This window comes from Mustela putorius, unplaced genomic scaffold, assembly GCF_011764305.1.
Source record: "Mustela putorius furo isolate JIRA1106 unplaced genomic scaffold, ASM1176430v1.1 tig00003850_pilon_pilon_pilon, whole genome shotgun sequence".
Taxonomy (NCBI): domain Eukaryota; kingdom Metazoa; phylum Chordata; class Mammalia; order Carnivora; family Mustelidae; genus Mustela; species Mustela putorius.
In genome coordinates this window covers 7,296,323-7,437,593 of record NW_025422002.1, presented here as the reverse complement: position 1 = coordinate 7,437,593, position 141,271 = coordinate 7,296,323, and the positions used below count along the sequence as shown (strand labels likewise).

General features: G+C 36.8%; 1 protein-coding gene and 1 pseudogene across 1 annotated transcript; both read left to right on the top strand.

Annotated features, from left to right (window-relative positions):
- The first annotated feature begins 16,948 nt into the window (after positions 1 to 16,948).
- LOC101683102 (coatomer subunit gamma-1-like) lies at positions 16,949 to 18,852 on the top strand. Its single transcript, XM_004738689.2, has one exon. The coding sequence runs from the start codon at positions 16,952 to 16,954 to the stop codon at positions 18,494 to 18,496; it is 1,545 nt and encodes a 514-aa protein (XP_004738746.2). The 5' UTR covers positions 16,949 to 16,951; the 3' UTR covers positions 18,497 to 18,852.
- Positions 18,853 to 21,189: 2,337 nt separating this feature from the next.
- LOC101681276 lies at positions 21,190 to 99,501 on the top strand (annotated as a pseudogene).
- The last annotated feature ends 41,770 nt before the right edge of the window (positions 99,502 to 141,271 follow it).

Sequence of the window (141,271 nt, the reverse complement as noted above, 5' to 3'; positions counted from 1 at the left end):
TGACTCGATTATAACTGAAAGAATTCTTGAATTAACAGAAGTTAAAACAATTTTAGAGTGTTCTAAACCTCAATTGTGATAGTAGTTACATGGGTTCATATATCTATCAAAGGTAATGGATTCATACACTTAAGATGAGTGTATTTTCTCCATGTAAATATACATTGAAAAGCTTAATAATCATTTCAAAAGAGTAACTTTACAGTGGAAAAACATGTCCAACAGCACTTCAGCCAGGTAATCCAGGTTAATATCAACAGTGGTAAGCCGTGTGGATGGTATTTACCCTTGATTTGATGTAATAAAATTGGTATTTAACCTCTGTGGGTTTTTTTCCCCCAAATCCACAGTCCCATTCTAATAGTGAGAAAAACATCAAAAAAATCCCAATTATGAAACAGTCTACAAAACATCTCAGCAGTACTTTCCAAAAATTTCAGTGTCATCAACAACAAGGACAGGGTGCCTGGGTGGCTTAGGTCATGATCCCAGAGTCCCTGGATTGGGCTGCCAGCTACTCAGGGAGTCTGCTTCTCCCTCTGACCTCTGCCTTTCATGTTCTCTTTCACTCTCTCAGAGGTGCCTGGGTGGCTCAGATGGCTAACCATCTGACTCTTAATTTTGAGTCTGATTATGATCTCAGGTTCATGAGACAGAGCCCCACACCAGACTCTAAGCTCAGCGGACAGTCTGCTAAAGATTCTCTCTCCCTCTGCCCCTCCCCACCATTCTCTCTCTCTCTCTCTCTCTCTCTCAAATAAATATATCTTTAAAACAAAACAAAACATGCCTTCGGCTCGGGTCATGATCCCAGGATCCTGGGATCGAGCCCCACATCGGGCTCTCTGCTCATCGGGGAGCCTGCTTCCCCTCCTCTCCCTCTGCCTGCTTCTCTGCTTGCTTGTACTCTATCTCTCTGTCAAATAAATAAATAAAATTTAAAAAAAAAAAGAGTCTGTTATAGTTTACCTCCCTCTTTGTTAAAAAAAAAACAAAAGCAACAAAACAAAACAAAACAAACAAACAAAAACAAAAAACAAGAACAGCTTGAGAAACTGTCAAAATTAAGAGGACCCTAAGGAGACATGATGACTAAATATAATGCAGCATCCTGGATGGGATTTTGTAACAACAATAACACAACAAAAGACATACAGTAAAGAAAAAAATGAATTAAGCATGGACTTTAGTTAATAAAAATATGTCACTACTGGTCATTAGTTGCAACAAATAATGTACGATGCTAATAATAGGGGAAACTGGGTATGGAGTTCATCAGAGCTCTGTACTAACATTGCAACTTCTCTGCAGATCTGAAGCTCTTCTCCTAAAAGTCTTGCCAAAATAATTTTGAATGAAAGGCATATATATATAAAATATGTGAGAGTTCATATATACTAATGAGGGAAGCAGAATTAACGGTGATTGTATAACTTACTGTCCAAATGTGGACATTATTATTATTATTATTATTTAGTAGAAGAGAGGCTATTAATAGTTACATGAAGATAAGAGGCCTAAGATATATGGTCACCCTAAATACAAAGTCATATTAAATGAATATTAAATATTCAAATTCTTATTTCATGCTTCCCATGTTTCAATCCATTCTCTATCACTTACTTGTTGGGTAAATTTACTACATTCTCTATCACTTACTAGTTGGGTAAGTCGCTTAAACTTACTGAACATCATTTGCAATTTGAGAACGAGAATAATATTTACCTTATAAAATTTGGGAGAACTGAATGAGATGATCAAATTAAAGAGCTTACTCAGTAAATTCCTAGCACATGATCAATACTCATTAAATGATAGATAATATTTGTGCATATGTAGACATTAGTGAATTTTGCCAAAACTTGCCTATCTAATTATACTGAATCCTCTATACTAATACATCCTCTTGTTTTTCAGCCCAACTCAGTGGTGGTCATATAAATACTATACTTCTAAACAGTTAGTTCAGATGTCACCTAACAATTCCCAGGTCCCACCCAAGATGGGTTAGGAGACTGAAGCACATCTACAATAACAATGTTAATTAACATGATAACATTAAAAAAATGATCTTGACTATACAGCTTCTTTTTTCTTCAGATAACACTCTCTCTCAAACTTCTCCTTATCTTGGAATATCTGTTAGTCTCATGGCCCGAGCAACCAACTGCAGAAGCAGAACATGGACAAGGCTGCCACACATTCACTTAGATACAGGGATTGGTCCAGAAACAGGTCTTAGACTGAAGCAGAGTCACTCTGTATCCTTTGGAAAAGAGAGGTAACTTTTACCTTTGGATTCATGACCTCTAATGATGTTAACCCAGAGCTACCAATGGTCCTTTCCACACATGAAAAGACATTTCCTGAGGGTAAAGTCAATACACAAGTAAACAAAACTAAGAGGCAGAGAGAAGACAGTTCTGGTTTGAAATCCTGAATTCAGCTGTACCTGAATTGCATGTCCACACAAGAGTTTTTTCCTACTTAAGTTTCGTTTGAATTATTTTCTGTCACTTACAGCTGAAGAAACCACAACAAAAGAGTGAATTTCCCATTACATTCTGTGCTTGCCTACACCACGGTAGCTAACATGCTGTACATGATTTCTTGAATTTTCTTTTCTCCCTAGGCTAAAATATTTTATAAAGACTGCAAAGACTCAATCTTTATCAAGTTAGAATCCCTCCCTCTTGGTTGTTGATTTGGAAATGGGTTGAATAAATAAATGTTACAACTCTTACACAGGAGAGTTGAACTCTTTGTCCTCCATCATTAGAATTTGCAAAGAGTAGGTGAATAGAAGGACAAAGTCACTGGTTTGATTCTGGACATTTTTCTCCTCCATTATCGTCTCTATTTCAATCTGTTATGAGGTCATTTTTCTCTGATGCTTGCTTGTCCTTGAGGAACAGGCTTGCAAGGTAAGCCATATACTCACTACTTTTTTTATTATTCACTGCATTAAAGTTCAAGGGGTTTTCTACCCTTTGCTGTTATCCGGTTGATCTTTTACTTCTTTAGCTGCCACTCTATGTCTCTGTATTTGCAACGCCTTGCCCACATTTGCTCACTGGGAATATTCCCTATACCGAGCAGAACGTTTTCAACTGTAAATGATGGAAACCTAACACAAACTAGATGAAACAAAGAGATAATTTTGTTGAGTCATACTGTTGGATGTCCAAAGGGAAAAATGAACTTCAGATATGGCTGGATCCAGGTACTTAAAAACGTCTTGGGGCTGTTTGTCTTTCAGGCTTGTTTGGCTTTGTGTCTCTTTGACTGTTGGTTTTATTCTCTCCTGTTGCGTCCAGGCTCCTTGCATTCATTGGCAGATAAGACAATCACAGATTACCACCTTTATAGGATCATTAAAGGTCAAAATCTAAAAGTAATAAAGAGATCTCTATGCCAATGCCTATAAAACAAACACAAAAAATATCTGAAAGTAATAATATTGGGCAAAACTGAGTCATGCTTTGCACCAGGAAGTGATCATCCAGGGGTTGAAAGACTCACTAGAACTATGTGGGCAAAAGAAAAGCAATCCACGCTGTAAATAATAGTTGCTCACTAAATACAAAGAGGAGGAGGAGGAGAGGATGGTGGAAGAGGAGAAACCAACATATAACTCCTTTTTATTGTAATAATGGGAAGCTAATTTACAGATCTTCTTGTTTTTAGGTAGCAAAGGAGTAAGTTCAAGACAGAAGCTACATAGAATATCATAGTTCATTCCTCAAGACAGCCCTTTCTTCATGACTTTTTCCATTTTCCACTCTGAAACACATGCATGCATCAAAATGACAAGCTTAAAGAAATTCTGTCACCATCACCGTGTTCTCAAGTTTAATTGCTTTGCCAAGGGGTCACACAAGTGTTCGTGGTAACTGAGTTCTATTAAATTATAATATCAAATATTTTTGTTGACTCACCATACCTGCTAGGCATATAATCAACTCACATGCATCCCACTTCATTTCTATACATTAAGCCTTGACTTCCACACCTACCTCACTTCTTATTGTCCCAAATATTTTCCCTAGAATTTTGAAAATATCTGACTGTGCTGCTTAAAATCTTGGAACACATGTACACACACAATAACTAACATATGGTAGCATATCTTCAATTAGTTCTCTCAATTCTGAATTAGATACTCTGGATCAGTGGTTCTTACCTGTAGGTGATATTGCCCCCCAGTGGATGTTTGGCATTGTCTGGAGATATTTTCCATTGTCGTGATTGAGAGAACGCTTCACAAATCTAGTTGGTTGAGGCCAGGGATGCTGCTAAACATCCTATAATGCACAGGGGAAAAAATAAAATAAAATTCAGTAGTGCTGAGGTTGATAAATCCTAATCTGGATTAATAGGCCATGGGTTATGGACAAAATTCTATTATTTAAATTTTTTATCACTTTCAATATCTATAATGAATTCAAACAGATGGAGAAAGAATTTCAATCTTCTTTGTAATTTTTTTCCTATATTCTTTCCATTTTTTTTTCTTTTTCAAGACATCATGTCCAATATATCATGACATTACAATTGGGTTCTTAGATCTTTAATAAAAAAGTGAAATAAAAAACACAATGCACTTAAACTCAAGAAACCATGGTCTTAGTTTCAATTATGTCTTTTATTAGAGTTATGATGTGGGAAAAATCATTTAATCCCTTAGAAACTAATTTTCCACCTTTTCAATATAAAATATTTAGATCATTGATTTCAAATGTTTTTTCATCTAATAAAGAAGACCACAGTGTAAAAAGAAACTCAAAGAAATGCCACTGGGGAAGAAAACTGAGGAACCAGGAACCTTGCTAATTTAGCTCACCTCTTTTCTCGACAATGGTACCAGAATGTGGATTTTTCTAAATTCATTTTACTAACCACAGAATTCAATTAACTCTATTTTCCTTTCCAGCACTAATGTTTAATGACTAAAGGAAAATTTATCTGTCCTAGGCCCGATTTTTATAATTCTTTGCTCTCTATCAGGGATTAAAGTTTGACCTAATAAAATAACCAATATCTATCCTTTTAGATAACAACATGTAGAAACATTTTGGAAATAAACACAGAGAGATCTCTTTGGGAATTATTCTGATACTTGTATTTCCAAGCATAACGCCAATCTGTGCAGGTGACATTTTAGGTGAGGGTACCATTTTACTTCTGTCAAATAATGTGAAAAGATAGCTCTTTCAAGACTTGCCGAAAAAGGACAGGTCTAAAATGCCAAACCACAGAGCAAACCATGTTCCTGAGACAAAGACAAGTGATGGAAGGTCACTCCCTAGAGCATCCACTTGCTTGGGCGGGGGTGGGGGGGAGCCTCATAAACAGAAAAATACTTTTAATTTTTTGAAAAAAGGAAAAAAGTACAAAACAATATTTTTAAAAAGATTTTATTTATTTATTTGACAGAGAGAGACACAGTGAGAGAGGGAATACAAAGAGGGGAGCAGCAGAGAGAGAGGGAGAAGCAGGCTTCCCACTGAGCAGGGAGCCCAATGTGCGCTCTGCACTGCCGGGTGCCCACAGGCACGCAGCCCGCCCAGCGCCTGCTGCGCTCCCCTCCTGCTCCCTCCCTGAGACCCCACTCGGGACACCGCTCCTCCCGCAGGCCCAGGTCCCCGCGCCCCCTCAACGCGCCGGTGATGGCCAGCGGTCATCCCGAGGGAGCAGGGCGAGAAGGGTTCAAGAACCCAGACAACTCTCAAATCTCGCCTCGAAGCCAGGTGACATGTGGGGGGCATCCATCCATCCTAGGACCCTGGGATCATGACCTGAGCTGAATGTAGATGCTTAACAAGTGAGCCACCCAGGCACCCTAAAAAACAATCTTTTTGTTGTTAACAGGATTCTTCTAACAGTGTTTAAACTAAAATTTGAAAATAAGGTTTGGGAGGGCCAGAAAATGAGCAGGGATATATAGCAAGCAAAGGCACTTACTAAGAATTTATCCATCTTTTCTAGTCCATCCCAATTCATTGATGTATAATTATTCTCAGTAGCTTTTCATGTTCTTTGTATTTGTATGGTATCAGTTGTCACGTCTCCTCTTTCATTTATAAGTTTGTTTGAATCCTCTCTCTTTCTTCATAAGTCTAGCTAAGGGTTTATGTATTTTGTTTTCTTTTCACAATACAAGCAATTGGTTTCATGGATCATTTCTACCGTCTCTTTAGACTCTTCTTCATTTCTTTCTGCTCCAATCTTTATTATTTCTTTTCTTCTTTTAACTTTGACAATAGTTTGTTCTTCTTTTACTAGTGCCTTGAGGAGTAAAGTCAGGTTACTTATGTGAGATCTTTCCTTTTGCTCATTGTAGGTGTTTACCACTGTATAAACATCTTTCTTAGAACTGTGTACTACAAGTTTTAATATGTTGCATTTTGCTGTATTCCATAGGTTTTGATATGTTGTAACTTCATATGTCTGAAGATTTTTTTTGTTTCCCTTTTGTATCTTCTTTGCTCCACTGGTTGTTCTGTAGCATGTTGTTTAATCTCCAAATATTTGTGGATTTTCAGTTTTCTCTTTATAATTGATTTCTATTTCTATACTCTTGTAGTCAGTAAAAGTGCTTTATATGATGTCAATCTTCCTATATTTTTCTGAAGAACACCTACAGATGGCCAATCGGCACATGAAAATGCACTCATCATCACAAATCATCAGGGAAATGCAAATCAAAACACAAGACATCACCTTGCACATGAGAATGGTTATCAAAAGCCAAGGGTTTACAAGTGTTGGAGAGGATGTGGAGAAAAGGGAATACTTGTGCACTGTTGACGGGAAGATAAACTGGTGCAGCTGCTATTGAAAATGTATGAAGTTTCCTCAAAAAGTTAAAAATAGAGCTACCACATGATCCAACAATCCTACTTCTGGGTATATATGCAAAGGAAATGAAAACAGGATCTTGAAGAGATGTCAACAATCTCATGTTCAATGTAGCATTATTCACAGTAGCCAAGACATGAGAACAGCATAAGTGTCCTTCAATAGATGAACAGATAAAGAAGATATAGGATGGATACAAACAAAAATATTATTCAGTCATGAGAAAGAAGGACATCCTGCAATTTGTGACAATATGGATAGACTTTAAGAGCATAATGCTAAGTGCACTAAGTCAGACACAGAAAGAAAAATATTGTATTATCTCATTTATATATGGAATCTAACAAACAAACAAACAAATAACTTGTAGAAAGAGAAACTAGAATGGTGGTTACCAGAGGCAGGAGGGTTGGGGAGAAAGGGGAAATTATGACCAGAGTACAAACTTCTGGTTTTAAGATGTAAAAGTTCTGGGGATCTAATGTACTGTATGGTGATTATAGTTAATAAAACTGTTTAATATATTTGAATGTCCTCATCACAAAAAAGAAATGGTAATTATGTGAAATGAGGGAAGTGTCAGCCAACCCTATGGTAGTCATCATTTTGCAATATATAAATGTATCAAATCAACACTGTATACCTTAACTGTTACATAATTATATCTCAATAAAACTGGGGAAAAGTTCTTTTCTAAATCTTGTTCTTTCTTTCCCTTCTCTCTCGATTAATGTTAAACATTTTGGTTTCTTCTTTTTATTACAAAACAAAATTTCCCAGATGACTAATGTAGAATATTAATCTCAAAAAGTGTTAATATTTTCTTCTTTATTTAAAAAAGTAGATGACCAAATATACCCTTTTGTGGATCCATTCCCATTGCCAAATAAATTTTCTGAGAAGTTCTACAGCAAAATTAAGTTTTTAAATTGTTTCCCAAAGATATTTCACAATTGAACTCTGCCCCAAACTTCTTATATTTTTCAAGCAATGGCTATTAAAACCTATGAGGCAACTAGCAGAACAAATTCTGGAAAATGTTAATCTTTGACTTTTATGTTCCTGTCCATCTCTTCCTTTCAAAATTCTTTGCAATCTGGATTGTGCCCCTTAACATACTACTCCCTTAGTAGCAAAAGCACTTTTGCAAGAATCCTTGAGGATTCTGAATTTTTTATTTCAATGTTGTCTTTTAAGTCTCCATCATGATTGGCTTTTCTGCAAAGTACATAACAGAACCCATCACTCACTCCTTAATTTTCTAAGTCCCTTCATTTTCAAAGAACTATTATTATCTTCTGATTTTCCTCCTCTTAAGTGTTTCTTTTTTTTTCCCCTTGACTCTTTCATCTTATAAACAAGTCACCACTAGGACTCCACCCTTAGTTCAACTATTTCTTTTGTTTTATTTTATTTTCTTGTGTGATCTCATTTACCACATGCATTTAGTTATAACAACTGGTTGTCAGTAATTCTCAAATCCATATCTCTAGCCCAGATTCCAGTTCTGAGTTGGAAAATAAAATCTCAGTAGTTCCCAAATAATAGTCCAGAGTTTGTGAACTCTTTGTGGGTAGGAATGTTGTGTTTCATTCCTTTTTTAATTTTTTTTAATTTTTAAAGCTCAGCACTTCAATTACAGTGCTTTCATCATTACACATACTTCATACAACTTGGTTGAATCAAAATTGTTAACTAAATAAACCACATGGTTTAGTAATACATCTTAAAAATGTGAAGTCAGTTTAACTTGCCATTCGTTAAATCACTTAATTTCTTTGGCTGTCCGTTTCATCTGAAAATTGGAAAAGATGGACTGATAATTGCTATGGTTCCTATTAGCATTACTTTTTTGTTTCTAAAATTCTCTATTATCTTTCTTTAAAAATGGAAAACATCTTATTAAAAACACCACTTAAAACAAGAGAAATCTTACATAAGCAATTATGTTACTTCAGTTAGATTCATTTAACAAACTTTTCTAAGTGCCAAGTATATGTCAGGCAATTTTATTAAGATAAATAAAAAATGCTAGGTATAAGCAGAAAAATGAGGCTAACAAAGTTGAATTACATTTCCTTTAAAGTCTTATATTCTCTTGGGGCATCTGGGTGGCTCAGTCAGTTTAGGGTTTGCCTTAGGCTCAGTTCAGGATCTTGGGATCCTGAGATTGAGCCCTGAGTCAAGCCCTACACTCAGGAAGGACTCTGCTTGAGACTCTTTCCATCTCTCTTCCACCACCCACTCACATTCTCTCTTTCTCTAAGGAAAATAAAAATCTTCAAAAAAAAAAAAAGTAATGATAAAATACTTCCCTAATTTTGAAATGTAACAAAACTGAATCTAATTGCAAAGACTTAAAAAAAATGCACTATGTTAACCATCAAATAATTATTCCATTTTGTGTTTACTACAAACTTCAAAAAGGTGAAGGAAAATCAGAAAAAAAAAATTGGCCAAATATTGCTCAGAAGTACTGGAAGGCCAAATAATGGTGTCCAGTCATGGAGTGGAGTTTTGAGTGAGGCAAATGACCTATAGACATTTATAAGTTAAAAGCCATCTGCTAAAGAACTAGATGCTATCCTGTTCAATTTTTTTCAGAGATAGAGAGTTGACTCAGAAATCTCAGGAGATTGAGAAAGATTTAAATTTAACCCTCCTCACACTTGAGTGAAGAACATTTAAAAGAGTTGTAACTAATGTAGACTAGCAATTAGTGATGAGGGCACACACTTTCAGTTGCTCTTATGTCTTTAACACTTTCTCTAAATTATACAGTAAAACATTACATAAAATACTGGAAGAAAAGCTAACATAAAAATAATTCACATGGGGGCCTATTTCTAATAGGTAAAACCATTTATTATTAGTTTTTGCACTTGGTGGAAAATATGAATGACTATTTGTGATCCCCTTTGCATGATTCTTTTTGCATTCAGGGTCCAGTCCCCACTCATCCTGATATTCCCCAAAAATAACTGGTACGTGTCCACAAGTAGGTGGTTGAATTCAACTAAGTGAAGAGGAAAAAGGAAACATATAATATATGTATGATTGATACTACCATATAAAAAATGTGTAAATATGGCAGGAGCCCTTTTAACTGGCCTCTACTTAACTAACCCATTGGATTAACTAAGAATCCCAATTTCCCTTGCAAAGCCCATAATTTATGTTCATCACCCAAGCCCTGCTCAAGGCTACTAAATTATGGTCTAATAGTCTCTCATTTCTGCTACCACCAGATAAGCTTGCATGCTTACTAAGAACAATTTGTATTTTTTCCCAAATCTTTTTTTCTCCAGGTGTACTTTTTGTTACTTCTTTCATTATTTATACAACTAATGGAATATGAGCATGGAAGAGAACAGTTCTTTAGAAAAGAACAAATTAACAATTTAACAAATTGTTTAAAAAAAAAAAAAAGCCCTGACTCATGTACAGAAAAATGTAAATGGAAAAAATTGGGAAGGAGATTTTTGCAAATATGTTTGAGTTCTTATTTCACTTTAAAAAGACAACCTGGAATTTAAAGACAATGCACTATGGATACAGTTTATAAAAGATAAAGAACACAGTCCTTCAATCAGCAAACTCACATTAAAAAAGCAAAAACAAAACAAAACACACACACACAATAAAATATAACCCTACTTTAAAATATTAGAAAATGAAAGACAGTTGAAGCAGTGCATTAAAAATATTAAACATTTTTGGGGCACCTGGGTGGCTCCGTGGGTTATAGCCTCTGCTTTTGGCTCAGATCATGATCCCGGGGTCCTGGGATCAAGCCCTGTATCAGGCTCTCTGCTCAGCAGGGAGCCTGTTCCCTCCTCTCTCTCTGCCTGCCTCCCTGCCTACTTGTGATCTCTGTCTGTCAAATAAATAAGTAAAATCTTTTAAAAAATAAAAATATTAAACATTTTTAAATTACTACAATGAAGGCTTGGCCATGAAACTTACCACCTCAGGTAAAAACAGGACTAAGCCCAGAATAACACAGTCACTGCATAGTTTCAAGACTTCAACATAGACTTGTTTTTCCTCATGGGGAAAACTTATCTTCACACCTTGACTATGTTAACAGCAGAATCTCAAAATTCCTAAAGATTTTGTACGACCAAGGTAGAAGCCAGGATTGGAGATATATCTGGTGCATTTTACTTAGCAGCCTCATAGTCACTTATAGATAATCTTTTGAAAACTCTTTTTGCAAGAGAGGTACCTAGAAAATTCTTTTGCTTTGGATGCCTGCTTTTAAATCATGTGAAAATGCCTCTTTATTTTTATTAAACACCCTGTTATTAAACACTCTGAAGTTGGTTCCCCCAGCCTTTGGTAGTGGTTAGTTGCAGCTAAAGAGAGAGAGTGGCTTGGTATGCCTAAGAGAATAAACATGAGATAGTGTAGGGTCTACACACAATGGGAGAAGGATCTAGAAGTTCTGGTATTCCTCTGTGGAAGAGCTCAAAATTGGGAGCCAAGCTTGCCATGAGGCTAGGACCACCCTGATGAGGGAATAGGTAGCCTTGGGATGGTTGCTTTGACATGAATAGTCTAAGCCAGGGCCTGGATGGCAGGTATTTCTGAGACTCAAAAGATTTGAGGAATCAGTGAGAACCAAAAGAGAGCCACATTATGGGGAAAAGGGAACCACCATGTTCTGAACAGACCATAAATTATACCAACCTCAAGGTATTTCAGCAGTAGGTAGAGCAAGTTGTAAAACCATGGCTCAGAGTCTAGTTGAGATGAGTTAATGAATCATCTGGAATTTATCTGAAGTAATGAAGAGAAGAGCATGCATACCAGAGACCTCTTCTCCAAATCCATGGATATAGGTATCTCTCTGTACCTAGAGGAGATTTATAGTAGGAAGAGGAATCCTGGAACATCATTTGATATGGGATCAACAGACGTGACAGTAAGTGTGAACTATGGCTTGACTGAATATTCATCTCCTAATATATTACTTTCCCTCACGAAGTTTAAGTTTTTCTGAAGTTTACTTATGGAAAAATAAGGAAACTATATTGTTCATTGTTTCCACATTTGAATGGGAACATATGTAATTTTTAAACATATACACATATATACACACTCAAACATATATGCACACAAATCTAAGAATTTTTTTTAAAGATTTTATTTATTTATTTGACAGAGATCACAAGCAGACAGAAAGGCAGGCAGGGCAGGGTGGGGCAAAGCAGGCTCCCCACGGAGCAGAGAGCCTGATGTGGGGCTCCCAGGACCCTGAGATCATGACCTGAGCTGAAGCCAGAGGCTTAAACCACTGAGCCACCCAGGCACAGGCTAAGAATTTTAAAATGAAAGGGCCTAAGAAGAAATGATGTTGATCTCTTTGGAGAGAAAGCAAGATTTATTCCATTGATGTAAATGAAAATTGATGTGAATTAAAGTGTAGAGTTCTTATCTTTGTTTTACTTATTAAAATGATTCATGGGCAGTTTTAGAAAATAGAAACCCTAGTATACACCCTCAAAATGTTTTTAGACAGTCATAAGAATTCACGTACAGAGTTAATTATTCTGATATATGTAAATATCAGTAGCTTAAAAACATATGGAAACCCTAGAGCTATGGAGAATTATTTTATGCATGAGATTAATTGTGACCTTCTTTTCTCATTTTTTAAAACTCATGGCTGATGAATCAGAACAATAAATTTAATAAGAATAACACCATATTATGCGGAGGTATTTTATTGAAAAGTTCTGTTTTTGATGAAATGTATAACATGTTGTTAATGAATTAGTCTGTTTTCACAAGAACACTAAAGTACATTTTAAAGAGCCAAGTGTTTAGCAAGACAATAGTTCTATCATCATGGTATAAAACAACCAATTTGACTTTTTTTTTCTCCAAAATTATATTTTCTTGACTATCTGAAAGCAAAAATGGCAAATTTTATTCTAGAGTCATAATAGTAGAACTTCAATGCTCAAGTTTCCAGCTTTGCTTTCTTTTTTTCCCCTAAAATTGCCCACTGTTTTCCAAAACAAATTTCCCATACAATACCATCAGAAAAATGCAGCAGTGAATTTTGAAACAAAGTCAGAAACTGTACAGATAACCTCTCCTTTTATAAGAATATCTTACTTATGATCACTTTCTCCTCAGTTTTTGTTTTAACAGTGCTTGACTCTTTCTTAGAAGATATGCAGCTCTAACTCAGTTAAACCCTGTCAGCAAAAGTGAAAATGCCAGATTAATTACAGAAAAATCCAACGGAATTAAAGTTCTTTTAACAAAGTTAATTTTGCTAAAAGAGGTTGTACTTTCATTCTTTTACATTTTCATCAATATTATAGATGAATATTCTATCTATTGTTGTCAATATTATAGACAACAATAGATAGAATATTCTCTCGTCAAAGTTTGATTTTCTTCCTAAACACATTTTATTTCCTGATCTAATGTGGAAAATAAAGGTTTACTTTATCACTAATACTACATTTCTTGGGTAGTCATGGTCTCCGAAAAGGTCACAGAATAGTGCAAAAATATAATGTTGTATTGGCTTTCTTCTCATTAAAGCTGTTAAACCTAATCATAACTTTCTTTTTCCCACCAGAAGTTATACCTTCTATTTCTATTATGCACTGGCAATTCATCCTTGAATGAAATGGAAACCATTCTGTTTCTCATTGAATTTATATTCAAATAGAGGAAAGGGACAACAAGAAGTATACAATAATAAAAATAATTTCTTATTTTAATGAGAAAATGATGAGGGGCCCCTGGGTGACTCAGTCAGTTGGGTGTCTGCCTTCAACTCAGGTCATGATCCCAGGGTCCTGGGATCGAGCCCCACATCTGGCTCCCTGCTCTGCTGGGAGCCTGCTTCTCCCTCTCCCTCTGCCTGATGCTCCCCCTGCTGTGCGCACGCGCGCTCTCTCTCTCTGTCTCTCTCTCTATCAAATAGATAAAAATCTTTTTAAAAAGGAGATTAAAAAAATAAAATATCTTTGATGAAAATGGGATATTGAGGCAGATATATCTGAAGGTGAAACGCGGAAACCTAATTTAGATGAGGTGGGCAGGAGGGCATATCTAAATAAGTGGCATGTCAGGCAGGGCTTGAAAGTGAGAAGAAACTAATTTCAAAAGAGAAAGAAAGAAAGAAAGGAAGAAAGAAAGAAAGAGAGAAAGAAAGAGGGAGGAAGGAAGAGAAAGAAAGAAAAAAAAGAAAGAAAGAGAAGAAGAAAGAGAAGAAGAAAGGAAGGAAAGGAAAACACTTCTCTCTGAGGGCAAATGGGAGGCTAGGAGTTGGAAGGAGACTGGATCATAGAAAATATAACATAAAAACAGTGTATCTGCAACATAGTAAGCAAGGTGGAAAGTGACACCAGACACAGCTGGAGTGTTGGTCAGTAGACAGGATATGATAGACATGAGAAGGCCTTGCTGTCACTGTAAAGTTTAAGTACTGTCCATTTTCTAAAATATCAAATGTCGAAGAGGGCAAAGAGTAACGAGTTCTTTCTTTGTGCTGATTTAAGAATTCTGTGATGGCAGCTACATTCTAAACTATTAAAATCTTTACCATCATAAAACACTTTCTCAGCTCTCTCAGACTTTGCTCTGTCCCTACCATCAATTCCTAGTAATGCCAAGATGCCAATAGTACAAGCACTGTAAAGCATATATTTTTCCAGCCAATAATAGTTTAATCAATAGGAGTAAGAATGTTTTGAGGCTGGGACGCCTGGGTGGCTCAGTGGGTTAAGCCTCTTTCTTTGGCTTAGGTCATGATCTCAGAGTCCTGGGATCGAGCCCCGCATCAGATCAGACTCTCTGCTCAGCAGGGAGCCTGCTTCCCCTTCTCTCTCTGCCTGCTGCTCTGCCTGCTTGTGATCTCTCGCTCTCTGTCAAATAAATAAACAAAATCTTAAAAAAAAAAAAATATTCCGAGTTGCAAGAGTTTGGGCACATACCATTCAACAAATATACTTTGGGTCACACACCTGGTCTACCTCCCAGATCTACTTCTCATTCTTCTAATTGTGGTCTGTAATAGCCACAGGTCATGGGTTCTAACAACTGTGCACCTGTAATTATAAGGAAGGACTGTTTTCCATAATTCTTCTCCTCCTCTGTTAGAAACACTGAGTGCATGGTTCATTCTTCCACCCCTTTTGGGGTAAACTAACAAATCCATTTTATACATTTAATAATTTTTTACTTTTTTAATTTCTCAAAATCTCACTTTTCTTAAGCAGAGATTATTAAATTATTTCCAAGAAACTCAGAAGTAATTGTGTTAATCATGAAGTTTTAAGTGAAATTCATTTCTAAGAAACACATGAAATTCTGGTGGGGAGGGAAAATCATGATAATTTCATACTCTTCCACAAAATTTGGCATTTTATAAAATAAATGAGAGGTTTCAAGCTGTTTCTGAGAAAAATAAAACAACACTCAATAACTGCAGGGACTATAAATCTTATAATTAATAAAAGTTATTTTAATTCTAATTATAAATAATTATAAAATATAATTATTATATAAAATATAATTAATATAATTATATAAAATATAAATTATATAAAATATAATTATAAAAAATAATTATAAAATATAATTATTGAAAGACTTATGGATTCATTAATTATATTTATAGTTAATAACCATGGGAGTTTAGTACTATTTCACTAAATTACTTATTTTTTTTTGTTAGGTCAGAGTACAGCACACTAGAAGGATGAGTGAGGTAGCTCAAACTTCTACAAATGGAGACATTTAGCATTTGGAGACATTTTCTCCCCCTCCTTTTCCTTCAAGCATTCTTAAGCTTTTGTCCAACAGAAAACAAGCTCTTTCAAACTCTTAGAGTGAGTTCAGATAAGCTAATTTCATTTCAGATATGCAGTGAAGAATATGTTCTTGAAAATTGCAATTAGTAATAAATTAAATAAGAACAGAGCAAATAGTGTGTGAGCCCCAGCAAGCATGCCAGTACTTTGCATGTGTTGTTTTTGCCTGCCCCACAATCTATAGGTATCTCTAAAGAAGGTTCCAAATAAATTATATCATGGATTCTTGTTATCCCAAATATTATAAGGAGTGAGGAATTATTTATATCAAAAATTACAACAAAATAAACAAAACAAAGAAACAAAACCCACTACATTAGAAGCAGAAGGCAGAACTGATAATGTTCTCTTTGAGTACAGGTCCCAACAGGAAATCAATGTATTGCATGCCTAGCCTTGAGGATAAGCAATTATCTTCTTGGCTGAAATCAGGATGGGAGATCCAGGTCTCATGGCTATATGACACTAAAAATAGAGCTACGTTTGGTGGCTGAATCAAGCAGAATTATGATATTTGATTACTCGTTCTGTTATCCCGGGATGAGTTAAACATTGAGGAAATTCCCTTTCATTTGTTGAAAGGAGTCGCCAAGTTTCTGTGGTGGTTTTCCATTAGAAACTGGAAAATTTCACTATTAACCAGAAATGGGCAGCCAATCTAATTATTTTATCAGATGAATTAACATGGACAATATCATTTGAACCTCTGCCTGGGGTGATGCAAATATAATGAGAATTTGGATCAAAGAATATAAATGCAAGGGTTCTTAAGGTAGAGAGACCTCATAGTCACTCAGAGATAAACTTCAAAAAGATTCTCTTCTTGCAAGAAAGGCACCTAGAAGAATATGTTTGTGTTTCTTTTGAAGTTGTCTTAGTTCTAAGCACATTGTAATGCCCCTTTACCTCCTAAAAATTCTTCCCTCTGAAAAGGATTTGCTACTAGTCATTTAGTAAAATAAAGTCATTATGTCTTTTCAGCCAAGGAATGCATGCTTGTATTAAAAAATGCATTTAAGAATTTGTCTCCTCCTGGGGCACCTGGGTGGCTCAGTGGGTTAAGCTGCTGCCTTCAGCTCAGGTCATGATCTCAGGGTCCTGGGATTGAGTCCCGCATCGGGCTCTCTGCTCGGCGGGGAGCCTGCTTCCCTCTCTCTCTCTCTCTCTGCCTGCCTCTCCATCTACTTGTGATTTCTCTCTGTCAAATAAATAAATAAAATCTTAAAAAAAAAAAAAAAGACCGCCTCATGAAGCAGATCTCATCCTTCATGTCAGAGATCTCAGATGAGTTTAAGGTGGTGGTGGTCCAGGCCATCAGTGCCCTGTGTCAGAAGTATCCTCGCAAACACGCTGTGCTCATGAACTTCCTGTTCACCATGCTACGGGAAGAGGGTGGCTTTGAGTACAAGCGGGCCATCGTGGACTGCATCATCAGCATCATTGAGGAGAACACGGAGAGCAAGGAGACCGGGCTGTCACACCTGTGCGAATTCATTGAGGACTGCGAGTTCACCGTGCTGGCCACCCCCATCCTGCATCTTCTAGGCCAGGAGGGGCCCAAGACCAACAACCCCTCCAAGTACATCCGCTTCATTTATAATCGCGTGGTCTTGGAGCATGAGGAGGTCCGGGCAGGTGCTGTGAGTGCTCTGGCCAAGTTTGGAGCCCAGAATGAAGAGATGTTACCCAGTATCTTGGTGTTGCTGAAGAGGTGTGTGATGGACGATGACAATGAAGTAAGGGACCGAGCCACCTTCTATCTCAATGTCCTGGAGCAGAAGCAGAAGGCCCTCAATGCGGGCTATATCCTAAATGGTCTGACTGTTTCCATCCCTGGTCTGGAGAGAGCCCTGCAGCAGTACACTCTAGAACCATCAGAAAAACCTTTTGACCTCAAGTCTGTGCCCCTAGCGACCACACCAATGGCAGAACAGAGAACAGAAAGTACCCCCATCACAGCCACCAATCAGCCCGAGAAAGTGGCAGCCACCCGGCAAGAGATCTTCCAGGAGCAGTTGGCAGCAGTGCCAGAGTTCCAAGGGCTGGGGCCCCTCTTCAAGTCCTCTCCTGAGCCTGTGGCCCTCACTGAATCAGAGACTGAGTATGTCATCCGCTGCACCAAACACACCTTCACTGACCACATGGTGTTCCAGTTTGACTGCACAAACACACTCAACGACCAGACTTTGGAGAACGTCACAGTGCAGATGGAGCCCACTGAAGCCTATGAGGTGCTCTGTTACGTGCCTGCCCGAAGCCTACCCTACAACCAGCCTGGGACCTGCTACACATTGGTCGCACTGCCCAAGGAGGACCCTAGAGCTGTGGCCTGCACATTCAGCTGCATGATGAAGTTCACTGTCAAGGACTGTGACCCCACCACTGGGGAGACCGATGATGAAGGCTATGAAGATGAATATGTGCTGGAAGATCTGGAAGTCACTGTCGCTGATCACATCCAGAAGGTCATGAAGCTGAACTTTGAAGCAGCGTGGGATGAGGTAGGGGATGAGTTCGAGAAGGAGGAAACATTCACCTTGTCTACCATCAAGACACTTGAAGAGGCTGTGGGCAATATCGTGAAATTTCTGGGAATGCACCCTTGTGAGAGGTCAGACAAAGTGCCAGATAACAAGAACACCCATACGTTGCTCCTGGCTGGTGTGTTCCGGGGAGGTCATGACATCTTGGTGCGCTCCCGACTGCTGCTTTTGGACACAGTAACAATGCAGGTGACAGCCAGAAGTTCAGAGGAGCTGCCGGTAGACATCCTCTTGGCGTCTGTGGGCTAAGAGGCCAGGCTGCATGAGTCCTACTCCTACCCTTTTCTCCCCAACACTACGCAGAAGTCATGCCTTCATCCTGAATCCAGTGGAAACTCCTTCCCAAGGGTCTGTATCAAAAACAATTAGAAATCACTGGGGAAAATTTTTTTTTTAAATTTAGCCCCTGCCCCAGGACTGCCAGGGGGTAACGTTTTTTTCTTTTTTTAAATAGGGGATGATTTTAGCTTGTCCTAGAACCTGCTGCCGGGCCTGTCAGGGTAGGGACATTACAAATGAATAAAATGCTCACACTTCCTCCTGAGTTTATCCCCAGAAAACCATCTTATCCATATAAATAAATCAGCATGTATTTATTGAAAAAAGAAAAAAAAAAAGAATTTGTCTCCTAATTCCTAATGAAAGAAACCATAAAGAATGGAAAGGAGGAAGTGGAATATAAAAAGGAAATGGAAAGAAAAAAGAATAGGATGGAAAGAGAAAGGGAAAGAGAATTCAGAGAAAGAAAAAAAAATTTAAGCATGAAAAAAGTGACAAGTGCTATGCTATTAACCTTCATGTCCTAATGCCATTTAGTTTCCCAACCACAAGAAGTATCTCAGATGCATTCTGAGAGATGACGTGAGATTTCCTTACTCTGAATTCACTTGTAGTGATGGGATCCTTCACCATTAGTATCAGCAAAAGGTATCATGCTAAGTGAAATCAGTCAGATAGAGAAAGACAAATAACATATAGAATCTAAAAAATAAACAAACAAAACCCCAAACAGACCCACAGATACAGAGACAAACTGGTGGTTGCAAGAGGGGAGGGGGTGAGTAATGGGTGAAACAGGTGAAGGGGATTAAGAGGTACAAACTTCCAGTTACAAAATGAAAAATTCATGGAGATGTAAAGTACAGCACAGGGAATACAGATTAATATTGTGTGGTGACAAATTGTGACCATAGTTAACGTAGTAAACATTTCATTATGTATAAAATTGTCAAATCATGATGATGTACATCTGAAACTGATATAATATTGTGTTGTTAACTATACTTCAATAAAAAATAAACAATAAAAAGAAACCACTAAAATGAATTTTAATAATGTAATATGTAAAAAATATCATTTTAATATGTTTTCATATAAAAATTATTGAGAAAAAAAAGGTAAGAAATTAGAAGTCCAGGTGATGATATTCAGGTAGCAAGGATATCAACTCCTATTTTCTGTGCTTTCCAGTGCATTTTTTTGAATCAAGAGTCCAGTTCCTGGTATAAACCATAGATTTAGAGGAATATGTACCTAATCTGGCTTACTCACCTGAACAGTAGAAGGGAAATCCTTTTTACTTCAATAGATCATTAAAATTAGTTCCTGGGTTGCATCTCACTCTAATAAATGAACCCATAATCCTCCATTCCTAAGCCAAGCTCAGGCAGTAATGGGGGTAGAATAATGTGCAAATGGGATTTATCATTCAATCAGCATAGGCTATTATTAATTACAATAATGTATAGCTTGTCCTTTATTTCAGTGCTTAAAACTGCAGCCCAGTAACAGGCAATTATACCAAAAAAAAATCCACTACCATTTATTTTTACTATTATGTAGTTAATAATTATGAACATAATTATAAGGGAAACATAAGGATATTTATAATATTCTTCATTAGAGAATTATGAGTCACTTTATAAACTATTTCCATTGTCCAATTTAAAATAATACAACCTAAAACGATTATAGTGATCATCCAAGTTATAATCTTTTACGAACACCTAACTTTGAAAAAATTCAAAATACTTTAAAAATAATCTCCTTTGCCCTCACATCACACCTGTGAAATTTTTATCTTCTATTTTACAGAAAAGAAAAACATTTTCATCTTTATAGCTCTTAGAGTTTGCAAATTTTCCTCACTTCTATTATCTAATTTTATCTTCGTAACACCAGCATGTTAAACTGAACAGGCATTAATATTTCCATTTTACATATGATAAAAAGGAGACTTTTTATCATATGTGTGCTCTTTTCAAAGGCATACAATGAGAAATTGGCAGATTCAACCACAGGCTGTGGGTCTGTCTCCAAGATCAAAGTTCTTTCCCATCAAATCCTAAGACATGGAACGGTTATACGACTTGCTTAAGGCAAATGGCAGAGCAAGGACAAGGAAAAGATCTTGAGATGTTGAACTTAAGTGCATATCACAATCACCAGGTTCTTATGAGAAATGCAAATTTCCAGGACTTATCCTCAGGAATTCCAATTTGGTAGGTGTGGTTGGGGCCAAGTAATCTGCTTGTTAAGCAAGAGCCAATTATATCTGATAGTGATAGATAGAGACTCAGATAGAAAGCCCTACCCCAAAGTCAAACTTGTGACTCAGAGAAGCGAATTTATTGTGGATCTAGAAAGATGTCATGGGTACCATATATATCTTTGTTTACCTATCTATATCTTACTTTTATTCATATATCTTACCTTTTATAAGATATATATTTATATAAATCTTACCTTTAAATACACACACCCTTTTATAAGATATGTTTATAAATAATAAATATGGTTCATTTTGCCAAAATTTGTCAATATATTTAATATACATATAAATTATATACTTAATATATTTATAATATATTTAATACAAATATTTCCATATTTGTGGAAAACAGTTAATATTTTCTTTTTAGAAACACAAGTTTATCGAAGCGATGTCCCTCAGCGGAACAGTTGATCTGAGCACTGGGTGCTTTGTAGACATTTTGCACTATATAGAAATGTTTCTAGGATTTAATTATTACAACAGCCCTGTGAAGTCTGTTCTGACATTATCCCCATTTTACGGTGAGGACACCACCGTAAGTTTAAATGATTTTCCCAGCCTTACATAGCTAGATATTGGATGAGTTGAAATTTAAGCTAATCTGCTTAGCTCTTAGGAGTAAACTGGTGTTTATATGGGCCTAATAAAGCATCCAGAAAATGTAAAAAGTCATAGTAAAGGAGGAAAACTCCAGTTATCAAAAACATTTCTACCCAAGGGTCACTTAAAATGAAAATGAATTCACCCTTCCCCATTAACTTAGGTTGAGTTTACCGCACTAGTAAATAGAATAACAATAAACTGAAAAACGTACACTGCATTTTAAAGATAAGTGAAATAGCACCCATTTCTTTTTTTTAATATCTCAGGAATTCAACAAGTTTGATATCTTGATATCAAGATAACTCTCACATTGGGAAAGAGATGGGAGGAAAAAGAATGTTTTGTTATTGTGAGGAAAGGTAGAAAGTGTTTTGGACTTGAAATTAAAAGATATGGCTTCCAACAGTCTTGTGTGCCAGATTTTAAAACTTCGGCTGGTAGATTTTTACCTTTTTGAATCTCATAAATGGGTATTTTTAGTAAGTTTGTACCAGATTTAGGGATTGGTTGAATTAACATATAAATTTCCAGTAACAGAAATTCTATACAATACATGTTCCTTAATGCTGATTTCTACCCTAGATTCTATTAACTAAGAAATGATCTTTAGGAGGAAGAAAATTACTTTAGGGGTGGGACATTATCTTCTAAGGAAGATCACTTACCAAAAGCAGATTTTGTTAGAAAGAAAGAGATCTGTAACCCATCGCTTACAAAATAAAGTCAGTGTTCAATTTTTATTTTCCCTGAAAATTTGTGAAGAATCTCCTATTTTGATTTTTTCAAGAATTAGGGACTGTATGCAAATCTATTTCTGTTACCAGATATAGTGCTTCAATCTTGACAATTATCATACCACTTAATTCTCACTATTACCTTGTGAGCTAATTATTATTATCCCAATTTCCATAAAAATTAAAAAGCTGAGATTGAGAAAGAAAAGTCACTTTCAGACATCAGAATCTTTCCAAAATTTCTACTATACTATGCCCTTAGAGTTCTGAAGCCCATACCACAGAAAGCTTTCTGGTTAAGTTAGGTGGAACATAAATTATTAGGAGAATTTTAGGGGTCTTTTAAGACTTCCAGAATGTTGGCAATTCAGGCCAGTGACCTTAAGACTAGAAATGACACCTAAACTCAGTCTGCCACCCACTGGCTGAAAAGTAAGCTGGGAAAGCTTATGTTTGGACATTATAGCTGCAATAATATAAGGGGGTAAGGGGGGGGTCTGCTTCATAACCGGGAGGGCCTCTCTAATTAAGTCTAGGAAGGAAGGAGAGATGCTAGATGTTCAAAAAGAATGATAAGACACCGATATATCCTGTTTAAAACTGAAGAGTACATGTAAAGGTGAAGCAAATTAATACAAGGTATTTATATTAATAAATTATTTTTCTATATGTAAATACTAAAAGTCAATTGTATATAATTACCTTTATGTATGTAACACATGTTCCTGTGTATACATGTATATAAGCATATATATGAAATATTAATGCCCAGTGATTTTACTATTACTGTATAAACAAGTATAGATTTTGACAAAGTAAGCCAATATTGACAGTAGAAGAACTCAGGTTTGAGTGCTGACACCTCTATTTCCTGTGTGACCTTGAAGCTTTCTGTGAGTCACTTTCCACTTGTAAAATGGAAATGGAAATGCTTACATCAAAGGTAGTTATGAGCATACAAGTACAACATTCCAATGCTTCATACATAAAGTGCTGGACATTCGGCAGCTTAAAATTATAAAGCCAAATAGGATGATGTGGTTTTGTTCTGGTTGACAAATACATAGTATATAATATAATGTAATAAAATCACTGAAAGTTCCACCATATTCAAAATGCTTTGTGAGAGTTGGGAAAGATCACAGAAGCCTTTATTGAAAAAGAAAGTTGGTATTTGTGCTCAACTGGGAAAGGTGGCAGGTAACATTGCTAATAGATTTTCAAATAACCAAAGAGAACCTATGATCACATGTTCCAAATCCAGAAAGACTTATTAATTTTTCTCTCTGTATGCTCTTTAGTTTTCATCAACATGAAATAAGGACTTTGGAGATCATATTTCTAGGTCCATTCCAACTCTGACCTCCTGTTATTCCTATTTAGCCTAATGCTTTAATTCACTTACTCTTTGATACCTGCCCTTGGATCTGTAAAATTTTACTCTCCAGCAAGAAATAAGTATCCAGTGGCAAAGTGGCTATCTATACTTTTTTTTTTTTAAATGAAGTATAATTGAGGCACCTGAGTGTCTCAGTTGGTTGAGTGTCTGACTCTTGGTTTTGGCTCGGGTTGTGATTTTGGGTCATGAGATCGAGCCCCACATTGGACTCTGTGCTCAGTAGGGAGTCTGCTTGGGATTCTCACCCTCTCCTTCTCTCCCCTCCTCCCACTCTTTCTCTTTCTCTCAAATAAATAAATAAATCTTTTTAAAAAATGAAGTATGATTGATACACAAGGTTACATCAGTTTTAAGTACACAGTGACTCAACAACTTTGTATTTTATGCTATGCTCACCATATGTGTAGCTACCATCTGTTATCATACAACGCAATTACAATAACCGTTGACTGCGTCCCCCATGCTGTGCCTTTCATTCCTATGAATTATTCATTTAATAACCAGAAGCCCATACTTCCCACTCCCTTTCATCCATTTTGCTATCTCCCCATTTCTCTTCCCTGTGTTTATCTTCTGTATGGGTCTCTTTATTGTTTGCTCATTGATTTGTTTTTTTAGATTCCACATATAAGTGAAACCATTTGATATTGGTCCTTTCCTGACTTATTTCACTTAGCATAATACCCTCTAGGTCCATCCATGTTGTCATAAATGGTAAGATTTCATTCTTTTTTTATGGCTGAGTAATATTTCATTGTGTGTGTGTCTGTGTGTCTGCGTGTTTGTATGTGTGTAAAATATACCACATCTTCTTTAACTATTCATCTATGAATGGACACTTGGGTTCTTTCCATATCTTGGCTATTGTAAATAATAACACATTAAAATAGGGGTGCATATATCTTTTTCGGATAAGTGTTTCTCTTTTCTTTGGGTAAATACCCAGAAGTGAAATTACTGAATCTTATGATAGTTTTATTTTATTTTTTGTGGAACTTCCATACTGTTTTCTACAGTGGCTGCACCCCATTAACACTGTAGAAGGGTTTCCTCTTATTTACATCCTCACCAAAGTTTGTTATTTCTTGTCTTTCTGATAATGGCCATTTTGAGAAGTGTGAGGTGATACCTCACTGTGGTTTTGATGTGTGTTTCCTAGAGTTTGTTTTCATTATGCTAAAGTTCTTTCTATCAATCACACAGTTCCAAGAAAGCTGACTGCCTTTTCTTAGCACCACAAACATTCCCTCCTCTTCCGAATACCACCTACGGCAATGCTCTGTGACCATTACTATAAAGTAAATATTTACTGAGAATGACAAGTAGCTTTTTAGTCAAACAAACCATGAATATGAAAGTCACTATTAAATATTTAGCTCATCTTTTGGAAAATGTCTGGCACCTGTAGTCGCTCAATAAATATTTGTTAACTAAATGAGTGAATATGTTGATTCCACTGTGGGACAAAGTTGAACACAGAACAGAGGACAAATTCTTATACAAGTGACAGGGGAAAAAACTATTTGCTATAGACCGTCTGTTGCTTCCTAAAAGGACTTATGTTTTATATTTCTGAAAGGAGTAAGAACCAAAATCCTTACTAAAGAAGCCAAGAGAGATCATTTGTTTGAGATAGGAACAGGTAGAGTGTGTATATGTGCACGTATGTGTGTGTAGGCAGGTGTGTATTTGTGTGCGCTGCGAGAGAGATGGGAGGGTAATGAAAGTAGAAAACAAGCTGACTGACTGAAAAGCCTGTGGGGGTGGGGAGAACTGTTTGCATTGAGAGGAGGTAAAATAGGAAATTGGAAGGAACTTTTTATAAAGGTTGGTCACATGATGTCTGATATAGGCTTTTTCATGGGTCTTCATGAAACAGTAAAAAACACCAGTTTCTCTTTAATATAATGTAGAGTTGGTTGTTCCCAGCATATGTCAAAATGCTGAGCTTTGCTTCTCCAAAGGTGGTGAGTGAGAAGCTTGTCACATCCTGCTTATAGATGCTAACAGTGCTATTTGCTCCAGGCAATCCTGCAGAAGCCAAGCTCATGTGCCTTTTAGATCAGCTCTTTTGATCTTGAACGTTCTTCAGTGGGGAAATAAAAAGTACTAAATCACCCTTGCTCCCCAGAGCCCCTCCACCTTACCACACAAACACATACACACACACACAAATCTCAGAACACCGTAATACTAAGCCACCATATTAACTGGTTTAATACTAAACCAGTTAGAGAACACAATCAAGAGTTTTCACAAAATCTGCTGGCTTAAGTGGGTAGAAGAAGAATCAATGAAACAAGATGGAATTGGGAGGGAGACAAACCATAAGTGACTCAATCTCACAAAACAAACTGAGGGTTGCTGGGGGGAGGGGAGTTGGGAGAAGGGGGTGGGATTATGGACATTGGGGAGGGTATGTGCTTTGGTGAGTGCTGTGAAGTGTGTAAACCTGGTGATTCACAGACCTGTACCCCTGGGGATAAAAATATATGTTTATAAAAAATTAAAAATTAAAAAAAAATCTGCTGGGTGTCCAAGAAACTTTAAATAAAATGAGGTGGTTGGGGGAAAACTCATCCAAAGGGAATGTTTGCTTTGAGATCTGCACTTAGATTTTAAATCCTTTGTATAGGTGTCAACCTAATATTTGAGCTATTTGACTTACGGTCTGAATGTTTTGCTGAAGAACAGATGAGCAGTTTTTACCCTTTGAACATAAAATTTATTTTTGGAAAGAGAAGTGTAGTAAATTATTAAGAATACTATATTTAAGCATGTGTAAATCAGAAGCTTAAAGACAGATGTTACTAGGATAATATGACAAATTCAAAGCAAGTCCACTTGCCATATTTGCTAGACAATGATCAATTTGGTTCAACATTATAAACTGTTCAAAAATATTTAAAATGGGATACATGGCAATTATTTCAGAATTAAGCTAAGGACAATAACTTTTAAAAAAGAAGATTTATTGGAAAATCTATAAGACCATCCTAATTCACAAATGGGCAGGTAAATTTCTGCATGTAAGCTATAACTTTCGAGAAAGAGAACACTTACAGTGATATTGTTAGCTTTGTTATCACTTATGTGAACGTCAATAAAATCGGACTTTTTTTCAAAAAACATACTGCAGTTCAGCCCTTCCACTAATTCAGATTTGCTCTGCAGTCCTCAGATTAGCACAATTAACGACATTACCATTCCTTTTACTTATCAATTAATTACAAAATTTAACTATGTGTTATTGTTCATATAACTATATATTTTGCTAGGCATTGAAACTACACAAACCAATGAAACTGAAATCTTTCCTCTTCAATTCACTGGACAGCCAGGTAGGTGGATATACAAAATATAAACAGATGATAAAAAATAGAAAATATTAATTCAGTATCTTTTATGTGCCAGATGCCCCTGTAGGTACTGGTAATCTAATAGTTAATAAAACACGAATGTCCCACGCTCATGTGGGACTTCTATCAAAGAAGGTATGAAAGTGCTAGACATATGTGATGCATAATTAAAAAAATAAAAATGCTTTGCATTCTATATAGAATATTATTGAAATCCCAATTGGAATTCAACAACTTCAGTTATTGCTATAATATCCCAAAGGATACTGTGCAACGTAACAGCAGAGATGCCAACTGAGAATCAGAACACACCTTTGACATTAACTTAGTTTATGTAATTAGGTAGGTAATTTAACATATGTAGGTCACATTTTCTTCATCAATTTTATCTGTAAAATGAGAGGACAGATCATGTATTATATAAGATGTCTCTTACACCAAAACTCAGCATTTCTGAAACTACAGACTTCATCTAATCCAGGGATATGTGTTGGGATAACTTCAAACAGTAAGGGAGGAAGGGGGGGAGCAATGTATAATAGTAAAATACATATTTTCAAAGAAACAATGTTAATCAAGGAAATATGGGTGCTATAGTAGTCACTATGGCTGTTTACCAAGTATTTCATGTTTTGTCTTATTTTTTGTTCTTTGTTTGTTTTTTGTTTTCTTCATTCTGTAAGTATGATCAGATTGCTCTTGAATTTGGGCCCACAGGGGACTTGAATAACCTGAGTGGAGACAATGAGAAGCAAAGACTCCTGCTGACCTGAGATGGACATATGATCTGAGAAAGATTTTGTTGTTCTGAGCCTCTGTGTTTGTTAACACAGCATAAGCATACCCACCTTGACTGATTTGGGGACTATATTAGTACCTCCCCAAAGTGTATTACCAATAAATCTCTTCCTATCTTCTCTCTCTTTTGTATGCAAAGTTCAGAAGGTTGACTCCTACTAGTCTATGGCTATTACAAAAAGGAGAGAGAGAGATTTCATCTTACTATATACACAACTTGCTAGAGGTTTAGTAAACTTTTCAAAATGAAAATTATTCTTTTATCCTTCATTCTTAAACTGAATTTCATTAATTTGGGCAAACTTCATGAGTAGTATCATTTAAACATGTACTCCAAAGGTCCAGCATGGCTTATAAAAACTCAGCAGAAATTTATTGTAGATGCAAGACCCAGAACCCCTATTTTGATTTCCCCCTTCCTACCATGAAGACTGCATTACTTCTTTGTAATATTTTTCAGCCCAATTAGAAATTCTAGATGTAATAATCCCAAAGTGTTTGAGTATTAGAGTTATCAAGTCATTATTTTCTTCTAGAAGTTTCCTCAAGCATGTAAAACTGCCCAGCCTTTATCAGGCTGACTCATTTAGAACCTGTCTGTTCATACACCACCCACCCCTAACATGTGGGACTCCAACACCAAGTTGAAGACTCCTACACATCAAATTCTGGTTTACAAAATCCAACCCACAATATAACACCTGCCAGCAATAATATTAGGACTGTAACTCACACTGCTCAAGTGCTGACCACAGCATTATGAAAAGATTATACTTTGTGATATTTTTATGACTTATTCTGAAGCAAAGAAGGTGAAAAAAAAAAAAAGAAACATGGATGGTCACAAGTTGCTGGTTATTGACCTTTTCTGATCTGCTTCCAGTTTTTAGACCTGAGACATAGTACGCTAACCTGTTTGGAAAGAATGATCCCATTTATCAGCCTTAAGTAATAATTCATAAAGTGTGAACTATGTTACTGATCATATGTCTTTTTATGCCAGCTTTATTTCTACTGGTAAATAACAATCCATTTAATTACCGAAATAAATCTGCTACGCCATCACTATGAACTTGAAAGTGATAAAAAAGTTTAATAAAATAAGCCCCAGAAATAGAGAACTCAATTAGATGCCATTCTTTGGCCTGAACATTATTTTATTTTAGTTCTTAAAAGACTTTTTCACCTCCTTAAACATAGCTGAGGAATGGAGATAATTGCTAGTCCTTCTTATTAGTAGTTACCTTTTCTGAGTTCTCTTTGTTAAAACTATTTAGTTTCTTATTAGTCTCAGGCTCTTTGTCAGATAGACTGAACTGCCTATGTTGTATATTCTTTTCTTTCTCACCACTTTTTCCTCTTTTTTTTTCTTTTTTGCTATGATCTTCCCGTCCTAGAAAAGGTAATTTCACACATACTGAATTACTGCAATTTAGGTCAGAGAGACCAGACACCATGAAAATAAGATCTTTATTTAGAAAAAAAAAGTTTCTGATCTATATCTCTTGTTAAGCTTGTGAGAGTGTCACCTTTTTTTGTGTTATGGCTATTGCCAAAAAAAAAAAAGGACATTTTTTTAGGCATCCTTTAAATAACTCCTGAGAGGTACAAATATGCTAGTGTCTTCCCATAATGCTGTTCAGGATAAGTAAGACTACATTATAGGAAACAAAGGGCTCTGATCTGGATCCTTCTCTTTATGTCATTGGCAAACCTTGCATGATTTAGTTCAAACCCGATATGATCTTCTGTCTTTTTATGCTAAAGTTATGGAGGAGTTTAGTGTGCTATGACTATGTTAGTTTTGGCAGTCTGTGAAGGTTTAGGGGATTATACTGCAGGGTTAAATTTTATTTTGTATTTGCTAATAAATAGTCATTTCTCTTTTGTGAGAAGGCATATTTACACACTGCACTCATACTGTTCCAACAGCTTTACAAAAATTGCACCATTTTATCAAATACAACAATATTCTATTTCCTAACTGAAGAAAATGAAGATTTTGAAAGTTTAAGTAACTCAACCAAGATTACACAGCTCAAAAGTGCTATTGTCAGCACTAAATCCTCACGGTTGAACAGTGGGAAGTTCTAACTCCATTATTCCTTTTTTTTTTTTTTTTTTTGGTCTTCCTCTGCCATCATAAGATTAAACATAGTGTCTGAATTCAGTCAACAGATATTATTGAAAGGCTTCCATGGACTAAGTGCCATGTCAGATGTTATAGGACAAGAACAGGGGATTAAAAACAAAAACAAATAACAACAACAAAAACAAATGAGAAAACACCTCACAATAAAGTAATGGTGGAGCTAGTCTTTTTGTTAAGATTTTTTAAAAAATTTTATTTATTTTACAGAGAGAGACAGCGAGAGAGGGAACAGAAGCAGGGGGAGTGGAAGCAGGGGGAAACAGGTTTCCTGCAGAGCAAGGAGCCCTATGCAGGGCTTGATGCCAGAACCCTGGGATCATGACCTGAGCCAAAGGCAGACGCTTAATGACTGAGCCACCTAGGCGCCCCTAATCAGAAGTCTCCAATGAGAGAAATTACATTACTCAGAAGTCTCCAATGAGAGAAATACAAAATGAGCAGAGATAGATGTTTTCCTTTTTTTTTTTTGACTGACAACCTGGTCCAGCCAAATGTTTACTTTTTGCTCTGGAGGGACATGGCACTAATAGAAAGATGAAACTATTCGCTAGATTTTATTTATTTATTTATTTATTGCTAGATTTTAGTCATAGCTTTCTACCAGATGCCTCAAGACCCTATCAAAGACTTTACAGCATACCTCGATATACTGAGGCTGTCCAGAGGAGCAGTGTCTCTATGGAAAATATAAAGAGAAAATGATCTTATAATAAAAGCTAATGGAAGTGCCTACAATATGCAATATCCTATACAAAACACAAGGGATTCAGAGGGAAATGCTACTTATCCATAGTCTTCCATAAGAAGCTCCCAGACTAGTGAGGGGGACAGATGTTAAAGCATATTAATGCACAAATAAAAATGTAATTATAGGTGATGATTAGGACTTTAATCAAAGGTGCGTGTGGTGAGGAGACAGTGAGAGTAACTACTATAAACTACTTTAGGTTGGTAGGCCAGTGTCTCATTGTGTAGCCATAGTCCCATCTGAATATTTTTCTCCCTCCTATATGATTACCTTTACAAACTATGTGATGAAGTTTGGTGTCATTTTGAAGATAGAGCCAGTGTGTTTGTATGCAATGCTTTTTATCTGTTTTAAGGGTTTACCATATCTGGAATCTCCATCACTGGGCTCATGACCAGCCTGCTTGGGATACCTTAATTTCAGTTTGAATTATACCAAAGAAAATGTATATATTTGCTTTAAATTTCTAATTTATTTATATACAACAAAACATAAATTAACTTTCTACCTAGCCAGAGATGTCAATTAAAGCATGATTTACAGTGTAATGTCTTTGACTACCCAGCCCTTGAATTAAGAACATACTATATTTTAAATTTCTCATAGCAAATTTGAAGCTAAATCAAGAGTAATTTCTAAGTAATTTTTAAGACCAGTGATAAAATTATGACATCTAAATCATATTCACCAATATGAAGCTAAACAAGAATATTCTAAGTATTTTTTAAAGCCACTGATAACATTACAATGTCCAACTCCTATCCATTAATATGTAAATAAATGTAAATTTTATCACATACTGAAAGTACCTTTTACATCAAACACATTCAGTTACACAGGTATTTACTGAAGTAAAGTGAAATACTGGTTAAAAAAAAAACATGATTATCAGTCATTCCCACCATTACAGCAAGCAGACTGCTTCAGTAAAAAGAGATAGGAGTGATACTACTCTTATATTAACTCATGATACTCAGAAACCTAATAGCCAAATCCCTCTGAGTTATTCTAATATAAGAAAGGTTTAGAAAAGAATGACAAAAGGGGAATAAAAAAAGCAAATTCCTTGCCCCTTAACTTCAGTCAAAGTTGGGAAAAAAACCATTCTGGAGGAATTCAGGAAACACTTGATGGCAAAACAGTAAAGACTGACATGGTCAGTATCAGCTTTTTTTTTTTTTCCCTGAAGTTTGAAGTGTTTCCACTTACTAATACGATTGGGCAAACTTTATTTTCTTTGTTTTCATTAAAAATAGAAATAATTATAGATGTACAGAGGAGAAATCTATAATCTACAACTTCTCCTAGGTGACAGTTCAAGTTGCAATTTTCAGCTCTGAATATATTTCATAATAAGGGCACAGGACTAAAATCCTGAAGGACAAATAATAAACCAGGTTGTTATGGGCAAAGGAAAAGACATTTCCACTATAACTTCTGAAAACAGCCATTGTGTTGGTGGCCTTCCCTGTATTCCAAGATTAATCAGAAATTACCGTTTGATGTTTCTTACAGCTTCAGATAGGAACACTAAATCTTTTAAATTCATGATTTGATGTTCAACATTCTCCTTGATTATTTTAATCACATCACACACAGAAGTACTTCAGTCATCCAATATTTCCCAGGAGGCACAGCCTCAATTGCTATCTCTAATCTTTTTTAGAGCACCCTCTTCTGCCGCTGTTCATTAATTAAACATAGTTCTGCTGATACTTCTTTTGGCTGATGTTCTCCCAAAAGCTGCCCAATCGCTTGTCATCGAATTGTGTCCTTCATTGCAACCACATTGGTTCACCATCAATTATTTTCCTCCTTCAAAATTATGTTCCTCTCTCATAATAGTCTTTGATAACTTGATAAATCTTTACAATCAAATTTCACCTAATTTATTCAAATTAGTGTTCTTCAAAGACACTCCCAATCTTTCTTTGTAATCATTTCCTTATTCCCCAAAGGAGCTTGACTCCAATATCAACTGAAGACATATAAAAGTATATGCCCAGATTAAAAAGTAAATTTCAAGCCCAAATCTGTGTCAGTTAGAAAAAAGCAGGAACTGGGATAATAATATAGGTTTCTTTATTTTCATTCACTGAATTTATTCATTCAATAAGCAAATATTTAGTAAAGTACCAATACTCTGTCAGACACTGTGCTGGCAAAGTAGATATAGCATTTTTTGGCAGACTGCATTTTTTGGTGTGGTCATGCTCACATGCTCTTCTCATTATGTAATTTTGATACTTCTCCTACAGTGAAATGATGGTCTATATTCTTTCCCCTGAATCTGCATGGACTTGGAACTGTGCCAGAACTAATTATTTGACTACTCAAGTTAGACCAAAAAACCACAGTTTCAGACTGGACTTTTCTTTCTTTCTTTCTTTCTTTCTTTCTTTCCTTCCTTCCTTCCTTCCTTCCTTCCTTCCTTCCTTCCTTCCTTCCTTCCTTTTCCCTGCCTGGATTTTTTGTGACACTCACTTAGAAGCTCTAAGCTACTAGGTAAGCAGTGTTACCATCTTGAGGCAGCCATACTGTGCGGGAGCCCTAATAAGCAGCCAGCCTGAAATAGGGCTCCAGTTTGGGTTGCGTTTACTACGACAGCTGTCACAAACTTTCTAGTTATGTAAGTGAGCCATCTTGAAAATGGATTCCCAGCCTCAAGTCAAACTACCCCCAACTGAAGCTACATGGAGCAGAGCAGTCATCCTGGCTGACCCCGACCAAATCATAGATTAAATAATTATTTTTGTTTTAGTGACTATGTTTTGGAGCACACCGTTACTCAGAGATAGACAATGGGTACATCCCAGACTTCGGAGCACTTACAGCCTACCTACACTGGAGAACAGAAAGTGTTACCAACTTACATTTATATTACATATTGTTGTATGCACAACGTTTTCATATATTTTATCATGTTTGGGTTAGTGGATAAGAACTTATACGCCAGGAGGCCACAATTCTAATTCAAACAACAACTTCATGTGAATTAGAAATAGTTACTCCTTCCTCATGAATTTCACTGTTATTTACTGGAACACATGTGATACTAATCTAGAATCATCATGAGAATTAGAGGCACCCCTAAAGTTATGTGTGTAGTGTACGTATGGTCCTGGCTGAAATGTGGCATTCGAAAAGTCTCACAAAGTTAGAAATAAAGTCCGGAAAACCAGAAGCAGAACCCCAGAAAATAATTTAATACCTTTTGACAGAACACTCTTCCTAAGCCTTACTATAGTCATGACCTATAAATTCTACTGCTACAAAGTGTTCTTTTTAACTTCTAGGTCTAGAATATAATAACAATAATGATACTACTATGCTACTACAATGACTAATACTATTATGTTTATTGATCAGTACTAATTATTAAATATTTTATTGTGCATTACATATATACACACATATATACACAAACATACATTTTCTTATTTAATCCTCAAGTATTCCTATAGGATAAAGACATCAACATTTCATGGAAAAGGAAATTAAAGCATAATTAAGTGAACTCAAGTGCCCAAAGTCATGCAACATGTCAACTATGGTGTTATATGTGAGCTCAGATAACCTCAATCAACAGCATACACTCGTAAAGACTGCATATAGTGCCCTCTTTTGTGTTGTGGTGAGCAGTGTGATGGCTACCATTCAGTTTACTCATGTTAAATGCCCAATTTATTGCTAGTTCCTGAGGGCAAAAATCAAGTCTTACTCACCATTTTATCTGTATAACTGCCAATGAAGTGCCTGGAACATGTGTGTTCAGTGCCCAGTAAATAATTGTTACCTAAATGCATGATAGGATGAATTATATAAGTCATTTCTCCTCCCCAGTCTGTAATACCCTCAATGAGAAGATAAGCAGTTTATGTACATGGTCAGGAACATCTTTTTCAGCTCGGAAATTGTACAATTCTTTGAGCTGAACCACCTCTAAGTAAAGCTGGAACTGAGAATTTTCATTCAATTTATCCTATCCTCAGACTAGAAAATAATAAAATTTCATAGGGTTGTACTGAGACTGCCTTCTTTTCTTAGCATTGGGGATTTCCTGTACTACTTTAGTGAAATAGATCATACACTCTGGATCCTTAAGAGACAACCAGGTGAAAGAGGCATACTTTTGTTCTTTGAGATTGGTGGGGAAATAGAAAAATACTCAGTGCCCACAGGGCTTGGCAGTTTAGAATCAGAGCAGAAAGAGGTCAGAGTTGGGATGACATTAGCACTCTTTTAGGTCTCTGGTCTTCAGGAACAACACCCCTAGGACCTCCTCACCATGCAAACCACAAGTAGGAGAAATGGGAAGCCAAAGCTACTCTTGCAAGGTAGGAAAATGAACTCCACTTTTTTATATTCTAGTTCTTGAAATCTGATATATAAAGTCTATGGAATGCTGAGTCAGCTTTAGGAGGGAGAAGATCCAGCTCTGCTACTTAGTCTAATTTTGCACTTTTTTTAAAAAAATTGGGGAAGAGGAGAGTTGTATTAAGTTCATTGCCAAGCAAAATTACTCAATATAAATCTCCCCCATTGAGCTCTCACAAATGAGAGATGTGAATCTATGTGCCAGATTCTCTGCTCCATTTAGATGTCACAGTCGTCCTGTCAAAGTCTTTTTTTTTTTTTCTTTTCTGAGAAATGCTCAAATTTTTCCCCGTCTGCAATCTATTGACTACTCTCTCATGTAAAATTACATGGGCTTCCTGGGCTGTTACATTCTACTGTTTCCTCAGCAATGACTTTAGAAAAAAAATTTGTTATCTATAGGGCACAGTCCATACCCTCTTTCTCTTACTTCATATTCTTGTCAAGTTGTCTATCATGTTGCATTAAGTGCACTCAAGTGCCCAATGTCATTTCTTTTCTCACTAACATGATAAAATTAAAGTCGCCACCTTGGGAGGGGGCAGCCTAAATGAGTAGAAATACTTTTTGATTAAAGGGTTAATATATGCAGTTTGACACTATAGATACTTAAACAATTTCCCTCTCCAAAAGCACAAGTATTATATTACTTTCTTACTGAGTCTACCTCTAGTAGAAAGTGACTCTCTTTTCTTTATGGTCTCAAATATACATTTATTTTATTGCCAACAGTTTGGTAAATTCCTGGAACTTATACCTCTGTTATGAGCGTCATTGTTCTGTGATATCTTGGGCCATTCCTCATGGACCTTTGTAAATATTGACACTTTGTGCCTTATCACAATGCTGTAGACAAACAATTTTGTGAAGCCTTCTAAGACTCTTTCTCCCAGGCTTACCCAATAGCCTCACTCATATTAAACTTTGGATATCAGTCAGGTTATTCCAAATGAATGTGAGAGACTACCAAACCCTTGCTCACAGGGTTTCTTTCTTTCTTTTTTTTCTTTTGTTTTTCTTTCTTTCTTTTTCTTTTTCTTTTTTTTTTTTTCCTTTTGGTCCTTCTCTGTTCTTGACTATCGCATCTAATGACACACTCTCTCTCTCTTCTGTTTCCATGGCTAGTAACCCTGAGGTCACTTTTGACTCAGATTCTTTCTTTGAGATGAACATTAGTCAGACCATTAGGAATTCATATATATACAGCTTGGCACAGAGATATACAAAGAAAATTGGAATGATGGTCACACACAGTCCTGTGTCTTTAGTTTCTTTGTTGCGTTTAGTCTGCCTCATTGTGTGGAAACATTGGGTTTCCTGCTTCTTTCTAATCTTTAATTATCTGGTACATTTTGGATTGTGTATAGCCTCCTAATAAGATCTGAATCTACAAATCTCTCATTTATACCTGACATACAGAACTACAGATTTTTTATAAATGTGGATGGTCTCTTTACTACTTGGCCACCCTCCCTTTTCCTTCCTCCCTTTCTTCCATTTATTTATTAGACATTTCTTGAACACCTATTGTGAATCAGGTATTGTTGAGGACACTTGGGCTAGTTTGCTAAGGAAAAGAGATGCCTTATGATTACATTTTGGGAAGGCAGGGAAAAGAGGGAAGAAGGAAGGGGGGAAGGAAGGAAGGAAGATGAAGGGAGCAAAGAAGGGTGTGGGAGGGAGGGCAGAAAAAGAAAGGGGAAGGAAGGCAAGGAAAGAAAAGGAAGAGAAAGAAAAAAGAAAAAAGATGCTATAAACAGGATAACAGCAATTATAAAGGGTAGTGTAATTGAGAGTGAAAGGAGGCAAGGAAGATTATCAGAGAAGACTTCTGAGTTGAGTTGAAATGATCATGATAAGAGAAAAAGGTAATCATAGATGGTTTTACAATAAGAACATTCCAGGCCAATGGAAAAGCATATGCCATGTGGGGATGGGGTGGGGTGGGGGGCGGGGAGGAAGGGCTTGGCTTGATAAAAGTATGGAAATAAAATAACAAAAATGTTAAAAACCAAACGAGAGCAAGAAGGCATTGCATCCCACCCATGTTACCACAGAATGAGTTACAACATTTCAAAAAAGACAATGATCATCTATTTTCTCTTTTCATTTGTTTCAATGATACACGGTAGAACTCAGCTTAATCCACTCAACATTGATCTAAAAAATCTGTGAGACTGCCATTAGGTAACTAACTCAGTATATCTGGCTCTATTACATTACCTCAGCCCTGCCTTCCCACCTCTTTTCATAATTCTGCAGAATTATGCCTGCCTGATATAACAACACCCAAGTCTGAGAATTAGGAGATGGAAATAAATGCACATGTGGGCCAAGAAACAGGTAAAAGACTGCTGAGTTATTCACAACAAACAACCAAATGCTATTCTTTCTAAAATGGATACATTTTAGGATGTTTATACAGTAGAATAAATTGTGGCATATTTATACAATACAATGAAAATGACCCCAAATAATGCTACAAACAAGAACATGAATGAATATCACAAATGGAGAGTTGCATGAAAGGAACCAGACATAACAGCATATGTACTATTATGATTCAGGTTTGAACTTAAAAACAGATGAAAAAAAAAAACAGCATTTCTGGATGCATGTGAATGTGCTCCAACTATATAAAGAAAAGCAAAGTTAATAGTCATGACCCTATGAGGAAAGGCAGTAAGGAGATGAAAAGGAAAGGAGTTGGAATTGGGGTTAATGTAGTTTTCAAATGTTGGTGAGGTCTGGAGTCCACGGCCAAGTAAGAATTCTTGAGATGTCTTTGGTGCAAAAAGGTAATTTTATTAAAGCACAGGGATGGAAACCATGGGCAGAAAGAGCTGTTGCACTGGGGTTATGAGGGGTGGCTGATTATATACCTGGGAGCTGGGGGATGTAAGGACAGAGAGGTGTCTAAAAGGACTTTCATCAGCTCAAGAAGACTCAGGATACTGGAGGCCTTGCTATTGTCAAGCCCAGTTTGTTTTTCCTCTAGTAAAGCATTAAGATAGTTGGGAGCTTTTTGGAGGAATGTTATACTCTTCCTATTGTAAGTCCTTGTCAATAGCCTACAGGTCTTGAAGAAACTTTGTTTACATTTCCTTATGCCTCTGTTTTCCACATTACTTACATAGGGGAAGGAGATGTTAGGGCTCTAAGAAATTGAGTTATGGGTCTCTGAAAGTTAGGCTATTGATAAGAATGCTTTTTCCTTGTAAATCACTAAGATATTGGTAAACTGATGGAGACTTCTCTGGCAGGACTGTGATCTCTATTAATTAACCATTTGTTTTTCCCTTCCCTTAGCTTTAGGGCAGCCAGAAGTGCCTAAGGAACGTCACACATATCCCACATGGCGGCAGGGGGATGGGTTGTGGGGTGTCAGCTTGTACTTTGCCCTCAGCTTGCCTTCTTCTCCCTCATCAGGGAGGGCTGTTCAACAATTTTGGGGAGGAGGTAATTACCCATATAAGGTCTGAGTGGCATTACCTGAGTGCTCTTTTTATGGTAAATTACTGACCTATATCACTTTTATGGCAGACTCACCTATATGGATACAATAATTCACAATAAAAAATTTGTTAAAAACAAATAACATAGTTTCTGGCACACAATAAATATACCATTTATTAAAGCAGATGGTATTATTAGTTTGGAAAAGACATTTCTCCTCATTTGTGAAAGGAAGGAGTAGGTGAAATGTTTTCTAAGTACCCTTAAAGCTCAGAGGAAAGGAAAAAAACGATTTAAAGAAACTGTTTAACCTAATTAGTCTATTAGTTTTTTCTGGGCTCAGTTCCCTGAATATAACATGAAATCCAGATGTGGATTTGTCCGGAGTATTTGGAAATAATAAAAAATAAATAAATAAAAATATTGTCAACACTACGTAGGTTAGACCTACCTACATTATGTGCTCTAAAGCCACTCAATTTCTATTTTGCATTTCTTTACATGCATATAATTAATGGATTTAATGCAATTGTTTGAATAGTCTGCTAGTAACAACTGAATGGGGTTAGAGGTCATTCTCAACATGGCTATTGTTGGATTCTCGCCATCTGTGGTATATGGCACATAGCAGGCAATGAAGAATGTTTGTGATTTTGCTGACTGAAGTCATACTCTCTCAGGGCTTTTATAAGTTAAAGTAATATTAAGCTGTTGGAACAGATACACCCAGATTCTCAGTGATGAATAACAGTTTTACAAGCAAGGTCTAGAGAGGTGGTGTCCACAATGTGGTCACTGATGACAGAGGGTCTGCCTCAGGTTGAGTACTTACTAACATCCAATTGGCAGAGGGGGATAAGAGAGACACACAGAAGATCATATAGAAGGATTGCAAGGAGACTAGCTGGAGAATGGCATATATCACTTCTGCCCACATTTTCTGAGGAAAACCCTATAACATGGCACCCTGTATATGCAAAGGGGACTAGGCAATGTAGACCTTGTCTGGAAAGTTCCATCATGGCAAAAAGATCCTCTGGAAGGTTTGTCCCTCATGAACTTGGAGTGGACAGCTGGCAGAGCCTGCTATAAGACTCTTCATTTTTTTCAACCAGCCTTATATTCCACTAGCTAGACTCTAAGCAGGTAAAGGGAAAGGGATTGGATCAGAGTTTGAGAAGTTGTGACTTCCCTTCTCTTCAAGACATCCTTTAGTGTGACCAATGCAGGTGATTACTTTGTATTTTAAGAAACTAGACTGAACAAACATTTATGTTTTCACTCAATTGTGAGGATGTAAATGTATGTATACACATGCGTGCGCACACACACACAGACCCTTGCTTAGAGTTTTTGAGAGAATATCTCAAAACATTCACATTCAAAACAGAACAGTTCTGCTCACACAGTGCTGGGTGAAATTTGGAAGTATAACCTTGATTCTTTGATTCACACCAACAAAGGATATTTCCAAGAACCTCTGTTCCACATCAAAATCTTAATTTGTTAAAACAAACAATACTCTTTCTTTTGTAAATGCTTAATACACTTTCAGACTATTTCTTTTTTTTTTTTAAGATTTTATTTATTTGTCAGAGAGAGCGAGCGAGAGCGAGCACAGGCAGACAGAGTGGAAGGCAGAGTCAGACGGAGAAGCAGGCTCCCTACGGAGCAAGGAGCCCGATATGGGACTCGATCCCAGGACGCTGGGATCATGACCTGAGCCGAAGGCAGCTGCTTAACCAACTGAGCCACCCAGGCATCCCCAGGCTATTTCTAAACTGTATGTTCTTTGTTATTAAAAGTCAGCTGTAGACATGTTAGCTATTCAAGACAGAGGATTTTGAAAATTTTAAATTCCTAAGAAGTGACCCCAAAATGCTGAATGATCATCAAGAACTGGAAATTGTGGGACTTTTGCTTGTGTGATGTCAAATTAGAGCTTACAAAATCTCTCGAATAACCAACATATAAAATAGCACAGGGGTGATTTAAACATGAAAAACAGGTACAGGTAGTGTGGTTTAGAACCAAATCACTGAAGTACTGAAGATTAAACAGAATTAATGAATTTTATTCTGCAGTCTCCATAAATGAGGCAACAAATATGCAGCAAAATCCTCAACTGCAGCCTTGAAATAAAGAGCTTAATGTAATTCAGTGCATACTGGTTGCCTAGAAACTAACTTGGAAGGAGGTTGGGGAGGGAAGACTACAAAACATGAAGAGTTCATGGGTTTAATAAGGAAGTTATTAACTCTGAACTGCTTGGTGATAAGATATTTATGTTCAACAATGCTCTCTTCTCCTAAGAGATCCTTAATGTATCAGAGAGCAAGGTTAGAGGGCTCACAGAAGAAGCTGCTATAGAGTGACAGGACAGTGGTTAAGTCTTCAGGCAACCAGTGATAGAAACACCATCATCATATTCAAACTGCAGTCATTGTTACCAGAGATCATCTCAAATTGTTGTCAAACTGCATCTGTCAGTAAAGCTTGCTTATATACTTTTCCTAAATTCTCTTCCTATATACAGCTCAGGACTTATCTCCTACATGAGACATTTCCTCATTTCATTACAATACTTAAGATGTTAAAAATAAAAAAAATAAAAATGGACAGGTAAGGAGTGGGAGAGTTAGAAGACAACTGAATAGCTTTTAGATTAGGAAAGTAGAATGGACTGAGAAATGGGGCAAAAATCTTCAACCAAGAGCCTTTTGGAAAGGAGGAACTAGTTTTTAAGTTTTAATTGCAAACCACAATATGTTATGGGGTCATTGATATCGCACATGGCACCATCCCCATTGTTAGTCCAGCTTCTTGTATTTTATTTAGATACAGAAACTGAGGAGGTGATGCTCAGAAGGCATTTCATGAGTAGCATTTTAGCATTTCCTCTAAAACCACTGAATAAGTAGCCCTCTCAATTTTAGCGTAGTGAATACACAGGAGATACCATGCTTTAGCAACTTAGCTTAAAAGACTTGCTTAGGGAGGACATATTTCATCCTAATTATTTTTGACAGGAATTAGGTCAGATTAATTAGTTTAAAATTCAGCTGAACAACAGCGCCTTTGCTAATTACTTCAGGGTGTATACATAATTCATTTACAATAAGGGAAAAAAGGAAAATACAACCCTGACCCCTTTGATGGGTGATTCCTAAAGAGAGGACACTCGGTGACCTAAAAGGAGACATGGGAGCAGAGTATTTGGAGCACTTTGTTTAGTATGAGGAAAAAAATAGTTATTTATACAAATATACATATTTATATAGTCATATGATTTTAAGTACATTTAAAATATTTAAAAATTTAAATATACCTTTGAAAATAGCTTAGAATATAAATGCCACAGTGAGACAAAGTAGAAAGTGAGTGGTTAAGAACAAGGGTTTCAGGGAAAAGATCTTCTCAGTTCAATTCCTTACAAGCTTTCTGACATTGGGCAATGTGCATACTTCTCTAAGTTTCAGGCTGTTGTTAAACTAATAATAGCATTTAGCATCTACTTTAGGGCTTGTCCTGAGAATTAAATGAGTTAATATATATAAACCATAGCAAGTGCCACAATATTTAATATTTCTTGGGTATTATCATTTCTATAGCAGCACAGAAAATTAAATAAATGTTTGCCATGCCATCAACATACTTTAAAATTAGTCCCCAAATTATCTTTAAATTAATTATAACTTTGGCTTAAATTGCATTAAAAAAAGAAAGAGCTCTTTAAATTTAGGCTCGATTTTCTATGGGGAAAGATGGATTAAAATATTTTAGTAGATTAAATGTGAATTGATACTTGGACAAACAGGAGAGTGTAAGTTTGTATCACTTGCCCATAGTCCTACATTACAAGAAAGGATTTCTAAATCTTTATCAAACCCGAAAATTTTTGTAAGGAATGCCCTGATATTTAAAGTTGCATCCACAGATTTTTTAAAAATTACAGGAGAGAAACAAACTTTTTCTCATATTGATTAATTGAAGAATTCTAGCCTAAATTATGGGTGTATTTGTGGTCCTATTATATGCATTTAGATACATATAAATTTAAAGACTAATTTTGCTGGCATATCAAATTAGTTTTAGTTGCTGTCATTAAGGGTCACTTTGATTTTCTCTTCAAATACTGGATTATATTTACAGTTTAAAAATTAGGTGGAATAGATGACATTAAAAGTGATGACACTGAAGGAAACAGTAAAAATTATTTTCAAATGTGGACCCACATTGAAAACAACTCACGACACCATCTGCATCTATGCCATCTATTTTGTTGACTAACATATATGTTGATATGATGGCTGTGACTCTAATTTACACATTTCCCTCACAAAATAACTGAATACTGAAGAGAATCTACACCTCCCAAGATATATGATGTGCCGCAAATGCTGCCGACCACATCTGGCCGAGAAGATGCTTTCATATTTTCCACACAGGAACTGTGTATTTAACACTGTGGTAGGCTATCCAAGTGTTTTCTTAATAGTTCTCTCCCAATACCTGATTTCCATATGAGAGGCATGCTCTTGAATGAGCAACTTAATAATTGCCATCAGAGAATAAATCCAAAACAAACATAATCTGCAGCATTTTTAAGAGATAAAAAGAGTAAGCATTCAATCTATATAGACAAAAAGTCTAAAGTCAAAAATGTCAAAAGTTAACTTTGGCAATTTCAGGGCAAAATTCAGCTATTAAAGTGAAAAACAGAGTCGATAGTGTTGAAGTGATGTAGGAAGGAGAAAGGAGTTAGCTTGCATTGCTGAACAGTTGATTGTAATCATCAGATATAGGTGATTCCTGATCTTGACCCTTTGTCAGAGCAACAAACATGCATGAGATGAGCCTGAGCTATATCTCATAAGCTTTTCTAGTCTTTGTACTTCTCAATATCAACCGCCTGTAACAGATACAGTCATTCCCACTGGCAGGGCTAGCACAGCAAGTAGTTGAGATGTGGAGTCGTGGTGAGAAAGATATAGCTGAAAATCTTTTCTCCAACACGGACCATCTGGAATCTTTGCCTACCTCATAAAACTGTTTCAGCACTAAATTTTACCTAAGGAAGGTAAATGTCTTCTTATATAGTTACTCTAAGATAATGAAGGGCATTATGGTTGTTACTATTGTGACTTTTATCTGTATCAAATAAAAATAAACTAATTCTAAATTTAAGAAGGTTTCCATTTGAAAGAGGGAATATTAACATAAGATATGTGCAAATGAGAATCATATAAAACAAATTTCATAAATATAACTGCATCGTAGTATTTGACAACACTTCTTGATCACTTTTCTTCATTATAAAATGCAAACACTTGCATTTTTTGAATGCCAACTCTGGGCTGAACTGTGTTAGGTCCTTTACATATAAAATCTCATTTAATCCATTACAACATCCCTATAAGGTAGGTATTATTATAATCCTCATTGTAAAGATGAGAACCTCAAGCTTAAATGAAGCTTAGTATCACCCCCAAAGTCCCCCGCTGGTGATGCTTAAGCTGTGATAGAAGATACTGGTTATCTCAAGTAGACAGCAAGATGTAGGGACTTCCATCCTCCTGCCCCACTAGATCCCAGAATGTATCACCTACCTTTGTCTGGGTGTAGTTAAACCCGCTGTCCACTGTCATGTATTTGCAAGAAAGGACAAAGGTGGAATAACAGACTATGTGATGGAAGGGATAGAAAAGTCATTTCCATGACTGGCCCCTTGTAATCTAGACCACCTCTGATACTTAGGTACATTTCAAAAATTTTAAGTATTAGTACCATGTATAAAACATGAAGCAGTAGCTTATTTTGCTTCCCACTATCCGAAAGGTGCACAGCTCTTTTTCCTTCTAGTCCAAATAAATGAATCCAGTTACAAATGTAAATCAAATATCAGCTTTTATAGGACTGGGGCGGGAATGTGGGCATAAAAAGTAGGGGCACCTAGGTGGCTCAGTGGGTTAAAGCCTGTGCCTTCGGCTCGGGTCATGGTCTCAGGATCCTGGGATCGAGCCCTACATTGGGCTTTCTGCTTGGGCGGGGAGCCTGCTTCCCTCTCACTCTCTGTGTCTCTCCTACTTGTGATCTCTATCAAATAAATAAATGAACTCTTTTTAAAAAAAAAAAAAAAAAAGTGGTGCAGCCACTTGAGGAAAGTGTTTGACAGTTTCATAGAAAGTTCAACATAAACTTAATATACAATCTAAGAATCCTACTCTTAGAGAAGTAGCCCAGAGAAATGAAAGAAATGTATGTTTACAAAAAAGATTTGTAAGTGAATGTTTATAGTAGCACCATTTATGAATGATGGTCAAAAGGTAGAAACAGGGGCACCTGGGTGGCTCAGTGGGTTAAAGCCTCTGCCTTCAGCTCAGATCATGATCTCAGGGTCCTAGGATCAAGCTCCGCATTCATCCGGCTCTCTGCTCGGCAGAGAGCCTGCTTCCCCCCTTCTCTCTCTGCCTGCCTCTCTGCCTACTTGTGATCTCTGTCTGTCAAATACATGAATAAAAATCTAAAAAAAAAAAAAGTAGAAACAATCAGATGTTCATCAATTTAGAAATGGATATATAATAGGTGGTATATCCATAAATGGAATACAATTCAACAATAAAAAGGAATGAAATACTAATTGCATGCTACAACATAGGTGAACCTCATCATTGACATACTACGTCAAAGAAGTCAGACATAAAAGACCACATATTGTACAATTTATACAGAATGTCTAGAGTAGGTAAACCCACAGAAATAGGAAGTACATGAGTGTTTGCCTGGAGCTGGGTGTGGGACTGGGGATTTAATGGGCATTAAGGATATCACTGGGGTAATGGAATTATTAAATACTGGATTATGGCAAGGGTTACACAACTTGTAATTTTATTAAAGCCAATGAAATGTATACATGAAATCAATGAATTTTATAAAATATTAAGTTATACTTCAATGAATTTGTTTTAAAAAAAATGCCAAGAAATTAGGAATGGAGCATGTCAGGTATGATGTAAGACTTTGACTCAAGTTGTTTCCTTCCTAAAACATTCAACCTCCTCCCCATGCTCAGCTACATCAAACTCCTTCCCTTTTCTGAGACTAACTTCTTTTAAAAGACTTTGTCTCAAAAAAAAAAAAAAAAGAAAGAAAGAAAGAAAGACTTTGTCTCTGCTTCATGTCTCTGAATCCTCATCTCATATTCAACCCTCAGCCCACTGCAATCTGGCTTCAGCCCACATTATTCTACTGAAGCTGTTCTTGCCAACTTTGTTATGACCTCCTTTTTGTTAACATCTAATACATGTATTTCAGCCTTCATCTTTACTTTATGTCTCAACACTTTTGACCCTGTTGACCATTTCTTCTCTTGTATCTTTTCTCGTCCCATAGAATTTGTGTCATTTGATTCTCCTGGGTTTCTCTTCAATGCCTCTGGTTACTTCTTCACAGTCTTCCTTCTGGATTCCCATTGCTCTGCCTGTCCCTTATGTGCTGATCCTACTAAAGCTAATTTGCAAGGCCCTCTTCTTTTATTTCAGAGTGGGATCAGATGATCATCTGATCAAAATCATGTGATGGGACTCTATTTGTCAAAAAACAGATATGTATCAACTACATCCTACACCTACTCAATAAGACACTCTGGAGTTGGTACTCTGAATTTTATCAGGTCTTCTAGGTAATTCATCTGAACCCAAAGTTTGAGGGAGAATCACCCTTTTAAACATCTTCTCTGAGTAATATCATCCACTCCCATATGTTCAATTACCATCTACTTGCTGAAAAGTCTAAAATTTGTACCTCTTGTTCAGATCTCATTCCTGAGCTTCAAATTCCTTAGATCCAAATTTCTGCTGGCCATCTCATTTGGAATCCTACAGAAACATAAAACTTTCTATGTCCTACGATCTCCCTGATATAAGGAATTTGAGAGGCACGTGGGGGGGGGTGGTTAGCAGGTAGGGAAGGAAAAAAATGAAACAAGATGGGATTGGGAGGGAGATAAACCATAAGAGATTCTTAATCCCACAAAACAAAGTGAGGGTTTCCAGGGCGAGGGGCATAGGGAGAGGGTGGCTGGGTTATGGACAATGGGGAGGGCATGTGCTATGAAGTGTGTACGCCTGATGATTCACAGACCTGTACCCCTGGGGCTAATAATACATTATATGTTAATAAAAAATTAAAACTTATTTAAAAAAACCTTGCTATGCCCATAAATGATCTCATGGCCTTCCCTTGTAAGCTTATCCTGAGTTTTCTATCTTTGGAAGTAGAACCACTTACCACTATTGTAGATTCCAGAAATCTAAGTTAGGTTCCCTGCCCCCTCATCCTCATCCTCCTCTACTTACAAACAACTCTCAATTTAATCTTCTAAAAAATCTGATGATACCAGCTACTTCTCTGCATTGTTCATTAGTGGTATTCTAATTGAGGCACAGCATCTCTTGTCAGGAACCCTAAACCAGACTCTAAATAAGACCTTCAGCATGTAGTTTCTCTGCTCTCGTCTGCCCATCATCTTTTCTTTACACCGAAATGTTTCTACAGTGTTAATCTGAACAGTTCACTTTATTTAAGAAAATCTTACTAAGAATCCCACTGCTCTTAGAAGGAAGGTCAAATTGTTAAATATAGTGAAAATGGACTTCCATGATGCAGTATCAGCTTATCACTTCATCCTTACTTAGAATACCCAGTTCCTATTTCATTTGCTCAAGAATTCTAACTTCTAGTTACATTGGATTTCTCTTACTTTTTCAAAGAACAGCAATCCTCTTTTGCCTTCAGACTTTTCACATATGATGCTCACTGTGATTAAAGAATTCTTCTCCATCCCTTTGCTTAGCTGACTTCTACTAATACATCAGGTATCATCTTCTATATCACTTTGCCTGGAAACTCTCTCTGACCCCTCAATTTCATGTAAGAGGATCCTGCAATATGTAATTATAATGTGCTGCACTGACCTCACTATAGCACTTGTTAGACTACATTTAAACTCTCAGGTTACTTAATTTTTCCTCCAGTAGACTATAGGTTTAATGGAGGCTGGAACCAGGTGACCAGAACTTTGAATGTGCCAATACAAATCTATTGAATGTGCCAATCTTTACTTAAGGATTCAAGAGGTGAATCATTTTTTTAAAAATAATCTACAATCTAAACATGTTAAAATCTTATACTTGTAGCTCCTATATAATTGGAGTCAAAATCAAGGGTGAGAGGTGCCTGGGTGGCTCAGTCAGGTAAACATCTGCCTTTAGCTCTGGTCATGATCCCAGGCTCCTGGGATTGCATCCCACATGGGGCTCTCTTCTGCTCAGCAGGAACCTGCTTCTCCCTCTCCCTGACACTCCCCCTGCTTGTACTCTCTCTCTCTCTGTCAAATAAGTAAATAAAATCTAAAAAAAAAAAAATCAAGATTGAACACTTATATTCTAGATTTTTGGATTATAATACAGTTATTATTTTAATAGTTATTTTAATATAATATCTGAATGTTTAAGAATGAGTATGTTTATTCATATTTTAGGCAAAACTATTAGAAAGTATTTATAATTTCAGAGCTAACTCAGTATGAACCATGATAAATTATATAAAAAATTATCTTTAGATATGTGGATACACGAAATACCACTATAAATTGTAAGCTATTTAATAGTCACAAATTGAATAAAATTTTCATTTAAATAGACATGAAAAGAGTCTTCTTCAAGGTCTTTTATCCCTGTTGATTTTCCTCCTCTGAATGAATGGCATTTAAGAAGCTATAATATCCATTTCCTTATTTGAAAACAGATTTTCCTCCTGGAAAGCTTATGCTTTTATTCTGTAGATTTCAGGGTGACCGCTTCACTGGCAATTTCAAGGTACTTCACTTATTTTTGCATGTGGGCTTTTAAAATGAAACTAGACTCCTTTAAACCTTTCTATTTGGAATCCAGGGAGCAAATTCCTTAGGAAGCTCCAGTAGGACTCTTTAATTAGAAGCTTGGACTCAATGTGCAAAAAATCAAATATTCAAAGCATATGAACCTGTTCTCCTTCTTCGCTCAGTGGCCATCTGGTGGCAAGTTCAGTTCTGGATAACTCCCTTAGAAATTAAGCAAAGTATGGAGATTCATTATAACCAGCAGTAAATCCCATTAAAGGTGTTGTTACATTGCCACATAATGGCAAATCAGAGCTGCACAACCTCATAATATACTGGTATATCCAATTAGATATGGGAGGTGATGAGGTAGAAGCAAAATTAAGTTTTGCTCTCCTATAAATGCTGAATAATTTAAACATTCAAACAATAGAGTCTGAAAGACTAGTTCCTTCACTTACTAGTTTTATGACATAAAAGCAAGTAAGATAACACATGTTTTTAATGAACATATATCATATTTTATCCTACAAATGAAATCCCACAGCTCTGAAAATGATTTCTTTTAAATAGCTGGTTTGTGAATTGTATAAAATATAATTTAATATACTAGTATACTCCCTTGTATCACACACTGTTCTGGTTAGCACAATTCTTCTAACACACTGCACTGCCTGGAAGAAAGTGTCATGATATCAAACAATAGGGCAGAATTCCACCAAGTAATACTGAACACTTTTAGTAAGGAAACAGGAAAAGAAAAAGAAAATATGAAATAGCGAGAATTGCTCTGCACAAAAGCTGAATAAAAATTGCTACCCTCAAGGTAGAAAAGTTTCTTGAATTGGGAAATAATACCCTGAACTGAGAGTTTGGGACATTTGTTCACAAACCTATTAACTTTTCTATAGCTTCACATTAAACATCACAAGTAGTTTATTCCCTTATCATCTGGGCCAGTAGGCCAAATTCTGTCCTGATTTTTTATTATTCCTATATTCCTTTTGGCTGTCTTTACTGACCTATATGCCATTTCTCATCAAGAGTAGCTTTATTTTGCCCTTCCTAATTTTCAGGAGACATCCTTGTGATCTTTGTGACCTTTTCATGAGGGATGTTCAGCCCAAAAGAAAGAAAAAAAAGAAAGAAAAACCCAAAAGCTATGTAAAAGTGCCTCTATGGTGTTCTGTAGAATACAGAAGAGCTCGTATCTATGACCTTGGGTGGCTGTGTACCCACTGGGGCTTTAGGTTCCTCACCTATGAAATCAGGATAATGATAATAAATATTGTTAGAAGGTTGTTTCTTTTTTGTTCTCTAACAAAGTAGCTTTCATAAATATTACTTCATTTAAACCTTATAACATCCTCTATCCCTGTGAGGCAAATAACACACTCAACAGTATTTTATAATGGTGTTATACAAATACCATGGGGAGGTTAATATGAATCACTGCACCAGGCAAAAACTCTCATTTAAGACTGGTTATGTTTGGAGGGAAAATTATCTGTTAACATGCAACAAATATTTCTTGAGCATCTGCTATGTGTTATCAATGTTCTGTACACAAAAAGGATAGAGCAATGAACAAAAGAGAACATGTCTCAGTGCTTAGCAAACATATGGGAGTTAAAGTGGAGAAAGACCATACATTAGGAAGCTAAATAATAAATTAGATTGTAGGGAGAGGGAAATGACACCATGAAGGTAATATAACAGTTTAATGGAATACAGAAGGAATGAGAATGTCTTGGAAAAACAACCCTAGGATGATCAAGAAAATCTTTTGTTAGGTAATATTTATTTTCTATTCTGAATAATCAAAGGTAGGAGAAATGCACAGTTCTAAGAAAGGTGACTTGAAGGACAGAGCGAAGATCAATTATAAAAACCTAATGTGGGAGTTAGTCTGCTATGTCCCGTTGTCAGAAAGATCTATGATAAACAACGGAGGGGAATGATATAAGAGGGAATTAAACAGGAGCTAGAGATCATATAGGACATTATAAACCAGGGTAAGATTTAGATTTTACTAAAATTGTTATGGTCAGTGATTTGGAAGGTTTTGAACGTGAGAATAACATGACCCAAGTTGTTTTCTAAACCATGTCACTCTGTGAGCAATGTATGTAAAGAATGGACTCTGTGGGAGCAAATGTAACAACGCAGAGAAACCAGTTACGTGAACTGCGGGAGTTCAGGTGAAAGATGATGATGGTATAGACCAGGATGGCAGCAGGAAAGGGAAATATTCAGGTCCTGTTTACAAAACAGAAATGGCTGATGTACTGGTTGTGAGGAATGAGAGAAAATATATCAGAAAAACTGTCAGGTAAAATGTATTGATAGAGTCCTGCCATCTTAGAATTGAAAGAGAGCTTAGAAATTATGTAGCCATACTTCTCTATGTTGCATGTGAAGAAGCTGAAGTTCAGGAGCAGAAAGTGACTTCATTTGTAATATACAGGCAGTTAATGCCATAACTAGTATTAGACATATTTGTTATACACCAATGCAAAGCATCATCTTTATCTCTTGATGTATGCATCTGACCATCAGGAGAATGAATCAGCCACTAACATATACATTCAATCTTTCACTTATTTACTCATCAGTAAGTATTCACTAAACAAGTGCTCAGTACTGGAGGATGAGAGTGAGCAATACAATGTTGCATATGGCACTGTTGTTCCCTTAATGACCTTATAGTCTGGTTGGAAAAGATAAAATAGATCAGCAGCTAGAATCTTGCTGACCTAGACCACATGCTGACCACCTTGCTTTTACCATAAGACTTTCAATATTTCACATTACTGGACTAACTCCTTCAAAAAGCATCTCAGAAGATTCTTATCATGCCACCTATGGATAGTTTCCAAATTCTCCTTAACCTCAGCTGAGGCTGTTCCCCATGCCTTCATGTAGGAAAAGAGGAAATATTTAAACCTCTAATGATTTCAGAAGGAAACTTGAAAGACTGAGATGTATCTTATAATTCATGGCTATGGAAGATACCAATGCTCACCTACAAAGAATCTTCACTACTTCTCTTATAGATAAAAGACTTCAATACAGATGTTGAACATCCATAATTTCCATACATGGAGTCATCAGAAGTCAAAACTTGGAACAGAACTTGGAGATAATAAAATCCAACCCTCTCATTTTGTTAGAATTTAGAGAAATAGAAAACCATCTGATGGAAAAGAAAGGCTTACAATCTGGGTCTTTAAATTCTTACCCACTTACATTTCTCCTCATCTCCGTAACTGCTCTTCTCTTTATCTCTTATATCACCACAAAGTTAATTGTTTTAATTTGTTTTTCACTCAAGGAAACTTTAAGTAATTTGAGTTTAAGAATGGTTGTGTTTTGTTTTTAAGATTTTATTTATTTGACAGAGAGAGCACAAGCAGGGAGAGGGAGATTTTATTTATTTGACAGAGAGAGCAGAGGGAGAGGGAGAAGCAAGCTCTCCACTGAGCAGGAAGCTTGATGAGCTGAAGGCATATGACTAACCACCGAGTCATCTAGGTGCCCCAAGACTAGTTATGTCTTAAGCAACAATTCTGTGACTTTCTGAATATAAGTTAAGAACATGATTTTCAGTCATCAGATATTATAAAATAGATTATAAAGAACATATGTAATCCCATCATGTCAAGGAAATCATTATTAAAAGAATTTTGGAGTATATAGTTCAGGTATTTATTTAATGCCTGCAAAATTATATGTTTGTCTCTCATATAATTGGAATCACTCTATAATCTACTCTAACCCCCTTTTTTAATTTTCCAAAATATATGGAATTTTAAGTCAATATATGTAGATCCTCTTTATGGTATTAATATTTATAAAATGTTTATTTGAAGGATTTCACCACAATTTACTTAACTCATTCATTTTGATGGGCACTTATATTGTTGCCAACTGCTCACTACTTTAAGTACCACGGCAATAAACATGTGTACAGTTATCCTATAATGCTCAATTATTTCCTTAAGAGAGATGTTGAATCAAGGGTTATACACATTCAACTGGTGATGTATACTGCCAGATTATCATCTAGGAAGATAGTTCCAATTTACACCTGCATCAACATTATCAATCTTAGAGAGAAGTATTTGTGAACATAAGATTGAGAAAATGTTGAAGGAAGGAGAGAGGTAATAAATACCAGTCCTGGGAATTGAAAGAGAGAGATTACTTAGGCAGAACTCATACTCAGCTAGAAACAAAAAGCTAAGCAGTATCATTCTTATCTCTCTCTCTCTCTCTTTTTTTTTATCACATATAATTAAAAAGTCTTGATTGTGACATACACAAAAGATATATTTTTACTTTATAATATGCATTTATGTATAGATATATATATGTGTATATTTACATATATAACTCTTTATCACATATAAGTCAACATTGGCTATTAATATTAAAATAATATTAGACATTCACACAGGTCCAAAACTCAATCTCATTATTTAGATGGCAGTTTTTAGATTATAATATAGACTAACTCTATTCTCCTGTAGGTATTAAATATATAACAATAATTTCCCACTCACCCTTCTTATTATAATTGTCTAACAACCTTCACTTTTGCTCATTTTTTTGTAATGAATTATTTTAAATATTCTTTATAATTTGTAAAAGCTCTTTATATATTAAATATATTCTCCTTTGTCATATATGCTGTCAAGATACAACCAACATAATTTTTAATAAAGCCTCAAAGTACATTTTAGTTATATTCTGTATTCTTGTATTTTCTGCATGTATCACAGATATTCCTGTATGACTTAATGTATTTGGGCTTTATCACTCTTGGTCAAATATTTAAATTAGGTAGAACATACGAATCATGAGGCCAAAGTTTTGGGTGATAGGCATGATTTTCAAAAACTTCAGAGGGAACTTCTAATCTTAGGCAAACACCATATCAAGGACTACCTTGTGTTCTTGAAAAAGAGGATTATGACTCGGGATACTTAAGCCCAATTGTAGAGAGCCCAATTGCATAAGTCTTCTTCCTCCAAGGATGCCTATGTCATCTTCACACACAAAATATGACACATTATTAATAAAGACTAGTGGGGAAAACATTTTTAAGGCTATATGTTTTCCAAAATTCAGCAACTAAACTAATATTTCCCAGAGGTTGTCAAAACAGAAGAAGTCTTCATGGTCACAGAAGTACTTATAAAAAGCAAATCTAATCACTTTGAATAATTATCAGTCCACTGTCCATAATAGTCCAACAATTACAAAGTTTTCAACTTAACAGGACTCAGGCTTAAAAAAAGGTCTTTCCCCCAAAAGAAACCTGCATGTTGAATTCTGTCATTCTTCATATATAAGAATTATTAAAGTATGAAATTGGTGTGTGTGTGTGTATATACACATATATATTTTTTAAGAAACCCTGACAATAAGGAATGTTTCTATCATTTCCTAAAAGTATGTATGTATGTATGTATGAATTTCATATAATAGCAAATCTAAATACATCTGCTATTAAAAGCACAAGTGTGCCCCCTTCTGAATAAATGAAATATTGAGTCCTATATTTGCTCTTAAAATAACTACCTCCCTCCTTTCTGGACCAAACTGAATAAATGAATCTGGGTAAATACCAGTAGTAAGCTTTAAGAGCACTCTTTTCTAGACACATTCAAGATTGGAAACATTAAAGAGAATGCTCTGATGACATGATTTGTCTTTTTATATTTGTCTTTTTCCACAGGAGAAATCTTCTAAAAGAAAGCATGTAAGAAGAAAGTTTGCTCTTACTCTGAACAGAGAGCCAAAAGCCACTTTGCTACACAACACAGCGAGGGGCAGAATGAGTTGGATAGCAAGATAACAACTCTTTCTGAAACTGAAATAGTGATAAAGATGTTATCAAGAAGTGATATGACTTCTTGACTTCCACTGACACAAACCATTACATTTTCAAAGACATGGCTACATGAACTAAGTATTTGTGTTGACTTCAAGTTTTTCTCTCCTCTTCCAGTTTTACAGCTGAGGAAATGAAGGCTCAAAATGAGTTAGTGGGTTTTGGAAAATCACTTAATAATCAAACCATACCTTCCCATCCTCAATCCAGTGTTGCATGTAGAGTAAAACACAGTGATCCAAATTAACTATTCTGGTAGTTTTATGCTATCTGACGGACTTCATCTTTAATCCATTCATTTCAATCTAGACTCTCTTTTTATTTGTCCTTCTGCAAATTCAAAACCAAAAATAATTGTGACCAAAATTAGGCACCATGTTCAATTTTATTATCTTGAGCAGTATGCCACTTACTTAACACTTATAAAATGCTATGGAAATGAAATGTTGATGACGATGGTGAAAATGACAACAGCAGTAGTTATGGTCAGGAAAATAATAATGAAATGCAATGTTACGGTAAAGCCCTACATTATTAGAAACTGATAGTTAAATGATAAATTGTAGTTAGTTTTAATCTTGAACCACTTGAATAAATGAATGAACTTAGAACTAAGTTGTCTAGTTCATAGTCAGGAAACATAGTCCTTGGTCTTATGTCTGCTCTTATAGAGGTAAAAATAGCTTCTCCTTTCAAACACAAAGGTGGGATGATTATGCCTATAGCAGCCATGACAGTTTTTAATGGAATGGGTGGCTAAATAAGTTACCTTCTTTCCCAAATCCTATCATCTCAATAGATCAAAAAACAAGGATAGGAATTGATGAAATTTATTGAAATAAATAAGAGGTTTTTTTTTCTCTTTAGCAAATTTCATCATTCCTTGGCCATTTGACTTAGGTTTTCACAGAGCATATATAAATCTATATCGTCCATGTAAATAATTTTTATTTTCTATTTTTTTTCCAATACATTTCCTGAAAACACCAACTGCTGATGTTATCAGACCTTTGGATTAAGTAAATACAGGTCTTTTAATGAAATAAAAGCAGTCTATCAACCTAAATTCTTTCCCAACACCATTCTTCCATGATACTATAAAGATCCTTTCCAACAATGTATTTGTTACTGAATGAAGTCTTCAGAAAAACTGCATTAAAAAACATACAAAATGTTGAATGTTTAAATTGTTGTCCTCAATGAATAAAACAGACAAAAGCACATTTGTAAATGTCAGTTGCCATATGGCTTATACTTTTGGTAATGATCAATCCCAGGATTAAATCATTCATTAGAAAAATATTATAAAACCATGATATGTTTACACTAACTCTCTTATTTTCTCCTGAAGTCACACCACTAACTTATGCCAATATTTATATGTATTTTATCTATGCTCAGTCCTTCCTACTACAATATTAAATCTCATCAATCGGATTTAGACTGGAAACCTGTTATTTGGCCAATATAGTCATTTTCAAAGAACCCTTATTAAATCAACATATGTAAAAAGCTCTATGATTGAATTAATAGCCATTGTATATTCATTGCCAAAAAATATGTTCTCAAGCAAAACATACGCTATGATCATCAGCTCACAGTCACTGCTGATTATTCATAATTGTGCAATGAACCATCGGGTAAACAACCTCTATACTTCTTATTTAGGGAAACTTTAAAACATTCAGACTAGTAATTACATTGAATAATAGCTTAATTTAAATCATAAAAGACTTCTAGTGGATTGTTTATTTCTTCTCCACTATGTGATATGTTTCACACAGAATGGAGTTATACGTACTCATGAATCAATATGCACAACCCAGAATTAATGTTGAAAAATAAATTTTATTCTATTTTGCTTTAAATTGTAGAAATTAAGTTCGATACTCCCACTGCCACTTATCCCAACCTCTATTGCCCATGGGCACCACCTCTTTACTTGACTTTTGAAATTGACCACCTATTTTTCATCTGATAATTATTTAATTATGAATATGTCTTCTAATATTATTATATTTTTGTCAGGAGATGTGTGTGTGTGTGTGTACCTGACGCAATTACTAGTGTGGAATCTGATTCTCTTCCTTAGGTAACTGCAAATTATCTCCCCTTTATGAATTTGGTAACTGCAAATCACTACCAACCCTTGAGTGATAGACCAGAGACATAAATCTATCTAATCAACATATTCCATTCCTCTGACTACAGAGACTGGTTCAGAGATGACAAATTAAAATTGATCCAGTCTCATTAGGACACTGAGAATTAAAACAACAATGATACTAACACACATTTTTTAAGAATGGCTAAAATCTCAAACACTGAAACAACAAGTACTCACTAGTACCTGGATATACAGAAACTCTCATTCATTGCTCGTGGTAATGCAAAAGAGTATGACCACTTGGGAATATACTCTAGCAGCTCCTTACGAAGCTTAACATAGTCTTACAATATGATCTACCAATTAAGCTCCTTGGTATTTATTCAGTGAAAACTTATGTCTACACAGAACCTGCAAACATATATTTATAGCAACTTTACTCAAAACTGCTAAAACTTGGCAAAATATCCTTCAATAGGTGAATGGATAAACAAACTGGTATATATAATAGAATACTAATTCAGCAATAAAAAAAAAAATGGGGCCTCCTGGGTGGCTCAGTGGGTTAAAGCCTCTGCCTTGGTCATGATCCCAGGGTCCCTGGGATTGAGCACTGCATAGGGGTCTCTGCTGTGGGAAGCCTGCTTCCTCCTCTCTCTCTGCCTTCCTCTCTGTCTATTTGTGATCTCTGTCAAATAAATACAGAAAATCTTTTTAAAAAAAAGTGTTGTCAAGCCACAAAAAGACATGGAGGAAACTTAAATACATATTGCTAAGTGAAATAAACCAGTATAAGAATACTAAATATTCTATGATTCCAATTATATGACATTCTGTATAAAGCAAAGCTATCATTGGTTGCCAGAGGTCCAGCAGGAGTCGCGGAGCGGGAGGATAAATAAGTGGAGCACAGGGAATTTTTAGGGCAGTGAAACTAATCCTTGTGATATTGTAATGTCATATACCTGACACCGTGCATTGGTTAAACCCATACAACTGTATAACACAAGGAGTGATCATAATGTAAACAAATATGGACTTTAATAATAATATATCAATACTAACTCATGACTTATAATAAATCTACCACATTAATGCAAGATGTTTATAAGAGAAACTGTTTGTGTAGGGAGAAATAGTACGAGAACTCTGTACTTTTCTATTCAACTTATCTGTAAACCTAAACTCTTCTAAAAAAATAAAACCTATTCATTAAAACAACTGGTACAATAAATTGCAATTCCAAAAATGGTATAAGAATTACTGGAAAAGAAAAACACGTTAAAGACCACATGGGGGCTACCACATGAAGAAAACCTGCACATAAATAAAGTCAGTATCTGTAAAATGAGGTGAATGACAGGAAAAGAGAGACAGGGAGAGATGGAAAATTGTATTTTCTAAGCCTTCTGGAGGGCAACTGTGCTTAAACTCAGCCCTATCCCTATGCCTTTCAATCATGTTGGTCAATAGAACCCCTTTAAGTCAGAATGAGCTGGATTTTGTGCCACTTGCAACCAAAAGACTGCTGAAGAGTACAGTTCTACAGATACAGATCAATGTTTCAGTGCTTGTTTTATATTATGAGTTAGAATCCAAGGACTACTTTTAGAGTGGGGAAGAGAACATTTTCAAATAACATGATGATAGACCTCTAGAAATTGAGGTAGACACTGAAATACATTTTATGCAAGCAGTATTTTTAATTTTGAATAAGACGGAGCCCTAAACAACCCTTGGGATTATCTTAGTGGCTATTCTGGAATAAGCAGATGCCACAGGTGGATATAAGCAATGAGCAGACAAGGCTCCCAAACTCAGCAACACCTCCTCATCCTTATTTTATTTACTGGGCATCTTCATAAGTTCTTCTTTGAACAAAGAATTGTTCATTCAAGATAAAGTTTGAAAACTATTATGTTTGGAACATGAGTGGTTCCCAAGTTCAAGCCATGTTAAGTTCCAGTGGAGGTCTCCAATAGAACCACTAAAATAATAACATGGAAAGTGAACTTAGCAACAACTTAGTGTTGCAACAGGTGCACTAGTGGGATGAGAACAACTGCCATCTTTCTAAGAAGAGAAAATCAGCCTCCATAAGGATAGCGAAGCTTGATACCTTGGAAAATCCACTTTGATGTCATAATATAGGAGAAAAAGGGAGAAAACACATCAGCACAGAAGTGTTATGAGAACAAGAACAAATGACACTGATTTACCTTATAAATCAGGACTCTGATTTTATGAAGGATATCTCAACATGGTCTGTCCAAATTACTGTTTCTCTCCAGTATCTTCTATTCCATGATACTTTATGGAATAAATGAACAAATGAATGAACAAGCCCCTGGAGTTTTTCAAAGCAAGGCATTGCTATCATGTTATTACCCATTGTTCAGTCTATGTATTACGAGCTATTTCAGGTGGGTATGTTAGTCTTGATGCCATACTGGCAACATGGCCTCCTAGCAAGGAATGCTCACAGTTGTCTTGATTCCCTCAGAATTCCAGGCCATCATGTTCTAATTGACCTCCAAATTATCCTTTCCTACCCCAAATTTCTTCCAGGCAACTTCTGAAATGTTTGATTTAATTTTTAATATTGAGGTTCATTCCTATTCAACAAAGCTCTTGCTTTCTGACAAACTTATTTTGTGTCTGTGGGAAGACTTGCACACAGCTATAAGAAGGTAATAACAAACACGATAATATTAATAGTAATTACTTATGTTGTGTCACACTGTACTCACTTATCAAAGACTTTGAAATATATAATCCTATTTTAGGAACTCCTAATTTCTAAATAAAACATTGACTGACTTCTCTAAGGTGTCCTGAGGATCCCACCCACAAAAAACTGTCTATTTAACAGGTACAACTGGCAATTCTGCCAACTGGGATTCCTGCTGCTAATGTGGTTTCCCATATTGTTGCGTAGGAAGCAATCGTGACATCAGTTTCAGAACTAACCATGGAAATAGCAGATCTCACACACACCTACTCTCCACAAACCATCACGGACAGTTTCCCTCTTTCATATTTGTATGAAAAAGGGGAACAGATGATTTGTGTTACTTGAGGGGGTGGAGATAAAAATTCCCCAGCTATTTGTTGCACATCACAGTCATGGAAAATGTTTCAAGAAAGATTTGAAGCAGAAATGAATAATTTTGGATTCTGATCTTGCCTCTACTGCTCTCTCAAGAAGTGTGCATAACAAGAATGTTTTTCCTTTTATCTCAGAATTCTGGCAAACATTTCAGAGAAGGAGGATTAATCCAATTTCTGAAAAAACTGTTGTTAGTCATAAGAAACATGGAAAGCAATTCTTACGACATTCTGATGCTTTTATGTCAATAATATTGAAGATGGGAAAAATAACAAATTAAGGCTCTACTTTCCTCTTAATTAGCTATCTTTAAAGGACAATGTACTTTTTATAGAAACATGCATACTTTGAAAAGTGTACATCCTACAGAGAAAAGTTTTTGTTAAATTAAATTGTATAAGAATTTTGCTACAGGATTTCTTTCTTACTCAACAATTTTATGTGATTTTTAAAATATGCTTGTTCACCATTATGCTTAAAAAATAATCTTACATTGTAGCTCAGTTTTTACCTGTAATATTTTAGCCTTTAAGCTTCTTTGTATAAACCTCAAAAGAAGTTCCAAGCAGTATGGGACTATGCATAGCCCCATAGTCAGTTTGGGCTATGCCAAGTGTTGGGTTCTGGTTCTACATATATAGACTTCATGCTCCAATACATGATTTCAAATAAATTTTCCCTTACAGATTCACATTAGTACTTTAACAGGTAGACGGAAACAATAATCTTATTTATATAAGAGAATTCCTAGGGGTACAGTCAGGAGCTCATCCTGTGTTTGAATGAGATACAAAACTGTCACCTTTGAGAGAGCAATGTGGTCCAGCCATGTCAAAAAATCAAGGTTAATTGTGAGGCAGAGAGACAGGTATTTTTTTTCACCAGCTAAACCACTTCACCATGTGGCATATACAATTAGTTTCCAGGGGAATTGACTCACCAGTTTTTGAATGTAAAGATTCTATTTTCCTATTCACATGTTATAAATAAATGTTATAAATAAAGACTATTTTGATATCCTTATTAGCTCACTATTTTAAATTTGCATGGTTCAGTTTAAGAAAATGTGACTGCATCATAAGACACATTAAGGTGTCCAACACATGGAAGATCCTCTTACATAATACACCTAACCTTTTGCTGTAGTCATCCTCATTCATGTTGACACTGATCCTGAAGAAGTAGAAATAGTTTATACTAAAATAAATTCTATTTACTGACCTTTCCCCTACTAACTCACATTTAATTTATTCTTTTGGCATCAAGTCAACCATGTGAGACTCACAGAGCAGATACCTGATTTTATTTCTGTGCTTCAAAACAGATAGCATAAAAGAGTACCCCATCTATGAAAAAAGCTCTTCACACCTCATATTTCACACTTTTGTTTTAAGAAATGGCTTTAGTTATGTGCATTCAGAATGCTACCTAAAAGGGACATAAAAAATATTGAACCCTATGACATTTTCTTTTGGAGTATTTTTTGAGCTTATGAAGAAGGACTGAAGAGATTACAAATGCAGTCCATTAAGTTGTTTTTTTTTTTAATTTTTAAATTTATTTTCAGCATAACAGTATTCATTGTTTTTGTACCCCAGCCAGTGCTCCATGCAATCCATGCCCTCTATAATACCCACCACCTGGTACCCCGACCTCCCACCCCCCGCCCCTTCAAAACTCTTAGATTGTTTTTCAGAGTCCATAGTCTCTCATGATTCACCCCCCCTTCCAATTTCCCCCAACTCCCTTCTCTCTATCTCCCCATGTCCTCCATGCTATTTGTTATGCTCCACAAATAAGTGAAACCATATGATAATTGACTCTCTTTGCTTGTTTTATTTCACTCAGCATAATCTCTTCCAGTCCTGTCCATGTTGCTACAAAAGTTGGGTATTTGTCCTTTCTGATGGAGGCATAATACTCCATAGTGTATATGGACCACATATTCCTTACACATTCATCCATTGAAGGGCATCTTGGTTCTTTCCACAGTTTGGCTACCATGGCCATTGCTGCTATAAACATTGGGGTACAGATGGCCCTTCTTTTCACAACATCTGTATCTTTGGGGTAAATACCCAGTAGTGCAATTGCAGGGTCATAGGGTAGTTCTATTTTTAATTTCTTGAGGAATCTCCACACTGTTCTCCAAAGAGGCTGCACCAACTTGCATTCCCACCAACAGTGGAAGAGGGTTCCCCTTTCTCCACATCCCCTCCAACACATGTTGTTTCCTGTCTTGCTAATTATGGTCATTCTAACTGGTGTAAGGTGATATCCCAATGTGGTTTTAATTTGAATCTCCCTGATGGCTAGTGATGATGAACATTTTTTCATGCATCTGATAGCCATTTGTATGTCTTCATTGGAGAAGTGTCTGTTCATATCTTCTGCCCATTTTTTGATATGATTGTCTGTTTTGTGTGTGTTGAGTTTGAGGAGTTCTTTATAGATCCTGGATATTAACCTTTTGTCTGTACTGTCATTTGCAAATATCTTCTCTCATTCTGTGGGTTGCCTCTTTCTTTTCTCGACTGTTTCCTTTGCTGTGCAGAAGCTTTTGATTTTGATGAAGTCCCAAAAGTTCATTTTCGCTTTTGTTTGCTTTGCCTTGGGAGACATCTCTTGAAAGAAGTTGCTGTGGCTGATATAGAAGAGATTACTGCCTATATTCTCCTCTAGGATTCTGATGGATTCCTGTCTCATGTTGAGGTCTTTTATCCATTTTGAGTTTATCTTTGTGTATGGTGTAAGAGAATGGTCCAGTTTCATTCTTCTACATACAGCTGCCCAGTTTTCCCAGCACCATTCAGTTTTATAATCAATGTCCTTTAGATCCAAAGAGGTAGACTTAATTGTACTCCAAAATTTTTAATACTGTAAGCTAGTCCCCAGTCTACTGGGTACTTAATTCCATATAGTTGGTGCAGTTTGTGTTATTCTGCCTGGCTGTTTATTTACTGACTGAAGGTCATTGCCTGGTGTTCAATTAGAGATGCAGCAGACAAGGGACAACCTTGTTTGCAGTACTTTTGGCCAAGATTTTCCTATCTGGAAGCAGATCACCTGGGTTTGTAAACAAACTTTTCCACTTACTAAATGGATAGATTACTTAACCTAATTATATACTACTTTCCTTATTTGTAAAATGGGAAACTTGGAAGCAACTGCTTAGAGTGTGTGGTATGAAGACTCAATAAAGATGAAATGCTTAACCAGTGTCCACAAGAGCCAAACTGTGGAAAGAACTGAGATGTCCACTGACAGATGAATGGATAAAGAAGATGTATGTGTATGTACACACACATACATCATACATACACAATGGAATATTACTCAGCCAACAAAAAATGAAATCTTGCCATTTGTGACAACATGGATGGAACTAGAGGGTATTATGTTAAGTGAAATAAGTCAATTAGAGAAAGACAATTATATGATTTTACTCATATGTGGAACATAGGAAACAACACAGAGGATCATAGGGGAAGGGAGGGAAAAATGAATGTTAAGTCATCAGAGAGGGAGAAAAACCATGAGAGACTCTCAGCTATAGGAAATGAACTGAGGGTTGTTGGAGGGGAGGTGAATGGGGGGTTGAGGTAACTGGGTGATGGGTATTAAAATGGGCATGTGATGTGATGTGCACTGGGTATTAAACACAAATGATGAACTACTGCTGAACACTACATATGATGTACCATATGTTGGGTAATTGAATTTAAACTTTAAAAAAGATGAAATGCTTAGCATAGAGAATGCTTAATAAATTTTAGCCATTGTGATTAGTATTATCATCAGTCCAATCTATTTCCAAATAAATAAATAGCCAGAATAGAACTTTCTTCCTAACATTTTTTTTTTGTACTCTGTGTAAACTGCCAGTCTTCATACTTTTTTTCTTCTCTATAATGAATATACACATATTTTTCAAAGTGTATTTTCCAACTGTATGTGTATGTGTGTATTTTTTCCCAGGGTATTTTCCAAGAAACATATCCAACATCCAATTAAACTCATGCAAAAGAATTAAATACCAATGTCATAGGAAAAACATGCCCAGAAAAAATGGACAAAATATTTCCATCACTACTTGATATTGATTTTTATCAAGCAGCTCCTAAGTTCTCTCAGAAAGTCTTAGCAAGTATCTCTATTAACGAGTATCTCTATTAACAAGTATCTACTTGTGATCTCTCTCTGTTATTAGCAAGTATCTCTATTAACGATTATTAAGTTCTCTCTACAATGGAATACTATATAAATGCTATAGCAAGAAATGACAAAGCCATTGTTTATTGTTCTCAAAAACAGAGTTTTAAAAACCTCTAGGAAAACTCTGTCCTGCAGAAAGTGATGGCTTCATGAAACTCTTAGGTATGGATCTGATCAATAAAATACCTATCTCTACAAAAGAAACTAAATGTGAAGCTGCTATTAACCAACTAATATTCAAAAATGAAAATAACCCCCAATCTATTTTCCACATGATACAAAAAAGTAAATTTAATCAACATAATGAGCTTTTACTACACTTTAGCACCACATCTTAACCCACAGCAAATTATTATTCATATTTAGTAAATACAACACAACACATCTGCATGTCAAAATAAAGAAAAACTATTGAGGTTGTTTATTTTTTGCTGCTTTTTTGTTTGCTTGTTTTTATTTTTTATTTATTTATTTATTTTTAAGATTTTATTTATTTGTCAGAGAGAGAGAGGGAGAGAGAGCGAGCACAGGCAGACAGAATGGCAGGCAGAGGTAGAGGGAGAAGCAGGCTCCCTGCCGAGCAAGGAGCCCGATGTGGGACTCTATCCTAGGATGCTGGGATCATGACCTGAGCCGAAGGCAGCTGCTTAACCAAGTGAGCCACCCAAGCGTCCCGCTTGTTTGTTTTTAATAAAACCTTGCATTCAAGTACAAGAACTACTAAGGATTATATAAGAAAAAAAGTGAGATAAAATGATGATGTAAAGAGAATCAAATTAATGGATAGTCATCAAGCAGCTAAATGACTGCCTGCTTGTGAATTGTTAACATCCACTCTCTCAAAATTTGAAGAACGTTCTTATTTACCATGCCACTTCTCTTATTCAAAATAAAGTTTTAAAGCACAGGGTTTCCAAGTTTGGGCTCTAGGTTCCACTTTTATTTTTATTTTTTTTTTAATTTATTTTATTTTGCTTTTTTCTTAAAGATTCTATTTATTTGACAGAGAGAGATCACAAGTAGACAGGCAGGCAGAGAGAGAGGGCAGGGGAAGCAAGCTCCCTGCTGAGCAGAGAGCCTGATGAGGGGCTTGATCCCAGAACCTTGAGATCATAACCTGACCCGAAGGCAGAGGCTTAACCCACTGAGCCACCCAGGTGCCCCTAGTCTCCACTTTTTGATCAGTTACTTCCTAGGTCAAAGTCTTAGTTTACTCATCTTTAAAGTGAGATCAACAATAATATATATCTTATAAAATACTCAGTATAAATGTCTGGAACATAACTAAGTATGTAAATAGATATGTTACATATAAACTGTTTTTGTTTTTCTAGGCAATACTCAAATGGTACGTGCTCAGCAAAACTCAACTGATTTTAATATTAGCCAAAACCAATTATTTTTTTCTGGTTCCTGTTCTCCTTGGCCATGAAGAGTGTGAGATTTTTCACACAGTAGACATTTACAATTTAATTAATTAAAGCTATTTTTGCTACTTCTTCTTTACTTAGACATGAAGAGTGAGTTTATTCATTTATTCATTTATTTATTTTTACTTTTCTACCCTCACTGCTCTGCTTCTCCTAATACTCATATAAGTCTCGGCGTTCTGTCTCATTTTTTATCGCTGTCAGAGTCTATTGGTGTTATGTAGGGTTTCTCAGCCTCAGTACTATTGCTATGTGATGCTGGATAACCCTTTGTTGATGGCGCTGTCTTGTGCATTACAGGATGGTGAGCAGCACTCCTGGCCACCACCAGCTGGATGCTAAGCAACACCTCACCCCCTTGTAACAATGAACAATGTCTACAGACATTATTAAATGTCCCCTGGAAAATTGCCCCCAACTGAGAAGCACTATGTGACATATTGGTTAAATGTACACTTTAGAGTAGGAAAGTTAGCATCCAAAAATACCTTGTGAAAATAATAGCTGAAAACTAAAAAATCACTTTACCTCTCCAATCCTTGGTTTCCTGATTTCTAATATGAGAATAATAAGCGAACCTATGGTGGGTATTAAGGAGGGCATGTATTGCATGGAGCTCTGGATGTGGTATATAAACAATGAATCTTGGGAAAGTGAAAAAATAAAATTTAATTTAAAAATAAAAACCTGGGGCGCCTGGGTGGCTCAGTGGGTTAAGCCTCTGCCTTTGGCTCAGGTCATGATCCTGGAGTCCTGGGATCAAACCCGCATCGGGCTTTCTGCTCGGAGGGGAGCCTGCTTCCCTCTCTCTCTCTCTGCCTGCCTCTCTATCTACTTGTGATCTCTCTCTGTCAAATAAATAAACAACAAAATAAATAAATAAATAAATTTTAAAAAATAAAAATAAAAACCCTATATACAAAAAAAAAAAAAAAATCGGGGCAATTTTCTTCGTACACAAAAATAAATAAATAAAACAGCCTATTTTAAAGAGTTGTTTGAAGGACCCTGAATGGGATTTAAATGAGATAATACACTTGATCGATCCTCAAACACCATGTATTTGAACAGCACAGGTCTATCTCTATGTGGATTTTTAAAAAAAATAAATACAGTACAGTCCTATAAATATATTTTCTCTTATCATTTTCTAAATATCATTTTCTTTTCTCTAGCTTACTCTACTGTAATAATACAGTATATAGGGCCTATAACATACAAAATACCCATGAACTGTTTCAACACTAGGCACTAGCAGCTAAGTTTTGCGGGAGTCAAGAGTTGTATTCAGATTCTCAACTGTGTGGGGATCAGTGCCCCGATCCCTGTATCATTCAAAGTTCAACAGTGTATGTCAACTCCTGGGTTTAGTTTAGGTATCTGAAACAGAAATCAGATAGGATTAAACTCACAGGGATTTGATAAGGGGAAATGGCCACCTGACAGATAAAGGGACAAGACTAAAAACCTGGAGCTACCCACAATAATGCAAGCCTGACTCTAGAAGGAATGTTGGGTGAAGTGCCCTTAGCTGCCCATACAGTCTCACAAAGTTTCAACATGGCTGAGGGGAGTGTTCTGGAGATATAATCAGTCATTAAAGGAGTCCCACCTGCCCTGGAATCCCTGCATGCTCAGTCCTTCACTGCAGCTTCAGTGCACCCACACAATGGATTTCAGAGCTCACCAGCTGGGGCACTTGATCAGTTACACTCCACATAATTGGAGGTATGCCAGATTCATATTCATGGCTGCCATACACTATATACAAGGCTTCAAACAGATTAAAGCCTTATTATTAATAATAATTATTATTACCATCTTAATTATAATTACTAGTCTTTTTCATATGCCAACTACACTATGTAGCAGGCCCCATGTCCCCAGCCCTCTTCTGAAATTCTACAGCACATATTGCTTGCATCACCTTCTCGACATTCATCATACCTCTCTACAAGGACATCTAATAGGAACCCTGAAATTAAGATGTCCAAAACACCACTCTCAATTCCCTTTATTTGCAATGTCTTACTTCTCAGTCATTGCCAGCTCAAAAATGGGCACCATGGTCTAACCCAACCGCTTAAACCAAAACTCCTGGAATCATCTTTGACTCCTCTCACACACTAAATTTGATTCAAAAGCAAACCTTGTCACCTGACCTCCTGAATCCAAGTATTTATTTCTCCCCTATGTCCAGCCCTTCATTCCATCTGCCATCTTCTTTGCATGGAGAAATAATAAATGATTATACTGCAAGGCTGAACATTGTTACCTAGGCCAGAAGTTGGCAATTTTTTTTCTTAAAGAGCTGGAGAGTAAATATCCTAAACTTTGCAGTCAAGAGGTAAAATAAAGGATTTTATGTAAGTATTTAAATAAACAATTAAAATGTAACCATTTAAAAATGCAGAGGGATGCCTAGGTGACTCAGTCAGTTGGGTGTCCAATTTTGCTCAGGTCATGATCTCGGGGTCCTGAGATTGAGTTCTGGGTGAGGATCCTTACTTAGCAGGGAGTCTTTTGTCCCTCTCCCTCCCCCACTGCTCTCCCTCTGCTCATGCTCCCATGCATGCTCTCTTTCTTTCTCAAATAAATAAAATCTTTTTTAAAATGTGGAAACTAGAGGAGGAGTCAAGATGGTGGAGAAGTAGCAGGCTGAGACTACTTCAGGTAGCAAGAGATCAGCTAGATAGCTTATCTAAAGATTGCAAACACCTTTCAAATCCAATGGCAGATCAAAGAGAAGAAGAACAGCAATTCTAGAAACAGAAAATCAACCACTTTCTGAAAGGTAGGACTGGCAGAGAAGTGAATCCAAGGCGATGGGAAGATAGACCCCGGGGGGGATGGGCCAGCTCCCAGCAAGCAGCAAGCAACAGAGCACAAAATCAGTACTTTTAAAAGTCTGTTCTGCTGAGGGACATCGCTCCAGAGGCTAAACCGGGGTGAAGCCCATGTGGGCTCGGCGTGGCCTCAGGTCCCACAGGGTCACAGAAGGATCGAGGGTGTCTGAGTGTTGCAGAGCTTACAGGTATTAGAACGGAGAAGCTGGCTACAGAGACAGAGCCAAGGAGTTAGCTCTCAGCTAGGGGTTACCTTGAACCAGTTGCAGGCTCGGTGAGCTCGGAGCCTGGCTGGAGGTCAGGCAGCCGGGAGTTATTGGCGCTGTTCTCTGAGGGCACACTGAGGAGTGGGGTCCCCTGCTCTCAGCTCTTCCAGGCCGGGCTGGAGACCAGGAGGTCGCCGTTTTCATTCCCCTCCTCCGGAACTCTACAAAAAGCACTCAGGGAACAAAAGCTCCCAAAAGGAAACCCGAGCAGATTACTCAGCCCGGACCCTGGTAAGGGCAGTGCAATTTCGCCTGAGGCAAAGACACTTGAGAATCACTACAACAGGTCCCTCCCCCAGAAGATCACCAAGAAATCCAGCCAGGACCAAGTTCACCTACCAAGAAGTGCAGTTTCAATACCAAAGAGAGCAGCGGAATTCTGGAGGAGGAGAAGGCAAGGCACAGAACTCATGGCTTTCTCCCCATGATTCTTTAGTCTTGTAATTAATTTAATTTTTTTTTTCAATTTTCTTTTCACTTCTTCTGATAATTTATTTTTAACTTTTACCCTTTTCTTTTTTAATGTTTTTTAACTAGTTTATCAAATATGCATATATATTTTTTTATACTTTTTCTTTGTTTTCTGTTTTTAATTGCTTCTTTTTTTTCTTTCTGAACCTCTTTTTTTTAATTAATTAATTCATTATTTATATATTTATTTGACAGACAGAGATCACAAGTAGGGAGAGAGGTGGGCAGAGAGAGGAGGAAGCAGGCTCCCTGCTGAGCAGAGAGCCCGATGCAGACCTTGATCCCAGGACTCTGAGATCATGACCTGAGCCGAAAGCAGAGGCTTTAACCCACTGAGCCACCCAAGCACCCTCTGAACCTCTTTTTATCCTATTTCTCCCCACTCACGATCTGGTATCTCTTCTGATTTAGTTAAAGCATATTTTCCTGCGGTATTTGCCACCCTTTTAGTATTTCACTTGCTCCTTCATATACTCTTACCTGGAAAAAATGGCAAGTTAGAAAAACTCACCACAAAAAAAAGAAAAAGAGGCAGTACCAACGGCTAGGGACCTAATCAATTCAGACATTGGTAATATGTCAGATCTAGAGTTCAGAATGATGATTCTTAAGGTTCTAGCTGGGCTTGAAAAAGGCATGGAAGATATTAGAGAAACCCTCTCAGGCGATATAAAAGGCCTTTCTGGAGAAATAAAAGAACTAAAATCTAATCAAGTAGAAATTTAAAAAGCTATTAATGAGGTGCAATAAAAAATGGAGGCTCTCACTGCTAGGATAAATGAGGCAGAAGAAAGAATTTGCGATACAGAAGACCAAATGACAGGGAATAAAGAAGCTGAACAAAAGAGGGACAAATAGCTACTGGACCATGAGGGGAGAATTCGAGAGATAAGTGACACCATAAGACAAAACAACATTAGAATAATTGGGGTTCCAGAAGAAGAAGAAAGAGATAGGGGAGCAGAAGGTATACTGGAGAGAATTATTGGAGAGAATTTCCCCAATATGGCAAAGGAAACAAGCATCAAAATCCAGGAGGTGCAAAGAAACCCCCTCAAAATTAATAAGAATAGGTCCACACCCTGTCACCTAATAGTAAAATTTACAAGTCTTAGTGACAAGGAGAAAATCCTGAAAGCAACCCGGGACAAGAAGTCTGTAACATACAATAGTAAAAATATTAGATTGGCAGCAGACTTATCCACAGAGACCTGGCAGGCCAAAAAGAGCTGGCATGATATATTCAGAGCAGTAAACAAGAAAAAGATGCAGCCAAGAATACTATATCCACCTAGGCTATCATTGAAAATAGAAAGAGATAAAAATCTTCCAGGACAAAGAAAAACTGAAAGAATTTGCAAACACCAAACCAGCTTTACAGGAAATATTGAAAGGGGTCCTCTAAGCAAAGAAGAGAGCCTGAAGTGTAAAGTGTCAGGATATAAAATCAATGCACAGAAATCAGTAGCATTTCTCTACACCAACAACAAGAGAGAAGAAAGAGAAATTAAGGAGTCAATCCCATTTAGAATTACACCCAAAACCATAAGATGCCTAGGAATAAACCTAACCAAAGAGGCAAAGAATCTGTACTCAGAAAACTATAAAGTACTCATGAAAGAAATTGAGGAAGACACAAAGAAATGGAAAAATGTTCCATACTCCTGGATTGGAAAAAGAAATATTGTGAAAATGTCTATGCTACCTAAAGCAATCTACACATTTAATGCAATCCCTATCAAAGTACCATCCATCTTTTTCAAAGAAATGGAACAAATAATCCTAAAATTTATATGAACCAGAAAAGACCTCGAATAGCCAAACGGATATTGAAAAAGAAAGCCAACGTTGGTGGCATCACAATTCCGGATTTCAAGCTCTATAACAAAGCTGTCATCATCAAGACAGCATGGTACTGGCACAAAAACAGACACATAGATGAATGCAACAGAATAGAGAGCCCAGAAATAGACCCTCAACTGTACAGTCAGCTAATCTTTGACAAAGCAGGAAAGAATGTCCAATGGAAAAAAGACAGACTCTTCAATAAATGGTGTTGGGAAAATTAGACAGCCATACGCAGAAAAATGAAATTGGACCATTTCCTTACACCACACACGAAAATAGACTCAAAATGGATGAAGGACCTCAATGTGCGAAAGGAATCCATCAAAATCCTTGAGGAGAACACAGGCAACAACCTCTTCGACCTCAACTGCAGAAACATCTTCCTAGGAACATCGCCAAAGGCAAGGTAAGCAAGGGCAAAAATGAACTATTGGGATGTTATAAAGATCAAAAGCTTTTGCACAGCAAAGGAAACAGTTAACAAAACCAAAAGACAACTGACAGAATGGGAGAAGATATATGCAAACGACATATCAGATAAAGGGCTAGTATCCAAAATCTATAAAGAGCTTAGCAAACTCAACACCCAAAGAACAAATAGTCCAATCAAGAAATGGGCAGAAGACATGAACAGACATTTCTGCAAAAAAGACATCCAGATGGCCAACAGACACATGAAAAAGTGCTCCATATCACTCGGCATCAGGGAGATACAAATCAAAACCACAATGAGATATCACCTCACACAGTCAGAATGGCTAAAATTAACAAGTCAGAAAATGACAGATGCTGGCGAGGATGCGGAGAAAGGGGAACCCTCCTGCACTGTTGGTGGGAATGCAAGCTGGTGCAACCACTCTGGAAAACAGCATGGAGGTTCCTCAAAAAGTTGAAAATAGAACTGCCCGATGACCCAGCAATAGCACTACTGGGTACTTACCCTAAAGATACAAACGTAGTGATCCGAAGGGGCACGTGCACCCGAATGTTTATAGCAGCAATGTCTACAATAGCCAAACTATGGAAAGAACCTAGATGTCCATCAACAGATGAATGGATAAAGAAGATGTGATATATATACACAATGGAATACTATGCAGCCATAAAAAGAAATGAAATCTTGCCATTTGCGACAACATGGATGGAACTAGAGCGTATCATGCTTAGCGAAATAAGTCAAGCAGAGAAAGACAACTATCATATGATCTCCCTGATATGAGGAAGTAGAGATACAACATGGGGGAGTTAAGGGGGTAGGGGAAGAATAAATGAAACAAGATGGGATTGGGAGGAAGACAAACCATAAGTGACTCTTAATCTCACAAAACAAACTGAGGGTTGCCGGGGGGAGGGGGGTTGGGAGAGAGGGGTGGGGTTATGGACATTGGGGAGGGTATGTGCTATGGTGAGTGCTGTGAAGTGTGTAAATCTGGCGATTCACAGACCTGTACCCCTGGGGATAAAAATATATTATATGTTTAAAAAAAATTAAAGGGGCGCCTGGGTGGCTCAGTGGATTAAAGCCTCTGCCTTTGGCTCAGGTTATGATTCCAGGGTCCTGGGATCGAGCCCTGCATCTGGCTCTCTGCTCAGCGGGAAGCCTGCTTCCCCCTCTCTCTCTGCCTGCCTCTCTGCCTACTTGTGATCTCTGTCTGTCAAATAAGTAAATAAAATCTTTTAAAAAATTAAAAATATATTATCACATCTAAAAAAAAATGTGGAAACTACTCTTAGCTCTCAGACTAAACAGCAAATGCTGTCAAAGAAATAGATTTGGTCATGAGCTGTAGTTTGCCAGCTACCAGCCTAAACTAACATCTCTCAACAAAGAAGTCCTCTTTCCTCCTTTTTGACTTCCACACTATTCTTTACAGGATATTCTTTATATAACTCCATTTCCCTCCTTTCCTTTGTTTCTTATAACAGCTGTTACAAAATTCAAAAGCCTTACTTTGACCTGTAAGGTCCTATTGGTTTGTCTCACACCTCACTCCATGTCTTTGATTTCATTCCCCATCACATTGCCTCTTGATTTCAAACTGCAGCCATAATGGTTCTTGAGTTACTTCAAATGATGTTCACATGTTCTGCCTCAGGGCCTTTGCACTAGTGCTTTCTTTTGCTATCTTCTGAGAGAGCCACCTCACATCTGTCTCTGCTAAAATCTTTCTTCCTCAGAGAAATCTCTCCTTAACATCCTATCCAAAATGTCATTGCTCTGTCACTCTCTCTCCTCTTAGCCTGCATTGTATTTCTTCACAATTACTGCTGCCAGGCAGGTGTTCATTTGCTGGTAGCCTGTTTCCTCCACTGAAATGCTAGTCATAAAAATACAAGGATTTGATAGTTTAAAGACATCTCCATGCAAGAAGAGTTCCTGACCCTGATTAAAAAGGACTTCAATATTTTTTGATTAAGTAATAAATAGAATATTATGACTTTTGAATCAGTTATTGCATTGCCTAGGTTAATATGAAGCATTTTAAGGTTTGAAGCTCATCTTTCATTTCTTTCCATTCTTATGACTTACACATAATTAGTACTAAACATTTATCACCATTAAACCCATCAAGCATATCTCACAGGTATCTCCTTTCTTTCAGTAAAATAGTTATGTTTCTTTGTTTTGTCAATAGGAAAGCAAGTCTTTATTTTTTTTCTGAAAATAAAAATAGTGTATATTGACCATTAAGAAAAAGTATAGAAATAAAATACATACAAGTTGAAATTTCTCTAAAATCTCAGTTGTAAGAGTCAATCAGTGAATGGGTTGTTCTAGACCTTTAGTGTTCTTCTATGCACAAATTACATATTTTACTTTAATAAAATCAGGATCATACTCCCTTATAATGAATGCCTTAATACTTTGCGACTTTTTGTTGTCATTGCTGTTAACACTAGGTCTCTGATATGTCCTCATGCCAAGAACTTATAATTTGAGAATTCTGTCTTTGAAAAATAAACAAGGAAATTTAAAAAGCCATTAATTAGGATACTTATAGATTAAAACACGGCAGAAGTGACAGTAGGGGACTTTCAGTGAGCAAGATGACATTTAGGAGTCAATGAGTAGATAGTGAAGTCTAGATATAAAGCTGAAAAAATAATGTAGGTTAACAGACTACCTAAAAATCACAGATTAACAGTCTGAAGTCTACAGGAGTAAGAGTAAGATTGAACAGTATAAAAAAAGAAGTAGCAAAATTACAATGGAGCAGTCAAATGGATATGATTTTTGGCAATAATTGTGAAAGGTCTGGAAATGAGAAAGTGGGAACAGCTAGTGGTTGCTGTATAAAGGGAAAATAAATGAGATTAAATAGCTCAAGTTTTAGCATGATGACTTCTTTAACAATCTGGAAAAAGTTTTGGGAGCATTTAACTAAAAACACATATTTGATATGCAATATTAAGGTTAAAAAACTCATTTTCTGGTTATCTTGAATATATACATCTCGAATGTAATGTTATTACATTGTATAATTTAAATTATTATTGCTGATATCTTCGTCCAAGACCCTTAATTTTATTTTGTTGTTTTTTTTTGTTTTTTGTTTTTTTTTGTTTTATTTTCTATTCCCCCCCTTTTTTTAATTTTTAATTTTTTATAATTTTTATCCCCAGGCGTACAGGTGTGTGAATCACCAGGTTTACACACTTCACAGCACTCACCAAAGCACATACCCTCCCCAATGTCCATAATCCCACCCCCTTCTCCCAAACCCCCTCCCCCAGCAACCCTCAGTTTGTTTTGTGAGATTAAGAGTCACTTATGGTTTGTCTTCCTCCAAATTCCATCTTGATTCATTGATTCTTCTTCTACCCACTTAAGCCCCCATGTTGCATCACCACTTCCTCATATCAGGGAGATCATATGATAGTTGTCTTTCTCTGCTTGACTTATTTCGCTAAGCATGATACGCTCTAGTTCCATCCATGTTGTCGCAAATGGCAAGATTTCATTTCTTTTTATGGCTGCATAGTATTCCATTGTGTATATATATCACATCTTCTTTATCCATTCATCTGTTGATGGACATCTAGGTTCTTTCCATAGTTTGGCTATTGTGGACATTGCTGCTATAAACATTCGGGTGCACGTGCCCCTTCGGATCACTACGTTTGTATCTTTAGGGTAAATACCCAGTAGTACAATTGCTGGGTCATCGGGCAGTTCTATTTTCACCATTTTGAGGAACCTCCATGCTGTTTTCCAGAGTGGTTGCACCAGCTTGCATTCCCACGAACAGTGTAGGGAGGGTTCCCCTTTCTCTGCATCCTCGCCAGCATCTGTCATTTCCTGACTTGTTAATTTTAGCCATTCTGACTGTGTGAGGTGAATCTCATTGTGGTTTTGATTTGTATCTCCCTGATGCCGAGTGATATGGAGCACTTTTTCATGTGTCTGTTGGCCATCTGGATGTCTTCTTTGCAGAAATGTCTGTTCATGTCTTCTGCCCATTTCTTGATTGGACTATTTGTTCTTTGGGTGTTGAGTTTGCTGAGTTCTTTATAGATTCTGGACACTAGTCCTTTATCTGATATGTCATTTGCAAGTATCTTCTCCCATTCTGTCAGTTGTCCTTTGATTTTGTTAACTGTTTCCTTTGTTGTGCAAAAGCTTTTGATCTTGATGAAATCCCAATAGTTCATTTTGCCCTTGCTTACCTTGCCTTTGGCGTTGTTCCTAGGAAGATGTTGCTGCGGCTGAGGTCGAAGAGGTTGTTGCCTGTATTCTCCTCAAGGATTTTGATGGATTCCTTTCGTACATTGAGGTCCTTCATCCATTTTGAGTCTATTTTCGTGTGTGGTGTAAGGAAATGGTCCAATTTCATTTTTCTGCATGTGGCTGTCCAATTTTCCCAGCACCATTTATTGAAGAGGCTGTCTTTTTCCCATTGGATAGTCTTTCCTGCTTTGTCGAAGATTAGTTGACTGTACAGTTGAGGGTCTATTTCTGGGCTCTCTATTCTGTTGCATTCATCTATGTGTCTGTTTTTGTGCCAGTACCATGCTGTCTTGATGATGACAGCTTTGTAATAGAGCTTGAAATCTGGAATTGTGATGCCACCAACATTGGCTTTCTTTTTCAATATCCGTTTGGCTATTCGAGGTCTTTTCTGGTTCCATATAAATCTAGAATTATTTGTTCCATTTCTTTGAAAAAGATGGATGGTACTTTGATAGGGATTGCATTAAATGTGTAGATTGCTTTAGGTAGCATAGACATTTTCACAATATTTCGTTTTCCAATCCAGGAGCATGGAACATTTTTCCATTTCTCTGTGTCTTCCTCAATTTCTTTCATGAGTACTTTATAGTTTTCTGAGTATACATTCTGTGCCTCTTTGGATAGGTTTATTCCTAGGTATCTTATGGTTTTGGGTGCCATTGTAAATGGGATTGACTCCTTAATTTCTCTTTCTTCTCTCTTGTTGTTGGCGTAGAGAAATGCAACGGATTTCTGTGCATTGATTTTATATCCTGACACTTTACTGAATTCCTGTATAAGTTCTGGCAGTTTTGGAGTGGAGTCTTTTGGGTTTTCCACATATAGTATCATATCATCTGCAAAGAGTGAGAATTTGACTTCTTTGCCGATTTGGATGCCTTTAATTTCCTTTTGTTGTCTGATTGCTGAGGCTAGGACCTCTAGTACTATGTTGAATAGCAGTGGTGATAATAGACATCCCTGCTGTGTTCCTGACCTTAGCGGAAAAGCTTTCAGTTTTTCTCCATCGAGAATGATATTTGCGTTGGGTTTTTCATAGATGGCTTTGATGATATTGAGGTATGTGCCCTCTATCCCTACACTTTGAAGAGTTTTGATCAGGAAGGGGTGCTGTACTTTTTCAAATGCTTTTTCAGCATCTATTGAGAGTATCATATGGTTCTTGTTCTTTCTTTTATTGATGTGTGGTATCACATTGACTGATTTGCGGATGTTGAACCAACCTTGCAGCCCTGGAATAAATCCCACTTGGTCGTGGTGAATAATCCTTTTAATGTACTGTTGAATCGTATTGGCTAGTATTTTGTTGAGTATTTTCGCATCTGTGTTCATCAAGGATATTGGTCTATAGCTCTCTTTTTTGATGGGATCCTTGTCTGGTTTTGGGATCAAGGTGATGCTGGCCTCATAAAATGAGTTTGGAAGTTTTCCTTCCATTTCTATTTTTGGAACAGTTTCAGGAGAATAGGAATTAGTTCTACTTTAAATATTTGGTAGAATTCCCCCAGGAAGCCGTCTGGCCCTGGGCTTTTGTTTGTTTGGAGATTTTTAATGACTGTTTCAATCTCCTTACTGGTTATGGGTCTGTTCAGGCTTTCTATTTCTTCCTGGTTCAGTTGTGGTAGTTTATATGTTTCTAGGAATGCATCCATTTCTTCCAGATTGTCAAATTTGTTGGCGTAGAGTTGCTCATAGTATGTTCTTATAATAGTTTGTATTTCTTTGGTGTTAGTTGTGATCTCTCCTCTTTCATTCATGATTTTATTTATTTGGGTCCTTTCTCTTTTCTTTTTGATAAGTCTGGCCGGGGGTTATCAATTTTATTAATTCTTTCAAAGAACCAGCTCCTAGTTTCGTTGATTTGTTCTATTGTTTTTTTGGTTTCTATTTCATTGATTTCTGCTCTGATTTTTATGATTTCTCTTCTCCTGCTGGGCTTAGGGTTTCTTTCTTGTTCTTTCTCCAGCTCCTTTATGTGTAGGGTTAGGTTGTGTACCGGAGACCTTCTTGTTTCTTGAGAAAGGCTTGTACCGCTATATATTTTCCTCTCAGGACTGCCTTTGTTGTGTTCACAGATTTTGAACCATTGTTTTTTCATTATCATTTGTTTCCATGATTTTTTTCAATTCTTCTTTAATTTCCCGGTTGACCCATTCATTCTTTAGAAAGATGCTGTTTAGTCTCCATGTATTTGGGTTCTTTCCAAACTTCCTTTTGTGGTTGAGTTCTAGATTTAGAGCATTGTGGTCTGAAAATATGCAGGGAATGGTCCCAATCTTTTGATAATGGCTGAGTCCTGATTTAGGACCGAGGATGTGATCTATTCTGGAGAATGTTCCATGTGCACTAGAGAAGAATGTGCATTCTGTTGCTTTGGGATGAAATTTTCTGAATATATCTGTGATGTCCATCTGGTCCAGTGTGTCCTTTAAGGCCTTTATTTCCTTGCTGATCTTTTGCTTGGATGATCTGTCCATTTCAGTGAGGGGAGTGTTAAAGTCCCCTACTATTATTGTATTATTGTTTATGTGTTTCTTTGATTTTGTTAATAATTGTTTTATATAGTTGGCTGCTACCACGTTGGGGGCATAGATATTTACATTGTTAGATCTTCATGTTGGGCAGACCCTTTGAGTATGATATAGTGTCCTTCCTCATCTCTTATTATAGTCTTTGGCTTAAAATCTAATTGATCTGATATAAGGATTGCCACTCCTGCTTTCTTCTGATGTCCATTAGCATGGTAAATTCTTTTCCACCCCCTCCCTTTAAATCTGGATGTGTCTTCGGGCTTAAAATGAGTTCTTGGAGGCAACATATAGATGGGTTTTGTTTTTTTATCCATTCTGATACCCTGTGTCTTTTGACAGGGGCATTTAGCCCATTAACATTCAGGGTAACTATTGAGAGATATGAATTTAGTGCCATTGTATTGCCTGTAAGGTGACTGCTACTGTATATGGTCTCTGTTCTTTCCTGATCTACCACTTGGAGGCTCTCTCTTTGCTTAGAGGACCCCTTTCAATATTTCCTGTAGAGCTGGTTTGGTGCTTGCAAATTATTTCAGTTTTTCTTTGTCCTGGAAGCTTTTAATCTCTCCTTCTATTTTCAATGATAGTCTAGCTGGATATAGTATTCTTGGCTGCATGTTTTTCTCCTTTAGTGCTCTGAAAATATCATGCCAGCTCTTTCTGGCCTGCCAGTTCTCTGTGGATAAGTCTGCTGCCAATCTAATATTTTTACCATTGTATGTTACAGACTTCTTTTCCCGGGCTGCTTTCAGGATTTTCTCTTTGTCACTGAGACTTGTAAATTTTACTATTAGGTGACGGGGTGTGGGCCTATTCTTATTGATTTTGAGGGGCGTTCTCTGAACCTCCTGAATTTTGATGCTCATTCCCTTTGCCATATTGGGGAAATTCTCCCCAATAATTCTCTCCAATATACCTTCTGCTCCCATCTCTCTTTCTTCTTCTTCTGGAATCCCAATTATTCTAATGTTGTTTCGTCTTATGGTGTCACTTATCTCTCGAATTCTCCCCTCGTGGTCCAGTAGCTGTTTGTCCCTCTTTTGCTCAGCTTCTTTATTCTCTGTCATTTGGTCTTCTATATCACTAATTCTTTCTTCTGCCTCATTTTTCCTAGCAGTGAGAGCGTATGTCTTTGAATGCACTCATCAATAGCTTTTTTGATTTCAACTTGGTTATATTTTAGTTCTTTTATTTCTCCAGAAAGGGCTTTTATATCTCCCGAGAGGGTTTCTCTAATATCTTCCATGCCTTTTTTGAGCCTAGCTAGAACCTTGAGAATTGTCATTCTGAACTCTAGATTTGACATATTACCAATGTCTGTATTGATTACGTCCCTAGCCTTCATACTGCCTCTTTTTCTTTTTTTTTGTGGTGAATTTTTCCGTCTTGTCATTTTATCCAGATAAGAGTATATGAAGGAGTAAGTAAAACACTAAAAGGGTGGCAACAACCCCAGGAAAATATGCTTCAACCAAATCAGAAGAGATCCCAAATCGTGAGGGGGGAGTAAGGGAATAAAAAGAGGTTCAAAAAGGGAGAAAGAAAGAAAAAAAGAAAAAAGAAAAGAAAAGAAAAGAATTTTAAAAAAAAGAAAATGAATAAAGAAAAATATAAAAAAGAAAAAATATATATATTAGATAAACTAGTTAAAAAACGTTAAAAAAGAAAAGGTTAAAAGTTAAAAAAAAAGTTTTACCAGAAGGCGAGAAAAAAACCAAAAAATGATAAAGAAAAAAATTAAATTAACCGCAAGACTAAAAAAAATCACAGGGAGAAAGCCATGAGTTTCGTGCTTTGCTTTCTCCTCCTCTGTAATTCTGCTGCTCTCCTTGGTATTGAAACCGCACTCCTTGGTAGGTGAACTTGGTCGTGGCTGGATTTCTTGTTGATCTTCTGGGGGAGGGGCCTGGTGTATTGATTCTCAAGTGTCTTTGCCCCAGGTGGAATTGCACCACCCTTACCAGGGGCCGAGCTGAGTAATCTGCTCGGGTTTGCTTTCAGGAGCTTTTGTTCCCTGAGCGCTTTCCGTAGAGTTCTGGAGGACGGGAATACAAATGGCGGCCTCTAGGTCTCCAGCCCGGAGGAGCCGAGAGCCCGGGGCCCCACTCCTCAGTGCGCCCTCAGAGTACAGCGCCCAGTTACTCCTGTCTGCCTGACCTCCGGCCCCGCTCCGAGCTCACTGAGCCTGCGACCGCTTCAAGTTAACACCGAGCTGTGATCTTACTGTTGGCTCTGTCTCTGTAGCCGGCTTTCCCATTCCAATACCCGCAAGCTCTGCGACACTCAGACACCCCCGATTCTTCTGTGACCCTGCGGGACCTGAGGCCACGCTGACCCCGCATGGGCTTCGCCCCGGTTTAGCCTCTGGAGTGATGTCCCTCACGGAACAGAGTTTTAAAAGTCCTGATTTTGTGCTTCATTGCTCCGCCGCTTGCCGGGAGCCGGCCCCTCCCCCCGGGGTCTATCTTCCCGTAGCTTTGGATTCACGTCTCCGCCAATCCTACCTTTCAGAAAGTGGTGTTTTTCTGTTTTCAGAATTGCTGTTCTTCTTCTCTTCGATCTGCCGATGGATTTTCAGGTGTTTGCAATTTTTAGATAAGCTATCTAGCTGATCTCCTGGTAGCTGAAGTAGTCTCAGCCTGCTACTTCTCCGCCATCTTGACTCCTCCCCCCAAGACCCTTAATTTTTAGTTAGAGATGTCAGACACTTTCACACAACAGAAATGCATTAACAAAATAAAGTAATGTAAAAAAAAATCTTTGCTATTGTTTTTAAAAGGGATTGTTTATATGCAATAATTTCTGCCTTGTATGGGGTTATTAGTGTTTATACTGACCAATCTTTTTTCTTTCTGCTCAGTTGAGTTTTTAACTTGATTTCATCTCCATTCAGTTGTGATTCTTGTGATTCCAGTGCAATCCTTTGAGCCAAAAGCTATTGCTGCTAAGGCAGTACTTATGATACACCCATAACCCCTGTTTGAAATGTAGTCCTTCTCTTTATTTATTCCTCCTTTTGCTCTTGGAGCTGGGTGGAAACAATCTAAGTCCCTTTAAATGAAAGCATGCTGAGAATGTGTGGAACCATACATCACCCTTTTCAGCTCAGATTATCACAGGTGGCTTTAATGCTTTATTAAGTGAAATCTTATGAGAGCTATTAATTTTTCTTAAGTTCCTTCTGTTTTCCTTGGAAATTTAAATATGTTCTCCATCTGTAATCTAAATGGTTTGGAGGGTAAAGTAAGGCAAAGTATATTAGTTTAACATGTGTATGTCTAAGATAGCCTTGTCCTGAATCCCTTAATATTTCTCAATGGTGATCATGGATTTTGGGGATTATCTCCTGAACTGCAGTAACTTGATCTATATGGATTCTGATTTTGAGTGGCACTCGGATTTGTGGCTATATATAATAATAAAAAAAAACTTACATTAATAATGTACTTGGTGTAGATGAGACACTACTTTAAGCACTCTACACATACTTATTAAGTCCTTAGAAAAAAAGATGAATATTATCTGTATTTCAGGTGAGGAAGCTGAGCCTCAGTAAGGTTAAGTAACTTACCCAAAGCCACACAGGTAATAAATGTCAAAATCAGGAAATCTGGATCTAACACCCCATCTGTTAATAAGTATGCTCTATTGTTTCTTATTAAATTAATTGATCTATTGATCATTGGCATCTTTTAGCTGCTGCAAGATTATTAACACAAGATCAATAAAAGACTAATAATGTGTGACAAGGGGGAAACAGAGATTGGCCCCGCTTAGAATGATTTCAAGGCATCAAGGATTAGTGTCTTTCTTTCTTTTTCTTTCTTTTTTTAAGATTAATTCATTTATTTATTTGACAGAGAGAGAGGGAGAAAAAACGCATGCACAAGAAGGGGGAATGGCAGGCAGAGGAAGAAGCAGGGACCCCCACGAAGCAGAGAGCCTGATGACATGGGGTTTCATCCCAGAACTCTGGGATCATGACATGAGCAAAAGGCAGACACTTAAATGACTGAGCAACCCAGGCACCCCAACGATTTGTTTCTTTGAGACAACAACTCAGCTGCATTTAATATTATTATTGACACATGTCCCATCTCAGGAACTCCATTAGAGAAAGATGAATCCATTCAGTAAACAAATATGCACCAAGTTTCTGTTATTTTGAAGCATTGTGCTAAAGTGCTTTTAATATAAGGATGGATAAGCCAAAGGATGCCTCTACCTTTAAGGATTTTACATTCCAGTGAGAGAAGACCAATGAGAGACAGAGAAAGATTTCCACAAGCCACTATCAGACTGTGATGAGCTCTATAAATGAAATCAGCATAACTTGAAAGAGAGTACTTGGAAATGCCTCTTGGAAGAGGTGACATGTGAGCAAAATCCTGAAGAGTAAAGTCTTCTCCTAAAAATTGTGTAAGAGGATTCCATGCTTTAAACAGGGACATTCCTGAGGAAAAGAAAGCAGGAACAAATGAAAGAGGGAACAAGAGATTTAACTGAAAAATGCAGATGCACTCAATGTTCACAGTGTAGCCTCTAGAGGACCCTTTCTAAGATTCAAGATAATAATTTTCTCACCTTAGCCCTATTTTAAACATAGCATTTCATTTAAAAATTTACTTTTGCCCTTAATTAAAGATTCCATACCTCTGTTTCCCTTTTTCACTTAGAAGAGTTTCTGTACCTCAGTAAATTTTCTGTGACTCAGTTTCTCTTTCTAAGCATAGGGAAAAAATACTCGTCTCACTTACCTTCAAAGAGTTATATGGGAATTGCAGAAGGTAGTAGGTGTGCATGTATTTGGAAAATATAAGCATGGCTATAGAATGCATAAAAGTGAAATCTACCATGAGTAATAATTCTTCTCCCTTTTTACACCCCTCAAAATGATCTTTCATTACTTTTTCTCCCCAAATCTGGACAGATATGGTCCAGAAGAACAGGATCTTTGCAAGTTAATGCATCTCCTAAAAAGCTTAGTGATCCTGATAATTGGCAATGATGAGAATAGATGCTTTCCCTACTCTGTTCAAAAGAAGTCTCCCAGAGACCATTGATTTCATTTCGCATTGTCACTTACAGTCTCATTAGCATGTCCCTTTATCCATCAACTTCCTTGATATGCCATGACAACAGAATAATTTACAGCCATCCTTTGTCTGACTCACAATGAATTCAAATTCACTGGAGGCATTTCATTTAGCACTCTGTCAAAACACTTCTGGAAACAGAACTGTCTTCACCTGACCCCAAATTCCTGCATATCCCATTACCTTATTAATGACACGTTTTCTCTGTAAATCCTTTTAATCTTTGGCAAAGTACTTTCAGATTCATTGATTTATTTGTTCAATTCAATGTAGGCTTACTGTGTGCAAAGCACAGGGTTGGGGCAGGGAGAAACAACAAAGAAAGTACTGTCCTGCTTATGGGGAATGTAACCAGGAAAAGCTGAAGCAGAAGCGCTGAGCAGTGGTATTGACAATGATTCTCAAAATGTGGTCCCCAGAAAAGCAGCATACACATCACTTGACATTTTAAGAAGTGGGTTAGAAAGGCAGTGTCTTGGGACCCAACACAGACTAACTAAATCAGAAACATGAAGAAAAGCAGGAGGGCACCAGTGACTTGGGTTTTAATATGACCCCAAGATGACTACAATGCTCATAAAATCCAACAAACACTTAATTATAGAAGAATATTTTCCAAAGTGAAAAGTGAAACAATGTACTCACATTTGGAATTCCGTTCAGAAACTAGGTTATAATGGTCAGAAGACCATTAACTTTCAAACAGAGATGATTTTGTTCTCTAGGGGATGTTTGAGAATGTCTGAGACATTTGTGATTGTCACTACTGGGAAAGGAAGTGCTCCTGCATCCAAAGAAGAGGACAGAGATGCTGCTAAACATCTTAGAATGCAGAGCAGTCTTCAAAAACAAAGAATCATCTAGTTTAAAACATCAAGAATGCCAAACTAAGACACCCTAAAATAGAGTTACAGCAAAGGGGTTGCAGGAACAGAGAAAAAATGGTGAATTTGTAAGACAGTAATTCAGAAACCCAAGGATAAATCAGGAGGAGGTGGTTCTTGGGCCAAACCTCAAAGGAGCAGAAGATTTCTACCAAGGAAGAGAAGATAGCAGGAGGTGAGGGTCAAAGGAACAAGACTGAGACAAAGTGAAAGTTATGCAAAGCTTTATTCTATGCCAAGCATTAGAAGTCAGACTGACCGGCCAGGGCCGCCTCCAAAGAGAGCAACCACCCCCTGGTCTTACAGGCTAGTTTTATAGAGCACAACCACAGACCTCCACATATGTGGCTTTGGCTAATTGGATGTCTCCTACCTTTCTGGCCTTTTTTAGGTGTGTGTTTTAGCAACGGTTACCCGGAACCGATATCAGTAACTGCTGAGATGTTTATGAAACAACAAAATGGCTACCTAGTCAACGTGGGGTCACTCTGGCTAAGCAGGCCCAGGCAGGCCTTAGGGCTTTAACAGGTTTTAACGTGGAATCGGTGGAATCGGCCCCAACAGTGAGTGTAGGGAGAATGGAAGAATGGGAGTTTGAAGTAGGAATTCTAGGTTGAGAAAACCCCCTGAAGTAAAACCAGGGAAGTAGCAAAGGATGTAATTCTAACTCTGTTAGTCAAGCACACCTCCTTACCCCATCCCCTTCATATATGTCTCTGGGCCACTTTTCCTCCTTCTTCCATGGGCACAATATATATTTGGGTTTTCCCATGTTAGCACTTGTCTTGCTTAATTAAAGATTCAGCTATACACCTATTTCAGCAGCATGAAGTATCTGCATTATCACAGCCTCATATTTGTAAGTTATATTGCTATATTTCAAAATACTTATTTTATCTCACTTGAGGGCAAACAGTATTAGCTATTAGTTTAGGAGCATGAGATCAGAGATTCAAAATGATCCAGTTTGGATCATGGTTCTTTGTAACTTGGGAATATGAGCTGTTATAAGGATCAAATGAGATAATGCATGGAAAGAAGCTAACACAGTGCCTGGCACAGTAACAGCTTAATATATCTTAACTGCTATTAATAAAATACTTGTGAGATTACATTTCACCCCAATGCTCTCAGGGAAATAATGGATTTTCCTATTACACATGAAACCAAAGCTCTGACAGAATAAGCAGCTAATCCTGGAGAACAAAACAGGGTTTTGTGGCTCTAGACCCTGAATCTCAGTAAGCTTGGAGCTTTCTGTTTCAGGTGGTCAGGCATAAACACATATTCAGCATAATTATTCAAACAAAGATTGGGATCCCAAGTAGCTTAAAATTATATCATTTACTTAAGAACACATATAGGGCAATCAAGCTAGGAAGTGCAAGTAGCTTTCTCTAAGGTAAAGACAATAAGACAGCAGGGAAAGGGAAGGCTTTACACTGGGGGATAATGTTTAGATAAAATGATTATATCAATACTACCTGAGTTTCACCTTGTATCTGGAACTATAGTGGTTACTGGGGCATGCTCAAAGAATTCAGAGTCTAGTTCAGTACAGATTTAGGCACAGGAAGCTGTGAGAACAGGGAAAGGTCATCTAACCTGCCTGAAAGTGTTGATCAGTCAGAAACCATGGTGTGTGGCTGCAGAGAGACTCTGTTCAGACCCACATCATCTTCAGTACTTTTCTGTACACTTCTCCAAGATGTGCAGAAGGAGAATATGGGTGTGGGCCCAAACTTTACAGTTTGGAAATGCCCCTTCAAGTCCACACTTGCTACAATATCCAGAACGTAAAGGGCAGAAAAGTCACATTTGTGACCTTTGAATTCTTATAAACATTATCTTATAGTATCTTATAAAGTATGAATTTTTACAAACATTAAAATAAGTGTCAGAGTGCACACAGCTTTTAATATATGTTCTGGATGATATTCATTTGTGCAAATGTTCATAAGTAAATGTTCATAAAGTAAATTTCTGTCTTAGTAGGTAAATACATAACTATTTGCTGTGGTCCCATATTTTTAGTACATAAAAATAGCAAAATGTCCACAGGGAAAGGATATGGGTGAACTGGATTCCAGTCTAAAGCCTATAAAGAACTGTGTGGCCTTAGGCAAGTCCTGCTCTGGGTCTCAGTGTCCTGTTCCATTAAAAGAGGAACCTGTGACTTCATATTCTTTCAGCAATATGTAATTATGCATGAAGTTAGTTGTAATATTTTATGATCCTAGAAACAAAGTTAATTCCTCTTCTTCCCTCTTGCTCCATTTCCATTCTCCTCTTCCTAAAAAGCATTTTCATCCAAGCATATGAATTTTTCGATAATGTTTTACGAAAAATATTGGGTGTCTGAAAATTATGCCCACTTAGAACTTCTCCACATTAATTTATAAAATACTTTGATTGTATATATATTTTTTCATTCATTCATACAGCTGTAAGTCCCTGCAGCTATGCTATTGACAGAGTTCTGGGTCTTTCGATTACGTTTTTATCTATGCATGTGCTGGCTGTGTTAGCATATGAAGGGGCTGCTGCATAAGGAGAAGAGGTCTTCTTCCCAGCAATCCTGGTCTCCTTCACCCGTGGTTATCCTTGTCCCCAAATGACAGTCTTGCACCCATAGTCCTGGGCATGCCTCCTATCACCTGTCAACCTCCTTTTCCTACAGGCACAGATATTTCTCTCACTGAGTCTGGCATCTTATTTTGCTGGTAAATAAATGCAATGGAAGGATTTACCACAGCACAGGTCTTTCTAGAGACTCCCCCATAGGTTCTCCAGTCCAGAGAGCTACCTCCAACAAGATATTTATTTTGAAGTAGAAATTGTTCTGTTTAAAGACAGATGATCATAAAAGGTGGTATAATGGAAAAGTACATGGTTGCTATAATGCTGTACTATACACACGCAGGCATATATACACACACATTCACATTCATACACACAGCAGCTGTCTGCTACATGAGAACAAAGGCAACACGGACATTTTCTAAATATGTAATTGTCACTATAATAGTATTTGTATTTGAAAGACAATGTAAAATGTCTTATGCCTGAGTGGTGACTGAACTTCAATCTACCTAGGTTTATTTTTACATAAAGAGCAAATGGAAATCAAGATGAAATATTTGAGCAAACCTTACTGCTTTCAAAAAATCATTCAAATAATGGTTTAATCTTATCCTCTATTTCAAATCTTCTAAAATATTTTGTCTCCATCCTGGGCTTGTCTGAGTCTGAACACTGAAGGAAAAACTTCCTCAGCAAGGAGAAAAAAATAACTAATTCATTACTTCCAAATATTGAACATTGACAAATTTTAAAACTATTTTCCACTTCTTGTTACATTTTCACCTTTATATCATTCCAGAAATACTGTCTTTGAAGAGAATGACAGTCAGAAAAGGAATTAAAGAGCACATTTCTTTCTGACTACTGATGTCAGCAAGAGACTATATAGTGCTATATAAATCAACTCTTGGTTTCAGTTGTGGGAAGGGTTGGTCTTGTTTATGTATCTTAGATATCAATAAAATGGTCAAAAGGAGGAAATCAAATTCAACATTACAGTGATAATATACTTGCCACGGTCTCTTCCAGCCCCCATGCTATTTGTTCCCCTTTCCTCTTAAACACATAAGAAAACAAACCACAAATAAAGCCTCTGAAGCCACAAAGTTTTCTACTTGTCTCCCCCTCTAAACCATCAATTCTTTCCCCAATAATCACAACATAAGCCCTGGGAAGACATCCAAGACCTAACAAAAGAACCAGGAGGAAAGACTTTTACATTTAAAATAGAAAACTACAGAATCACTGAAAACATTAGAACAGGACAATTCAAGAGAGTGCCAGGCTCAGCAAAGGAGAAATCCTCATTTTAGCTTTTATCTTTCATAGAAAGCATTCGGGGAAGACAAAGACAAAATTAAAGATAAAAATAGAGAGAAAGCAAGTATACTTCTTTGATACCCTGGCCCTACTCATCCAGGCTAGTTTATCAGGCTAGAAATTGTGATTGGAAACTAAGACCCATTGGCTATATAGTAATAAATAATGGAAAACTGTCCGAAGCAGTGTGCCTCCAAAAATAGATTTACCAGTACCACTTTCTTCATTTGGTTTTCTTTACATACCATCCATATTACCATTTTTTAAAAACTGAGCCATTCTTCTTATTGGACTGATTTAAATAAATATATCTAAAGAAGGACACTTTGAATCTTCATAAACCTCTTTACTTTAAAGGCAAAAGCAGCATCATTCTGGTATAAAGATAACTCCAAAACTGAAGGCAATGAAAGGAAAATGGTGTTCAGAGAGTCTGTGTGGACACAGAGAGCTCTGAGTCTCAAGTCTTTTTAAAGGTCAGTCATCCCTTGTCATGAGAGATGTCAATCCTTAACAACCACTGGAGGGACGATGACCAGTAGTGCTTCATGATTTCTGTGGTGGTAAACACTGCTACCACGGACAATTCTAAGGTCACAAAGTGATGTTACTGAACATGGATAAGAAAAGAGGCAAAGCATCAGCTCTCATGACATCTATAGGGCAGCTTCAACATAATACTGCCCTGAAGTAATCGGAAGTGCTATAAGAGTAACATTTTCATTATTATTGGTTTCCATGTAATTCCATCATAGTTCTTGTTGTTGTTGTTATTATTATTATTATTTTAACAAATAATGTATTATTAAACCCAGGGGTATTATTATTATTATTATTTTAACAAATAAAGTATTATTAAGCCAAGGGGTACAGGTCTGTGAATACCCAGGTTTACACACTTACAGCACTTACCATAGCACATATCTTCCCCAATGTCCATAACCCCACTACACTATCCCTTCCTCTCTCCCCCCTGCAACCCTCAGTTTGTTTTGTGAAATTAAGAGTCTCTTATGGTTTGTCTCCCTCCCAATTCCATCTTGTTTCATTTTTTCCTTTCCTATGCCCCAAAACCCCCACGTTGCATCTCCACTTCCTCGTATCAGGGAGATCATATGATAGTTGTTTTTCTCTGATTGAATTATTTCACTAAGCATAATACTCTCCAGTTCCATCCATGTTGTCACAAATAGGCAATATTTCATTTCTTTTGATGGCTATAGAGTATTCAATTGTGTGTGTGTGTGTGTGTGTGTGTGTGTGTATATACAGACCACATCTTCTTTATCCATTCATCAGTTGATGGACATCTAGGTTCTTTCCATAATTTGGCTACTGTGGACATTGCTGCTATAAACATTCGGGTGCACGTGCCCCTTCAGATCACTACGTTTGTATCTTTAGGGTAAGTACCCAGTAGTGCCATTGCTGGGTCATAGGGTAGTTCTATTTTCAACTTTCTGAGGAACCTCCATGCTGTTTTCCAGAGTGGTTGCAGCAGCTTGCATTCCCACCAATTAAATGCCTTTAATTTCTTTTTGTTGTCTGATTGCTGAGGCTAGGACTTCTAGTACCATGATGAATAGCAGTAGTGATGATAGTGGACATCTATGCCGTGTTCCTGACATTAGTAGAAAAGCTCTCAGTTTTTTCCCATTGAGAATGATATTTGCTGTGGATTTTTCACAGATGGCTTTGATGATATTAAGGTATGTACCCTCCATCCCTACACTTTGAAGAGTTTTGATCAGGAAAGGATGCTGTACTTTGTCAAATGCCTTTTCAGCATCTATTGAGAGTATCATATGGTTCTTGTTCTTTCTTTTATTAATGTATTGTATCACATTGATTGATTTGCAGATGTTGAACCAACCTTGCAGCCCTGGAATAAATCCCACTTGGTCGTGGTGAATAATCCTTTTAATGTACTGTTGGATCCTACTGGCTAGTATTTTGGCGAGAATTTCTGCATCTGTGTTCATCAAGGATATTGGTCTGTAATTCTCGTTTTTGATGCGATCCTTGTCTGGTTTTGGGATCAAGGTAATGCTGGCCTCATAAAATGAGTTTGGAAGTTTTCCTTCCGTTTCTATTTTTGGAACAGTTTCAGGAGAATAGGAATTAATTCTTCTTTAAATGTTTGGTAGAGGGGCACCTGGGTGGCTCAGTGGGTTAAAGCCTCTGCATTCGGCTCAGGTCATGATCCGGGAGTCCTGGGATTGAGCCCTGCATCGGGCTCCGTGCTCAGCGGGGACTCTGCCTCTCCCTCTCTCTCTGCCTGCCTCTCTGCCTGCTTGTGATTTCTCTCTGTGGCAAATAAGCACATAAAATCTTAAAAAAAAAAAAAGATTTTTATAAATGTTTCGTAGAATTCCCCTGGGAATCCATCTGACCCTGGGCTCTTGTTTGTTGGGAGATTCTTGATGAATGACTGTTTCAATCTCCTTATCGGTTATGTGTCTGTTAAGGTTTTCTATTTCTTCCTGGTTCAGTTGTGGTAGTTTCTATGTCTCTAGGAATACATCCGTTTCTTCAAGATTGTCAAATTTGTTGGCGTAGAGTTGCTCATAGTATGTTCTTATAATTATTTGTATTTCTTTGGTGTTGGTTGTGAACTCTCCTCTTTCACTCATGATTGTATTTATTTGGGTTTTTTCTCTTTTCTTTTTGATAAGTCTGGCCAGGGGTTTATCAATCTTATCAATTCTTTCAAAGAACCAGCTCCTAGTTTCGTTGATTTGTTCTATTGTTTTTTTGGTTTCTATTTCATTGATTTCTGCTCTGATCTTTATGATTTCTCTTCTCCTGCTGGGTTTAGGCTTTCTTTGTTGTTCTTTCTCCAGCTCCTTTAGGTGTGGGGTTAGGTTGTGTACTGGAGATCTTTCTTGTGTCTTGAGAAAGGCCTGTGTCGCTATATATTTTCCTCTCAGGACTGCCTGTGCTGTGTCCCACAGATTTTGAACAGTTGTGTTTTCATTATCATTTGTTTCCATGAATTTTCTTTAATTCTTCTTTAATTTCCTGGTTGACCCGTTCATTCTTTAGAAGGATGCTGTTTAGTCTCCATGTATTTGCGTTCTTAGCAAATTTCCTCTTATGACTGAGTTCTAGCTTCAGAGCATTGTGGTCTGAATATATGCAGGGAATTATCCCCATCTTTTGATACTGGTTGAAACCTGATTTATGACTCAGGATGTGGTCTATTCTGGAGAATGTTCCATGTGCTTTGGGATGGAATGTTCTGAATAGGTCTGTGATGCCCATCTGGTCCAGTGTGTCATTTAAGGCCTTTATTTCCTTGTTGATCTTTAGTTTGGATGTTCTGTCCATTTCAGTGAGGGGAGTGTTAAAGTCCCCTAGTATTATTGTATTATTATCAATGTGTTTCATTGATTTTGTTATTAATTGGTTTATATAGTTGGCTGCTCCCATGTTAGAGGCATAGATATTTAAAATTGTTAGAGCTTCTTGTTGGACAGACCCTTTGAGTATGATATAGTGTCCTTCCTCACCTCTTATTATAGTCTTCAGCTTAAAATCTAAGTGATCTGATATAAGGATTGCCACCTCAGCTTTCTTTTGATGTCCGTTAGCATGGTGCATTGTTTTCCACCCCCTCACTTTAAATCTGGAGGTTTCTTTGGTTCTAAAATGAGTTTCTTGTAGGCAGTATATTGATGGGTTTTGTTTTTTTATCCATTCTGATACCCTGTGTCTTTTGATTGGGGCATTTAGCCCATTTACATTCAGGGTAACTATTGAGAGATGTGAATTTAATGCCACTGTATTGCCTGTAAGGTGACTATTACTGTATATTGTCGCTGTTCCTTTCTGATCTACTACTTTTAGGGTCTCTCTTTGCTTAGAGGACCCCTTTCAATATTTCCTCTATAGCTGGTTTGGTGTTTACAAATTCTTTTAGTTTTTCTTTGTCCTGGAAGCTTTTTATCTCTTTCTATTTTCAATGATAGCCTACCTGAATATAGTATTCCTGGCTGCATGTTTTTCTTGTTTAGCACTCTGTATATATCGTGCCAGTTCTTTCTGGCCTGAGGGGTCTCTGTGGATAAATCTGCTGCCAATCTAGTATTTTTACCATTTTATGTTACAAACTTCTTGTCCTGGGCTTCTTGTCCTGCTTTCAGGATTTTCTCTTTGTCGCTAAGACTTGTAAATTTTACTATTAGATGATGGGGTGTTGACCTATTCTTGTTGTTTTTGAGGGGGGTTCTCTTCACCTCCTGGATTTTGATGCTTGTTCCCTTTGCCATATTAGGGTAATTTTCTACAATAATTCTCTCCAATATACCTTCTGCTCCCCCTCTCTCTTTCTTCTTCTTCTGGAATCCCAATTATTCTAATGTTGTTTTGTCTTATGGTGTCACTTATCTCTCGAATTCTCCCTTCATGTTCCAGTAGTTGTTTGTCTCTCTTTTGCTCAGCTTCTTTATTCTCTGTCATTTGGTCTTCTATATTACTAATTATCTCTTCTTCCTCACTTATCCTAGCAGTAAGAGCCTCCATTTTTTTTTTTTTTTTATTGCACCTCATCAATAGCCTTTTTGATTTCAACTTGGTTAGATTTTACTTCTTTTATTTTTTTCAAAAAGGGCTTTTATTCCTCCAGACAGGGTTTCTCTAATATCTTCCATGCCTTTTTTGAGCCCGGCTAGCACCTTCAGAATTGTCATTCTGAACTCTAGATCTGTCATATTACCAATGTCCATATTGATTAGGTCCCTAGCCTTTGGTACTGCCTCTTATTTTTGGGGTGTTTTTTTGTTTGTTTGTGGTGAGTTTTTCTGCCTTGCCATTTTATCCAGATTAGAATATATGAAGGAGTGAATAAAATACTAAAAGGGTGGCGAAGACCCCCAGGAAAATGTGCTTTAACCAAATTGGAAGAGACCCCAAATTGTAGGGGAAAGAGAGGGAGCAAAAAGAAGTTCAGGAAAGAAATAAACTAAATAAAATTAAAAAAATATATAAAAAATAATATGTATATATATATATATATACATGCATATATATATGTATGTATATATATGTAACTGGTGACTAGAAAATGGTCACCCACTTAATTTTGTGAGTATTTTGGTCTCTTAGAAGAAACTACCTCCAAAATTTTAAAGAATGAAAAACATATATAAGGGTAAACATGATGAAGGGATGGAATATGAGTATAAAGATGGAATTTTTTTTTTTTTAATTTCTAAGAAAGGAATTGGTAAGATAAGTTGGTTGGGAGAATAAAGAAAAAGGAATTGGAGAGAATTTGCTCAGGCTGGTGACTAGAACAAAGCCCTGTGTTAGATTTAGGGTATATTTGATCTATTAAAAGAAGTTGTATGCCAAATTTTTTTTAGAGGAAACAACCCTATGTGTATACAAAAAATAAAGTTAAATACAATGCAGGATAAAACATGACTATAATAATGAAGGTTCAAAGAAAATTTTTTTAAATGAAAGGTATTGTTAAGATAAACTAGTTAGAAAACGTTAAAAGTGGAAATGTAAAAGTTAAAAAAAATTAGCAGAAGAAAAAAAATAAAAAAAAATTAATTAACTGCAAGACTAAGGAATCATTCCATGCTTTGCTTTCTCCTCCTCTGGAATTCTGCTGTTCTCCTTGGTAAGTGAACTTGATCTTGACTGAATTTCTTGCTGATCTTCTGGGGAAGGGGCCTGTTGTAGTTATTCTCAGATATCTTTGCCTGAGGCAGAATTGCACTGCCCTTAGCAAGGTCCAGGCTAAGTAATATGCTCGAGTTCAATTTTGGGAGCTTTTGTTCCCTGAACGCTTTCTGTAGAATTCTGGAGGACAGGAATTAAAATGGTGGCCTCCCAATCTCTGGACCAGAGGAGCTGAGAGCTCCAGGGCCCCACTCCTCAGTGTGCCCTCAGAAAAAAGTGCTCAATCACTATCATCTCCCTGGCCTCTGTCCGTGCTCCAAGCTCACCCAGCCTGTGACTGGTTCAAGGTAACTGTGAGTTGAGAGCTCACTCCTTGGCTCTGTCTCTGTAGCCGGCTTCCCCATTCTAATACCTGCAAGCTCTGCGACACTCAGACACCCCCAATCCTTCTGTGACCTTGCATATATAAGGGTAAACGTGATGAAGGGATGGAATATGAGTATAAAGATGGAAAATTTTTTTTTTTTAATTTCTAAAAAAGGAATTGGTAAGATAAGTTGGTTGGGAGAATAAAGAAAAATGAATTGGAGAGAATTGAGCCCCGCATGGGCTCATCCTGGTTTAGCCTCTGGAGCGATGTCCCTCAGCAGAACAGACTTTTAAATGTCCTGATTTTGTGCTCTATTGCTCCACTGTTTGCAGGGAGCCGGCCCTTCCCCCTGCAGTCTATCTTCTCGTCGCTTTGGATTCACTTCTCTGCCAGTCCTGCCTTTCAGAAAGTAGTCGATTTTTTGTTTCTAGAATTGTTGCTCTTCTGCTCTTCTATCTCCTGTTGAATTTGTAGGTGTTTTCAATGATCTGATAAGCTATCTAGCTATCTCCTGCTACCTGATGTCATCTCAGCCTGCTACTTCTCCGCCATCTTGACTTTTCCCCTGGGAATATTTTTTGAAATTTTTTGTTTTCTGTCTTCTCATATTTTGACGACTATTTTAAATTTAGTTGAAAAATGAAATCATTAGTAGAAACTATATGAAACTTTTTAAATTATAGTGTTTCTTTTAGTAAAGATATTTCCTAAAGTAATGATTCAGAAGAGAATTACCTGGTGGTCACATATCTCTCTGCTCCATCCCCAGCCTACCCTGTCAGAAACCCTGGAAATGGGTCCAGGGATTCACATTTCTTCCTAGTTTCCAGAATGAGACTGTCTGGAACTAGAATAGAGGTGATATAAGATGAAGGCTGGAGTTATTAGGTTGGGCATTTGACAGACACAGATTTGAACTTTGGTTCTGCCATTAGTTACTATAACTATATTACAAGGAGGAAGTTATTTGTTCCCTCTAAGCCTTGACATTTTTATCTCTAAAATGAGGCTAATTATTTTGATTATGAGGATGAATGAGTCAGTATTTATATGGCATGTAACACAATAATTAAACACATTGTAAGCACTCAAAATAATAAAGTTATTATTTAAAAACAAAATAAAATATATAAATAAAAATTTTAAAATGATGTAAAAATTAATAAACCCCATTAACATTATTATTAGCCTCTTAATAGCCTAGCATAATGCAAGGCTATTGCATGATAATGCAAGTTAATAGAAAAAAAAATGCCTGAAGTCAATTTATATAAAAATTTCAGATTCATTCTAGGGGAAATTTTTCTGTCATCTACTCTCAAGGGCAGACTTCCAAATGGCTTCATTTTCTGTCAAAAATCACTTCTACCTTTTTTTAAAATTTTAGTAGAAAGGGAATTGAATTTTAAGATCACTACTGATGTAATAGTTTCAGAAACAAAAGCAAACAAACAAATCACCTCCAGTGTTCTCTGAAAGGGAAAAAAAAAAAAGACAGGGGAAAATCACTAATGTTGAATTACTAAGGACATTTACTTGCATCCCATATGCTTGGGTTAGGCTTGACCCCATGAGAAGCAATAGCAAAACCGAGTTTAGAGAACTACAAGGGAATTTCTAGATGAAGCCAGGTAGTTCAACACAGTCTGAGTTCTAGCCAGCCCTTGAATTGGCAGGAAAATTAAAATAACAGGCAAATAAACCTTTGTAAAGTCATCATAAGGAAATCTGAACTAGGTTTTGTATCCTGGAACTTTTACAGGTGACAAATCAGAGTGCATGAATATCTGGTATGAAAAAAATTAGAAGATTCATATTATAACTATTTAAATACAGGATGCTTGAATATATGTCTTCTTCTTTTTAAAGATTTTATTTTTTTGAGACAGAAAGAGCATGAACAGGGGAGGGACAGAGGAAGACGGAGAAGGAGACTCACTAAGCAGAAGCCTGGCACAAGACTCAGTCCCAAAACCCTGAGATCATGACCTGAGCTGAAGGCAGACATGTAACTGACTGAGCCACCCAGATGCCTCTATATTTCTTCTTCTTCTTTTTTAAAAGTTATTTATTTGCTATTTATCTCCTATTTTATGATTCTCCCCTCAAGAAGAAATAACACAATTTTCAAAATTACTTAAATGTATTTTTAAACAGAGAAATGAGTTGTTTGATAATGTATTTCTGGCTATTATTTCAAAGTTGGAGTTTGGGGGGATGAAATTGGATCACAGTATATTAATTTGGAGGCTATTACAGTATTTTTGATAGACTAGTCTTTGTATGAGTGTGTTAGTAAATTTTTGTTTACTGAAATTATATTTTATGCAAGCCAAGTAAAATACGTGGCGAGCAGAAGACAGCATATAATTAAATGATATCTGTATTTATGTTAATTAGCCATTCTTAGTTCATAGGGGCAGGGATAAGGGATATGTGTCAGTTTTTTTTGGTTTGTTGGTTTGTTTTTCCTACTGCTCTGCTACCAGTAGCTAAAGCAGTACCTAGCTTAGAGTTAGCACTGTTAGGTATATTGGGCATTTGACATAGGACATCAAATAAGATAATTTATACAGTGACAGAGTGAGGATATCTCTGTTCTTTTTATCTGAAACAACTCCAAAAACAAAAGAGACAAACAAAAAATAGACTAACAGATGCCTAAACACTTTAAATCACAAAAGGAGGAGTGTCATGGGAAGAAAGGATCTGATGGGATGCTAGAAGATACTGAAGAAAATCATTCTTCTCTAAAAAAAAAAAAATATTTTATTTATTTATTTGAGAGAAAGAGAGCATGATTGAGGGGGAGGGACAGAAAAAAAGGGAGAAGCAGACTCCCCGCTGTGGATGGAGCTGAACCATGGGGCTCCATCCCAGGACCCTGGGATCATGAACTGAGCAAAAGGCAGAAGCTTAACCAACTAAGCTGCCCCAGTGCCTCATGAAGAAAATCACTCTTGTAGCAGAATGTAGCAAAAGTTAGGAAGATATCGGTTCTCAAATCTTGTGCAGACCAAGGGGCCAGAACAGCAGTACTTTTAATAAAGGATCAAAATGCACAGCTTGCTACAGAGACTCATCTACTTAAAAGTAAACAATATTGCAAAAGGAACCAGCATATTTATGTAAAGATTAGGGACAGGGATGGAATGGAGGGGTTGGGGAAGGGGATGGAGAAAAGGAAGAATGGATCCAGAAAAGCAGGTGGCAGAGAACATACTTCAGAAAAATGTTGCTCTGGGGTGGATGAATATTACAAGCAAACTTATTGTCATGGACTCAAATAATTGAAATAAACAATCCTAAATTTAAAAAAAAATTGAGGCAGAGATATGATTTTTAGTAAGAAATTATAATTATGTTCAACAGAAACAGGTGAAACTAAGTTGGCAGAGCTTAGGAAATAAGTGGAGAATAAAATTATCACATAAATGAAGACACTATCTGAAAGCAAAACAAATTCAAGCAAACAAAACCTCAGGGATTGTTTAAAACACAATGAAAATACAGAAGAGAAGACAGATTGGAGAAAGTAAACACACAGACCAGAAACTGATAGTAGATTTAATAGAGTTACTGAAAACAAAGGAGTATCAATGTATGTTTATCATCCTTGAATAAAATAACCTCTCACCAAGGTGGAAAGTGAAAACATACTCTAAACACTATTTAAGGATACATTCAAAGCACATCACAACTAAAGAAAAATCAGTAAGATATGTGTAAAACTGAAACATGACTTTGTCAAATTATGGGTCTTAAAGATAAGTATATAATTCGTTGAGTATTCCAGCCAAAGATCAGATAACTTACAAGGGGAAGTATCAGGCTTTCCTTAAAGTTCCCGACAATATATATCATTAGAAAACAATGGTGCCAGGAAAATGTTATATCTAGACAGCTTGTTGAAGTAAAAAGGCAAGAGCAAGGGGCACCTGGGTGGTTCAGTCAGTTAAGTGTCTGATTCTTGATCTCAGCTCAGGTCTTGATCTCAGGGTCCTGAGTTCAAGCATTATGTTGGGCACCGTGCTGGGTGTGGAGGCTACTTTATAAACAACAACAACAATAACAACAACAAAAATAAGAGTATGTACTTTTGGTTGTGCAAGTACTATGAGAATTTATTCTTACATATCCACCATGACAAAAACAACAACAATGAACTAAATAAAAGAAAACAGCAACAACAACAAAAACAGAGGTGAGCATAAAATGAATTAACTTTTTTTTAAATGCAATTAACTTTAAAACTAAGGAAGGAACAACTCTTGGAATCATAGTTTCAATACATAATGTGAATAGAATGACAATAAATAAACAATGTAACATAGAAGTTGGAGGGGAACTAGTTGTATAAGAATATCAATTATTTCATCTTTTATAATCACAGTCATTTGCTAGGTTCTCTTACATCAACCACCCAAGAGTCTAGCTGTAAGAAGTAACAACCTCTTCCCTCCTCTCCACCATCTTCTTGGCAGCCACAAATCAGTAACCCCGAGTGAATGCATCTCCATACATGTTAGCCAGGCTGGTGTTCAGATTGGTGATGTCTTTTGGGAGCCCTGTTGCTGGAACACATCATCCCAGCCGGCTGATCAGATGCCAAATGACAGGATTATTGATGAAGAAGGCTCTTTTGACAACTTCTTTGATGAAATCAGTGCTGGCAAGCATGTGCCCAGGGCAATATTTGTAGACCTGGAACCCACAGTCATTGATGAAGTTCATACTGGCACCTACTGCCAGTTCTTCCATGGTGAGCAGCTCATCATAGTCAAGAAAGATGCTGCCAAGAACTATGCCCAGGGTTACTACACCACTGGCAAGATAATTTGCCTTGTTTTGGACAGGATTCAGGAATCAGCTGACAAGTGCATAGTGCCTCAGCATTTCTTTGCTTTCCACAGCTTTGAAGGGGCAGCTGGTTTCAGTTTCACCTCCCTGCCAATAGAACATCTCTGCCGATTATGGCAAAAAGTCCAAGCTGGAGTTCTCCATTTACGCAGCCACCCAGGTATCCACAGTTATAGTTGAGTCCTACAACCCCACCCTCACTACCCATACCACCTTGGAGCACTCTGATTGTGCCTCCACAGTAAACATTCAGGCCATCTTTTATGACATCTTTGATAGAACCTTGATAATGAACACACAGCCTACACTAACCTAAATAGTGTTGATAGTCAATTTGTGTCCTCCATCACTGCTTCCCTCAGATTTGATGGAGTTCTGAATGTTGATCTGACAATTCCAGATCAACCTAGTCCCATCCCCTGTTACTGCATCCACTTCTTCTGGCCACATATGCTTCTGTCATCTCTGCTGAGAAAGCCTACCATGAACAGCTTTCTATAGCAGAGATCACCAGTGTATACTTTGAACCAGCCAAACCAGATGAGGAAATGTAACATTGTGACCCTTGCTATCATAAAACATGGCTTGCTGCCTGTTTTACTATGGCAACATGGTTCCCAAAGATGTCAATGCTGCCATTGCCACCATCAAGACAATGTGTACCATCCAGTTTATGGACTTGTGCCCCACTGGCCTCAGATTGTCATTAATTACCAGCCTCCCACCATGGTGCCTGGCAGAGAACTTGCCACAGTACAGGGAGTGGTGTGCATGGTGACCAATGCACCACAGGTATTGCTGAGGCCTGGGCTCACCTGGACTCCAAGTTTGATCTGATGTATGCTAAGTGTGCCTTTGTTCACTGGTATGTGGGTGAAAGTATGGAGGAAGGAGAGTTTTCTGTGGTCTGAGAGGCTGCCCTTGAGAAGGATTATGAGGAGGTTTGGTATAGATTCTGTCAAAAGAGTGTATGAAGAAGGAGAGGAATATTAAAGTTAAAAATGTCATAACAGAGGTGCCTGGGTGGCTCGGTCATTAAGTGTCTGCCTTTGGCTCAGGTCATGATCCCAGGGCCCTGGGATTGAGCCCCACATTGGGTTCTCTGCTCAGCAGAAAGCCTCCTTCTCTCTTTCCCACTGCCCCTGCTTGTCTTCCCTCTCTCACTGTGTCTCTCTCTGTCAAATGAATAAATAAAGTCTTCTTAAAAATGTCATAATATGGGATACCTGTGTGGCGCAGTTGGTTGAGTGTCTGTGTTCAGCTCAGGTCATGATCCCAGGGTCCAGGGATGAAGTCCCGCATGGATCTCCCTGCTCCTCAGGGATCCTGCTTCTCCCTCTGCCTGTCTGTCTCCCTGTCATGAGTAAATAAATAAAATCTTTTTTAAAATGGCATAACAGGGGTGCCTGGGTGCCTCAGTCAGTTAAGTATCTGCCTTTGGTTTGGGCCTTGGTCCCAAGATGTCAGGACCGAGCCCCATGTTGGGCTCCATGCTTGGTGGGGAATCTGCTTCCCCCTGTGCCTCTCACACCACTTGTGTTCTTTCTCTCTCTCAAATAAGTCAAATCTTAAAGAAAAGTCATAACATTGCTGCTTTTACAGGGAAGCTTATTCTGTTGTAAATGTTAGAAAGTTGTGCTCTGATCATTTAATTTGTGTGTATCAGTGTATACTCTCATATATGAATACTGACCTATGCTTTAAAACACACTTTCTAACAGACCCAAGCTGTCCATTTCTCTTATGGGTTTGAATAAAGTATTACTTGTCTTTAAAAAATCATGTATAGCTGATAATTAGAACAGGTGGTATTTGAGTATAGTTTCAGGTGAGGAGTAAGCATTAGAAAAACTAATGACTATAGTGATACCTACCAAAGGTATTGGAGATAGCAATCCATCATTATTCCTAGGGTCTATAAAATAGAAGATTGGGTGTACAAAATAATCTTTTAGATATAAAATAAAACACTCAAATGACCCTAAAGGGAAAAGAAAGTTTCTGAAGTGTAGTAAGCTACCCAAGTCATGCACAACAAAGCAAAGAAATACACAAAACACAGAAAAAATAAAGCAATGAAAGAGAAAACATAACATAAAATGTGATGCTGGAATGAATATAGATAATATATTTTAATATAAATGGGATACACTTATTGAAAGAAAAGAGTCTTAGACTGTATTACAAAGCACAAGCAAAGTGGTACTGTATGTGTGTGATAAATCCAAAGCAGAAAGATTAAAAATAGAATGACTTGAACAGCATACTGGAACCCACACATATAAAAAAACAGTATTTATGTTCTTAATATAGACAAACATAAATCAGGGCAAAAAGCACTGAATGTGATAAATAAGGTATTGTAGATTGAATCATGTCCCCCAGGAAGACATGTAAGTCCTAACCCTGGTACGTGTGAATATGACCTTACTCATTGTAAATAAGGTCTTTTAGGGGTAATCAAGTTAGGATGAAGGCCTAATGGGTTATAGTGGACCCTAATCCAATAATTGGTATTCCTGTATGAGGGAAATTTGGACAGAGACACATAGAGGGAAGACAGATATGTGAAGATGGAGGGCAGAGACTGGAGTTATGCTGCCACAAACCAAAGAATACAAAAAATTGTCAGCAACCACCAGAAGTTGGAAGGAGAAAAGGAAGCACCCTCTCCTAGAATATTCAGAGAAAGTGTGGCCTTGCTGACACCTTATTTTGACTTCTAAATTCCCAAACTGAAAGGCAATACATGTATTTTGTTCTAAATGACCATACTTGTGGTACTTTGTTATGGCAGCCCTAACAATACAACAAGGAACCAAAATTCCTATTAATACAATTCATAAAGAAAAAAGTACAGTTAATCAGTGGAATATCAGTCAAAACACATTGCTCATAGGACTATCATATACTCATCTGAGGCCATGAAAGATCGAGTGTATGAAAGATAAATTCACAAAAGTCTAAATGGCAAACTGAAGTATATAGAGTGGATATAACTTTAATATATCAACATCTATACTCTGAAAGAGAATGCTCATAATTTCTCTATGCCAATTAAATATTTACTAGAAGAATAAATAATAAAACATAGAAGTATCATGGACAACTATATCTAATCCCAATGCAACAAAACCAGAAATTAAGATCAAAATTGTAAATCATGCCTGATGACCCAGTAAAATAAATGAGAGAAAGTGAGGGGAAGAGAGAAGAAAAAGAAAAAAGAAAGAATGAAAGATTTGGCAGAGATTTGATAGATGGAGATGAATGAAGAGATCAGGTGAACATGTTACCTGAATGTTGGTTTAGCAAAGAAATCAAAGTAAACATTTCAGGGTATATAAAAAAATGATAAAATAATACATAATGGAACATATGACATGAGTGTTCAGAGAAAATATATCATCTTAAACATTTAGATTGTAAATAGGTGGAATGAAAAATCAATGCTTTGAACATGTCATTCAAAATATAGAATTAATATATGTAAATATGTCTTCCCCCAAAGCCTGTATTTGGCCAAATTGGAAAATACTGTAACTTTCCATTGAACTTATGATGAAAACAAGGATGATGCCTGTTAAAAATATGTGTCGTTAAAAATTGGAAAAAATAAGACAGCATTTTCATTATTTGCAAGAAATACAGTAGGTCTGAAAAGCATAAGGACATCAGCTGAGAACTACACCAAATGAGAGAATTCAGTAAAATGACTGAGGACAAAATTAATATTAAAAAATCAGTAGACAACTATCATATGATCTCCCTGATATGAGGAAGTGGTGATGCAACATGGGGGCTTAAGTGGGTAGGAGAAGAATCAATGAAACAAGATGGGATTGGGAGGGAGACAAACCATAAGTGACTCTTAATCTCACAAAACAAACTGAGGGTTGCTGGGGGGAGGGGGTTTGGGAGAAGGGGGTGGGATTATGGACATTGGGGAGGGTATGTGCTTGGGTGAGTGCTGTGAAGTGTGTAAACCTGGTGATTCACAGACCTGTACACCTGGGGATAAAAATATATGTTTATAAAAAATAAAAAATTAGGGCGCCTGGGTGGCTCAGTGGGTTAAGCCGCTGCCTTCATCTCAGTTCATGATCTCAGGGTCCTGGGATTGAGTCCCGCATCGGGCTCTCTGCTCAGCAGGGAGCCTGCTTCCCTCTCTCTCTCTCTGCCTGCCTCTCCATCTACTTGTGATTTCTGTCAAATAAATAAAATCTTTAAAAAAAAAATAAATAAAAATAAAAAATAAATAAAAAATTAAATAAAAAAAATCAGTAGCCTTGCTGTATGCAAACATCTGTATTTTAAAGTGGCAGAAGAGATTCCATTTCTGTTAGAAAGATAAAATACTTATGAATAAACTAAAAAATATATATTGAAAGAATATTTATTGAAGAAACTGTGAATGTTACTGATACCTAAAAGGAAACTTGAACAGAGGGAAAGGTGTACTGATCCCAGATAGACTATGGAATAAAGATTTAAGTTTCCCATAAATTAGTCTATAATTCCAATTGGAATTCCAATGTAATTCCAATTAAAATGCCAGCACGATATTTTTCTCTCTGAGATTAGAGAATCAGATACCAAAGAGCACATGGGAAAAAGTCTAGAAATATGTGAGAGATGTGAGAATCAACTCTTCAAATCACACTTCAGATATTATTCAACTGAAGTAATGTCAGATGCATTATTGGAACAGAACAGAGTTCCTGTATAGAATCAAACAGGTAGGGGATTTCTTTATCTATCAAAAATGGAGTGACTATCAAGGAAGAAACGATCACTTGATAAATTCCATGGAGAAAAGATATAAATGAAAACATTACTTGATGAAAACATGGAAGGCTTATTGTTTTGAAATTATGTAGACTTTTCTAAGACTGCCTTTTTTTCAAGAACTCTAAAATTTCATAGGTAGTACAGAAAGATACACATATGAGAGTAGTCACTCAAGACATTTGTTGCAATATTTGGAACTATTTTTAAAAAATGCTGAATAGTAAGACACTGAATTCAATTGTATGATATAGCTTGGTTATATCACCATTTGGATGCTGGTGTATGCTTAGATTGTATCTGGAAGAATTCACACAAAAATGGTAATAGTGCTTGTATGTAAGAAAGGAAACAGGAAAACAAAGAGGAGGGTAAGAGTCTTACTTTTCCCTGTGTGTATGTTTGTAACTTTTGATGGTATACCATGTGCACATGTCAGCCATTCAAAAAAGAACTAGAGCGGCACCTGGGTGGCTCAATAGGGTAAGCAGTTAAGTGGTTAAGTGTCTGTCTTTGGCTCAGGTCAGGGTCCCAGAGTTCTGGGATTGGGTCCTGGGATCCAGGCCCCTATTGGGCTCCCTGCTCAGTAGGGAGTCTGCTTGTCCATCTCCCTCCCCCGCCCTCCACCGCTTGTGCTCTCGCTCTCTCTCTCTCTCTCTTGCTCACTCTTGATAAATAAAATCTAAAACAAAAAAAGACAAAAATAAAAAAGTAGAAAAATATAATGGGGTGAAAGGGCTGTAGGCATTTTGTAAGTGTTAGTTATGCTACCTTACACACTTGGTGTGAAGTTTTCCTTTAAAACTTGAATGTTACATTATTTTGTGTATTGGAATACTTTTAATTTTTGGAGGTCAATATATATATATATTGGATTGTTCGACTATATACAAGCTTCCAAAATATTTAGAATAAATCAGAAGTCATCAGTTTTTTTCAACACCATTGATCTGGTGGTCTGTTTATGCTTAGAAAGATAGGAAAGAATTAAAGATGATTTTTTTCTCCCAAACTAGAGTTATCAAATCACCATTTCTGAAGGCCTACCTATTTATATCTGACTCAGAATTGTTTAATGCTGTCCATTTGCATAGACCAGTTAATAAATCCTCCAAATATTTAATTTGTGTGCAACATATATCTAACCCAGAGGCTCTCATCTGTCTTGATTTAATTTGATACTTAATTTCTTCATTTTAGAACAGTCTGGATATTTACTACAAAGATTTTAGTTTCCACTAAAATTCCATCACGGACCTTTTAATTCACTTCACAAATATTTACTTAAGCTCTGGGTGTATGCAATACAGTGGATATTTGTATAGAAGATAGTGGAACAGAGAATTATATGTAAATATCATATAAAAGTGCATTTTAAGCCTCTGATATTTTGCCATAATGTGAAATATTTATTTACATTTACATTGAACTTACATTTGTTGGATGGCAGGCACTAGAATATAAAAATAAATGAGCCATGGTCACTGATAATCTACAAGTGTAACATGAATGGTTAATTATAATGGAATGTGGCAAATGAAGTACAAAAAGATATACGTCAGCCAAGAGGAAGTACATATACTCTAAGGTGAAAAGTGGAAAAGGAGAGATCTTGCTGGAGTTGGTGACTCTGAGTCTGAAGAGGTGGACTGCACTTAACGAGGGAAAATACAGAGAATATTGTCTAGTGGTGAATCAGTAGTTTTGAATCCCAGAATCTAAAACACACTAACTGCATTACCATGGGCAAGTTTATTTAACCTCTTTAAAATAGTAATTGTAATAGTCCGTGCATGTCAGGATTGATTGATGATTAAGTGAAATAATTAGAACAGTACCTAGAGTGTAGTAAGTGTAGTTAAATATGTTACTATTTATTATTATTATTATTATTATTAATTGGAGTAGAGCAGGATGATGAAGAAAAGAGCCTCGCAGACAAGCAAGTATACCAAGCCAGGAAAAGAAAGAGAGATCTGTTACAGGGTGCAATTCAAAGGAAGGATGGCTAAGTGATGATGCCGGAGGGATAGGCAGAGACCAGATTACTCTGGCCTTGAGAGAGAGCGCCGAATCCTAACCACTAACCACCAGGGAGTGTCTCTGGCCTTGAATATCATCTTTAGGCTTTTGATAATCATGCTGATGTGGGGATATTCTGTGCAGGAAAATATTGTGGAGATGTGATCCATGGGTCTTATGGATTCCAGCTTGAAAACAGGTTATCATTAAAGAAGAAGGCATCTGTGGTAGGGAGTTGATGAGTGAGGAAGTGAGGCATTATTCACAACTCCTTTACCCATTTTTTGAAATCCGGAACCTCTCTTTTTAAACAGTTAAGCCATTCAATTTGCTAAAATGTCAGCTCACTTGAACATTATGGAGAATAAGGAAGTATAAGAGTCTCCCCTGACAAATTATGCCTTCTCTCTGTCGATGTAAATGCTCCCTTAAATCACCCGTAAATTTCTCCTCTATTCCTGAGGAACTGGTTGGGAACCGAAGCAGGCTATAATAATTTAATCTCTACATAAATTCATAAAATGGAAGTGACAGGACAGAGTTTCACCCTACTATATTCTGAATGTTCACATCTCATTTCTGGATGCCATTGAATCTTTATCCATTAGAAGAACATCAGATTTTTAAAAATCTAGTAACTTTCTTCTTATTTGATTTGATATGGCATTCTGAAGAGATTCAGGACATTTTCCATCTCTGCTTTTACACATTTGAAGTCCATGTAGATGCTTTCAAGGTCTTAGTTGCTGAATCTGCATTGTTGAGATGAAATCATGAGCCTTTTGATTTAATGTAAGAGTTGCATTATTCTCAGCTGTGTCATTTGGTGCCTGTATCTCTACTGCCTGAAAATGCCATTAGGATTCATCTAAATAAACAAAGCTTCCTAAAATTTACTTTCTGTCTGAGAACAATAGGAAAAGTAGTGAGAAGGGTACAAAGAAGCTTAAAGAGGATGCACAATGTAAGTGAGGGAATTGAATGAGAATAGAATATTTACTTTTTTTTTCTGAAACCTTTGTCTCATGTCAACATTTTGAAAATTTCTGATAAATTCAGAGAACAAATCCCATTTCCTTCCCATAGAAAAGTTAAGTTTAAAGATGTTAGGATATTTTCTCTTTTAGTTTTTTTTTTTTTAAGATTTTATTTACTTATTTATTTGACAGAGAGAGAGAGAGTGAGCGAGCACACAAGCAGGCAGAGTGGCAGGCAGAGGCAGGGAGAGAAGCAGGCTCCCTGCCTAGCAAGGAGCCCAATGTGGGATTTGATCCCAGGACCCTGGGATCATGACCTGAGCTGAAGGCAGCAGCTTAACCAACTGAGCCACCCAGCCATCCCAATTTTCTCTTTTAGTTTGTGTTTATTTTGTATTTCACAAAGTTGAAACAGAAGCTTATTCCTATGACATTCATATTTATATTTCTTATGTACTTTCTGCAGATGGATCTTTAGTATATAAGAGAAGGTGTGAAAAGTATGATGTACAACCTTAACTGTGAAATCAGGCTTTGAAGTAAAAGATGATTACCTTTTTCAAAGTAAGACCTTACTATTAAAGTATCTCCATTAAAAAAAAAAAAAAATGGAGAGAGAGAGATCTAGATCCTAGGCAGTCACCTAAGACTCCTGTTTTCCAAAGTGGGTATAAATAGTACAATGATAGGTAATATAATTGGGGGCATAAAACTATAATGGGGAGGAGGAGGAGTCAAGATGGCGGAGAAGAAGCAGGCTTAGATGACATCAGGCAGCAGATCAGCTAGATAGCTTATCAAACTATTCCAAACACCTACAAATCCAACAGGAGATCCAAGAGAAGAAGAGCAGCAACTCTAGAAAGAGAAAATTGACCACTTTCTGAAACATAGGACTGGTGGAGAAGTGAATCCAAAGCAACAGGAAGATAGATGTGGGGGGAGGGGCTGACTCCTGGCAAGTGGCAGAGAAATGGAGCACAAAATCTGAAGTTTTAAAAGTCAGCTTTACTTTGGGACTTTGCTCCAGAGGCTAAACGCAGTGACAGCGTGGTCTCAGGTCCCACGGGGTCACAGAAGGATTGGTGGTGTCAGAGTGTCACAGAACTCACAAGTATTAGAGCAGGGAAGCTGGCTACAGAGATGGAGCTGAGGAGAGAGCTCTCAACTCAGGGTTACCTTAAATTGTGATCCATGGCACAGGCTACAGTAGCTCTGTGAGCAAGACCCCACAAGATCTGGGGAGACCCCCCTAGAGAAGTGCAGGGATCTAAGGGGTTTGGAGACTCCAGGTGGAGCTGTGTGCCAGAGACAGAGACTCTTGATCACAGGCTGGGTGAGCTCAGAGTGCCCAGGAAGATGGGAATGATTGAGCGCTTTTCTCTGAGGGCACACTGAGGAGTGGGGCTCTGAGCTCTCGTCTCCTCTGGGCTGGAGATTGGGAGGCCATCATTTTCATTCCCATCCTCCAGAACTCTACAGAAAGTGTTGAGAACGAAAGCTCCCAAAAGTGAACTCGGACAGATTACTTAGCCTGGCTGCTTGTAAGGGTGAGACAATTCTGCCTCAGGTGAAGACACTTGAGAATCAGTACAACAGGCCCCTTCCCCAGAAGATCAGCAAGAAATTCAGCCAAGACCAAGTTCACTACCAAGGAGGACAGCAGAATTCCAGAGGAGGAGAAAGCAAAGGATGGAATTCATGGCTTTCACCCTATTATTATTTAGTCTTGCAGTTAATTAATTTATTTTTTTTTCTTCTGATAATTTTTTTTAACTTTTACATTTCCACTTTTAACGTTTTCTAACTAGTTTACCTTAACAATACCTTTCATTTAAAAAATCTTCTTTGAATCTTCATTATCATAGTCATATTTTATCCTGCATTGTATTTAACTTTATTTTTTGTATACACATAGGGTTTTTTCCTCTAAAAGAAATTTGGCATACAACTTCTTTTAATAGATCAAAATATACCCTAAATCTAACACAGGGCTGTGTTCTAGTCTCCAGCCTGAGCAAATTCTCTCCAATTCCTTTTTCTTTATTCTCCCAACCAACTTATCTTACCAATTCCTTTTTTGGAAATTAAAAAAAAATTTTTTTCCATCTTTATACTCATATTCCATCCCTTCATCATGTTTACCCTTATATATGTTTTTCATTCTTTAAAATTTTGGAGGTAGTTTCTTCTAAGAGACCAAAATACTCACAAAATTAAGTGGGTGACCATTTTCTAGTCACCAGTTACATATATATTCTTTTTTATATATTTTTTTAATTTTATTTAGTTTATTTCTTTCCTGAACTTCTTTTAGCTCCCTCTCTTTCCCCCACAATTTGGGGTCTCTTCCAATTTGGTTAAAGCACATTTTCCTGGGGGTCTTCACCACCCTTTTAGTATATTATTCACTCCTTCATATATTCTAATCTGGATAAAATGGCAAGGCAGAAAAACTCACCACAAACAAACAAACAAACAAAAAAACACCACAAAAAACAAGAGGTAGTACCAAAGGCTAGGGACCTAATCAATATGGACATTGGTAATATGTCAGATCTAGAGTTCAGAATGACAATTCTGAAGGTGCTAGCCGGGCTCAAAAAAGGCATGGAAGATATTAGAGAAACCCTGTCTGGAGGAATAAAAGCCCTTTTTGAAAATAATAAAAGAAGTAAAATCTAACCAAGTTGAAATCAAAAAGGCTATTGATGAGGTGCAATAAAAAAAAAAAAATGGAGGCTCTTACTGCTAGGATAAGTGAGGAAGAAGAGATAATTAGTAATATAGAAGACCAAATGACAGAGAATAAAGAAGCTGAGCAAAAGAGAGACAAACAACTACTGGAACATGAAGGGAGAATTCGAGAGATAAGTGACACCATAAGACAAAACAACATTAGAATAATTGGGATTCCAGAAGAAGAAGAAAGAGAGAGGGGGAGCAGAAGGTATATTGGAGAAAATTATTGTAGAAAATTACCCTAATATGGCAAAGGGAACAAGCATCAAAATCCAGGAGGTGAAGAGAACCCCCCTCAAAAACAACAAGAATAGGTCAACACCCCATCATCTAATAGTAAAATTTACAAGTCTTAGCGACAAAGAGAAAATCCTGAAAGCAGGACAAGAAGCCCAGGACAAGAAGTCTGTAACATAAAATGGTAAAAATACTAGATTGGCAGCAGATTTATCCACAGAGACCCCTCAGGCCAGAAAGAACTGGCACGATATATACAGAGTGCTAAACAAGAAAAACATGCAGCCAGGAATACTATATTCAGGTAGGCTATCATTGAAAATAGAAAGAGATAAAAAGCTTCCAGGACAAAGAAAAACTAAAAGAATTTGTAAACACCAAACCAGCTATAGAGGAAATATTGAAAGGGGTCCTCTAAGCAAAGAGAGACCCTAAAAGTAGTAGATCAGAAAGGAACAGCGACAATATACAGTAATAGTCACCTTACAGGCAATACAGTGGCATTAAATTCACATCTCTCAATAGTTACCCTGAATGTAGATGGGCTAAATGCCCCAATCAAAAGACACAGGGTATCAGAATGGATAAAAAAACAAAACCCATCAATATACTGCCTACAAGAAACTCATTTTAGAACCAAAGAAACCTCCAGATTTAAAGTGAGGGGGTGGAAAACAATGCACCATGCTAACGGACATCAAAAGAAAGCTGAGGTGGCAATCCTTATATCAGATCACTTAGATTTTAAGCTGAAGACTATAATAAGAGGTGAGGAAGGACACTATATCGTACTCAAAGGGTCTGTCCAACAAGAAGCTCTAACAATTTTAAATATCTATGCCTCTAACATGGGAGCAGCCAACTATATAAACCAATTAATAACAAAATCAATGAAACACATTGATAATAATACAATAATACTAGGGGACTTTAACACTCCCCTCACTGAAATGGACAGAACATCCAAACTAAAGATCAACAAGGAAATAAAGGCCTTAAATGACACACTGGACCAGATGGGCATCACAGACCTATTCAGAACATTCCATCCCAAAGCAACAGAATACACATTCTTCTCTAGTGCACATGGAACATTCTCCAGAATAGACCACATCCTGAGTCATAAATCAGGTTTCAACCAGTACCAAAAGATGGGGATCATTCCCTGCATATATTCAGACCACAATGCTCTGAAGCTAGAACTCAGTCATAAGAGGAAATTTGCTAAGAACGCAAATACATGGAGACTAAACAGCATCCTTCTAAAGAATGAACGGGTCAACCAGGAAATTAAAGAAGAATTAAAGAAAATTCATGGAAACAAATGATAATGAAAACACAACTGTTCAAAATCTGTGGGACACAGCACAGGCAGTCCTGAGAGGAAAATATATAGCGACACAGGCCTTTCTCAAGACACAAGAAAGATCTCCAGTACACAACCTAACCCCACACCTAAAGGAGCTGGAGAAAGAACAACAAAGAAAGCCTAAACCCAGCAGGAGAAGAGAAATCATAAAGATCAGAGCAGAAATCAATGAAATAGAAACCAAAAAAACAATAGAACAAATCAACGAAACTAGGAGCTGGTTCTTTGAAAGAATTGATAAGATTGATAAACCCCTGGCCAGACTTATCAAAAAGAAAAGAGAAAAAACCCAAATAAATACAATCATGAGTGAAAGAGGAGAGTTCACAACCAACACCAAAGAAATACAAATAATTATAAGAACATACTATGAGCAACTCTACGCCAACAAATTTGACAATCTTGAAGAAACGGATGTATTCCTAGAGACATAGAAACTACCACAACTGAACCAGGAAGAAATAGAAAACCTTAACAGACACATAACCGATAAGGAGATTGAAACAGTCATTCATCAAGAATCTCCCAACAAACAAGAGCCCAGGGTCAGATGGATTCCCAGGGGAATTCTACGAAACATTTATAAAAATCTTTTTTTTTTTTAAGATTTTATGTGCTTATTTGGCACAGAGAGAAATCACAAGCAGGCAGAGAGGCAGGCAGAGAGAGAGGGAGAGGCAGCGTCCCCGCTGAGCACGGAGCCCGATGCAGGGCTCAATCCCAGGACTCCCGGATCATGACCTGAGCCGAATGCAGAGGCTTTAACCCACTGAGCCACCCAGGTGCCCCTCTACCAAACATTTAAAGAAGAATTAATTCCTATTCTCCTGAAACTGTTCCAAAAAATAGAAATGGAAGGAAAACTTCCAAACTCATTTTATGAGGCCAGCATTACCTTGATCCCAAAACCAGACAAGGATCGCATCAAAAACGAGAATTACAGACCAATATCCTTGATGAACACAGATGCAGAAATTCTCGCCAAAATACTAGCCAGTAGGATCCAACAGTACATTAAAAGGATTATTCACCACGACCAAGTGGGATTTATTCCAGGGCTGCAAGGTTGGTTCAACATCTGCAAATCAATCAATGTGATACAATACATTAATAAAAGGAAGAACAAGAACCATATGATACTCTCAATAGATGCTGAAAAGGCATTTGACAAAGTACAGCATCCTTTCCTGATCAAAACTCTTCAAAGTGTAGGGATAGAGGGTACATACCTTAATATCATCAAAGCCATCTGTGAAAAATCCACAGCAAATATCATTCTCAATGGGAAAAAACTGAGAGCTTTTCCACTAAGGTCAGGAACATGGCATAGATGTCCACTATCATCACTACTGCTATTCATCATGGTACTAGAAGTCCTAGCCTCAGCAATCAGACAACAAAAAGAAATTAAAGGCATCCAAATTGGCAAAGAAGTCAGACTCTCACTCTTTGCAGATGATATGATATTACATGTGGAAAACCCCAAAGACTCCACTCCAAATCTGCTAGAGCTTTTACAGGAATTCAGTAAAGTGTCAGGATATAAAATCAATGCAGAGGAATAAGTTGCATTTCTTTACACCAACAACAAGACAGAAGAAAGGGAAATTAAGGAGTCAATCCCATTTACAATTACACCCAAAACCATAAAATGCCTAGGAATAAACCTAACCAAAGAGGCAAAGAATCTGTACTCAGAAAACTATAAAGTACTCATGAAAGAAATTGAGGAAGACACAAAGAAATGGAAAAATGTTCCATACTCCTGGATTGGAAAAACAAATATTGTGAAAATGTCTATGCTACCTAAAGCAATCTACACATTTAATGCAATCCCTAACAAAATCCCATCCATTTTTTTCCAAAGAAATGGAACAAATAATCCTAAAATTTGTTTGGAACCAGAAAAGACCTCGAATAGCCTGAGGAATATTGAAAAAGAAAGCCAAAACTGGTGGCATCACAATTCCGGACTTCAAGCTGTATTACAAAGCTGTCATCATCAAGACAGTATGGTACTGGCACAAAAACCAGACACATAGATCGATGGAACAGCATAGAGAGCCCAGAAATAGACCCTCAACTCTATGGTCAACTAATCTTTGACAAAGCAGGAAAGAATGTCCAATGGAAAAAGGACATCCTCTTCATCAAATGGTGTTGGGAAAATTGGAAAATTTCTGCCACATGCAGAAAAATGAAACTGGACCATTTCCATATACCACACACAAAAATAGACTTAAAATGGATGAAGGGCCTCAATATTAGAAAGGAATCCATAAAAATCCTTGAGGAGAACATAGGCAACAACCTCTTCTATCTCAGCCGCAGCAACTTCTTCCTAGGAACATCGCCAAAGGCAAGGAAAGCAAGGACAAAAATGAACTATTGGGATTTCATCAAGATCAAAAGCTTTTTCACAGCAAAGGAAACAGTTAACAAAACCAAAAGACAACTGACAGAATGGGAGAAGGTATTTGCAAAGGACATATCAGATAAAGGGCTAGTATCCAAAATCTATAAAGAGCTTAGCAAACTCAGCACCCAAAGAACAAATAATCCAATCAAGAAATGGGCAGAGGACATGAACAGACATTTCTGCAAAGAAGACATTCAGATGGCCAACAGACACATGATAAAGTGCTCCACATCACTCAGCGTCAGGGAGATACAAATCAAAACCACAATGAGATACCACCTCACACCAGTCAGAATGGCTAAACTTAACAAGTCAGGAAACAACAGATGCTGGCGTGGATGCAGACAAAGGGGAACCCTCCTACACTGTTGGTGGGAATGCAAGCTGGTGCAACCACTCTGGAAAACAGCATGGAGGTTCCTCAGAAAGTTGAAAATAGAACTACCCTATGACCCAGCAATGGGTACTTACCCTAAAGATACAAATGTAGTGATCTGAAGGGGCACGTGCACCCGAATGTTTATAGCAGCAATGTCCACAGTAGCCAAATTATGGAAAGAACCTAGATGTCCATCAACTGATGAATGGATAAAGAAGATGTGGTCTGTATATATATATATATATATATATATATATGTATATATATATATATATATACATATACACACACACACACACAATTGAATACTCTATAGCCATCAAAAGAAATGAAATATTGCCTATTTGTGACAACATGGATGGAACTGGAGAGTATTATGCTTAGTGAATTAATTCAATCGGAGAAAAACAACTATCATATGATCTCCCTGATATGAGGAAGTGGAGATGCAACGTGGGGGTTTTGGGGCATAGGAAAGGAAAAAATGAAACAAGATGGAATTGGGAGGGAGACAAACCATAAGAGACTCTCAGTCTCACAGAACAAACTGAGGGTTGCAGGGGGAGGGGAGTGGGGAGAGGGTAGTGGGTTATGGACATTGTTGGTGGGGGGGTGCTGTGGTGAGTACTGTGAAGTGTGTAAATGTGGCTATTCACAGACCAGTACCCCTGTGGCTAAAAATACATTATATGTTTATAAAAAAATTAAAAAATGAATTAAAAATGTATTCCCTTTAACTCCACCACTCAAAGGTATCTATTTTTCATACTTAGTATGTTTTCTTCTTTTTTATGCATAAATATATCCTTTTCAATTTTCTCTTCTAGGCCATCTATGATAGTATTCTACATTCAATACTGTATCGTGATTTTTATATTTAATATTGCATTATAAATAGTTATCATAATATCATATAGATCCTCATAAAATTTGGGTATTCTAGTTGTTCAAACACATGAACCCAACTGGAAGTGGTTTTTATAAAAATAAGAATTTACTAATTAATGTACTACACTACAGAAAGAACAAAGGAAACTAGATTCATGATATATATGAATTATTCATTAGTGACACCATTTCATCTAGCTTAAACACAGTACAAATCTGTGGTAGAAAATGGTTTCTAAAATTTTTATTTATTTATTTTTTATTTATTTTCAGCATAACAGTATTCATTATTTTTGCACCATACCCAGTGCTCCATGCAATCCATGCCCTCTATAATACCCACCACCTGCAGGGGGTGGGAGGTTGGGGTACCAGGTGGTGTGTATTATAGAGGGTTTCTAAAATTTTAAGTGTTTTTTTATAATTATGGTATACTATGCTTTATATTACAGTATGATTTTGTGTCATATATGATAATGTATGGCACAGAGAAACAGATTATAAATAAAAGAGACAAAGAGAGTCTACTCAGAAAAGAAGATTAAAAAATATAAAAGCATTTGGTAGAATTAAATACATCAACAGGTATATATGGACCATATCTTCTTTATCCAGTTGTAAACAAGATATGTTCCATATATAAAATGGAATACTATACCTCCATCAGGATGATGAATACCCAACTTTTGTAACAACATGGAGGGAACTGGAAGAGATTATACTGAGTGAAATAAGTCAAGCAGAGAAAGTCAATTATATGGCTTCACTTAATTGTGGAGCATAAGGAATAACACGAAGGACATTGGGAGATGGAGAGGAGAAGTGAGCTGGGAGAAATCAGAGGGGAGACAAACCATGAGAGACTGTGGACTCAGAAACAGCACTGGGTGTGGTGCATAAACAATACATTTTGGAACACTGAAATAAGGTAAAATTAAATTAAATTTTAAAAAAATATCAACAGGTGCTCATACTGTCAAAAACAAACCAAAAAAATGTAATTTTTCTGTCCTGTCCTAAATTTGCTTGTAGTCTATGTGTTACATACAGGGCTCATAGGAAATTATATAATCTACAAATTTAATACTTAGATCAAAATTTGTACACTAACAGCCAATAAACGAAACTAGAACTCTAAGAAATTTGGGGGTATACGGAAGTTCAAAATGACCTACTACAAGTTATGATAATATAACAAAAGCAACTTAAAAATATATATGGGCATAGTGGTAAAAGAACAAATGAATTGACTTGAAAAAGTTTTTATTCTCCAAATGTTAGCAATGAAAAACATTATAATAAGTATAATCAACTGAAAAATAAGTCAAAGCTGTATAAAGCTTCCCTGATAATACACATGAGAAAAGAGTATTAAATATAACTCATATCTGACTTTCCAATAATTTTCACACACAAGTTTAATTTGCAACAAAATTACATCAGCACTATACCCAGGTTGTTTTGATCAAAACTTAAAATTGGCAGTCACAGATGACATAATTTAAAAGTCAAAGACTTCAAAATATAAATAAACTATAAATAAATTATAAATGATGAAATAGTATACTGAAATATCATAGTCTTTGACATTTTTTTTAAAGATTTTATTTATTTATTTATTTTACAGAGAGAGAGGAGAGAGAGATCACAAGTAGGCAGAGAGGCAAGAAGAGAGAGAGGAGGAAGCAGGCTCCCCGCTGAGCAGAGAGCCTGATGCAGGGCTCGATCCCAGGACTCTGAGATCATGACCTGAGCTGAAGACAGAGGCTTTAACCCACTGAGCCACCCAGGCGCCCCTGTCTTTGATATTTTAAATAAAAACTCATACATGTCTTCTACATTACAAGTGAAATTATCTTAACACTGAGATTGAAAGTTGCTAACCTATCATCAATATAAAATATATAGAACAAAACATAAAAATCAAGTGGGAAATAAGTTTTATACAAATGTGTGTGCATACACAAACACTTATGCTCCTATTGCTTCAGGATATTGCTTGAGCACTACTAATTCTTAAAACCTATCTATAATAAATACTTATTTACACTTTGGATTAAGGTCATACTGGATTACATCATCCACTGTAAACAGCCAAGCTGCCCAAATCTAGTTCATGCACTGAGCCTGGCTACAGAAAATTTAAAAATAAAAATAAATAAAAATAAAATGTTCATACCGAAAGAACTTAAATAAAAAGTTATATACTAATACTCATCAAAACATTAAAATTATATTCACAGGATTTAGTGAAAACTTAAAAGACTAAATATCATAACAGTATGTCTAAAGATTGAATATGCTTATAATTTTTTGATTCCAGAAACATCTCTCAGTTTATTTCTTAATCTGGATAAAATTTAAATGAAACATCTTATTTATCAATATGTAACTTCTGCAAAATGGAATATCACTAAAATAAAAAATAAAGCAATTCCAGCAATAAGGAAATAGACTATACAACTTACAAATAAAACTGAGACTTAGAATTCCTGCCTACAAACTGCCATTTATAGGAAACTTTAAATGCTAGTGACATTTACTTCATATACTATGGTCCTCTCTGGATTGTTACCACCAAACTCAAGGTGTAAAATGAATCAGCACCAGCTTCCCATATTTATTTGCCTTTAATAGGTCAAATACAATATTAATTTTTAATATATTGACCCTCTCTTTTCAATAATGAGACAATGAAGGGATTATTCCAGAAAACCATTGGGCAGACTTCCCTTTAAAAAACTAATTTGTTAGCCTTGTCAAAAGTGGTTTCAGTAGCATGGGGAGGGGACTGAGAAATGAAGGGGACAGATGAGTAGAAACAGCAGGTACAAACAATATTTTCAAGGATTTTTATTATAAATCAAGACAGGGAAATGGATAATAGTTGAAAGAAGTTGTAGGGTTTAAGAGGAATTTCTTTTTTAAATGTGAGTTAGGTTTTGGGGTGCCTGGGTGGCTCAGTAGGTTAAAGCCTCTGCCTTCAGCTCAGGTCATGATCCCTGGATCCTTGGATAGAGTCCCACATCGGGCTCTCTGCTCAGTGGGGAGTCTGCTTCCTCCTCTCTCTCTGCCTGCCTCTCTGCCTCCTTGTGATCTCTGTCAAATAAATAAATAAAATCTTTTTAAAAAATAAAAATAAATAAATATGAGTTAGGTTTTTTTGAATGTATGTTGAAGGTAGTAGAAAGGAGTTGTAGAATGAGTCTTCAGCTTCCTGTGAATGAGCATAGTAGACTGGAACAATGTATTAATGTTTGCTATACTTTGGGCAAAGAGAAATCCATTCATTATAACAGAAAGGGAGGCATGTGCAGGGGCAGATTTGGTAAAGGGATGGTGATGAAGAAGTAGAGGAAGTGACACTGAAAATGAAACAAAATTACTATTTCTCTAGGCAGTATAGACACTTTAACAATGTTTATTCTTCCAATCCAAGAGCATGGAATGGTCTTCCACCCTTTTGTGTCTTCTTCAATTTCTTTCATGAGTGTTCTGTAGTTCCTCGAGTATAGATCCTTTACCTCTTTGGTTAGGTTTATTCCCAGGTATCTTATGGTTCTGAGTGCTATAGTAAATGGAATTGATTCTCTAATTTCCCTTTCTGTATTTTCATTGTTAGTGTATAAGAAACCCACTGATTTCTGTACATTGACTTTGTATCCTGCCACGTTACTGAATTGCTGTATGAGTTCTAGTAGTTTGGGGGTGGAGTCTTTTGGGTTTTCCATATAAAGAATCACGTCATCTGCGAAGAGAGAGAGTTTGACTTCTTCACTGCCAATTTGGATACCTTTTATTTCTCTTTGTTGTCTGATTGCTGTTGCTAGGACTTCTAATACTATGTTGAACAAGAGTGAGAGTGGGCATCCTTGTCGTGTTCCTGATCTCAAAGGGAAGGCTGCAAGCTTTTTCCCATTGAGGATGATATTTGCTGTGGGTCTTTTATAGATAGATTTTATGAAGTTCAGGAATGTTCCCTCTATCCCTATACTTTGAAGCGTTTTAATCAGGAATGGATGCTGGATTTTGTCAAATGCTTTTTCTGCATCAATTGAGAGGACCATGTGGTTCTTCTCTCTTTTCTTATTAATTTGTTCTATCACATTGATTGATTTGTGAATGTTGGTTGCCAAACTGTGGAAAGAACAAAAATGCCCTTCAATGGACAAATGGATAAGGAAGATGTGGTCCATATACACTATGGAGTATTAGGCCTCCATCAGAAAGAATGAATACCCAACTTTTGTAGCAACATGGATGGGACTGGAGGAGATTAAGCTGAGTGAAATAAGTCAAGCAGAGAGTCAATTTTCATATGGTTTCAGTTATTTGTGGAGCATAACAAATAGTATGGTGGACATGGGGAGTTAGGAGAAGGGAGTTGGGGGAAATTGGAAGGGGAGGTGAACCAAGAGAGACTATGGACTCTGAAAAACAATCTGAGGGGTTTTAAGTGGTAGTGGGGTGGAAGGTTGGGGGAACCAGGTGGTGGGTATTAGAGAGGACATGGATTGCATGGAGCACTGGGTGTGGTACAAAAACAATGAATACTGTTATGCTGAAAATAAATAAAAAATAAATAAAAAAAAACCAAAAAATTACTATTTCTCCATAAAAAATCAGTCAGAGAGAAAACATAAATGTGTCCTCTGAGAGAATGGGAGATCATCCGAAAAATATGATAGGACAGCTAGGACCCAGTTGAGATCTGTGAGTAGAAGTTGAAATGGTATCAGTAAGCAAAGTTGTTCACTGCTCAGATGAATATACAGTGTTAGTAGAAATATAGATGCAATGAGGGTTGGGATCTTCTAAGAGAATACAGTAAAGAGAGGTACAAGGTAATTGCAAGTATGTGCAAACAACCACGTATTCTGATGGGCCATGGAATCTGTACTGGAAAGGAGAGGCTAAAGAAAATCATGGGGGACAATTGCTAAAGCCTTTGATGAAATATTGTGCAGGTGGAGTAGGTGGTGTATACAGATTAAATGCTGCCCTTAAACAATCAATCAAGCAAAAACAGAGAAGTAGTGGCTTTGAGACAAGGAGAAACATGGTCTACCTGCAATTACAGGCAAGGAGGATATCCACTCCACTCCTACACCCTGTGCTGTGAAAGACGAAGGTCACTGTAGAGGAAAATAGAGAAAGCGGGGGGACCCAAGGACATCATGTTTCAGTTAGAGTAAATGTGATTGACAAGACAGGCAAGTTTATCTGTGAAGGACACTGAATGCCAATGAGCACAGTGGAAAGACTAGGGGATTTTAGAGGCGTGGAAGATTGGATCTGAACAATTTTAACCATTTGCAACTTACAAAGTTTCTTAAGGAAGTTGCATTGGGAATGGTGCATTATTTTCTTAAATACATTAATTTACTTTATGGAACAAATGCAATAGGAATAAACCTTACGAGAATTGTGGGTTCACAAACAATGCCACTTCACTATTTAATTAAAGCTACCATGGAATATGGTAGAACCTGCCTAGCGCAGCCACCTTAATGTACTAAGGGTTGAATGCCATAACTACTTATTCACAAGCCCACAGAAAGATTTTTTTGAATAATCTCCACACTGTTTTCTGGAATGTCTGTAACAGCTTTCATTCCCACCAACAAACAGTGTAAGAAGGCCCCCCTTTTTCCACATACTCATCAACATCTGTCATTTCCTGACTTGCTAATTTTAGCCATTCTGACTGGTGTGAGGTGGTATCTCATTGTGGCTATGATTTGTAATTCTCTGATGCCAAGTGATGTTGAACACTTTTTCATGTGTCTGTTGGCCATTTGGATGTCTTCTTTGCAGAAATGTCTGTTCATGTCTTCAGCCCATTTATTGATTGGATTATTTGTTCTTTGGGTGTTGAGTTTGCTAAGTTCTTTATAGATTTTGGGTCTATTTATCTGATAAAACATTTGCACATATCTTCTTCTTTTATGTTACTTGTGTTTCCGTTTTGTCAACTGTATCCTTTGCTGTGCAAAAGGTTTTTATCTCAATGAAGGCTCAATAGTTCTTTTCTGCCTTTGTTTCTCTTGCCTTGGAGATGCGTCTGGCAAGAAGTTGCTGCAGCTGAGGTCAGAAAGGTTGCTGCCTGTGTTTTCTTCAAGGATTTTGATGGATTTCTATCTCACATTGATATCTTTCATTCATTTTGAGTCTATTTTTGTGTATGGTGTAAGAAAATGCTCAAGTTTCATTCTTATACATGTGGCTGTCCAATTTTTCCAAAACCATTTGTTGAAGAGACTGTTTTTTTTCACTGGATATTCTTTCCTGCTTTGTTGAAGATTAGTTGACCATAGAGTTGAGGGTCAATTTCTGGGTTCTCTATTCTGCTTCATTGATCTATGTGTCTGTTTTGTGTCAGTATCATACTGTCTTGATGATTACATATTTAATACAGCTTGAAGTCTGGAATTGTGATGCCATCAGCTTTGGTCCCTTCTATTCATATACTATGAAGAGTTGAACATGAACATCAAGAAAGGATGTTGTACTTTATCAAATCTTTTTCTGCCTATCAACTGATAATGCCTAAGATTTATCAAATCTTTTTCTGCCTGTCTACTGAGAGAACAAGATGGTTCTTGTACTGTCTTTTATTTATATAGTGGGTCACAACGACTGATTTGCAGGTGGTGAGCCACCCTTAAAGCCCAGGAATAAATTCCAGCTGGTTGTGGTGAATAATTCCTTTAATGTACTGTTGGATCCTACTGGCTAGTATTTTGTTGAGAATTTTTGCATCCATGTTCATCAGTGATATTGGTCTTCAATCCTTTCCGGTGGGGTCTTTGTCTAGTTTTGGGCCCAAAGAAAGAGTTTGGAAGTTTCCCTTCCATTTCTATTATTTGAAAACAGTTTCAAAAGGATAGGTATTAATTATTCTTTAACTGTTTGGTGAAATTCCCTTGGGAAGGCATCCAGCCCTGGACTCTTGTTTGTTTGGAGATTCTTGATTACTGCTTCAATTTCCTTGCTGGTTACCAGTCTATTCAAGTTTTCTCTTTCTTCCTGTTTCAGTTTTGGTAGCTTATAGATCTCTAGTAATGCATCCATTTCTTCCAGATTGCCTATTTGTTGCCATATACTTGTTCATAACACGTTCTTTTAATTGTCTATATTTCTTTGGTGTTGGTTGTGATCTCTCCTCTTCCATTCATGATTTTATTTATTTGGTCCTTTATCTTTTCTTTTTGATAAGTCTGGCCAAAGGTTTGTCAATCTTTCAAAGAACCAGCTCCTACTTTCATTGATCTGTTCTACTACTCTTTCGGTATCTATTTAATTGATTTCTATTCTGATCCTTTTTTTATTTCTCTTCTCCTGTTGGGTTTAGGCTTTATTTGTTATTCTTTCTCCATCTCCTTTAGTTAGGTTGTGTGTTTGAGGCCTTTCTTGTTTCTTGAGAAAGGCTTGTATTGCTATACACTTCCCTCTTAAGACTGCTTTTACTAGATCCCAAAGATTTTGAACAGTTGTGTTTTCATTTTCATTTGTTTCCATGAAATTTTTTAAATTTTTCTTTAATTTCCTCATTGATCCATTCATTCTTTAGTAGGACGCTCTTAAGCCTCCATATATTTTAGTTCTTTCTGAGTTTCCTCTTGTGACTCGGTTCCAATTTCAAAGCACTGTGGTCTGAAAATATGCAGGAAATGATCCCAATCTTTTGGTACTGGTTGAGACCTGACTTGTGACCCGGGATGTGATCTTTTCTGGAGAATGTTCCATGTGCACTCAAGAAGGATGTGTATTCTTTTACTTTAGGATGGGATGTTCTGAATACATATATGAAGTCTATCTGGTCCAAAGTGGCACTCAAAAGCCTTGCTTCCTTGATGATCTTCTGCATAGATGATCTCCATTGCACTGAGTGGTAAGATCCATATTATTATTGTATGATTATCTATGTGTTTCTTTAATTTTGTTATTAGTTTATAAAGTTGGCTGCTCCCATATTAGCAGCATAAATATTTATAATTATTATATCCTCTTATTGGCTATACCTTTCAATTATGATATAGTGTCCTTCCTCAAATCTTATTACAGTCCTTGCTTTAAAATCTAATTTGTTTGATATAAGAATTGCCACCCCAGCTTACTTTTGATGTCCATTAGCATGATAAATAGTTCTCCATCCCCTCACTTTAAATCTGGAGGGGTCATTAGGTCTAAAATGAGTCTCTCGCAGACAGTATATCAATAGGTCTTGCTTTTTACCAAATCTGATACCCTATGTCATTACATTCAGAGTAACTATTGAAAGAAATGAATTTAGTGCCATTGTATTACCCATAAAGTCACTGTCTTTGTATATTGTGTCTGTTTCTTTCTGGTATCTGTTACTTTTGGGCTCTCTCTTCATTCAGAGGATCCCTCTTAATATTTCTTGCAGCCATGGTTTAGTGATCACAAATTCTTTTAGTTTCTATTTGTCCTGGACTGTTTTCGTCTCTCCTCCTATTCTGAATAATATCTTAACTGGATAAAGGATTTTTTGCTGCATGTTTTTCTCCTTTAGCACTCTGAATATATCATGCCAGTCCTTTCTGGACTGAGGCTCCCTTTCCCTATGGTTTATCTTTCCATATATTGCCTCCAATTTACTCCTCCACACCTTCTACCATGCAGAAAGTGGTCACTTTTCTATTTGTAGAGTTGCAGCTATTCTTTTCTTAGATCTCTGGTTGAGTTCATAGGTATTCAGAATGTTTTGATAATTATCTAGGTAAGTTCTTGGGACTAGACAAAACTAAGGTCTCCTACTCTTCTCTCATCTTGGATTATCTCCCAAACTCATAATTTTTAAGGACTGTGGAGCTTATAATGGAAAATCCATATTTTATCAGCTTCTTATTATTGGGTATTCTGATCACTTCTCACATTTTTATTATTATAAAAAAGACCACAGAAATATCCTTTATACATGCTTAAGTATATATCTTATTATCCCCTTCTTTAAATTCCTAGAAATGAGACTTTGAGGTCACAGGAAAAAAAATGTCCATACTGAACATGACCATCTCTCCTACTCATTTATCTATTTTTAAAGTCTGCCATTGTTTTTAGAGCAGGTGACTCTTTGGGCTCCTTTGGCAAGCTAAGAGCAGAAACTTCACTGGAAATTATTTCTAGTAGGACCTTAAAAATAAATCTATAAATATTATCTATTAAATTTATAAGTAGTCCCATTTCAGCAACTCCTAAACTTTGAAACAGCCATGATCTGGTTTAGGGTAGTTTAGAGGTCAATGAGAAAGTTTACCCTACTAAAATAATAATAATAATAATAATAAATTAAAAAATAAAATAAAACCTGTTACGAATTAATTCAGATAAAAACAGAACCTCTATTGCATATAAGGAACATAACCCCAGCTAACACCAAAACATTATGACCTTTGCTAAATACATTTTTCTTTCTTTCTTTCTTTCTTTCTTTCTTTCTTCTTCTTCTTCTTTTTTTTTTTTCTTTTTTACAACTGAGAGTTTGCTTTTTAGGACACAAATAAGACATTCCAATTCACTGTTCGAGTAACCATTTACCTGGTGTCAGATAAACTGGCCCTAATTTCAAAAGTAAATTAATGATAAACTTCAATTCAAGGCAAGTTGAAGCTACATATATATTATGGAGCTAATTTCAAAAAATGACACAAAGCTAAAATGAAATAGCCTCTAAAATTTGAGAAACTTCAGATATAGTAAATCTTAGTTATAGGAGAAAATGAAACATCTGATGATAAGATCATGTCTGATAAGATGTAATAAAAACATGAAGCATGATACATAAGGTCAGAAGAATCAATATAAAATGTGAAATGAACACACAAATTGCATAGCCCTAGTCACCAAAAGTGGTTGGAAATGACAGGGGAATTAACTAGTAAGTAAAGCTGAATATTAAATGTGGCTGAGAGTATCATACATCATTCCTAAATCTATCTAGGTATTCCTAAAATGTGGGCCACCTTTTCCCTGGAAATAACTAAAATCTAATCCAAGGTTAAATGAAAAATAAAGTTAGAACATGGAAATGATTAAATTTAAACACTGGCATTGTGTATATTTGAGAGGAAAGAGATGAGAAGATGGAGCATCTGGCAGCAGTAAACAGAGTTAAGAGAATGACAGATATTTATTCTTGTTAAACACAGTCTGACATACTGGCCTGTTCTTACACCACACCTTGAAATTATCAGAGCAAAACCCACAGGAATTGAAATTGCCAAAAACCTCACATTGAATCACAAAGCGGCATGACATTATCCCACACAGACCACTGACTTACTCACATAACTCTTTAACAAGCACAAAGGCACCTTTTTTAATTTTCTGAAACATACTCTCTTGATAATAAAAAGTGCTTTGGAAAGAGGAATACCTTTCCAGATTGTCATGGCTGGATTTCAGCTCTGTCTTTGCTATCATAGTTCATGAGCTAGGACAATTTCCAGACTCCCCAGAACCTCAGTTTCCTCCTCTGTAAAATGGATATGAGTCTTGTGATTGTCAAGTAAGCTAAGATATAAGCACAATGTCTGTTAACTTCCCCAAACCTGTTAATTTCTCTTTTTCCCCTGCTACACTTTAACCTCTAGAGGCTGCAAAACTATGAATTGATCTTAACTGAACTGTTGTTGCCTTCAATTTGAGGTTAAAAATCAGTCTCTGAGATTAAATGCAAAAGGGAAGGGGAGGTGATAAGAAATATGATTAATGGTACAGGATCTTAATAGTTTACAAGGTGCATTGCAGGCTTATCTCAAAAATCCCATGAACAGTTAGAAAAGGTAATCTATAGAACCTGAGGCTCTGGGTGACAATGACTTCGAGATCAATGGTCTCCTCATACTGATACTGTCTTACATGTTCTATATGAATAATGAGGGCATTATTTAATTTTTCTTACACTTTTTGTAGTACCTGGTTTTCACCTTATTGTCAGTATTTTCTAAGTATTTGCTTGTCTGACAGAATTTAGTATAGAAGAAATGCCAAAAGGAGACAGTATCGTTGACAGTCAAAATTCAGTAGGACAACAGCCTTGAAAAACATGCCACTGTCTTTGTAACAGATTTGCTAAATTATTTTCTCTCTTCTTTTCACTTCACATGACTGACCTTGTTGGACTCACTGCAGGTCCCTCCATTGTGCAGAGATCAAGACCTCCAAGCTGCTGGACTCCAGAAGGTACCATCCTCACTGTATTCAACGGTCTTCTCAGAGGATGCCATTACATAAAATACAATCTGAATAATGTGCAAATAGATACTTTTATCCCATGTTAAAATCAGGTGGAGTCAGAAGGAATAAAGAAGGTGGAAGGGAAATAAAAGGAAAACAATTCCTGCTGTCCACTTAGGTGATGCAAGGGAGAGAAAGTGAGGGCAGAGCAGTTCATGAAGGGGACAGATGCAGGTGTCCCAGTTGGGGAAGCACATCCAATAGTTCAGGAAATTATGGGTGATAGGGATTCAGGCCTTGCACCCACCTACTAATCTGGAAGGATATTTCTTTGTAGGCTGTACCCACAACATGTAGAGGACAGGCACATAAAAACAGAGGGCCGCGGAAGGTTAGTTTCCTGGGTGGTCCTTCGATCTGATGTGGCAAAGGTATATGCAGAGCAGCTGAACGTGTGTCTGGGATGCTGATCAGATGAGTTTACATTAGGGTTTCTGTTCCCAGGGCTTCAGGTGAACTGGGGTTCACCGTCAGACAATCAGGGCATGGATAGCACCATCAAGAGCTCACGTGTTGCTGAGGTAGCCAGAAAGTATCAGAGGGCCCTGTCTATACACACAGAAAAGATGTTGACTACAGCACTAAATGCCAACAGGGCTGTCAGCTCCAGGATGAAAACGGACATCACTCCGGAGGCCAGGGCAAGAGACGAGTGGCAAGAGGAAGTACAAGCAATCCCTCTTTTATACCCAGGTATCACCTTTAGGAAAGAAAGCAGGGATATTTGGGGTACAGCAGTCTTTGAGATAGAGTAGGGGATTATGTTTAAATGATCAATAAACAAATCAAATAAACAATTTCAAAATGCCTTAGTTTACATGTTGAACAAATTTTTACTAATAACTTCAGCTCAGGTTGGAAGAGGCAAACAAAGTTAAAGGCAGAACATGAAGGTTGCTTTTTTTTCTCTCTACAGTTAAATTGAGTAAAAATTATCTGAAAAATGCTACTACCTATGATCTGTGCACTATTTACATTTGCATGTCATCTAAATAGTATTCCTGTTAAATAGCACTTTACTTCTTATCTTTGTGCATCAAAGCCTAAAGTTTACAAAACATCTCCAAATATATTGACTTTAGAATGAGATTACCAAGCCTGAAAACATGTGGATTTCTCCAAAAGGTCTGGGGTACATAAAGCGAGAGAAGCAGGAAGGAAAGATAAATGGGGGAATTTAGCTAGAATAATTTAAAGTAGGAGAAGAATGACTGAGATCTTGCCCTATCACATATGCAAACATATCCTAAAGCTGCAACAATTACATCAGTACATTGCTGAAGTGTAAATGAGAAATCAGGACAACAGAAAAGAGTCTGGAGTAGACATACATATACATGAATTTCCACATACATACACATTCTTATATGAAAATATATGATTCCAAATGAATAGGTGGAGGATGGATCATTTAGTAGCATGAGTATCTACAACATATTATCATCTTGGGGGGAAAAAAAGTTAGATGACTATCTTGCATCTCCCTCTATCACATATATAATTCCAAATTAATTCATGAGAGAAAATAAAATTTAAAATACTGAAAGATGGCATGTCTGGGTGGCTCGTCAGTTAAGCATCCACTCTTGGGTTCCGGCTCAGGTCATGATCTTGGGGTCATGAGATGGAGCCCTCCCTTGGGCTCTGTGCTCAGCAAGGAGTATGCTTGAGTTTCTCTCTCCCTCTGCCTGGGCCTTTCCCCGTCCAACTTTCTCCAAAATAAATAAATAAATCTTAAAAAAAAAAAATTCTCTCTCCCTTTCCCTTTATGCCTCCAAAGCTCATTTGCTCTATCTTAAAATAAATATATAAATAAATAAAATAAAATACTAGAAGAAAAAATATATGTTAGTTGGAGAAAGCATATTTCCTCAAGAATGAAATAAAAGCCAGAAACGATAAAGGAATTACATAAAATTAAATAATATCCAAATATTTTTTAAGAAAAGGAATTAAACTTCCATATTGCAAATAATACTATAAACAACTTTAATATTAAAGACAAACCGGCAAATTATTTACAAATATAAAAACTGATACACTCAGTGATATCTAAATATCTGAACTATTAGAGCAAATATTTATTAAGTGCAACTTGTAGGGCAATTTGATTATATCAACATTTCAAATGAGGATACATAAGCTGCTCATTCACTGACATCAAGACCATATTTTGAGAAAGAAGCAAGGATGTTAGGGAGGGAAGTATTCATTAGAAACTAGGGGTTTGCACTCAGAAGGGACTAATTTTTTCTAAACTCACTGGGTTACATACTGATTTAAATACTTCTTATTAAAAATCAGCAAGTAGATTATTAGGATTTTGTTATACAGAATAACTATCCCTACATATGCATACAGAGATGCGCAAGGATAAGAAGTGAAGTACTATTTAACAGGAGAAATAGCAGTTGCCTATTAGTAAAACTGAAATAAATCTCTATGCTCTAGTGTGGACTGAGTTCAACACGTTCCTAGATTAAAGGAAGTAACCTGCAGAAATGTGTATGTAGTATAATCAGTTTCATAAAAAGTGACAATACAAACACTCATTATATACACAGATTTGTGTGTGTGTTTTATATATGCATATAGAATCTGGAATGATCTTCACCAAGCTTTAAATGGTGGTTAAAGTTGCAAAGTAAAATGGAAGGGAGAGATTTCTATTTTAATTATGTCTTCTTCATTCCTTTCATTATTTTCTTCCTTTTCATTCCCTTCTCCTCCCCTCCTTTTTCTTCCCTTCTCTTCCTTTCCTTTCCCTTCCCTTCCTTCCCTTTTCTTGGTAATTTAAAACATGAAAAGTACTGCTATTTATTTTAAAATACATTAAGTAACTAAACCACCTTTGTATAACAAAGAAGGGTGTCGTTCTGTATATTGGCTTCTTTTTTTTTTAAGGTTTTATTTATTTGTTTGACAGAGAGAGTACAAGCAAGGGGAGCAACACAGAGAGAGGGAGAAGCAGGCTCCCTACTGTGCAGGGAGCCCAATGCAGGGCAGATCCTAGGACCCTAGGATTACAACCTGAGCTTTAGGCAGTCCCTTAACTGACTGAGCCAACCCAGGAACTCCTGTAATTCTCTATGTTGATTAGAATAATATTTTTATTTAAGAAAAATTAGTAAACTTACTCAAAGATTCAGTCTTAGTTGGAAATGAGGTGGGGAAATTTTGGGGGCGGGGGAATTTACCAAGATATAAATAACAGCTATGGAAAATTTCTTTTGAAAGATCTTAGTTATTTATTTGAGAGAGAGAGCATGAGTAGGGGAAAGAACAGAGGAAAATAATGTCAAGCAGATTCCATGTCGAGCATGAAGCCCATGTGAGGCCTGATCTCAGGACCCTGCGATCATGATGTGAGCTGAAACCAAGAGCCAGATGCTTAACCTACTGAGCCAGCCAGGTGCCACCAGCTATGGATAATTTAATTTACTTAATTTTACTTTTAACTCAGTATCTGATGTGACTGCTTTTATTATCCAGAAAAAAAAAATGCTACTAAAATGACAAAAATTCAAGTCAACTACCTATTTTAAAATATCTCTTTTTGTACCTGTTACTTAGGTAATTCTGTATTGATAACTAAATTTATTATTTCAGCAAGCACTTAAGAAGGTATCTGTCTTAGATTGGGTCCCCTAGAAGGAGACCCTGAGATCAGGATTTGACTTGGGTGAAAGTGCTTTATTTATTAATGAAGTGCTCCCACAGGAGATAAGTAATGGACTGTGGAGGGAAGTAGAGTAAGAAAGGGAAGAAAACCCAATAAAAATGGGATTTCAGGCAATGCCTCTTCAGAGTTTCTAAGTCTATTCCAGCAGGAGGTCTCAGGAGTTTAAATTAAATTCAGTTTCCAAACCTAGGTATAGTGGTTGGGCTTTGCTATTCATTGACAGTGCTACTGCAGGAGGGAGGAGCTCCAGTGGGTGAGAAATAAATTCTGCAGGAGGTGGATAAAGCTTTTCCTAGCCCTGTGGCAGGCTACCTAAGAGAAGTGCACACGCAATCCACAAGCAAACCAAACACATGTCAGGAGAAGGATGCACCCAAAGAGAGAAAGAGATCCAGAGAGATCTGGCAGAGCACCAGTGGTACTCATTTCAAAAAGGATTTTATTTACAAATACTTCATTTATTCAAATTATTCAGTTGAACAAAGGACTTTTCCTTTTTCACAATAGGCCAAAAACTTTTTTTTTTTTTTCCCAAAAATTACAAATCAAGAAACCTGAAGCAGCAGCAATTCTCCATTAGGGAAGCTTCTAAGAATTTCCAGAAGGCAAACAATTTAACAGCTTCAAATTTAGTCAGACCAAAGTTCAAAGTTCTTAGTATTTTAAGGACTTAAGCTTTCAAGTTTTAAGATCAAAACAATGATTTAGCTCCTATTCCTACTGTTCGTCAAGATCTATTTGTTTCAGTTTTCAGCATTCTATTCTATCCTCTGGGAAACTTAGTAGAGAAACAGTATACTTGCTTTAGAAACTCTGTATATTTCACAGAGATAATCCCAGTTATTTATTCTTTAATTATTCTAATGCTTCCCTGGACACTAGGGAAAACGAGTGCTTTCAGGCTGATTGTATGCAAAATTTCAACTGTAGCACAAAGGAAATAAGAGAAGGCATATGCAAAATGGAAAGTAAGTGCTCAGAGACCTTTCTAGTCGTGATGCTACATGAACAACGCTTTCATTTTCCCCACAGATTTCTTGTATTCTACTCTTCTCTCCTTATAACCTTGGGCAAATTTCTCAAGCTCTCTTAACTTCAGTTCCCTATTCATTTCCTGGTAGGGCTCTAGCACACATTCAGCACCAAGGAAATGCTTGTTCTATACATGAGGAGATAAAAAAAATACATCAACCTTATTTTGATCTCTGGATCTTAGTGCATGTGGCTCTATACATCTAGAATATACTCATCTTTTTTTCTTATTTATCTGTATTAGTTTCTATTGCTACTTAACAGATTTCCACAAATTTAGTGGCTTAAAGCAACACACATGGATTTCTCAGTTTCCATGGGCCAGAAGTCCAAGCATAGCTGAGCTACAACCTCTGCTCAGGGTCTCATAAGGCAACACTGTCAGGTGGACTGACTTCCTTCTGGGTCGCCTTCTAAGCTCATGTGGTTGGTGGCGGGATTCAGTGCCTTTCAGCTGTGGAGCTGAGGTGTCCATGTTCTCGCTATCTATGGGTTAGGTGCCACTCTCGGCTCTAAGAGGGCACTGAGAGTTCCTCTCACTACGTGGCAGCCCATTTCTTCAAAGCCAGCAAGACAGAACACTCATCTCATATCTCATTCCACTCTGCTCAAATGTGGCATGTATTCATATGTGTGTGTTAGAAGCAAGTGAGTCACAGGTCTGCTCACACTCAAGAGACAGGATCACATACGAGTGTGACTCACTGAAGGTCACCTTATGGAGCATTTCCCAAACTATGCACATTATATTTCCTTCAAAGTCAAGCTCAAGTCATAACTTCCTCTTTCTGACTGCCAACTACCAAGTCAGATAGGACAGAACTAAGCATTTATCTATGGTGATATTTTTCATCAGTTACCATGTCTTATAGAACATACACACAGATACAGAAACCACACATTTAGTGCTAAATGTTTAATGGGCATGGCTAAAGATTCTCCTAACCTGTAATCTTGGAGATACATGCAATCTTTATATGTCCTTCATATGTCCTTTGGTCATGCTACCCATCAGCAAATAATGCTAAATTTTCTGTACAGAGACTTAGAAACTCATTTCTTCCCTATCCATGGGTATTCAATTTGTTTCAAACCTCAAATAAATCATGTGTGAAAAAGCCTTTTGGTTGTATCTCATGCTCCCAGTATTTGTTAACTGTGTTGAACCTCATGCTATACCCTGGCACTATTAGCACACAGAGATCTCATGTGTTCCTTGTGGCATTAGCCAGGTGTTTCCTTTGCTTAAAATATTTGAAAAGACCTAAATATCTCATATTTCAATGAGCAGCTGTATAATGATTAAGAAGAATTTATATATTGTTTTTTGTTAGGTAACACAAACAGTATTAAAATAATACTTTCAAAAAGTTAAACAGGCAAAATGCCAAACACATATTAAATAAGGCAAGTCACTTACAATGAAATAAGGAAAACCTTGTTTTTAAGATGCAAAAACAAGACTACCTTGAAGCTGTTTTGTTTCTTTGTTATGAATATTAATTTTTCTCAAAATTAATATGTGTAAGAAAACCCATATTTTTGTAGATCAGTGTGTGGAGCACAAAAACTACTAACCAATCAAGAGTCACTTATAGTCAGCTATGCCCTAAATGGGTAAAGCAATTCTACTCAGTGTGCTGTTTTCCAAAGCTGTCTGATGAGTCTGACACAGCCTAAGTCAGACCTTGACACTACAGAAACTCATCTTAAATATTGATGCTATGAAGTAATTAGAATAAGTGAAAATTATTATATCATTAGAATAAGTGAAAATTAAATTCAAAAAGGCAAAAAAATATTTACAACAGGATCGGTGATGGACAAGACCAGTACAAATTGACACAATGAGCAGAACATATTTTTTCTTCCATCTGCTTCAAGGAGCTATTTATTCATTTATTAATTTAATGACATGGGGCTTTCTTGGTGCTTTGTTGAATTTTGGGAAGTCAAACATGGAACTTTGGTATTGTGATGATTCTCCAAAACCCACTTTGGTGACTAAAGTTTATTTAAAGCTAAAACAAGACAGAGGTAATTTTTTTTAATTTAATTTTTTTTTAAGATTTTATTTATTTGACAGAGATCACAAGTAGGCAAAGAGGCAGGCAGAGAGAGAAGAAGGGAAGTAGGCTCCCTGCTGAAGGCAGAGGCTTTAACCCACTGAGCCACCCAGGTGCCCCGACAGAGGTAAATTTTTTAACAAATTAGTGTGTTCTGTCCAAGGAACAATGCAGGAATGAAATAAGTGATTCCCAATCTTCCATGTTTTAAATAGTACTTCTTTTATTAGTACTCACTATTAAATACTTCTAAGTACTGATTATTCTGTGCCGTGTTAGCATATGACAAAAGTAGTGTTTCTTTTCTATGATTAAAGAACAATAATCTTCCAGATATGCTGAAAAACTATAGCTAAATCTTTCTGGACAGTAGAACATAACCTTCAATGATCAGTAAATATACTTGGTATCTAATGGTGCATTCTAATAAATTTTTGTTTGTGTGTTCATTCTGTTTTGTTTGGTTCACCATACCATGAACAGTACTGACACTGCACCATTGTGGCTCCTAAAAGGCCCATACTTAGACCGATGTTTTCTTTAAATTAAACATAAGAGTGTTCTAAAAGAAGTGGCCCAAATCCTCTTCACAGGTTTCCTCTCATTGGACCATTTATACTGTGCCAGATTTAATTTATTTTAGGTTCTACTACCTAAGCCTAAGAATCAGAAGCCATAGTTTTCAATAGAACTGCTGCAGTAAGTAAGTAAACCACTGAAATGTCTAAGTAAGTAAGTCATGGCATCCATGGACATTATCACCAATCTTATCATCATGCTTGCTCCAGCCACACAGATTTTAAGACAAACTGTGCTGCCTATCCTTGTCATATTTGAGCCATGTTTTTTTTTTTAACCTTGTGAAACAAGGCCTCAGCTACAGAGCTGAGGTGAGTAGTTAACAAAAGATGAGTTATCTATAGGTCAGTCAGCATCTGAAAGAAGTGAGGTGGGTAATCGGATCACCTGAGGAATTTGAACTAGGATATACAAAGAAATAGGAACAATTAATAATACCAGAAAGGCATAAAAGGACGTGAAAGAACAGAAAATACTCCTGAAAATTCAAAACAAAATAAAAACAAACACGCATATACACACACGCAAAAGAAAGAAAAACTCTGAGGAAGCTGTGACACAAAGGTAGTGTGTCAAGAAGACAGACAGAGGAACTCCAGGGAAAGGATTCAAGAAAACATGAGGCTAACGGATTCACAGAACTGCCAGTTTCTGAAACTTCATCTACGGGTACCTTAATTCTTCCTCTGAAGTTTCTTGAATGTCTCTGTTTATATTCATATAACAACAGCAACAATAACAAATAATTTGATATCCTAAATCTCGGTGTAAAATTCAAACTGTTAAATAATCAGCACAATAAGAGCAATGACCAACCAGAATGAATGGATGCTAAATGTAAGTATCTACTACTCACGTAACAGGTAGCCTAGCTAAAATATTCAACCTGCTAATGCCATGCAATATGTGCTTCTCTAAATTAGAGCTGGTTGGGGCACGTGGGTGGCGCACTGGGTTAAAGCCTCTGCCTTTGGCTCAGGTCATGATCTCAGGGTTCTGGGATTGAGCCCCGCATTGGGCTCTCTGCTCAGCAGGGAGCCTGCTTCCACCTCTCTTTCTCTCTGCCTGCCTCTATGCCTACTTGTGATCTCTGTCTGTCAAATAAATAAATAAAATCTTTAAAAATAAATAAATAAGAGTTGATAATATTATACAAATCATCCTGTGTTCACCTTTGCCTTTGTCATCAGTGCAAAAATGATCATAAAATTTAAAAGTAGCACAGGATTCCAACCTAGCCCTCTTTGGCTTCTAAGTTATATTAATTCTATTTGAAGATTAGATTATATAGAACAGGACTATTATATAAAACAGGCATCTATTGAGTGCTTAATATATGCCAAACATTTCATTTAGTCTTGACACTTGACATTGGGGAGGGTATGTGCTTTGGTGAGTGCTGTGAAGTGTGTAAACCTGGCGATTCACAGACCTGTACCCCTGGGGATAAAAATATATGTTTATAAAAAAATAAAAAATTAAAAAAAAAAGATGAAAAAAAAACCCTGAAAATCTGAACAACTGGCTCAAGGTCACATAACTAATACATTTTGGAGTCGAGTTTTAATGACAGTCTAACTCGCAAGTCATTTTTAACTGTGACACTATACTGTTCCTACTATCAGATAATACTTATAATGTAGTTTCCAAAAAGTCTGACACAAAAGAGACAGTGTGATAAATTATGTATGACTGCAGTAGCCACACAGCACTATCATGGAAAGCTTCGTTTGTATAATTTGCTTTCTGAGATCAAGAGTGAGCATTAACTACCAAGTGCACAGTAAACCTAGCTTGGTGTTGTGACTTGTAGGCGGGCACCTATGATTTGTGGGACATAAGGTCAAGACATAATCACAAGATGGCTCAGCTGCCCCAAAGCAGGCTTAGAAATTGAGAGTCACTGGGTAGCCTAAATCACACAGAACATCTGAATCATGCATCTAGAGAGAGCAATGAAAGGTGCAGGGCACAAAATGAAGACATTGAGGAAAGCCAACAATCAACAAAACACAGGGCTTCTTTGCCTTTACCAGAACAAAACCCACATTTTTTTCCTCATAGTTTGTTCCTATAGCTTAGTGCAGTTTCAAAGAGCTAAGACAAAGAAGGTCAGGAAATAAATATCCACGATAAACTAGATAATTTCATCAGTACTTATCTAATAATTAGAGTTTACTTAGATAATTTAAATATATAATGATGCCCCTGTGTCGTATTATTCTTAAAGCTCATTAAGGCAAAGGTCAGAACTTTATTTTCTTTCCAATTTAACATCCTCTGGTCATTGAGCCAATTCAGTTCAAAAGTATCAGATAAGCTCCTACCATCTATGCAACAGCACGCTAAGTGTCCAGGAAAATGCAAAGGACAAACAGACACCATGCCTTCCCCCAAGAAGCTTACATTAGACCATTACTACTACTATCAGCTGTTCTTCATAAAGCATCACCAACAGAGTCCATTCATTTATTCAGTCATTTAACAGTTACTAAGTATCTCCTTTGTATCAAATGCAATACTAAAATTTTGTTTTGTTCTGAGAGAGAGAGAGAGCACAAGAGGAGGGAAGGTCAGAGGGAAAAGCAGACTCCCCACCCAGTGGGAGCTTGACTCTGGGCTCAAAGTGGGGTTTGTAGCGGGTCTCAATCCTGGGACTCCAGGATCATGACCTGAGCTGAAAGCAAATCCTTAACTTACTAAGCCACCCAGGCACCCCACAATGCTACAGTTTCAAGCAAAAATAGAGTTTAAAGAAGAAAGAACTGACAGGTCAGTGAAATATATGGAAGTGCCAATGAAATATCTGAAAAATCTAAAGTAAGATTCCCACCTTCTTAGGCTGACAAGTTAAGAGTTTATCCAAATTAAGGGAATTCCACAAGAGGCCTTTTAGAAATAAGGTAATTCTCTCTTTCCCAACAAGTATCTTGGTACACTGTGGGAAATGGTACAGCTAGTCTAAATACCAGTTATCCTTGGTATTGTGGCCTTGGAGCTAAGCTGTGACCTTCCTATTGACTTAGTACTTTTAGACTCCTTAGGTTTGATGAGAGTAGAAAAATCAAATGCCATAGTTTTCCGTAATTAGAGATTAAACTATCAGTGAAGCTTCGGATAAGTCAGAGGTGGTGCGATAGTAGTCTGCCAGTGGCAGGATTAACAATAACAGTGCCCATTTGGTCAGATCATGTTTGCGTACAGAATAATACACTGATTTCTTCATCCTAGCATAGAAATAGTCCTATTAATCTTGACTACACTCGCTAATTTGACTTTATTTCTCCTTATACTGCTCTAATCACATAGATCTCCATATTACTTCACTGAATATTCAGAGTGACAGATTAAACCTTTGCATTTATTTATCCATTCTCCTGGAATTACATTCTGGTCCCTGCTCCTTAATTAGAAATTCCTCTCCATCCTTCTTTCAAGCTCAAATCTCTCATTTTTAAAAGGGATAAAAATATATGTTTATCAAAAATAAAAAATTAAAAAAAAAAAAAAAAAAAAAAAAAGGATTTTCTAAGTCACTCTAAGTTATATCAATCTCCTATTGTCTTATGGCACTGTTTTGTCTGTATAAAGCATTTTAGGTGTTCCATACAAAAAGCTGTATGTAGTAGCTGTTATGGAATGAATGTTTGAGTCCTTAAAATTTACATGTTGAAATCCTAACTCTCCTCCTACAGTGGGGGTGGAGGTGGTCTTTAGGAAATGAGTAGATCACGAGAGTGGAACTCTCATGAATGGAATTAGTGCCCTAAAAAACAAAAAACAAAAAACAAAACAAAACAAAACAAAACTAAACTAAAAACAAGAAAGTTTACTTCCTCTCTCTTTGCTCTCCATCACATGAGGACACAAGGAGGAGACAGCCATCTGCAAAACAGGAGGCAGGCCTTCTCCAGATACCAGATCTGCTGGCACTTTGATCTTTGACATCTCAGAGTCTGAAGCAGTGAGAAATAAAGGTTTGCTATCTGTGATATTCTGCTATAGCAGCCTGAACTGCTGATGACAATAGCATACTTTTTCCTACGTTTATGTCTTCATGCTGCCAGTAACTAATTTACAAGTTACCAGAGGACAGTCTCATATTCACTTTCCTTTCTTAGGCTCTTTGTGCCTAAAACTGTGCTTATGTACACATACACACACCAAAAAAAAAAAAAAAAAAAAAAAAAAAGCAAAAGTTGGTATCCAATGCTAATGCAGAAACCATTCATGACTTGGAGGAACACTATTAAATTTCTCCATCAGTTTTCTCTTTCTCTTCTTTAGGTTAAAAACAAAAAGCCTGGCATTCTACCTATTTCTTTCTTCCCAAGATTAATCTAAATGTGGCTTTCTTGCCAATTAGTAGGCAATAGATCCTTGGGCTCTTAAATTTGTTGTAGGGAATTAGCAATGGAATATGCTATCAGAATAGCAATGATAATGGTGTTTAAGGAAGAATGCAAGAAAATTCAAGGTAGACAATTTTTATAAAATTAAACCCTTATGTGTTTTTACTCTGGCCTTAAAGATAGATCTTTTCTACTAAAATAACTTCTGAAAGAACTCATTAGATTATATAGGCAAAGCACCAGATAAGACTAAATGAACGAATGTTACAGTAAGTTCTGCCATTACTACTTATAGGACCTAAAAAGGACCCTTTTTTTTTCTTTTTAATGTAATTTTTTATTTTTTATAAACATATATTTTTATCCCCAGGGGTACAGGTCTGTGAATCACCAGGTTTACACACTTCACAGCACTCACCAGAACACATACCCTCCCCAATGTCCATAATACCACCCCCTTCTCCCAAACCCCCTCCCCCCAGCAACCCTCAGTTTGTTTTGTGAGATTAAGAGTCACTTATGGTTTGTCTCCCTCCCAATCCCATCTTCTTTCATTTATTCTTCTCGTACCCACTTAAGCCCCCATGTTGCAACACCACTTCCTCATATCAGGGAGATCATATGATAGTTGTCTTTCTCCGCCTGACTTATTTCGCTAAGCATGATACGCTCTAGTTCCATCCATGTTGTCGCAAATGGCAAGATTTCACCCTTTTAAACAACTACAAAATGACAAAACTGACTACATAATCTCTGAATCTTTTCTCTTCCAAAATTTAATGATCAAGTAGTTCGAACTGTTAAATCTCACATATCTGGGTTTATCTGGAGAACAAGAACTAAAAATCTTATTAGTTCATATTGAACTTCTTTTGCAATTTTTTAAATTGTGGTTAGAACACTTATATGACTATCCTCTTGAAAAAATTTTAAGGGCACGGTGCAGTAATGTTAATTATAGGCATAATACTGTACAGCAGATATCTAGAACTTACTCATCTTGCATAAATGAAACTATATACCCATTGAATAGCAACTCTCCATTTCCCTCTCTCCTCAATCTCTGACAACCACCATCCTACTGTTTCTATGAGCTTTAATATTTTATTTTTTAAAGATTTTATTTATTTATTTGTCAGAGAGAAAGAGAGAGAGGGAGAACACAAGCAGGCAGAGCAGCAGGCAGAGGCAGAGAGAGAAGCAAGCTCCCCGCTGAGCAAGGAGCCAGATGTGGGTCTCAATCACAGGACCCTGGGATCATGACCTGAGCCGAAGGCAGCGGCTTAACCAACTGAGCCACCCAGGCATCCAGAGCTTGACTATTTTAGATACCTAAAGTATATCCAAGTGTGTATCTAAGTGTATCTAAGTGTATAAATGGAATCGTGCTATATTTGTCTTTTTGTGACTCGCTCATTTCATTCAGTATGTCCTCCTGGTTCATCCATGTCATTATATATGGCAATATTTCCTTCTCTTTTTTAGGCTAAATAATATTCTACAATATGTATAGGTCATATTTTCTTTATCCACTCATCTGTCAATGGACATTTAGGTTGTTTCCTTATCGTGGCTGTTGTGACTAATACTATAAATGAACTGGGAGGGCAGATATCTCTTTAAGATCCTGGTATCAGTTCTTTTGGATATATACCTAGAAGCGGGATTGCTAGAGCATATGGTAACCCTAATTTTAATTTTTTGAGGAATCCCCATACAGTTTTCCATAGTGACTGCACCAATTTAAATGACCAAAAGTATACAAATATTCCAATTTCTCCACATTCTTGCAAAAATGTGCTAGCTTCTGTTTTCTAAAAAATTTTGGTTAGTAAAATCATTAATTAATTTTAAAAATTTTGGAGAAAATTTTTTACTATTTAACTTCTTCTGGAATGCCTTTCTTTTTTCATACACACTGTCTAATAAATGAAGGTAGTTAAAGTGACTTGATTTTTTAAAAATATTTCTTCCACTAATAATCTTTGTATTTTCTTCTACACTTTAGAATCTAGAGTTATGGCTCTTAAGCCCATTCTAAATTTAGAACAAGCCTCATGATATGCAAAAAGAAATGGACTATGGAAAGAGCCTAGATGTCCATCAACAGATGAATAGATAAAGAAGACGTAGAATATGGTATACAATGAGAAAAACAGAGGATCATAGGGGAAGGAAGGGAAAAATGAAACAAGATGAAACCAGAGGGGGGCCTGAGTGGCTCAGTGGGTTAAGCCTCTGCCTTCGGCTCAGGTCATGATCTCAGGGTCCTGGGACTGAACCCCGCATCGGGCTCTCTGCTCAGCAGGGAGCCAGTTTCCCACTCTCTCTCTCTGCCTGCCTCTCTGCCTACTTGTGATCTCTGTCAAATAAATAAATAAAATCTTAAAAAAAAAAAAAAAGATGAAACCAGAGGAAGAGACAAACCATAAGAGACTCTTCACCTCAGGAAACAAACTGAGGGTTGCTGGAGGGGAGGGTGGTAGGAGAGATAGAGGGTGGCTGGGTGATGGACATTGAGAAGGTATGTGCTATGATGAGTGCTGTGAATCGTTTAACACTGATGATTCACAGACCTGTACCCCGAAACAAACAATATACTATATGTTTAAAAAAGAAAGAAAGAAAGAAAGAAAGAAAGAAAGAAAGAAAGAAAGAAAGAAAGAAAGAAAGAAAGAGAAAGAAAGAAAGAAAGAGAGAGAGAGAGAGAAAAGACGGACTCCGGAATTAGTATCTTTCTTGGTCAATATTGGTCTCATAGTGATGTTGAATGCATCTTGTCTTGTAACATGAAATCCAAACTCTGTACAACCTCTGTTTCAGTAAATGGGGTTGCAGTGGATAGTTATTTATTGTTTCAAACCATTTTCATAGTTAGTAATTTACTGGACATTTGTTAAGTATGTGAAAAGCACCATTTATTACTCTACTGGTCACTTCAGCCATATTCTATTGGCCAAAGCAAGTCCCAAGCCACAAAGCCAGCCTAGCTTCAAGAGACAGAGAGATAAATTCCACTTTTTAATGGGGTAAGCATGGATACAGAGGCAGAAACAACTGTGGTCATTTTTTCAATCAGTTCCTACATGACACTTTATTTCATGCCTAAGATCTTATCTTGACACTATATTCGGAGAGACCAGTTTCTCCTGCAAAGCTGCCATTGTTCAAAGTATACCCTCCAAATTCAAACTCCATCATTTATTTCTTACTCCCATACCAGACTTTTTGATGTCAGATTTTTATCTGATTATTTCCCACACCTGCATTCTCTTCTAACTGTGATACACCTACCTACCTGGTCTCTAAGCCCAAATGAACCAAATCAAATGACCTTCTCCAACATAGTACCTTCATTATCCTTTATGTTTGTCATGTATTGCATTCCCCTTTCTATTACTGGATGAGCTTCTATCTTGGCACTGACAAAACCATATATACAGTAAACAATTCTAAGATGGTCTTAATGTGAAGAATAAAGGCAAGTAGTAGGCAGTTAAGTTAGATGGAAAATAAGACTAATGGCTTGATAGTAACAACAGAGTAAAATCCAGTAGAATCTGCAGGAAGTCCCTAGGATGGAAAGAAATCAAGAGACAGGTGTGCTGATGGCACGAGTGCCAATCATGATTTCTAAAATAAAATGTAAGGGGAGAGGAACCTTATTGTTTGATCACTTTAGTAAACCCCAAGTCAAGGCTGAGAGGAGATGATGCAGAGTAACCTAGAAGAAAGAAAAAAATTAGCCTTGGTAAGTGCCAAGTCAACGATAATGCTTAATGCAGTCATTCTTAGGACAAAGTCAAAAGAATACATATTACCAAAAACTAGATATTTCATTTGTAGATTGTATAGCAGCTGTCAATTCCAATAAAGAAAGGCAGAGGACTGGGGGCTGTGAAAAGCAGCTACTTTGTTCTTACGGATAGCTCAGATATATGAAAAATTCAGACTTAATTATATTTT

What these genes read in the sequence shown, in the direction of transcription:
- LOC101683102 (XM_004738689.2), top strand. Translation starts at nt 16,952, where the DNA reads ATGAAGCAGATCTCATCCTTCATGTCAGAGATCTCAGATGAGTTTAAG.